The following is a 144,179-nucleotide window of genomic DNA, read 5'->3' as shown; positions in this document are numbered from 1 at the left end:
GTGTAGTGGTCCGAGTGTAGCTATTTCTGATTAAATGTGTGATCTAACTGCCCCACAATCCAAAGTAATAAGGTTGATATAGTAGTATATCAAAGTAATTAGAACAGTTATTTTACTTGACTATATGTAACTGCTTTGCTTTAAATAGTCAAATAAAACTTTTAAAACTTTTTACACTACCACAAAACTCATTTTAAAGACCAAAAGCAAGCCCCACTACGTTACTTCATGTAAAGTTACCATCTAAGTTAGTTATTATACAACATTTGAATGACCTTGTCATGAGATATCAAATGGACTTTTGACTGATCTCAAAGTGCTAGACTCATATCAATCTGTCAAATGTGTCAAAGTGCTAGTCAAGTAAAGTGTCTCTGAATAGTCTTTCTTACTTTTGCTTTTGTTTTCGCCATGGATTGTACAGCCCTCATTGCATAGTACTCGTACTCCACATGCAGTTCTGGGGCCTGTTCTATCCGCCACTGCTTGATCTCGGTGGCCTGGTTACTCACAGGCAATCATATGAGCAGAGAGTAGAAATGCTGGCTAAACCACAGAACTCAGCCCCACCACTCCACTCCAGTAGCCCCCCTTTCCTGCAGGCAAGGCCTTGTGGTTGCCAGTGAGACTGTGAGACTGTGAGGGGGGCTGAGGAGGGAAATCCTGACAGAGATTCAGATGGGAAGTGTCCCAGATAATTGCATCCTGATTCCTGACTATTGTCCCTGCCCTATCTCCAGGGTCCTTAGTGACATCCCCTGACCACAGACGACCTGTGTGGGAGAATCAATCATGTCGAGCCACTTTAAATCTACATCTAGATACCCACTAATGTCAGCTTATCTGAATCACAGAGAACAATTAAGCCAAAATAGTCATCTTCTCCTAAATACAGCTTGGAATGCACCCAATTAGCAACTAACTCTTATTAACTATTAGCAATATGAGTATGACAGATAGAGGGAAAGGTGCCAGGTGTAAAAGTATATGTAAAACCCACAGAACTGTATACTTTAAAGCAACATCCTCATTGGGGAATCACACAGACCGTGACATGCCTACCCAGCGAGAGGACCCACACCTACTGTTGAGCTCATCTAAAACACATATATAGTCAATATGGGGTCAACACCAAACCCTACTACCCACACTAGAGACCTTTTAATCTGTACCGCAGTTACAGAAAGACTTCGTAATTTACAGTTTATTAGGTACACCAACCTGTTCACGGAAATGGCATCTCAGAACGCACAACTCATTGATCCTTGTCATGGATGGGCTATTGCAGCAGACCACCACACTGGGTTTCACTACTATCAGCTAAAAACAAGAAGAAGTGGCTCCATTGGGCACACGATCACCAACACTGGACAATTGAGGAGTGGAAAGACATTGCCTGGTCCGATGAATCCCAGTTTCTGTTGCATCATGCTGTTGGCAGAGTCAGGATTTGGCATAAGCAGCATGAGTCCAAGGCCCCATCCTGCATGGTGTCAACATGTACCCAATAAACTGACCACTGAGTGTATATCGTTACATCATTCCACACACTGACACCTTTCTGTAGTCTTCGACAGCCACTGACAAACATCTGTTAAGTCAGAGTGGCTCAATACTAGCCAGTAAATGTAAACTTTTTCAAATCAAAGAAAAGGAAAACCCAGTGTTAAAGACTATTGGATCTGAGAATCTATTGAATTCAATAGCTAGATATTTGGGGAACTATACTGATTTGATCACAAGCCTAGGGAATCTGTCGGAAATAATGAGTGAGAGAGAAAGGCCTGTAAAATCCCCCAAATACCTCTGTTTTAATGATCAGAGTGTATCCAGACCAAGCTGTTGCTTTGTCTCTTGGTATAGCCCAGCATTAATGGCAGACCACCATTGAGTCAGAAAACTTGGCCCCTTATTTCATCACATTTTGTTATGAAAAGCATGTGATTCAGAGAGAAAACGCAGCCGACTCAAGGCCACCTTCGTGCCTGGGTGTGGAAATGCATTTGAAATGTCGCTCTCAATATAGCGATAGCGCCGATGCACCAGCCAGCAGCTATGAAATAGTAGCTTGGGGGCCGTTTATAATGCACATCTATTGAGTCCCAAATGGCACCCTATTCTCTATATTATGCACTACTTTTGATCAGACCCCTATGGGCCCTGGTCAAAAATACTGCACTATATACGGAATAGGATGCCATTTGGGACACAGCCATAGTGGGTGAACTCTAGCTTGGACTGAAGGTTAGTGAGCCACGGCAACAAATACATTTCATTTGGTTGACCCCAATCCTGCCTTGTACTACAGTGCCAGTGAAAATTCCATATTAATTTTGTGTTCTGTTGAAAATAGGGAATTGCTGATGTGTCATGTGTAAATCTTGTGTACTTGTTTGTGGTTTGCCGTAATGGTAGAAACACAAATAGAGCAGACTAGAGGGAAATGTGTGGCCTTATCAGCCAGAACCAAAATACCTTTCTCAGTATTTCACTGGGCCTTAGTTAATTCTCCATTGACCTGGGCATCCACTGGCTCTCTTCTAGTACACCCAGGCTCCTTGGCTTCTATGCCAGGTTAGTATGATTTCATTTAGCCCACGTTATGATTTTATTACAGTCATAAGGCTCTCATTGAGATTGTATCTGTTGCCCTCGACTACCGGCTCTGCTCGCTTGCGAAAGGTCATTTCAGTTTCAGAGGCCTCATGCTATGTTTACACAAGACTCGAAGACATGTGTTTGACATGACTCACATAACCACGTAGGCAGGAGTTCTTTGTGAAGACAGGGGTTTATTGTTTTGATAGAAAAGGGCAAAAGACAGTACTAGGGGTATCAAAAACAGATTGTCTGTACCTTTCCATTGGCTAAAGTTAAGCAATAGCCTGCAGCAGGAGAATTAAAAGGTTCAAGCAGTTGTTCAAAGTTCATAGACTTTTCTTCTTTCTTTTGATGGTACCAAAAAAAAGTTACATGAGAAAAAAGAAAGTCTAATAATATATCAAAGAAATGTGTATTTGTCACACGCTTCGTAAACAACATGTGTAGACTAACAGTGAAATGCTTACAGTACTTACGGACCCTTCCCAACAATGCAGTGACAAAAAAAGAGAAATAATAAAAACATGAATAATAATAAATACACAATGAGTAACGACAACTTGGCTATATACACGTGGTACCAGTACCGAGTCGATGTGCTGGGCTACAAGGTAATTGAGTTAGATATGCACATGTAGGTAGGGATAAAGTGACTAGGCAACAGGATAGATAATGAACAGTAACAGCAGCGTATGTGATGCGTCAAAAGAGTTAGTGCAAAAAGGTTCAATGTAGATACTCCGGGTAGCTATTGGCTAACTATTTAGCAGCCTTATGGCTTGGGGGTAGAAGCTGTTCAGGGTCCTGTTGGTTCCAAACTTTGGTCCAGTTTGCCATGCAGTACCAGAAAGAACAGTCTTGGGTGGCTGGAGACCATTTTTAGGGCCTTCCTCTGACACCGCCTGGTATAGAGGTCCTTGATGTCAGGGAGCTCGGCCCCAGTGATATATTGGGCCGTACACACTACCCGGTCAGATGCCAAGCAGTTGCCATACCAAGCGGTGATGCAGCCAGTCAAGATGCTCTTAATGGTGCAGCTGTAAAACCTTTTGAGGATCTGAGGCCCCATGTCGAATCTTTTCAGCCTCCAGTGGGGGAAGAGGCATTGTTTTGCCCTCTTGCAACTGTGATGGTGTGTGTGAACCATGATAATTCATATGTGATGTGAAAAACAAGGAGCTCTCGACCTTCTCCAGAACAGCCCCGTCGATTTGGATGGTGGCGTGCTCGGCCCTCCATTTCCTGTAGTCCACGATCAGCTCCTTTGTCTTGCTGACGTTGAGGGAGAGGTTGTTGTCCTGGCACCCCACTGCCATGTCCCAGTCCTCCTCCCTGAAGGCGGTCTCATCGTCATCAGTGATCAGGCCATCACAGTCATGTCGTAGGCAAACTTTAAGGGGAATTTCACCCTTGGGGAATCTGGGCATGTTATCGTCATGTCTGAGGCATCAACACAAATTTGACAATGGAGCATCTATTAGCTACATGGAGACATTCAACCATACATGTTTCAACCGGAATATAGCAAATAGGATTCAAAACAAAGAGTTGGAGTTCACTAACGTTAGAAGCTCAGCTAAAGTCGATGCCAGCAACAAGAGGGCAGATTACAAATACGGTGCCTAGTTAAGTAAGTTATTTTTCCTGCAAGCCACCTGGCTAACTAACTTAATTTAATCTACTGAAACCCATATTTTGTATTTCTGGCTAACATAGTACTGTGTTACAGTGGGGGGTAATCAAATAATTTTTCTGTTTGCAAACTTAGCTAGCTATGTAGCTAGCTATGTAGCTAGCTAACCAGCTAAGTAAGCTAGCTAAACAACTACCGGTAGCCATATCTATGACTAAAAATAGAAGAGGTTTACAATCTGAGATCTTTTGTATCTTGATTGTAAAACCTCTTCTCTTTTTAGTTGTAGATATGGCTAGCTATTAAACAAAAAGCTACAATTTTACAACCAGCCACCTAATGCTAGGTTTGCCAGCAAACGTTAGCACATGACTGGAGTTGACTAGCTAGTTAGCCTGATGCCTGTTAACGTCAGCAACTGTAAATAATGTTACTAGCTAGCTATGTAACATCATTGACAAGGGTTGACATTGGTTATGATGACAATCTTGGATTAAGGTTACCAGACTTCTGAAATGAAAACCGGGGCCATTTCCAGTTCAGCGGTCAGTATATCATTAAAATATCCAATGTTATTATCTATGAAATAAAAAAGTGGGACAATTCCGGTTTCATGTATTTAGTCTAACAGGCACACTGTGATAGAGAAAACAACTATATTACAGAAACATTACAGACAAGACAGAACTGTCCAATCTGAACAGCCATTCAGTGGTCCTGCTAGTCTGGGTAGAACTGATCTGAACAGGCATTCAGTGGTCCTGGTAGTCTGGGTAGAATAAGAGCAGAAGAGAACATGAGCAAAATTGAAAAAACAGACGCAAGAGTAAATGTGAAATACTTAACATAATAAAGAAATAAGATGATGATGAAATTGGTAACTACATAATATACATATACCAACCTAATCTGTATATTTCTCAGAAGAATGTATTTTCTTCAGGATTCCACTGTCTTTGGCCAGCTTCTCCATGAACTTCTGGCAGGGGAGGTTGAAGTTTGTCTTCACAATAAGCATGACCTTGATGGTAGGAACAGTGAAGCGATTTCTTGCTGCTGTCCAAATATCATTGGGGTGGCAGGTAGCCTAGTGGTTAGAGCGATGGCCTTGTAACCTGGCCTTGCAAGATCAAATCCCCGAGCTAACAAGGTAAAAATCTGTCTTTCTGCCCCTGAACAAGGCAGTTAACCCACTGTTCCTAGGCCATCATTGAAAATAAGAATTTGTTCTCAATTGACTAACCACCTAGTTAAATAATTAATTTGGGAGAACACTCTCTTGACATTACTTCCAGGTAAGCACATGACAACAGATGCTAATCTAGCCAGATTAGTGTGTGGGATGTCTTTCTCTTTGAAGTGGGTAACCTTCTTAGATTTTTTATTTTAAAGTAAAGGCCTCGGTGTAACGCTCATTCCTTCGACGATATTTATTTATTTTATTTTATTTAACCTTTATTTAACTAAGCAAGTCAGTTAAGAACAAATTCTTATTTACAATGACGGCCCTTTTTTTTCACCTTTATTTAACCAGGTAGGCTAGTTGAGAACAAGTTCTCGTTTACAATTGTGACCTGGGCAAGATAAAGCAAAGCAGTGCGACAGAAACAACAACACAGAGTTACACATAGAATAAATAAGAATACAGTCAATAACACAATAGAAAAAAAGAAAGTCTATATACAGTGTGTGCAAATGGCGTGAGGAGGTAAGGCAATAAATAGGCCATAGTAGCAAAGTAATTACAATTTAGCAGATTAACACTGGAGTGATAAATGAGCAGATGATGATGAGCAGATGATGGTGTGTAAGTAGTGATACTGGTGTGTAAAAGAGCAGCAAAGTAAATAAAAACAATATGGGGATGAGGTAGGTAGATTGGGCTATTTACAGCTACAGCGATCGGTTAGCTGCTCAGATAAGTCTCTAACTTCAGCAAGTTTTGCTATTCGTTCCAGTCACTGGCAACAGAGAACTGGAAGGAAAGGCGGCCCTGCCTTGTTCAGGGGCAGAACAACTTTACCTTGTCAGCTCAGGGATTCGATCTAGCACCCTTTCAGTTACTGGCCCAACGCTCTAACCACTAGGCTACTTGCCGCCCCAAATATATTCCATTCTTCAAGCGATCCCACCTTTAGGAACTCTTGCAGGCCAGTAACCTCATCAAACAATGCATCCTCATTGATGGTTGGGGCATTTTTCCTGCAGTGTGGCTGCTGGATCTCTTCACGCTGACGTTTCCTTTTTAAAAGGAGACAATGTAAATATTTTAGATTATCGGTGTGCTTTCCCCATGCTTGCAAGTAGTTCATAGCCATAGTGAAGAATGATTGGGGATGTTTTGAGAAAGCTCTCTTTAGACATGGCTCCATTTCCCTCTAGCTCTCTCAGAAGTCCTCTGACCAAAACTGGAAATGGAACGAAGTTGTCATCACGTCTTGCAGTCAATTTCGCCTCAACTTTTCTCAGAATTGCATCTGACTTCAAAGCACAGCGGTCCTGGCCTTCAAGCATCTTGATCATGTCACTGAATACGGTCAGGTTGCCATGGACGAAGGTTAGCCAAAGTTTAGTTAGTGGATCTTCAAACATTGTTCACAGGACAACAGGGCATTTGACTTCAGAAAGAAAAAAAGATTTCAATGGCACATACATTTTCAGCACTCTTTCTAGAGCAGGGAGCATGGACAGCCAGCGAACATTGTTGTGTAATAAAATGTTATGGTACTCCTGGCCAACAAACTCACAAAAGCTCTTCAGTCTTTCTACTCTGATGGTGAAAATATAAAAAAATCCAAATATCTTTGTGAGCAGGTACTCAACATCAAGGGGAATCATATCCAAAGCTGTTCTGGCTGTGTTATGAATGATGTGGGCAGGACAACCTATGCTAATCATCTCCCGCTGCAGAGCATTTTTAACTTTGGTATGGACATTGACCTTCCCCTGCCTATTCAGTCCTCCAAACTTGGTATTTGTGTTGTCGGCAAAGAATGCCACGACTTTGTTATCCAGGTAAAATTTTGGGATGACCCCCAGGACCTCAGCTACAATTTCCTCTGGTGTTTCCCCTTTCAATTAAAAAAATCAAGCAGTTTTGTTTCCACACATGTGCACATGTGCACATTTTTTGTGAAGAATCAACAACAAGTTGGACACAATCATGAAGTGGAACGACATTTATTGGAACGACATTTATTGGATATTTCAAACTTTTTTAACAAATCAAAAACTGAACAATTGGGCGTGCAAAATTATTCAGCCCCCTTAAGTTAATACTTTGTAGTGCCACCTTTTGCTGCGATTACAGCTGTAAGTCGCTTGGGGTATGTCTCTATCAGTTTTGCACATCGAGAGACTGAATTTTTTTCCCATTCCTCCTTGCAAAACAGCTCGAGCTCAGTGAGGTTGGATGGAGAGCATTTGTGAACAGCAGTTTTCAGTTCTTTCCACAGATTCTCGATTGGATTCAGGTCTGGACTTTGACTTGGCCATTCTAACACCTGGATATGTTTATTTTTGAACCATTCCATTGTAGATTTTGCTTTATGTTTTGGATCATTGTCTTGTTGGAAGACAAATCTCCGTCCCAGTCTCAGGTCTTTTGCAGACTCCATCAGGTTTTCTTCCAGAATGGTCCTGTATTTGGCTCCATCCATCTTCCCATCAATTTTAACCATCTTCCCTGTCCCTGCTGAAGAAAAGCAGGCCCAAACCATGATGCTGCCACCACCATGTTTGACAGTGGGGATGGTGTGTTCACCTGTGTTGCTTTTACGCCAAACATAACGTTTTGCATTGTTGCCAAAATGTTCAATTTTGGTTTCATCTGACCAGAGCACCTTCTTCCACATGTTTGGTGTGTCTCCCAGGTGGCTTGTGGCAAACTTTAAACGACACTTTTTATGGATATCTTTAAGAAATGCCTTTCTTCTTGCCACTCTTCCATAAAGGCCAGACTTGTGCAATATACGACTGATTGTTGTCCTATGGACAGAGTCTCCCACCTCAGCTGTAGATCTCTGCAGTTCATCCAGAGTGATCATGGGCCTCTTGGCTGCATCTCTGATCAGTCTTCTCCTTGTATGAGCTGAAAGGTTCAAATCAAATCAAATCAAATCAAATCTGTCACATACACATGGTTAGCAGATGTTAATGCGAGTGTAGCGAAATGCTTGTGCTTCTAGTTCCGACAATGCAGTAATAACAAGTAATCTAACTAACAATTCCAAAACTACTGTCTTGTACACAGTGTAAGGGGATAAAGAATATGTACATAAGGATATATGAATGAGTGATGGTACAGAGCAGCATAGGCAAGATACAGTAGATGGTATCGGGTACAGTATGTACAAATGAGATGAGTATGTAAACAAAGTGGCATAGTATAGTATAAAGTGGCTAGTGATACATGTATTACATAAGGATACCGTCGATGATATAGAGTACAGTATATACGTATGCATATGAGATGAATAATGTAGGGTAAGTAACATTTATATAAGGTAGCATTGTTTAAAGTGGCTAGTGATATATTTACATCATTTCCCATCAATTCCCATTATTAAAGTGGCTGGAGTTGAGTCAGTGTCAGTGTGTTGGCAGCAGCCACCCAGTGTTAGTGGTGGCTGTTTAACAGTCTGATGGCCTTGAGATAGAAGCTGTTTTTCAGTCTCTCGGTCCCAGCTTTGATGCACCTGTACTGACCTCGCCTTCTGGATGATAGCGGGGTGAACAGGCAGTGGCTCGGGTGGTTGATGTCCTTGATGATCTTTATGGCCTTCCTGTGACATCGGGTGGTGTAGGTGTCCTGGAGGGCAGGTAGTTTGCCCCCGGTGATGCGTTGTGCAGACCTCACTACCCTCTGGAGAGCCTTACGGTTGAGGGCGGTGCAGGTTAGAGGGACGGCCAGGTCTTGGTAGATTTGCAGTGGTCTGATACTCCTTCCATTTCAATATTATGCTTGCACAGTGCTCCTTGGGATGTTTAAAGCTTGGGAAATCTTTTTGTATCCAAATCCGGCTTTAAACTTCTTCACAACAGTATCTCGGACCTGCCTGGTGTGTTCCTTGTTCTTCATGATGCTCTCTGAGCTTTTAACGGACCTCTGAGACTATCACAGTGCAGGTGCATTTATACAGAGACTTGATTACACACAGGTGGATTGTATTTATCATCATTAGTCATTTAGGTCAACATTGGATCATTCAGAGATCCTCACTGAACTTCTGGAGAGAGTTTGCTGCACTGAAAGTAAAGGGGCTGAATAATTTTGCACGCCCAATTTTTCAGTTTTTGATTTGTTAAAAAAGTTTGAAATATCCAATAAATGTCGTTCCACTTCATGATTGTGTCCCACTTGTTGTTGATTCTTCACAAAAAAATACAGTTTTATATCTTTATGTTTGAAGCCTGAAATGTGGCAAAAGGTCGCAAAGTTCAAGGGGGCCGAATACTTTCGCAAGGCACTGTATATCTCACAATATCTGACTACTCTTGTCAGCAGCTTTACATGTCCATGATTGGATGCATCAATGGACAGGAACACAAATTCAACCTGGTCTAGGTCCTGTGTTACCAATGTAGTTGCCCATGGTGCTAACACGTTACTCTGGCGTCACATTTTGTCCTAGCACATATAAACTTTGTCTCATAAAGCTTCTGTGTCAGTTGTGCTGTGCTCAGCAAAAAAAGAAAGGTCCTCTCACTGTCAACTGCATTTATTTTCAGCAAACTTAACACGTGTAAATATTTGTATGAACATATAAAGATTCAACAATTGAGACATAAACTGAACAAGTTCCACAGATATGTGACTAACAGAAATGAAATAATGTGTGGCCACTAGCTGCATTAAGTACGGTAGTGAATGCACAGAATGAGCGGTATGGCTGGTCGCATTGTCATACTGGAGGGTCATGTCAGGATGAGCCTGCAGGAAGGGTACCACATGAGGGAGGAGGATGTCTTCCCTGTAACGCACAGCGTTGAGACTGCCGGCAATGACAACAAGCTCAGTCCAATGATGCTGTGACACACCGCCCCAGACCATGATGGACCCTCCACCTCCAAATCGATCCTGCTCCAGAGTAAAGGCCTCAATGTAATGCTCATTCCTTCGACGATAAACGCGAATCCGACAATCACCCCTGGTGAGACAAAACCGCAACTCGTCAGTGAAGATAACTTTTTGCCAGTCCTGTCTGGTCCAGCGAAGGTCGGTTTGTGCCCATAGGCAACGTTGTTGCCGATGATGTCTGGTGAGGACCTGCCTTACAACAGGCCTACAAGCCCTCAGTCCAGCCTCTCCCAGCCTATTGCGGACAGTCTGAGCACTGATGTAGAGATTGTGCGTTCCTGGTGTAACTCAGGCAGTTGTTGATGACATCCTGTACCTGTCCCGCAGGTGTGATGTTCGGATGTACCAATCCTGTGCAGGTGTTGTCACACGTGGTCTGCCACTGCAAGGATGATCAGCTGTCCGTCCTGTATCCCTGTAGCACTGTCTTAGGCATCTCACAGTACAGACATTGCCATTTATTGCCCTGGCCACATTGCCATTTATTGCCCTGGCCTCAAATCAAATGTATTTATATAGCCCTTCTTACATCAGCTGAAATATCAAAGTTCTGTACAGAAACCCAGCCTAAAACCCCAAACAGCAAGCAATGCAGGTGTAGAAGCAAAGAAAAACTCCCTAGAAAGCCCAAAACCTAGAAAGAAACCTAGAGAGGAACCAGGCTATGAGGGGTGGCCAGACCTCTTCTAGCTGTGCCTGGTGGAGATTATAACAGAACATGACCAGCATGGTCAAATAATAATAATCAGAGGGTGCAACAAGTCAGCACCTCAGGAGTAAATGTCAGTTGGCTTTCCATAGCCAATCATTTAGAGTATCTCTACCACTCCTGCTGTCTCTAGAGAGTTGAAAACAGCAGGTCCGGGACAGGTAGCACATCCGGTGAACAGGTCAGGGTTCCATAGCCACAGGCAGAAAAGTTGAAACTGGAGCAGCAGCAAGGCCAGGTGGACTGGGGACAGCAAGGAGTCATCATGCCAGGTAGTCCTGAGACATGGTCCTAGGGCTCAGGTCCTCCAAGAGAGAGAAAGAAAGAAAGAGAGAATTAGAGAGAGCATACTTAAATTCACAGAAGACAGGAGAAATGCACCAGATATAACACACACTCCAAGATCGCATAGCAGTTCAGACGTCTTTTGTCCTCGTCTTGTCGTGTCCTGTATATATATATATATTTACAACTTTTTTCACATACATTTTATTTTTATTTTCCATCAACTCATCTTCAAAACACTCTCCTGCAACCAGCCTCACCAATTTATATTTATAAAAAAGTATTATTTACCTCAGATCTGTAATCCTCCAAGAAGCTAGCCAGAAACTCCAAGAAGCTTGCCAGAAACTAGCCAGAAGCTAGCCAGGAGCTAGCCCAGAAGCTAATCCAGAAGCTAATCAGAAGCTAGTTAGCTTCTTTACTGGCAAATCGTTAGTATTCAGCTAACCACGGTTTGTGGTCATCAGCTATCCTTTAGCTCGAAAATCTATCGAAAATCTATCGCCAGTTTTGTACGGGGCAGCGCGGCTCGGAACGGAACATACCGGACCAATTTTTCTCTCCATGTCCCTGGATTTCAACTGCTCTCTGGACATTCATACCCGGATCTCACAGCTAGCTAGCTGCTATCCGTGTGACAGTCGGCTTTCGTCGATTCCGGAGCAAACATCGATTGTTCCGGTGCTAGCCAGCTCCGTCAATCACTCCTGAGTTCCATCATTCACTCCTGGGCTGCAGTCACCTATCCGGACCCGTTTTACTGCCTACGCGGAGCCCCACCGGGCCTTCACAACTGGACTGCCGACGTTATCTACCTGAAGGAGATCCGGCTGGCTCCTCCGTCGCGACGTTACCTGAACGCCCATCTGCGGCCCGCTAACCGTTAGCTGTCTTACCGGCTGCTATCTGAATAGACAAATCGGACAATTTATTTATTTTTATTATTATTATGTTTTCTTCTCGGGCCTCTATAACTTTATCTATTGTTCTTATCTTTGTTGTTTTTGTGTGATTTGGATTAATCCCCTCTACCACACGGAACCCCACTAATCTACTGACCGAACGCAAGAGGTGGCTAACAACATACCTCCATCCTATGCTAGCTTGCTACCGATGGCCTGGCTAGCTGTCTAAATCGCTGTGACCCTCAACCAACCTCTCCACTCACTGGACCCTTTTGATCACTCGACTAAGCATGCCTCTCCTTAATGTCAACATGTCTTGTCCATTGCTGTTCTGGTTAGTGTTTATTGGCTTATTTCACTGTAGAGCCTCTAGTCCTGCTCACTATACCTTATCCAACCTATTAGTTCCACCACCCACACATGCAATGATATCTCCTGGTTTCAATGATGTTTCTAGAGACAATATCTCTCTCTTCATCACTCAATACCTAGGTTTACCTCCACTGTATTCACATCCTACCTTACCTTTGTCTGTACATTATACCTTGATGCTATTTTATCGCCCCCAGAAACCTACTTTTACTCTCTGTTCCAGACGTTCTAGACGACCAATTCTTATTGCTTTTAGCCACACCCTTATTCTACTCCTCCTATGTTCCTCTGGCGATGTAGAGGTGAATCCAGGCCCTGCAGTGCCTAGCTCCACTCCTATTCCCCAGGCGCTCTCTTTTGACGACTTCTGTAACCGTAATAGCCTTGGTTTCATGCATGTTAACATCAGAAGCCTCCTCCCTAAGTTTGTTCTATTCACTGCTCTAGCACACTCTGCCAACCCGGATGTTCTAGCTGTGTCTGAATCCTGGCTTAGGAAGACCACCAAAAATTCAGACATTTTAATTCCAAACTACAACATTTTCAGACAAGATAGAACTGCCAAAGGGGGCGGTGTTGCAATCTACTGCAAAGATAGCCTGCAGAGTTCTGTCCTACTATCCAGGTCTGTACCCAAACAATTTGAACTTCTACTTTTAAAAATCCACCTCTCTAAAAACAAGTCTCTCACCGTTGCCGCCTGCTATAGACCACCCTCTGCCCCCAGCTGTGCTCTGGACACCATATGTGAACTGATTGCCCCCCATCTATCTTCAGAGCTCGTGCTGCTAGGCGACCTAAACTGGAACATGCTTAACACCCCAGCCATCCTACAATCTAAACTTGATGCCCTCAATCTCACACAAATTATCAATGAACCTACCAGGTACCTCCCCAAAGCCTTAAACACGGGCACCCTCATAGATATCATCCTAACCAACTTCCCCTCTAAATACACCTCTGCTGTCTTCAACCAAGATCTCAGCGATCACTGCCTCATTGCCTGCATCCGTAATGGGTCAGCGGTCAAACGACCTCCTCTCATCACTGTAAAACGCTCCCTGAAACACTTCAGCGAGCAGGCCTTTCTAATCGACCTGGCCGGGGTATCCTGGAAGGATATTGACCTCATCCCGTCAGTAGAGGATGCCTGGATATTTTTTTTAAATGCCTTCCTAACCATCTTAAATAAACATGCCCCATTCAAGAAATTTAGAACCAGGAACAGATATAGCCCTTGGTTCTCCCCAGACCTGACTGCCCTTAACCAACACAAAAACATCCTATGGCGTTCTGCATTAGCATCGAACAGCCCCCGTGATATGCAGCTGTTCAGGGAAGCTAGAAACCATTATACACAGGCAGTTAGAAAAGCCAAGGCTAGCTTTTTCAAGCAGAAATTTGCTTCTTGCAACACTAACTCAAAAAAGTTCTGGGACACTGTAAAGTCCATGGAGAATAAGAACACCTCCTCCCAGCTGCCCAATGCACTGAAGATAGGAAACACTGTCACCACTGATAAATCCACCATAATTGAACATTTCAATAAGCATTTTTCTACTGCTGGCCATGCTTTCCACCTGGCTACTCCTACCCCTGTCAACAGCACTGCACCCCCAACAGCAACTCGCCCAAGCCTTCCCCATTTCTCCTTCTCCCAAATCCATTCAGCTGATGTTCTGAAAGAGCTGCAAAATCTGGACCCCTACAAATCAGCCGGGCTAGACAATCTGGACCCTTTCTTTCTAAAATTATCTGCCGAAATTGTTGCCACCCCTGAGATTCCCAAAGATTGGAAAGCAGCTGCGGTCATCCCCCTCTTCAAAGGGGGGGACACTCTTGACCCAAACTGCTACAGACCTATATCTGTCCTACCATGCCTTTCTAAGGTCTTCAAAAGCCTAGTCAACAAACAGATTACCGACCATTTCGAATCTCACCATACCTTCTCTGCTATGCAATCTGGTTTCAGAGCTGGTCATGGGTGCACCTCAGCCACGCTCAAGGTCCTAAACGATATCTTAACCGCCATCGATAAGAAACATTACTGTGCAGCCGTATTCATTGATCTGGCCAAGGCTTTCGACTCTGTCAATCACCACATCCTCATCGGCAGACTCAACAGCCTTGGTTTCTCAAATGATTGCCTCGCCTGGTTCACCAACTACTTCTCTGATAGAGTTCAGTGTGTCAAATCGGAGGGTCTGTTGTCCGGACCTCTGGCAGTCTCTATGGGGGTGCCACAGGGTTCAATTCTTGGACCGACTCTCTTCTCTGTATACATCAATGAGGTCGCTCTTGCTGCTGGTGAGTCTCTGATCCACCTCTACGCAGACGACACCATTCTGTATACTTCCGGCCCTTCTTTGGACACTGTGTTAACAACCCTCCAGGCAAGCTTCAATGCCATACAACTCTCCTTCCGTGGCCTCCAATTGCTCTTAAATACAAGTAAAACTAAATGCATGCTCTTCAACCGATCGCTACCTGCACCTACCCGCCTGTCCAACATCACTACTCTGGACGGCTCTGACTTAGAATACGTGGACAACTACAAATACTTAGGTGTCTGGTTAGACTGTAAACTCTCCTTCCAGACCCATATCAAACATCTCCAATCCAAAGTTAAATCTAGAATTGGCTTCCTATTTCGCAACAAAGCATCCTTCACTCATGCTGCCAAACATACCCTTGTAAAACTGACCATCCTACCAATCCTCGACTTTGGCGATGTCATTTACAAAATAGCCTCCAATACCCTACTCAACAAATTGGATGCAGTCTATCACAGTGCAATACGTTTTGTCACCAAAGCCCCATATACTACCCACCATTGCGACCTGTACGCTCTCGTTGGCTGGCCCTCGCTTCATACTCGTCGCCAAACCCACTGGCTCCATGTCATCTACAAGGTAAGGTAAAGTTAGGTAAAGTCTAGGTAAAGTCCCCCCTTATCTCAGCTCGCTGGTCACCATAGCATCTCCCACCTGTAGCACACGCTCTAGCAGGTATATCTCTCTAGTCACCCCCAAAACCAATTCTTTCTTTGGCCTCTTTCCAGTTCTCTGCTGCCAATGACTGGAACGAGCTACAAAAATCTCTGAAACTGGAAACACTTATCTCCCTCACTAGCTTTAAGCACCAACTGTCAGAGCAGCTCACAGATTACTGCACCTGTACATAGCCCACCTATAATTTAGCCCAAACAACTACCTCTTTCCCAACTGTATTTAATTTATTTATTTATTTTGCTCCTTTGCACCCCATTATTTTTATTTCTACTTTGCACATTCTTCCATTGCAAAACTACCATTCCAGTGTTTTACTTGCTATATTGTATTTACCTTGCCACCATGGCCTTTTTTGCCTTTACCTCCCTCCTCATTTGCTCACATTGTATATAGACTTGTTTATACTGTATTATTGACTGTATGTTTGTTTTACTCCATGTGTAACTCTGTGTCGTTGTATCTGTCGAACTGCTTTGCTTTATCTTGGCCAGGTCGCAATTGTAAATGAGAACTTGTTCTCAACTTGCCTACCTGGTTAAATAAAGGTAAAATAAATAAATAAAAAAGATAACAGACTGACCCTAGCCCCCCGACACATAAACTACTGCAGCATAAATACTGGAGGGGTCAGGAGACACTGTGGCACCATCCGATGATACCCCCGGACAGGGCCAAACAGGCAGGATATAACCCCACCCACTTGGTCAAAGCACAGCCCCCACACCACTAGAGAGATATCTTCAACCACCAACTTACTATCCTGAGACAAGGCCGAGTATAGCCCACAAAGATCTCCGCCACGTAACAACCCAAGGGGGGGTGCCAACCCAGACAGGAAGACCACGTCAGCGACTCAACCCACTAAAGTGACGCACCCCTCCTAGGGATGGCATGGAAGAGTACCAGTAAGCCAGTGACTCAGCCCCTGTAATAGGGTTAGAAGCAGAGAATCCCAGTGGAGAGAGGGGAACCGGCCAGGCAGAGACAGCAAGGGCGGTTCGTTGCTCCAGAGCCTTTCCGTTCACCTTCACACTCCTGGGCCAGACTACACTCGATCATATGACCTACTGAAGAGATGAGTCTTCAGTAAAGACTTAAAGGTTGAGACCGAGTCTGCGTCTCTCAAATGGGTAGGCAGACCATTCCATAAAAATGGAGCTCTATAGGAGAAAGCCCTGCTTCCAGCTGTTTGCTTAGAAATTCTAGGGACAATTAGGAGGCCTGCGTCTTGTGACCGTACGTGTAGGTATGTACGGCAGGACCAAATCGGAAAGATAGGTAGGAGCAAGCCCATGTAATACTTTGTATGTTAGCAGTAAAACCTTGAAATCAGCCCTTGCCTTAACAGGAAGCCAGTTTAGGGAGGCAAGCACTGGAGTAATATGACACATTTTTGGGGTTCTAGTCAGGATTCTAGCAGCCGTATTTAGCACTAACTGACGTTTATTTAGTGCTTTATCGGCGTAGCCGCAAAGTAGAGCAGTTCAGTAGACTAACCTAGAAGTAACAAAAGCATGGATTAATTTTTCTGCGTCAATTTTGGACAGAAAGTTTCTGATTTTTGCAATGTTACGTAGATGGAAAACAGCTGTCCTTGATATGTTCATCAAAAGAGAGATCAGGTTCCAGAGTAACGCCGAGGTCCTTTGCAGTTTTATTTGAGACAACTGTACAACCATCAAGATTAATTGTCAGATTCAACAGAAGATCTCTTTGTTTCTTGGGACCTAGAACAAGCATCTCTGTTTTGTCCGAGTTTAAAAGTAGAAAGTTTGCAGCCATCCACTTCCTTATGTCTGAAACACAGGCTTCTAGCGAGGACAATTTTGGGGCTTCACCATGTTTCATTGAAATGTACAGCTGTGTGTCATCCGCATAGCAGTGAAAGTTTCGAATGACATCCCCAAGAGGTAAAAATATATAGTATACACAATAGTGGTCTTAAAACGGAACCTTGAGGAACACCGAAATTTACAGTTGATTTGTCAGAGGACAAACCATTCACAGAGACAAATTGATATCTTTCCGACAGATAAGATCTAAACCAGGCAATAACTTGTCTGTGTAGAACAATTTGAGTTTCAAATCTCTCCAAAAGAATGTGGTAATCGATGGTATCAAAAGCAGCACTAAGGTCTAGGAGCACGAGGACAGATGCAGAGCCTCGGTCTGACGCCATTAAAAGGTAATTTACCACCTTCACAAGTGCAGTCTCAGTGCTATGATGGGGTCTAAAACCAGACTGAAGCATTTCGTATACATTGTTTGTATTCAGGAAGGCAGTGAGTTGCTGTGCAACAGCTTTTTCAAACATTTTAGAGAGGAATGGTAGATTCGACATAGGCCGATAGTTTTTATATTTTCTGGGTCAAGGTTTGGCTTTTTCAAGAGAGGCTTTATTACTGCCACTTTTAGTGAGTTTGGTTCACATCCGGTGGATAGAGAGCCGTTTATTATGTTCAACATAGGAGGGCCAAGCACAGGGAGCAGCTCTTTCAGTAGTTTAGTTGGAATATGGTCCAGTATGCAGCTTGAAGGTTTAGAGGCCATGATTATTTTGATCATTGTGTCAAGAGATATAGTACTAAAACACTTAAGTGTCTCCCTTGATCCTAGGTCCTGGCAGAGTTGTGCAGACTCAGGACAACTGAGCTTTGGAGGAATACGCCGATTTAAAGAGGAGTCTGTAATTTGCTTTCTAATGATCATGATCTTTTCCTCAAAGAAGTTCATGAATGTTTTACTACTGAAGTGAAAGCCATCCTCTCTTGGGGAATGCTGCTTTTTAGTTAGCTTTGCTATTTATCAAAAATACAGTGCCTTGCAAAAGTATTCGGCCCCCTTGAACTTTGCGACCTTTTGCCACATTTCAGGCTTCAAGCATAAAGATATAAAACTGTATTTTTTTGTGAAGAATCAACAACAAGTGGGACACAATCATGAAGTGGAACTTTTTTAACAAATCAAAAACTGAAAAATTGGGCGTGCAAAATTATTCAGCCCCTTTACTTTCAGTGCAGCAAACTCTCTACAGAAGTTCAGTGAGGATCTCTGAATGATCCAATGTTGACCTAAATGACTAATGATGATAAATACAATCCACCTGTGTGTAATCAAGTCTCCGTATAAATGCACCTGCACTGTGATAGTCTCAGAGGTGCGTCAAAAGCGCAGAGAGCATCATGAAGAACAAGGAACACACCAGGCAGGTCCGAGATACTGTTGTGAAGAAGTTTAAAGCCGGATTTGGATACAAAAAGATTTCCCAAGCTTTAAACATCCCAAGGAGCACTGTGCAAGCGATAATATTGAAATGGAAGGAGTATCAGACCACTGCAAATCTACCAAGACCTGGCCGTCCCTCTAAACTTTCAGCTCATACAAGGAGAAGACTGATCAGAGATGCAGCCAAGAGGCCCATGACCACTCTGGATGAACTGCAGAGATCTATAGCTGAGGTGGGAGACTCTGTCCATAGGACAACAATCAGTCGTATATTGCACAAATCTGGCCTTTATGGAAGAGTGGCAAGAAGAAAGCCATTTCTTAAAGATATCCATAAAAAGTGTTGTTTACAGTTTGCCACAAGCCACCTGGGAGACACACCAAACATGTGGAAGAAGGTGCTCTGGGCAGATTAAACCAAAATTGAACATTTTGGCAACAATGCAAAACGTTATGTTTGGCGTAAAAGCAACACAGCTGAACACACCATCCCCACTGTCAAACATGGTGGTGGCAGCATCATGGTTTGGGCCTGCTTTTCTTCAGCAGGGACAGGGAAGATTGTTAAAATTGATGGGAAGATGGATGGAGCCAAATACAGGACCATTCTGGAAGAAAACCTGATGGAGTCTGCAAAAGACCTGAGACTGGGACGGAGATTTGTCTTCCAACAAGACAATGATCCAAAACATAAAGCAAAATCTACAATGGAATGGTTCAAAAATAAACATATCCAGGTGTTAGAATGGCCAATTCAAAGTCCAGACCTGAATCCAATCGAGAATCTGTGGAAAGAACTGAAAACTGCTGTTCACAAATGCTCTCCATCCAACCTCACTGAGCTCGAGCTGTTTTGCAAGGAGGAATGGGAAAAAATGTCAGTCTCTCGATGTGCAAAACTGATAGAGACATACCCCAAGCGACTTACAGCTGTAATCGCAGCAAAAGGCGGCGCTACAAAGTATTAACTTAAGGGGGCTGAATAATTTTGCACGCCCAATTTTTCAGTTTTTGATTTGTTAAAAAAGTTTGAAATATCCAATAAATGTCGTTCCACTTCATGATTGTGTCCCACTTGTTGTTGATTCTTCACAAAAAAATACAGTTTTATATCTTTATGTTTGAAGCCTGAAATGTGGCAAAAGTTCGCAAAGTTCAAGGGGGCCGAATACTTTCGCAAGGCACTGTACATTTCGGATTGTTCTTATTTTCCTCAATTAAGTTGGAAAAATAGGATGATCGAGCAGCAGTGAGGGCTCTTCGATACTTTCCTTCCAAGCTAGTCGGAAGACTTCCAGTTTGATGTGGTGTCATTTCCGTTCCAATTTTCTGGAAGCTTGCTTCAGAGCTTGGGTATTTTCTGTATACCAGGGAGCTAGTTTCTTATCACAAATGTTTTTAGTTTTTGGCCAAAACAAGCACAACGCGATTGAGACGTCAACTGTTAGGCTCTGCAGCCCGGTCTTTCTTGCCACGTAAAATATTATTTCAATTTGCGGTCTGTTTTTAACGCACAGTTAAAAAAGGGGACATTTCCCGGGGGACAGTTCCAGCCGGAGGCAGGCCACCAAAAACGGGGACTGTCCCCGGAAAATGGGGATGTCTGGTCATCCTAACTTGGATGTATTTCAATCTCACAAAATTATAGGCAAGACGCAAGATAGGATTCCAAACAGATGTAAATAACAAGTATTGCATATCCAGCAAGCTAGCTAGCTAAGTTTACTACCAAACAGTGAGGAGAAACAATAATACAACAATTTACTGTTGTAAATCTCTAAAACTGAACCTGGTTTTACTATAAAACATATTTGCCTAAGCATGCCTGATAGACATGACTGTAGGTAGATACTGTCTACCTAACTACCTAGTCTCTGTGCAAAGGTTGGGAATTATGACATATTTCTTTCTTTTAGGCCAGATATTGTTGTAAATGTAATCTCTGTTCCTGTGCACATGTATGCATGTTCAACTAGTCAACCCTAATCTTTATGTTATTCTGGCACGGTTCAACAGTTGTTCAAACTGTACAACAGTGTATAATTATTTTTGTTTTTTGTCTTACTGTGTAGTGCCTGGGCTTCTTTCTAGAGTGGATACAGAAACAGAATTCCTTTGACCTGCGTGTGCCATTGTAGCAGAGCTGTATCCCATGAATTATATCCCTCTCGAGGGATTAGACATTATGCAAGATTTCAAGCAGATGACTCATGAGGAGCTGAATGGCAGTTTGATCATGACAACACTCCTCCCACAGCTTTACAAGAATTCCCTGAACTTACTGTATGTTTCTTTGGAATGGTAATTTCATCATGAACACCTCTAGTATCATCTGCTGATCACCAATTCTCTTAGCTACAGATTGTTATACCAAATAATGTGATTTAACCAAAGATTTTTGGTATCCATTACTGGGAGTTACAGGATAGGTACTGTTTAGTGTAGCACAGAAAATTTTCAACCAACCTTAGCAATGCCGTCTTCGTCTGGGAAACAGGAGTCTCATTAAATGTCTGTGTCCAGTTGCACGGGATCAGTTTGAATTTAGAAAATGCTCCGTTATTAAAATACATATATTTTTTGGGTCTATAAAGCAATCCAACAATATGTGCGCCGCCATAATGTCTATTTCAAGTCTTCTCATTAATTGATCGAGACAGGTCTCTGTCATCATGACATGCAGCAATGAGAGAGGAATTGAAATAGACAAAAGTCTTTGGGTAAATCACATTATCTGGTGTAACAATCTAGTTTTCTGCACTTGTGTGTCTCTACACCTGAAACATACTCAGACACTGTTTGATGCTACAGAGCTCTGTACAGCTTATATAAATATCTCCTGTGAATTTGGACATTTCAAACCTGTTCCTGGAGTGGGAGATTGAGGAGAAATGGCATCTCAATCACTCTCATACACAACAATACATTTACTGTCTAAGCACAACCCTGCACAACCAACAAAAAAAATCCCATCTCAAAGTACTGTCCATAAACCTCCCCAGCCCACTGACTTAGAGAAATCATTATTGTCAATACTAGCCCTTTGCAGTGGAATTGTAGATGTCTTTGTATTGTGTTTTGAGAATCTGCAGAGAGAATAATGAGGTGGTTGTGTCATTACTGTTGTAGTCTTGATTTTATATATTTCAGTGTCCCTTGATGGTTTCTGTTCCACAATCTTGTTGTGCTCCATAAGCACAAGGTGTGTCCACTCCCTCATGCTTGTGTGCCCAAAATCACCCAACTTTGGGATATCAACAGGGCACTGTGGAATGACTCATAATAACCAGAGCCAGGATGAAATTCCCCGTTAATGATGGTGTTGGAGCCGTGTGCGGCCAAACAGACATGGGTGAACAGGGAATACAGGAGGGGACTAAGCACCCAACCCTGAGGGGCCCCCCATGTTGAGGGTCAGCATAGCGGATGTGTTGTTGCCTACCCTCACCACCTGGGGGGTGGCCCGTCAGGATGTCCAGGATCCAGTTGCAGAGGGAGGGATTTAATCCCAGGGTCTTTAGTTTAGTGAAGAGCTTGGAGGGCACTATGGTTTTGAACGCTGAGTTGTAGTCAATGAACAACATTCTTACTTAGGTGTTCCTTTTGTCCAGGTGGCTAAGGGCAGTGTGAAGTGCAAATGAGATTGCGTCATCTGTGGGTCTGTTGGGGCGGTATGCGAATTGGAGTGGGTCCAGGGTGTCTGGGATGTGAGCCATGACCAGCCTTTCAAAGCATTTCATGGCTACAGATGTGAGTGCTACAGGGCGATAGTCATTTAGACAGGTTACCTTGGTGTTCTTGGGCACAGGGACTATGGTGGTCTGCTTGAAACATGTAGGTATTACATACTGGGTCAGGGAGAGGTTGAAAATAGTAAAAACCCTTGCCAGAGCATGCTTTGAGTATGCACTCTGCTAATCCGTCTGGCTTTGCGGCCTTGTGAATGTTAACCTGTCTTTCTCACATTGGCTATGGCGTGCGTGATCCCACAGTCATCTGGAACAGCTGGTGCTCTCATGCATGGTTGAGTGTTGCTAGCCTCGACATGAGCATAGTAGGTATTTAGCTTGTCTGGTAGGCTTGCGTCTCTGGACAGCTTGGGGCTGGGTTTCCCTTTGTTATCCGTGATAGTTTGCGCATGCCCTGCCACATCCAACGAGCGTCAGAGCCAGTGTAGTAGAATTCGATCTTGGTCCTGTGTTGACGCTTTGCCTGTTGGATGGTTCGTTGGAGGCCGTAGTGGGATTTCTAAGTGTCCGGATTAGTGTTCCGCTCATTAAAAGTGGCAGTCCAAGCTTTTAGCGCAGAGCGGATGTTGTCGCTTCATCAGACCACTTTGGTATTGAGCATGTCACTGGTACTTACCGTTTGAGATTTGTAAGCAGGAATCAGGATGATAGAGTTATGGTCAGATTTGCCAAATGGAGGGCGAGGCAGTGCTTTTTATGCATCCCGGTGTGTGAAGTAAAGATGATCTAGAGTTTTTTTCACCTCTAGTTGCACAGGTGACATGCTGATACAAATTTGATTAAATGGATTTCAGTTTTCCTGCATTAAAGTCACCGGCCACCAGGAGTGTCGCCTCTGTATTTTCTTGTTTACTTATGGCCCTATATAGCTCGTTGACTGCAATCTTAGCACCAGCCTCAGTTTGTGGTGGTAAAATAGACAGCTACGAAAAATATAGATGAAAAGTCTCTTGATAAATAGAACGGTCTACAGCTTATCATGAGGTATTCTAACTCAAGCGAGCAGAACCTCGAGACTTCCTCAATATTAGAGATCAGACACCAACTGTGATTAACAAAGAGACACACACACACCCTCCCCTGAGCTTCCCGACACTGCTGCTATGTCCTGCCGATGGATAGAAAAACAGCTAGATTTATATTTACCAGGTCCTTGTTCAGCCACGACTCTGAGAAACATAGGACATTACAGTTCTTCAGAACACATTGATAGGATAGTCTTGAATGGAGCTTATCCCGGAGCTCATCCAGTTTATTCTCCAGTGATTGCACGTACGCCAATAGAATGGAGGGTAGAGGTGGATTATCCACTCTCTGACGTAGTCTCGTATGTGACGGCACGCCGGCATCTATAGGGCCGTCTCCTCTTTCTTTGAGTGTTGGGATTTGGGCCTGGTCCGAGATAATCAATATGTCATTCAATTCCAACTCATTGAAGTTGAAGTCCTCGTCCAAATCGAGGTTAGTGATAGCTGTTCTGATGTCCAGAAGCTCTTTTCGGTCACAGATGGAAGAAATATTATGTACAAAGAAAGTTCAGCGCAAAATAAAAAAAACACAAAATACCACAATTGGTCTGAAGCCAGTAAAACAGGCGTTATTCCCTCCAGTGCCATTCTCAGCAAGTTAGTCATTATTAACCAAGAAATACCCAGCTAAAATACCAGGCTAAAATACCCAGCTAAGCCAAGAAACTTGCCAATAGCCTGGAGAGACTGAAGCAAAGCTTTCTGACTTTCAGTTTCCTTCATGGTCATCACTTCAGAATATTTATTGCATTGTTAGGGATGTGACTTCTTATTGAGAAATCTTTCACAAGAACCACTCAACTCAGCATTTTCCACTTTGTTTGTGAGTTAAGTAATCCCTCACATTTCTTCTGAAATAAACAAATAAGGGGAAGGAATAGGGAAGTCCCTGTAATAGGTAATTGGGTGTCATGCTATGCTACCAATGTGAGTGATTGAGTTGAACTCGCTTGGGTTTTTCTTCAATATTTAATTATGTAGTACACACTCTATGGAGTGCTTTCGCAATCCTTTAAGTTAAGCTATGCTACACCACCTGTAGCTAAAATCGTTAAAACTGTGAAAACTTCTCCCCTTGACCATCTTCTGTTTCCCCCATATTGACATTCACAGGCTACACAGAGGCAGAATGTTGAGTGTTGAGGCAGGCTTCTAGGATTTGCAGTAAATTCCAGAAGACACTGGAGGGAGAGAGAATCTAAGCAACTGGGCCAGTAGGCACTGGGAAGCCATGGTCGATAAAGGGGTCAAATTCCCTTCACTCACTCACTCACGCACGCACGCACGCACGCACGCACGCACGCACGCACGCACGCACACACACACACACACACACACACACACACACACACACACACACACACACACACACACACACACACACACACACACACAGCATCCGACTACGCCACATGTCAGACCGCCAACCAACCTGATCCTTTCAGAGGATTGCTCCACAGAGTAGAGTGCACACCAACTGTGCAACGGTCTTAGAAGTCTGGGACGCTTCCGGGGCCACAGATGAGACAGGATCCTGTGTAATATGGTAACCTCTGAGTGGCCTTGAGATTGGGTTTACTATTGTATTGGTTGTGTGCACTAGCATTGCATAGATGTTAACCTATTCAAAAAGAACTGGTCAAGAGAAGCATGACCATTCCTAGTGAAACACAGTCCATACAATGGATGGCTGTTAGCGGAGGCTCTGGTTGCTAGCACTGACTGGTGTTTGACATTGATGTGACTGACCTAGTAGCTCTACAGGCAGCAGCACACTACAATATATAATGGATTGTGGATTAGCCAGAGGTGGCAGTGCCCTTAAGCCTTCCTCCTTCCTTCAAGTGTTAGCAGACACTAAGCTCCCACCAGACAGAAGCATTCAATTCTGTCAATACCCAGAACAGCTGTTAGCCAAAACTACATGAGGGCGTAGGTTTAAAACGATCAAATGTCTCTGACGATTTGTTTAGGGGACAATATATAAAGATGGGTTGTGTAAGGTTCATGAAATCTATTTAAAACGGTATAGGCTCTGACTTGAGACTGTGTTTACACGACAGCATTTAAGAATGTGTCACTCTTTAGAAATGGTTTGAACTGCCATTAAATGTAATGTGCAGGTAATACAGTAGGCACAAAGGACTGAAATCACAACTCTCTCGTCACTGAGCTAGAATAAAGAAATCAATAGGGACCGGTGATGAGGGAAGGCCTTGGGGATCTACAGCTTCCTCAAAGGGCAGGGCCCCTCCTTCCTGATTAGACATTAATGACACATTAGAAACAAACTGAAATATACAAACTGTGCCTCCCTACACAATATACAAACACCCACGGCCCTGCTATGTTTTGTGGAGCTGCTCCACTGTACCACAGTCAGCAGTAAGAAGTCTTAAAGGACAGTCATAATGTAACCCGACACCTACGACTTCTGAGATTAGATCTCAAAGCCAATCAAATTTTATTGGTCACATACACATGGTTAGCAGATGTTAACGCGAGTGTAGCGAAATGCTTGTGCTTATAGTTCCAACAGTGCAGTAATATCTAATAGGTCATCTAACAATTCCCAACAACTACCTAATACACACAAATCTAAACGGGTGAATGAAAATATGTACATTTAAATATATGGATGGCCGATCAGCAAGGTGCAATAGATGGTATAAAATACCACATATATGATATGAGTAATGTAAGATGTGTAAACATTATTAAAGTGGCATTATTTTAGCAGATGTTATTGTGGGTGTAGCGAAATGCTTGTGGTGGCGTCTTGGAGCAGCCTCTGTGATAAGTTCAATTGCGAACAAAGGATCCAATTCGGGAAAGTCGTATTCCTGTTCATAATGCTGGTGAGTTCCACCACATTAACAGAACCCAGCTAATTGAATCTCCTCTTCATTGAAAGGCTAGAGGAAGGTGACAGGTACTTTGTTGCTCCTACTTCAAGGGACAAATCTTTAACGTGATTAATAAAAGAGCAAAGCAGATGGCATCTTCAGGTTAAGTGAATAAGTGAATCAAAGTATGAAGCTATTTGAACTGTTCTGTTCATTTAAATTAGGCTTTTCTTTTTTCTTTGGCTCTTTCAGTTTTTTGTATCTGTCTGTCCATCTGTTTAATTGTCTTTAAGATAAATGGGCTATAACTAAAGTAGAAGCTTTGTCAACTGTCCTTGGGTAGCCTGAAAACAGGAGCACAGTCAGAGCAGCAGGTACTGCCTGCCTAAGAAGAACACCACTGTCTAACTTGTTTATGCAAAAAGGACCTGTCGCTACAATGGAATTTCTACTTTCGTAATCTCCTGCAATGCGCTGGCCATGCCAGAGCGAGGCCAGGCCAACTATGGTTGGCTCTGCTGTTATTTATTTTCCTGGCCGCAGTTAAGAAGTCCTGCCAATGTTTTCCCTAACAGAGAACCATCCACCTCAAAAGCTGTGTGATGATGAAATACCCCAAACTCGCCCTTTTCTTTCCACTGACTGAATCACGATTACAGTAGTGGGAACAGACCTGATTTCTGGAAGCGTCTGTCTGTTGTGAATGCCAGGAACTTCACTGTACTGCTCTCTGTGGTCTGATAGTTGAAGGGCCAAACTCCAAAGGAGCCACTGAAACCCCTAGAAGCACTGCTAATCCAATTACCCACAGACATATAAGCTATAGCCTCTTTGTAAACTAGGCTAATTCCTAGCTAGCCCCCTCACCTATGCGACTGACATGGATGGACAGCAAGTGACCTCCAAACCCAGTAGTGGTGGCCCCCTATCAGTTATGATAGCAATCTCTTGAAAAGACATGGCTGGAGCGAATACCCACTTGACAAGCGGCCCCATTGCCTCCAGTCGTCATGACATTTTGTATCATAGGTTACCAAGACAGCCATGTCTACATGACTCCAACATCAGGCCACGCCACTGCACTATTTATTGGACTAAGACAGTTGTTGGTTTATCATTGCACTATTCACAGACTGCTATGTTCCCAACACAAATGATGGTGTTTCATAATCCTTCCATGTCAGTGTTGATACAGAGGGTGATTCATTCAACATCAAACTGTGACTCTCAGAGGGCAGAGTTAGTGTAGGGAGATTGAGGCAGCAGGCAGGCAGGGGGAGAAATGCTCCCAGAGAATATTTAGGGATATTTAGTGCTGTCAAGTTACATTGCGAAGACTGACAATTTCACAGCTGTAGCCTCAGGCAATGTCTCTAGCAGCAATGCAGCACTGTGTGTGCGGCTGAAATGTTTCCATTTTAAGGCAAAAATTATCTCCGACTCCCACTCATAGGGCTGTCTAGAAATCACCATGGCACAGGCACAGGAAGCTGCCCTCACCCACATGCTTACACACACTTACACACATACGCACACACAAACACACACACCATCTGACTCCACACCAATACTGAAGCAGTACATCCTCTCTTTGGTCACACAAAGACATGACTTTGAAGGGAACATTTATCAATTATTTTTCACATGTGCAACTCAAGCACAAGCTCAGGCCATTAAAAGCTGTCTGTGCAGAACTAATGAACATTGACATGAATAATGTGAAATGCTCCTCTGTGTGTGTATGTAAGTGATGCATACCGGGGGAAGTTATATCAATAGCTGAACAAAAGGCCTTGCCCACTTAATTTCCATCCTTTTGGAGCTTTGTCATCAATGTTAGGCAATCTTTTCCTGATACTTGAAATGTGTAGCTAACGATAATGCTCTTCTAATTTTCAAATCCTTTTCTCTCCTTTTCCATGGTTGCAACATCAAACAGAAATGTTATAACCCATATAATAACCCATTCCATGTGCATGCCATCCAGAGAGCATGCATTGTGAGAAATGGTGCAATACCATTACTGCTATTGAGTCATAGGAGGGGTGTGGCAAACCCTGTCCAACATATAGTTGGGTTTATAGTGACATGTTTTCTGTTATTAAATAACATTCCCAATGTCCTTTTGGACAAATTAAATGACATGTACCAACTCTGGCATGTGGACACGATTGTTTAGAAAACGTGTGGTCAGAGCAAATTTGGATTTTGTCAAAGAATTACTATATAGCCAATGACATGCAATACACCTTGTTGTACGATTATTTTGTTCCATATGTAAACTGCCCGAGTGACGATTGCGAGGTTCACCCGCCGATGTCGTCAAACCAGGGGGTGGAGCTACGATGTTGCAATCATGCTCAGTTGCGCATTATCAACTTCACTGGCGTAACAGAAAGGATATTTGAAGCCACTGCGCTCTCTGGTCTATTCTCAATCAGACGGGCAGTCGGTGGGGGCACGTCTGATTAGAAATCTACTTTTTAGGGACTCAATTGACACATTAAAGGATTACTACGCAAGTGACCAAATAAGGGAACGTGTAGCCTACTCTACACTTTGACCAATAATTATTTATTATACGAGGTTCCATACTTTGGATGAGTATGCTCTTTTTTTTCCATTATTGTGCAAGAGCCTTTAAACAACTTTAAAGGTTTGTGTTTTCTCTGTTTATAAAACGTTTCTAAGGTTTTCTAATAACCTCCGTTTTAGAAAACCTGTCATCGCAAGGAAAAACGTTCGATACACAAGTCGCTGCCACACAGCGGGAATAAGGACAAAAGCATCTGTACCAACAACACAGGCGGTGTTGCCGCCACACTTCAAAGCGAAATAACCTGTTAAATGTGTCAATGACTTTCATACATATTCTGCTTTGGCTAAGTGAACAGACATCCTGAGCAAGAACCAACGAAAACTAATTTGAACTATTATGCATACATAGCTAATTTGTAACTGTTTAAATTAAAGACTCCCTTGAACCACTACGCTATTTATTTTAGAAAGGAAGAATAACTTTTGTCTGAAGCTCTCCAACCTCTGGTTTCCTCTACACCGCATGTGTTTTTGCTGAGTTTACTGCACATATCGTGTTTCTTGACAAGCAAAGCACTACACACGAAGCTGGAGTTACCATACCATTGTTCTGTTTTGAAGAGCGGACCCCTTTGTCTTCCACGGCCAAGGTAACAGTTGTTCATATTTTTCGCCCAACCTCAAAGTATCCATGTTTTTATCATTAGGCTACAATTGAAGGGGTTGCTTGTAGTCCCGACTCGCATTGATAATTCATTGATTTTTAACGTGTAGGCAGGCTTATGTTGTGAAACAACAAGGTTAAACTTTAGAAAGTGATGGTGCAACTCTTCCTACAAGTCACGACCTACCACTCCTCGCAGCCGGAGTATGTCTATCGCAACATTGTATCCCCCTCGCGCACACTGTTTCTCGGAATTGCGCACTGCCTGATCCTTTTCACCCGGTTCAACAAATATTTATTTTGACTAATAACATGACCCCCCATGTGACCTCGTGTTTTTAATGCCAATTTATCATCATCCTTTACCTGAACCTCTGGCGTTATTTGGTGCTTTCAAAACTACTGAACTCGGGAAAAACTAGGTCAACTCAAGACCTCTGATCTTCAGAAAGTCGGTGCTCTATAAAGATGCCCCAGATTCCGACTTGGAATTCCGAGTTGGGTGAATATTCAAAAGATTTTCCCTGTCGCGAGGTCGTTTCGAGTTTTCGAGTTCCCAGTTGTCTTGAACGCTCGTAAGTCGGATATTTCCACATTCCCAGTTGTTTTGAACGCGGCATTAGAGCAATCTAATGGAAACCTGACGTCACTTTCATGACGTTCGCCCATGATCTTATTTGGGTGGCTGTGAATGACTCACTGAGTCACAGCCACATTTCGAAAGAGACAGACAGTAATTTGAGTAATGCATAACCTATTACAGGCAACACTGCTCATCAGTCGAGACTCCATGGCATCATCCAAGCTCTTTTTAACCTATTATTTGGCACTGTTTAATGGTAGATATGATTCACATGTCTGCTATTCAAGTTCCCCTTGTCACAGATGCATTGTGTGTGTGTGTGTGTGCACTAAAAAGGGGATTTGCAGACACCAAGTTCTTCTAGCTAGTTCTGTCACTATGCATTTGAAATGTTGTCTTTATGTAACATGCATTTTCAGTGTATCCAATCTGTGGTTTAGTCACATCCTAGGCATAGCTCAATGAAACATACTAAAACAACTTATGTGACTTTCAGATGAGTGTGAACATCTCCTCTCCCGCCCCGGCGCCTACTCGTCCCCTGCGGCTGAAGCGGCTGGAGCTGGACGACCCTCAGGATGACACGGAAGCCCTGAAATGCAAGCGTCCTCGGCTGAGCCTTCCACCCTCGTCCCCTGGCCTGGCCCCCTGCCTAAGGCCCCTGAGCCACAGCCCAGACTCCGACCAGCACTGTGTGTCCTGCATTGGGCCCTACGTCCTGCTAGAACCCACCGAGGGGACAGAGACCTACAGGGCCTTCCACAGGGTTACGGAGCAGGAGTACATCTGCAAGGTATGTATTATAGCCTGCTCCATCACAGTATGGCTCCCGAGTGGTGCAACAGTCTAAGGCACTGCATCTCAGTGCCATAGGTGTCACTATAGTCCCTGGTTTGAATCCAGGCTGTATCACATCCGGCCATGATTGGGAGTCCCATAGGGCAGCGCATAATTGGCCCAGCATCGTCCGTGTTTGGCTGTGGTAGGCCGTCATTGTAAATAAGAATTTGTTAACTGACTTGCCTAGTTAAAGGTTAAATATAACAAAAATGGAGTGCAGTGGTGTACTGCAGTTTCACGGGGCCCCTGCAAGGTCTGTGCTAGGGCCCCCAACACCCAATATACACTGAGTGTAAAAAACATGAGGAACTCTTTCCATGACAGCCTGACCAGGTAAAATATATGATATCTTACTAATGTCACCTGTTAAATCCACTTCAATCAGTGTAGTTGAAGGGGAGGAGACAGGTTAAAGAAAGATTTTTAAACCTTGAGACAAAAGAGATATGGAATGTGTATGTGTGCCATTCAGAGGGTGCCTTTGAACGGGGTATGGTAGTAGGTGCCAGAGACAAAGGTTTGAGTGTGGCAAGAACGGCAATGCTGCTGGGTTTTTCACGCTCAACAGTTTCCCATGTGTATAAAGAATGGCTCACCACCCAAATGACATCCAGCCAATTGACACAACTGTAGGCCAGCATCCCTGTGGAATGCTTTTGATCCCTTGTAGAGTCCATGCCCCAACAAATTGATGCTGTTTTGAGGGCAAAGGTGGTGCAACTATATATTAGGAAGGTGTTCCTAATGTTTTGTAGTGTGTGTGTGTGTGTGCTCTTAACAAAAAAGTTAAACACAATATATAAAGTGTTTCATAAGCTGAATTACAGATCCCAGGAATGTTCCATATGCACAAAAAGCTTCTTTCTCTAAAATGTTGTGCACAAATTTGTTTACATCTGTTAGTGAGCATTTCTCCTTTGCCAAGATAATCCATCCACCTGACAGGTGTGGTATATCAAGAAGCTGGTTAAACAGCATTATCATTACAGGTTTACCTTGTACTGGGGACTATAAAAGGCCACTTTAAAATGTGCAGTTTTGTCACACAACACAATTCCATAGATGTCTCAAGTTTTGAGGTATGCTGACTGCAGGAATGTCCACCAGAGCTGTTGGCAGAGAATTTAATGTTAATTTCTCTACCATAAGCCGCCACCCATGTCTTTTGGGAGAATTTGGCAGTAGGTTCAACCGGCCTCACAACCGCAGACCGTGTGTAACCACGCCAGCCCAGGACCTCCACATCCGGCTTCTTCACCTGCGGGATCGTCTGAGACCAGCCACCCGGACAGCTGATGAAACCGAGGAGTATTTCTGTCTGTAATAGAGCCTTTTTGTGGGGAAAAACTCATTCTGATTGGCTGGGCCTGGCTCCCTAGTTGGTGGGCCTGGCTCCCAAGTGGGTTAGCCTATGCCCTCCCAGGCCCACCCATGGTTGCGCCCCTGCCCAGTCATGTGAAAACCATAGATTAGGACCTAATTAATTTATTTCCTTACATGAACTGTAACTCAGTAAAATAATTGAAATTGTTGCATTTATATATTTTTGTTCAGTGTATACACTGTCGACATGCCTTCAAATTAAAGGATTCGGCTATTTCAGCCACACCCGTTGCTGACAAGTGTATAAAATCAATCACACAGCCATGTGATCGCCATAGACAAACATTGGCAGTAGAATGGCCCCTACTGAAGAGCTCAGTGACTTTCAACGTGGTACCGTCATAGCATGCCACCTTTCCAACAAGTCAGTTCGTCAAATTTCTACTCTGCTAGAGCTGCCCGGTCAACTGTAAGTGCTGTTATTGTGAAGTGGACATGTCTAGGAGCAACAACATCTCAGCCGCAAAGTGGAAGACCACACAAGCTCACAGAACGGGAGTGCTGAAGCATGTCAAATATATTTTTTAAATAAATAATGTCTGTCATTGGTTGTATCACTCGATACCGATTTTCCAAACTGCCTCTGGAAGCTACATCAACACAAGAACTGTTTGTCAGGAGCGTCATAAAATAGGTTCCCATGGCCAAGCAGCGGCACACAGGCCTAAGATCACCATGTGCAATGCCAAGCGTCGGCTGGAGTGGTGTAAAGGTCACCGCTATTGGACTCTGGAGTAGTGGAAATGCATTCTCTGGAGTGATGAATCATGCTTCACCATCTGGCAGTCCGACGGAGAAATCTGGGTTTGGTGGATACCAGGAGAACACTACCTGCCTGTAAAGTTTGGAGGAGGCGGAATAATGGTCTGGGGCTGTTTTTCATAGTTTGCGCTAGGCCCCTTAGCTTCAGTGAAGGGAAATCTTAACAGTACAGCATACAATGACCTTCTAAATTCTGTGCTTCCAACTTTGTGGCAACAGTTTGGGGAAGGCCCTTTCCTGTTTCAGCACCCAAGTGCACAAAGCAAGGTCCATACAGAAATGGTTTGTGGAAGAACTTAACCGGCCTGCACTGAGCCCTGACCTCAACCCTATTGAATCCCTGTGATGAATTGGAATGCTGACTGCGAGCCAGGCCTAATCACCCAGCATCACTGCCCAACCTCATTAATGCTCTTGTGGCTGAATGGAAGCAAGTCCATGCAGCAATGTTCCAACATCTAGTGGAAAGAATGGATGCTGTTATAGCAGCAAAAGGGGGACCAACTCCACATTAATGGCCATGATTTTGGAATGGGAGATGGGAGAACCTTCCAGAAGGACAACCATCACTGCAGCACTACACCAATCAGGCCTTTTATGGTAGCCACTCCTCAGTAAAAGGCACATGACAGACCTCTTGGAGTTTGCCAAGAGGCACGATTCTCTGGCCTGATAAAACCAAGATTGAACTCTGGCCTGAATGCCAAGTGTCACATCTGGAGGAAACCTGGCAACATCCCTACAGTGAAACATGGTGGTGGCAGCATCATGCTGTGGGGATGTTTTTCAGCGGCAGGGACTGGGAGACTAGTCAGGATCGAGGCAAAGATGAACATCGCAAAGTACAGAGAGATCCTTGATGAAAACCTGCTCCAGGACCTCAGGCTGGGACGAGGGTTCATCTTCAAACAGTACAATGACCCTAAGCAAACAGCCAAGACAAGGCAGGAGTGGCTTCGGGACAAGACTGAATGTCCTTGAGTGGGCCAGCCAGAGCCTGAACTTGAACCCTATCAGAGATCTCCGGAGAGACTTGAAAATAACTGTGCAGAAACTCTCCCCATCCAACCTGACAGCTTGAGAGGATCTGCAGAGAAGAATGGGAGAAACTCCCCAAATACAGGTGTGCCAAGCTTATAGCGCCATACCCAAGAAGACTCGAGGCTGCAATCACTGCCAAAGGTGCTTCAACAAAGTACCCAGTAAAGTGTCTGAATGCTGTTCATCGACTACAGCTCAGCATTTAACACCATAGTACCCTCCAAACTCGTCATCAAGCTCGAGACCCTGGGTCTCGACCCCGCCCTGTGCAACTGGGTACTGGACTTCCTGACGGGCCGTCCCCAGGTGGTGAGGGTAGGTAACAACATCTCCACCCCGCTGATCATCAACACTGGGGCCCCACAAGGGTGCGTTCTGAGCCCTCTCCTGTACTCCCTGTTCACCCACGACTGCGTGGCCATGCACGCCTCCAACTCAATCATCAAGTTTGCGGACGACACTACAGTGGAAGGCTTGATTACCAACAACGACGAGACGGCCTACAGGGAGGAGGTGAGGGCCCTCGGAGTGTGGTGTCAGGAAAATAACCTCACACTCAACGTCAACAAAACAAAGGAGATGATTGTGGACTTCAGGAAACAGCAGAGGGAGCCCCCCCTATCCACATCGACGGGACAGTAGTGGAGAGGGTAGTAAGTTTTAAGTTCCTCGGTGTACACATCACGGACAAACTGAATTGGTCCACCCACACAGACAGGGTCGTGAAGAAGGCGCAGCAGCTCCTCTTCAACCTCAGAAGGCTGAAGAAATTTGGCTTGTCACCAAAAGCACTCACAAACTTCTACAGATGCACAATCGAGAGCATCCTGTCGGGCTGAATTACCGCCTGGTACGGCAACTGCTCCGCCCACAACCGTAAGGCTCTCCAGAGGGTAGTGAGGTCTACACAACGCATCACCGGGGGCAAACTACCTGCCCTCCAGGACACCTACACCACCCGATGTCACAGGAAGGCCATAAAGATCATCAAGGACAACAACCACCCGAGCCACTGCCTGTTCATCCCGCTATCATCCAGAAGGCGAGGTCAGTACAGGTGCATCAAAGCAGGGACCGAGAGACTGAAAAACAGCTTCTATCTCAAGGCCATCAGACTGTTAAACAGCCACCACTAAGACTGAGTGGCTGCTGCCAACACACTGACTCAACTCCAGCCACTTTAATCATGGAAATTGATGTAAAAATACATCACTAGCCACTTTAAACAATGCTACTTAATATAATTTTTACATACCCTACATTACTCATCTCATATGTATATGTATATACTGTACTCTATATCATCTACTGCATCTTTATGTAATACATGTATCACTAGCCGCTTTAAACTATGCCACTTTGTTTACATAACCTACATTACTCATCTCATATGTATATACTGTACTCGATACCATCTACTGCATTTTGCCTATGCCGTTCTGTACCATCACTCATTCATATATCTTTATGTACATATTCTTTATCCCTTTACACTTGTGTGTATAAGGTAGTAGTTTTGGAATTGTTAGGTTAGATTACTCGTTGGTTATTACTGCATTGTCGGAACTAGAAGCACAAGCATTTCGCTACACTCGCATTAACATCTGCTAACCATGTGTATGTGAGGGGGGGGGGGGGTTGGCGGACCTTCCTTGTGGGGTGTGTGGTTCCAGTAATGGCGTGGCGTGCACAATGAGCATGCTGTGTTGGCTTAGTCAAGTCATTTAATTGTCACTACTGGCTTATAGCAGGGTTTCCCAAACTTGGTCCTGGGGTCTCCCTGGGTGCACATTTTTGGCTTATGCCGAAAACCAAAACGTGCACCCAGGTGGGGCCCCAGGACAAAGTTTGGGAAACCTTGGCTCACAGTGAGGTTGACCTATGCACATATATTTTTGGTGTGACTTTGTTTGACAACGAGTTCACTCGTTGGGTACATTACCCTCAGGAGAAGACATTCATATAGTTTGTAATTTGACCATGACCTTATGAACTATGACCTCTAACCTAACTCTAACCCGTCTCCACTACCAGGTGTTCTCTATGAGGCGGTACCAGGAGTTCACCGCCCCCTACGTCCGCCTGCTGCCCCACGACAACATTTGCCGCATCGCCGAGGTGATAACAGGCGAGCAAAGCGTCTTTGTCTTCTTTCAGCGCAACTACGGCGACATGCACTCGTACGTGCGCACATGCAAGCGGCTCCAGGAGGAAGAGGCGGTGCTTCTCTTCCGCCAGATGGCGGTGGCGGTGACACACTGTCACAAGCATGGGGTGGTCCTGCGCGACCTCAAGCTGCGCAAGTTTGTCTTCGTAGACCAGCAGAGGTTAGTAGTTTATGCGCTTCATTTAAAGTGGCAATCAGCAGTTGAAACGATAACAAAACTCCTCAGTAAAAAGCTGAGGGATTAATAAATGTAACGACTGACCATATATTATATAAATATTCTAGTTTTAACCATATTTTGAGGAAATACAGTGTTTGTTTATATTGACTTTGTTTACTATCATTGGAGTAAAACAGGCTATTATTTTGTGTTCTGATGAGATGTTATGTTCTTCAGGAACCAATGAATCTGGTTGCCCCTTAACTTAATTAACTTAACCTAATTTTAGCTGAGCAACATGGTCATTGGATGTTCTGTTTGCAGGTTGGATTGACTTACAGTAGTGACTGAGACGTGGCCCAAATTCGTCATCTAAATGTTTACTTGAGACACATCAGCCAGGCATATGTCGACTAAGTTCAGTTGCATTATGTCACTGCTAAAGAAGGCCATTAAAGTTCCTCATGATGCCTTTATCACACCATCATAACAGCTATGTCATATGACTAGGGCTATATTTCTCCCACCCCGTAAACACAGGTGTCATTCCAGACAGAGTTATGTAAGGTGTATTATGCATATGACCCAGTGCACCATCAATGAATAACACAAAGCAGAAAACATGTCGCACCATGGGGGTATGATGATGACTCTATATCTCTCTCTGGTTTTCCTTCCTTTCAGGACCAAACTTGTTCTTCAGAACCTGGAAGACTCCTGTCTGCTCCACGGGGACGACGACTCTCTTACGGACAAGCACGGCTGCCCGGCCTACGTGGGCCCAGAGATCCTCAACTCGCACCACTCGTACTCAGGGAAGGCTGCTGATGTCTGGAGCCTGGGCGTGGTGCTCTACACCATGCTGGTGGGTCGCTACCCGTTCCAGGATGTGGAACCTGCCGCTCTCTTTAGTAAGATCCGCCGGGGGACCTTCACAGTGCCAGAGTCGCTCTCGGTGCGGGCTAAGTCGCTGGTGTGCTGCATGCTGCGTAAAGCACCCTTGGAGAGACTGGAGGCCTCAGAATTGCTGCTCCACCCGTGGCTGAACTGTTCCAATAACACAACACCTCCCAACATGCACCTCAACCCCAGGAACTGCACTGACCAAGTGGTCCCCAACTACACAGAAGATACTAAGGACACAGGCTGTTTCTAGAATAAAAATAAAAATGTCCTCTGTCCCAGTGATGCAAGTAGAGCAGTATCATCTCCATAGAGGGACTACTGGTAATGCAGGGTTTTTTCCTACCTACCTGACACTTAAGAAACATAACATAGTCACATGGCATTACATATTTCCAAAGTAAACCTCTTATGCTAATGTCTAACTGCAGTTTGGTATCAAAGCAGTCAAGCTTTGTTAATCTGTTGTTAGACATTAGCATGTATAGATGTTGAAGTTGTGCTTTTGAAGAAGTTGTGAACGTGTTATGCAGGGCCCTTAATCCAAATTGTTACCAAATGTATTATATAGTTCGGTGTCATGAAGCATGTATTTGTTTAGGTAGTGACATTGCGGTTACGCAAAGCAGTAACTACTAACTACTGGATCTCCTGGCAACGTGTAACAGACGCCTCCTTCGAGTTAGATGTATATCTGCTTGTCAAGGGTCCAATGCAGTTATTTCCACACTGCAGTGTAACCTCAAGAAAAGCGCTTTTCAAAAGCTACCCAACTATTGTGCTTTAACCAATGGACATTGTTTTGTTGACTCAATGGGAATAACAGGTGAAAACAGTCCTCGGGATCCCTTGCCCCATATAGAAGCAGACTGTCTAGCAGTATTCCCTTTTTGCTGGAAGCAGTAATTTGACCCATTTTTGATTGTGAGCAACTCTGTTGGGACACTAAATTGAAGCTGTATACTGAACAAAAATGTAAACACAACAATTTCAAAGATTTTACTGAGTTACAGTTCATAGAAGGAAATCAGTCAACTGAAATAATTTAATTTGTCCCTAATCTATGGATTTCACATGACTGGGCAGGGGCGCAGGAGGAGCCCACTGCAGAGCCAGGCCTAGCCAATCAGAATGAGGTTTTCTCCACAAAAGAGCTTAATTACAGACAGAAATAGTTCTCAGCACCCCCTCCCCCCTCAGACGATTCCGCAGGTGAAGAAGCCGGATGTGGCGGTCGTGGGCTGGCGTGGTTACATGAGGTCTGCGGTTCTGAGGCCGGTTAGACGTACTGCCAAATGTTCTAAAATTACTTTGGAGGCGGCTTATGATAGAGAAATTAACATTTTATCTCTGGCAACAGCTCTGTTGGACATTTCTTCAGTCAGCATGCAAATTGTACATCTGTGGCGTTGTGTGACAAAACTACATTGTATTGTCCTCAGCAGCAGGTGCACCTGTGTTATCATCATGCTGTTTAATCAGCTTCTTGATATGAAACACAGGAGAAATGCTCACCAACAGGAATGTAAACAAATTTGTGCACAAGATTTGAGAAAAGCATTTTGTCTTATGGAAAATGTCTGGGATCTTTTATTTCAGCTCATGAACTGTAACCTTTATTTAACTAGGCAAGTCAATTAAGAACAAATTGTTATTTACAATGACAGCTGACCCCGGCCAAACCAGGACGATGCTGGGCCAATTGTGCACATGAAACATGTGATCTTCTTTACATGTTGCGTTTTTATTTTTGTTCAGTATATATCTGACAGGATTGATACCTGATGCCTCTGAACTTGACAAAATCCTAGAATACTTGAAGCACGTTTTGTGCCTTTGTTTGTGTGTACTGTTGTTTACATATTTGAGTGACAAATCTGGATCGTTTCAACCATTAAAGTGCCTTGTTTTCATAACCACAGTTTGTTGTAGACCCCCTCCCCTCTCTTATATCCCTATCAGAAGTTCACCAAGCTTTTCTTTACCAAAGAATTAAGCTACCCTCATTTATTACGTATCGTGTGATGATCCAGGTTTAGTGAGCTGTGATTCAGTGATAGTTCAGCGTGGTGTCCTAGATCCCAAGACAAGTGTAGTCGTCATGACCTCAAGGTTAGATCCTGAAGGATACAGTGCTGTAGTGTACTTTAAACACCCATATAATGGTGAGACTGTTTAGTATCTGTTGAACTGAACAAGGGCATCACATACATTACACAGTAATGTGTGGTGTTAGTCGTGATGCCTGCATGCAGTTCGCTAACCCTAAATAGATCTCAGATCCTACTTCACTATGCCATAGATCTTATGAGACTTTAAATACTTTTTTATATATATTTATATATGATGCAAAAGAAAGTACACTACATTTGTTTTTCTTAGGTTGGAGGGTTGGTGGATGTACTTGTGTAAAAGTATTGTCATTTTCCAGTAAATAAATCTACCAATGGTAAATTAAATAAATCCTTCAAACGGTTTGCCAATAAATATGTTTTTTGTAATAAGACCAAACTTTGTCGTTGGAGATTGTAACTCACTTGTTCATTACCCATCTCTATTTCTGTTTTCAGGGTCAGATAAATATCAGTCAGATTAATACTAGGATGTACAGGCGACCTGAATATTATCAAGAGTAGCGTACAAGGACAGAGGTTATGACCAATTCATATTAAAGATATGATTATTGCTACTATTCACAATTTATAGTACTGATCTACTAGCTAGTCCCAAACCCTGTACTGGTTGGATTACACCAATTTTGAAAGGAAAACAAATCTCACCCAAGTTTGTCAAAAGAATTACACATCTACATGATTTAATCTGTGTAATAAAAACAGGGAAGTGAGGCAGTTTTAGTCAAGACCTTTATTATACATGGTGACAAATCAAATGGATACAAGTTTAGTGAAATAAAACCACAAGTATGAGGTCGTGTAAGCTGCCAGTCATTAGCACAAGACTAAAATAAATGTGCCAATGATGCAAGAGTTCCGCAACAATATTATCTTGCTTCTTAGTATTTAATTGGCCCATATCATCCGGAAGTGGGAGGCAATAAGCTTGCATGTCCTTGCCATGACAACCACCTTATTTTCACACATGGGCCACATTGAACACAAATCAGTGTTGAAAGTCTAAAACAGCTGCTCTGTCGACAAAGATAATCAACAAGAAAATGTGTACTGTAGACATGTCTACCTGCACAAAGTGTTTGTCAAAAGTCAATATGCTGATAACTTAGGATGTTGCTGACATTTGAAATCAAATTCAGGAATAGGTTTGTGGTTTCAACGTCACTAGAGGCAGATAGATATACATCACATAGAAGGGACTAAATGAAACTTTACAATACCTACTGTATCATTCTACCATTTTGTACCTAATGTACGAAGGATATGAGTCTTTCACATTTTACTTATACAAAAAAGGTGCAAGAGCAAGATGTATGCCACATACAGTAACACTGTCCAGCTGGTAGTCAATAGGACAACCAAAATACTGATACAGGAGCTGTGACCATTGAAAGACGACTAACCAACCACTCACTACTGAGCCTAAATAGGTATCCTTGCTCTTCAGTCCACCCATTAGTCACAAATGCATTATTGTATATTCAGTACATGCTTCATTTGATCAGGAAAGTTGGACCATAGGCATCACTGATCTCTACAGGGAGTTTTTGCAGTGGAAATTATAAATCAGACTTTAGATTTGTCTTGAGACTGTCTAAAATTACATTTAAAAATGCCACACACCAGGGGCACTGCTCTAACTAAACACACACAAAAAATGCTTCAACTAAAGCAATACCTAAAAAAGGCTTTAAGTTATTAAAATACAAGATATGTAAATTCAAACAGTATACTCTACAAGCAGAGTTTGTACTACATATGAGAAGTCACATAAGTCCTTAAAACACACGATGGAATTCAGAATCTAGTCTTGATTCTCGAGTGCTTTTGGAACAGATACAGTAGAATCGTATTTGCTGGCTTGACCCATAAAACTATAGACTGCACTTGTCGCTAAATAAAAACAAATAAACAATTGTAGGCTTGAGTAGCATTGGTATGGAAGGTAGAACATCACCAAGAGGCAGACTGATTCAAGCTGTGATATGACTTTTCCATCAGCTGAGATTGAAGTGACAGTATTGGTTGGCCAACTGCAAACAGCAGTTTTATGGATGTAGCTACAGTGGAGGAAACCTAAATTGAGTCTGCCCCCTGGTGTTCAAACATGCGCTCAAGCATGCAGTCAGAGAATGGTCCTATACCTAAACCTTGAGTGCCAATTTGGTATGAGAACAGCTCACACTTTGGAATGGTAAAGCTTGAAAAACATAATACAAATCTAAAACTTTGCTTAATTAATGTATTATCAAAACCAGCAAAGAGAATGTAAAATAAGTTGCAAATGAATGAGTGCCAGGACATGCTCGAATACCAGGTCAAACACACCAAACAAAGCTTTTGCTTCTGATAATCAAGGTAAGGAGAACGTAGCGATGGAAAATTAAAATGCTAAACACAAATACATGGGAATAATCCTCATCTGAACATGAGTAACAGATCTCCAAGCTCAGTCTGATTTCCGCAGTAAGAGGTTCACCACACAAAGTCAGAAAAAAAACAGAAGTATAATCCCAACACGAAATATGATGAGTTTAAGATGAGTTGTATAAGAAATGGTGATGTGGGTACAGACAGACATCCAGTATACTGTCTGGTCCTGTATGAGACTGGGACTTCACTGGGCACACAGGGCACCATACCTGCTGATCGAAAAAATACATGGTTTAGATTAAAGGATTAGACAGACCCAAATGATGCATCCATGAACAGTACTAATTCAACATACAAAATAACTTTGACACTTAAAAGAAAGTAAAACAGTTTCATGCTTTATCATATTTTAGGGTTTTCTATGAAGAATCCAGGCTGTGTGTCCTCCTCACCTCTCTTCATCCATGTTCTCATAATCTTCATCCAGCTCCAGGTCCAGTTCGTTGCCAATGCCAGAGTCCCGTGGGGCCATGAATAAACTAACACACGAGGACAAAAGCAAACGTTGCTCACTATAGACCACTTCAATGTACAAGCAATTACAGTGCCTTGCGAAAGTATTCGGCCCCCTTGAACTTTGCGACCTTTTGCCACATTTCAGGCTTCAAACATAAAGATATAAAACTGTATTTTTTTGTGAAGAATCAACAACAAGTGGGACACAATCATGAAGTGGAACGACATTTATTGGATATTTCAAACTTTTTTAACAAATCAAAAACTGAAAAATTTATTTTGAATGACTGCCTAGGACACTTATACATGTATCCATTTAGCTTTGAGCAAAGTATTTATTGCTCCCGAGTGAAGCGGTGGTCTAAGGCACTGCATCTCAGTGCTAAAGGCATCACTACTGACCCTGGTTTGATTCCAGGCTGTATCACAACCAGCCGTGAATGGGAGTCTCAGAGCGGAGCACAATTGGCCCAGCATCATTCGGGTTAGAGTTTGGCCGGGGTAGGCCATCATTGTAAATAGGAATTTGTTCTTAACTGACATGCCTAGTTAAATAAAGGTACAATTAAATGTAAACATATTTTGTCAGTATGCAGTTAGATTGTCTATGACCAACCATGTACAGATTATAAACAGATGATTTCCACTCAGATAAAAGAATACCATACCCAGATAACCGACACGTCCAATGGACATTAGAAGTTAAAAAGGTATAGTTCACTCAAAAACATAGTGGTTTATTTTGTTCCTATGTTAACTGTTAATACAATCCCAAATCATTGTGTAGTCAGCAGTCAACTTTTCAAGGTGGAGCACTTTCAGTACAGAGGAAAAAACGGTGGTGATGTGTTTTTCAGTCTTCAGTCTTACCTGACCGAGCGGCACGTGAAGAAGACGATCCTCTTCAGCCTTGTGTTGTAGAAGAAGTAGTTGAAGGACCACATGTTGCCCTCCTCTCCGTACGGGTCAGAGTCCAGGTCTGGGTTGTAGCTGCAACGTCCAAAACAATACGGCCTGTACATTCAGGTTTACAAATGGCATTCATGCCTCCCCTCAAGGGAAAACAAAATAACACAGAAAATTGATTATTGCTTGTCATATATCTGAAAGGATTGGATGGGTGTAAGCAATATGGTAGTGGCTCCACCTAGCACGCTGATGCTTGTGCCAGAGTTTCTAGTAATAGTTCTGCCAACTCCGGACCAAAAATACCCTCTCTATGGTTAATAAAAAGTGGCGTTGCTCACCTGTAGATGTCACACTCGGACAGGCAGATCTCAGCGTCGATGGCCTCCCACAGCTGGGGCTGAAGCAGACTATAATCCTCCCCGGCCGCCGCCGACAGACTACTGTTCACCGCGTTGAACACCTGAGGTCACACACTATGTTAATAATGGCATACAAAATGCATAACTTCCGTGTATATCCAGCCAGGTAAGAATTCAGCCAAGACTGTCCATGACTAGACATATAGTTTCAAGCACTGTGTGCTATACTTTACATTTTTGAGTTAATATGTTAGTCCCCTTCTGTAGCCTTTTGTCCTCCAGGTAATGGATTACAGACTCATTCCATATAAGACCAGACATGCTTTGGGTTGTGTACAAGCTGCCTCGGCACATCAAGCCCAATCAACTCATGCTGCTGTGTACCAGTCTGCTGTTCCCACATGCTTCAAGAGGGCCACCATTGTTCCTGTTCCCAAGAAAGCTAAGGTAACTGAGCTAAACGACTACCTTTGAGAGACTAGTCAAGGACCATATCACCTCCACCCTACCTGACACCCTAGACCCACTCCAATTTGCTTACCGCCCATATAGGTCCACAGACGATGCAATCTCAACCACACTGCACACTGCCCTAACCCATCTGGACAAGAGGAATACCTATGTGAGAATGCTGTTCATCGACTACAGCTCAGCATTTAACACCATCAAGCTGGGTACTGGACTTCCTGAAGGGCCGCCGCCAGGTGGTGAGGGTAGGCAACAACATCTCCACCCCGCTGATCCTCAACACTGGGGCCCCACAAGGGTGCGTTCTGAGCCCTCTCCTGTACTCCCTGTTCACCCACGACTGCGTGGCCACGCACGCCTCCAACTCAATCATCAAGTTTGCGGACGACACAACAGTGGTAGGCTTGATTACCAACAACGACGAGACGGCCTACAGGGAGGAGGTGAGGGCCCTCGGAGTGTGGTGTCAGGAAAATAACCTCACACTCAACGTCAACAAAACTAAGGAGATGATTGTGGACTTCAGGAAACAGCAGAGGGAACACCCCCCTATCCACATCGATGGAACAGTAGTGGAGAGGGTAGCAAGTTTTAAGTTCCTCGGCATACACATCACAGACAAACTGAATTGGTCCACTCACACAGACAGTATCGTGAAGAAGGCGCAGCAGCGCCTCTTCAACCTCAGGAGGCTGAAGAAATTCGGTTTGTCACCAAAAGCACTCACAAACTTCTACAGATGCACAATCGAGAGCATCCTGGCGGGCTGTATCACCGCCTGGTACGGCAACTGCTCCGCCCACAACCGTAAGGCTCTCCAGAGGGTAGTGAGGTCTGCACAACGCATCACCGGGGGCAAACTACCTGCCCTCCAGGACACCTACACCACCCGATGTTACAGGAAGGCCATAAAGATCATCAAGGACATCAACCACCCGAGCCACTGCCTGTTCACCCCGCTATCATCCAGAAGGTGAGGTCAGTACAGGTGCATCAAAGCTGGGACCGAGAGACTGAAAAACAGCTTCTATCTCAAGGCCATCAGACTGTTAAACAGCCACCACTAACATTGAGTGGCTGCTGCCAACACACTGACACTGACTCAACTCCAGCCACTTTAATAATGGGAATTGATGGGAAATTATGTAAATATATCACTAGCCACTTTAAACAATGCTACCTTATATAATGTTACTTACCCTACATTATTCATCTCATGTGCATACGTATATACTGTACTCTATATCATCGACTGCATCCTTATGTAATACATGTATCACTAGCCACTAACTATGCCACTGTTTACATACTCACCTCATGTATATACTGTACTCGATACCATCTACTGTATCCTGCCTATGCTGCTCTGTACCATCACTCATTCATATATCCTTATGTACATATTCTTTATCCCCTTACACTGTGTATAAGACAGTAGTTTTGGAATTGTTAGTTAGATTACTTGTTGGTTATTACTGCATTGTCGGAACTAGAAGCACAAGCATTTCGCTACACTCGCATTAACATCTGCTAACCATGTGTATGTGACAAATAAAATTTGATTTTGAATTTGATTTGATTTGATTTAGTGAAAGCCACGATGCAAAACCAGCAGAATATGCTGGTTCAGGTGTAAGCAATTCATAACAGCAATGCGAGACATGTACAGGTACAGGCACTGTTGTGTAGGTATGAGATGTTAATTAGATCCTCACCCAGTTAACGCTGGGCTCTCTGCTAAAGTCGTGGCTCTTGGTGCGGCTGAAGTCATAGTCGGGGCGGAAGGATTCGTTGAGGGTGGCGATCAGGTAAAAGAGGGTCTTCCTGCTGCACTTGTCAGAGAGAGGCCCTTCCCCCTCGTCTCCACTCTGACTCAACCTGCAACCACAGCACAAAACCAGACACACACTTGTTAGTGTTATGAACATGCTCAGTCCAAACTCGTTCATACTTGTAGTGCATTCTTGTCATTTGAACTGTGCTTGACAGGAACTTCAGGATTCTTCATGTGACCAGTCCATGGGCATTACATAATACAGATAGAAGTCTAATGACTAGAACATATTCAATTCACTATCACTATGTTATGCATCTACTTTAGTGTGTTCTCTACATGCATTAGCTACATTTATCTACAAAACACTGACCATTTTTCCCCATTACTGAATAGACCTCTGAGTTCCTATGGTGGTGGTGTAGTGTGGACTGAAGTCTTACTTGTTGGGGCTTATTCCTAAGGACTGTGGAGGGGACAGGGCTTCCAGGACATGAGGCAGTCCCTCCTGACAGAACTGCTTGAACATCTGCTTGTCCTCGCCTGCCATCTTGCAAGAGTAGCTCTCGATCCTGAGAAAAGACATGGTTCATCACATCATGCATACACTTAAACTATGTGGTTGCTGAAAATCTATTTCCTGTGTAGCAGTTCAGTTATGTTAGATCTTCATAGCGAGGCATTGAAGTGTTGGCCAATTCTGTGCAAATATTGTTCATTTGGAGGTCTACATAGCAAATTGGCTATTGGCACCATCTACCTGTTGATAACTTACCTTCCTATTATCTGACAGTCCCCCGTTTCAATGGTGAGTCTGGTGTTTATGGCTTCAAAACTAGAATTCTCCAGGAGTTTCATCTTGACAGTTTATTTATTTTTATCATGCAAAATATTAAGTGTTTAAAATGCATATACTCATTCCCTATCTAGCCCCTAGGCTTAGAGACGACCGTAAAAGGCTACAATCTGCCACCACCAGGAGGTCATGTAGCCAATTCTGATAAACAAAATGACACTTGTCTTTTTCGCAATCCTCTGTCTTACACGTTAGTTAGATATGCAACAATGGTCGAACGAATTTAACTAACCTAACAATTAACTATGCACTGGCCCACATCAAATAAACTCGGTCAAATGTGTCGTTCAAAAACAGCGAACACACAAACTTTTCAGGCCTTACTGTATCCAACTGGAAACATTTCGTGCAATAACAATGATTGCCTTGAATTTAAATACCTCCGACCACAGAGCTAACTGGTCGTGGAGATCCTCATCTCCCGCGCACAAAACAGTCTGTTGTATCTAGCGCTCACTCAATGCAATACCAAAGTAATCAATTTCAATTTCACAAACTTTAAATTAATTTACGGATGATGTAAAGATCTTTGTCGAGGGCTTATGGCACTTATATGTCTGATAAAAATGTCTTCCTTTTTACTGTGAAATTTCCAATATCTGCCATTAAATAAACTGAAATTAGATAGACAGTTCTTCATCCCAGCTTTTGTATCAGAATTTGAAGAGAAATCCCAGGCTTCTCGAAGCCTTTCGCCTTCGCTATGCACCTGAATTTGTCTGTAAAAACGGCAACCCAGTTTTGATGTTTTGATCCTTCCTCAATGTAACTGCACTTCCTTCTTCTCTCCAAGGCCAGTTCCTCTTTTACCGGATTTTTCCTCGAGAGGGCGCCATGGGGGCCAGATAAACATGCAATGACGTAGCTAGTAATTATAACACCCCCTTGCTCATCTTCCAGCTACATTCTCACTTGCGTTAGTTAGTTAAAACACATACACAAATATATTTAAATTATTAAAATACGTATTGGTCGATATTGATGTCATTAAACGGCAGTATGTCATCACTATATATGTACAGTACTGATCTGTCATAAATTGGAATGTGCAAATGGCTCCTTTAAAACGTATTTCCTGAATATAGTTACGTTTCGTTTCGCTTTTCATTTAGACTTCTGATCAGTGGCGTGTATTCATTGATGCAAAGGGAAGGCTTCCCCCCCCAAAAAATGGACCAATACTAAAATAAAATAATGTATATTTCGTCTGTCTGTGTTTCATAATTTGCCTTCATTTCGCAAGAGGCTGAATGTGTCTCACACGAGAAAGCATTCTGCGAGCAAAACAGCGCCCCTCTGTCTCTCTACGTGTAAGCCATCTATCTGATGCTGTCTGGTCCAAACGAGTATGGCATTGCTGCCGCCCTAAGCATCGAAGCCCACGGAAGCCAGGAAGCATCCGGTCTCCCTTGACAAAAAAAAAATATACAAAAATGAGCCAATCAGCGTTGAGATAAACTGAGCGAGCACAAATGTGAATGGTCCTGGCGTTGCAAAAAAAAGATGTCAAAGGAAGCCAGCTTGGATTTGGCCTCACTCCTATCATACCTCATTTATTGAAAAAATTGAATTGTTGCATCTCGTTGTGTTGTTGTCCTCCAGTGGCTGGCTAGCCATCTAGCTACAATTGGCCCTTTCCTAAATTAACTATGGATGGAGATAGTGATTTGGACTTCTGGTTTTACGTAATTCCCCATACTGGCCAATGACTATAATGCGATTCTGATCCAACCATTAATTCATACATTGTTGTGCCCCTGGCCTGAGAGGATGGAAGTGCAATATGTAGCTAGATGTAGAAGGCTAATGTTAACTAGCTAAAGTTGCCCATTCATGGAGGTTAGGTTAGAGAGCAAGCATTTTAGCCAGGTAGCCTAGGACAACAAAACATATAAGTATTTTACAGTATGACAGAGTGATAGACCGTTTCATCAACATCAAAGAGAGGAGGATGGCATTGGCCTTTCTCTACAAGTAGGGTGAGTCAACATGTTTTCTACTTGCACAAATGCGCACACGCACACAGAAATCAGAATCATGGACAGCCACATCATATGTAGCTTATGTTGATTGGACTAAAATGGGTGTATCTTTTAATTGTCACTGTATTTGTTAAGAGAATTATGTTTTCAATGTTCATAAACTGAACTTCAATTAAACTACTCGGTCTGTTACCAAGAATTTGTAAGGTTCTTGTTGAAATGAAACAGACAGAGGCCAGTCTACAATAGTCAGCAACGTTTTTTTTACGAGAACTCTGGCCATCGTTACATGTACATTGGTTTATATACCTCTCATTTCATCATAAATGTCCCTCCTCCTCTCAGACAATGACAATATAGTTTACAAGTCTTCATACATTGCTTATCACATCCTACAACATGTTACACAATCTACTGCAAGTCCAATGTTTCTCCCCTCCCTAGGTGGGGAGACTTCCTTCCCTGTTATCAGTTTCACAGTGGTCACAAGTTGTCTGTCACAAGTTAACTTGCTTGACCATGATGTAGGTCATGTAACTGTTTGTTACTGTACAGTACATGCAATATGCTTTGTGGACTTCACTGGACAGAGGTTGGCTTCACCAGTGATTTTACCCACTCACCGCTACTGCTTCTGATCTTGATAATAGCTACACACGTAAAGAGAAGGTTCAAGTTCTATAATTACATTCAAATGTTGAGGCAAAGGAAAGGTTTTCTATTGTCAACAGTTGTGGAAACTGTACGAAGAAGTCTGATAGCCATATTACGTAACTGAAAGCTGATCAGCTGAGAATCCCCTTTGCACCCCTTTGCACTTTTATAGCTAAAGTATACTTATGGCTAAAATATCACGTTATTTAGTTTACAATACAATATAAATATTGTCCTTAGTGTGCTGTCAAAGTGAAAGGGTGCTGTCAAAGTGAACGTTTCCATTTTGCATAATGTTGTTTTTCACTTTGTTATTCTTCTGTATCATGATTTTCTTTTGCTTGTAATTTCATAAAATAGGTCAAACTATGTCTTCTCATGAGGTGACGTTCACAAGCAATTTAAGATTAAAAGGAGGGTAAGAATAAAGGTTATTCATAATAAAGTTAGGCATAGCCTATGTTTGTGTGGTTCTCATTTCTGATTTCCTGATAATGTCTAAATAGGCAGGTCAATAAAGGGCCAAAGAGCAATGATAGTGACACATAATATGACATACTGTAATATGTGAAAATCAGCACATGCAATATCTGGTCTCTGACCAAGTTTAAATTAGCATTGTTCTATGCATTGATGAAAAGGTAATTTTTCTACTGCAGTGGAGGAGCTAGCCCAGTTGTTGAGTGAGGCCATCAGCTGTGGTGACAAAGAGGAAGCCAAGAGGTGTTTGGAGTAGCTGGCAGAGTTGTGTGTACCAATGTCTGTCAGGATCTCCCACAAGGCTTACTCCCAGGACTCTATTCGGTATGTGGAATCATTTAGTAGTGTTCTGTTGGTCAAACTTAACATTACATAGGATTGTCCTATACTGTATATGAGAGCAAACACAAGTGGAATAATCGACATGACAATAATCGACCACGAGGTACAAGGGATTGTGGATGACTTACTTTACACTTTAGCTCCCACCTTTCTCTTGAAAAACTGAATGAATAGTAAAACCTTTGTAAATGTGTTTAAGTGCAGAGTAATTCAGACCCAGTTACCTTTTCTGGTTGCTTTGCTGCAGTTTGAAGTTGGGAGTCGGGGATGCACATTCAGATAACCATGTTCCTGTTGCCTTGTTGGTAACACTCGACATGACCATTTCAGATCTGAAAGAGAAGGTAAAACAAATGATTGATGCAACTCTATTTTCACCAACAGCAATTAAACAATATCATATTTATTTTTTAAATATGTCATATATTTTTTCTCTATTTATTCAGTGTCTTTAATACACATATTTGTATGAAAACAAGTAGAGACAAAGCTCCCATGTATTCTTGAATCTCTCCACAGATCAATACCAACCATGAATTTAATCCATCTCTGCAGAGCTGGGTGATCAGGAAGCGTCTGGCCGAGGACTAACACTCAGCCATTGGTTGAGGAATAATGAAGACCAGGCCTACTTGTACATCAAGTCTGCCCATGCTGTCAACCTCAGCTGGGATCAACTGAACCAGGAGGAGCACCATCGGCTAGACCGTAAGGACACTCCACCCTACAGCACCATTTGGTCTTCCAAAAATAACCTATTATACTGAGCAAGGCCCACAGGTTGTCAGTATATCAGCTTGTGACACACACATGCACACTTAAAGGATAGGTAGCCTAAATGTAACCACATGTATTATATGGATTTGCATTAGTATATGCATCAAAAGTCCCAATGAAAGGTTACACCTTCCTTTAACATCTTTTGAGTTCTTAAATAAAACTGATCAAAATTCCGAAGAATGCCGAAGTCAGATTTTTTTTTTTGCAGGATGTGACATAATATGGAAGACCCGGCAAGCCAGCATATTCTCTCTGTGTAAACTCCAACAGAAATACCTTCAACTGTATAACTTCAAATAAAACAAAAACAAATAGTTTCCACCAAGGTTATTGTAGTTTTATTATAGTTTTTATATTTATATTTGAAATTCAGTTTAGTTTCAGTTAGATTTCAGAATTGGTTGACTAGTTTTTATTGATTTTGAGTTCATATAATTATTTATATTTTGTGATTATATTATCAAGTTTCAGTTTTAGTGTGCTGTAGGCCTATAGTTATGTCACGCCTACTCCCGCTCTCTCACACCAGGTCTACTAACCACCGGTCCAGGCAACCCACATTATGCACAGCTAGCAGCCATTATTGCGCACACCTTCTACCCTTTGTTACGCACACCTGGACTTCATTATCACCCTGATTACGCCCCCTTTATTTAGCCTTCAGTAGCCTCAATCTTCAGGCAGTATTGGTTTTGTTTATGTTCTGTACATTACTCCTGTTTTGATTATCTTCATGTTTCTTAGTATTAAACTCACCTTCTGCACCTGCTTCCTGACTCCCTGCGTATATGTTACAAGTTTTTTTCAGTCACCCCCAAAGCCAATTCGTTCCAGTCATTGGCAGCAGAGAACTGGAAGGAAAGGGGGCCAAAGGAGGAATTGGGCGTGACCAGTGAAATATACCTGCTGGAGCGCGTGCTATGGGTGGGTGCTGCTTTGGTGACCAGTGAGCTGCGATAAGGTGGGGCTTTACCTAGCAAGGACTTATAGATGACCCGGAGCCAGTGGGTTTGGCGACAAATATGAAGCGAGGGCCAGCCAACGAGAGCATACAGGTCACAGTGGTGGGTAGTATATGGGGCTTTGGTGGCAAAACAGATGGCACTATATTAGACTGCATCCAATTTTCTGAGTAGAGTGTTGGAGGCTATTTTGTAAATGACATTGCCGAAGTCGAGGATCGGTAGGATAGTCAGCTTTACGAGGGTGTGTTTGGCAGCATGAGTGAAGGATGCTTTGTTGCACAATTCTAGATTTAATTTCGGATTGGAGATGCTTAATATGAGTCTGGAATGGGAGTTTACAGTCTAACCAGACACCTGGGTATTTGTAGTTGTCCACATATTCTAAGTCAGAACCGTCCAGAGTAGTGATGCTAGGCGGGCGGGAAGGTGCGGGCAGCGATCAGTTGAAGAGCATGCATTTAGTTTTACTTGCATTTAAGAGCAGTTGGAGGCCACGGAAGGAGAGTTGTATGGCATTGAAGCTCATCTGGAGGTTAGTTAACACAGTGTCCAAAGAAGGGCCAGAAGTATACAGAATGATGTCATCTGCGAAGAGGTGGATCAGAGAATCACCAGCCGCAAGAGCGACATCTTTGATGTATACAGAGAAAAGAGTCGGCCCAAGAATTGAACCCTGTGGAACCCCCATAGAGACTGCCAGAGGTCCGGACAACAGGCCCTCCGATTTGACACACTGAACTCTGTCTGAGAAGTAGTTGGTGAACCAGGCGAGGCAGACATTTGAGAAACCAAGGCAGTTGAGTCTGCTGATAAGAATGCTGTGATTGACAGACTCGAAAGCCTTGGCCAGGTCAATCATTGCGGCTGCACAGTATTGTCTTTTGTCGGTGCCGATTATGATATTGTTTAGGATCTTGAGCGTGGCTGAGGTGCACCCATGACCAGCTCGGAAACCAGATTGCATAGAGGAGTATAGGTACGGTGGGATTCGAAATGGTCGGTGATCTGTTATGCCTTGCCTATGCTGTGCCTTGTTGGAGGAGGGGTGATAGAAGCAGACTGATACGCACATAAAAGACGCAGTCAGTCCTTTCTTGCTCCATCCGTAAACACACAGGGTTGTTTTTCATGCCTCTTTCGGAATCTCCTTAACTTTAAGGGTTGCTGTATCCATTTGCAAAGCAATCAAACCGTGCCAGGACTTTTACATTTGGGATCAAGTGTTTGGTTGAATTTTCTGAATGCTGTCTCACCGCACAGTCTTGCCAGACTGGATGAATAAACTAACTATTGCTTTTATTTTGTAAACTCATTTGAATGAGGTTGCCATGTTTCTGCTCTTTTCATGCAAACTGTTCAAGTTGGTTGTCCTGATGTGCAGCTACGAATAGCTGTTGGCTGTCTCACCTTGTCTTTATTCTGAAACTGTTTGTATGATTCTTTGTGGGCGCTGTATAGATGAACTTTGAGGTAGGTTGGGTTTTCCTTTTATCTCTGTTCCACACACGCTACCATCTTCTGACACTACAATACATTTTATTTTGTCCTTTCCAGCAATGTACTCAAAACAATCCCATACAGGGCTTTACCTTTTGCTGCCGCTATTGTTCACGCCTATGGTTCACTCTCTGCGCATGCCCACAGATTTCTTCCCTTAGCTACTGATAGCGGGTGAACAAGTTTTTATGACTCCAATCTAAGTGTATGTAAACTTCCGACTTGTATATTGCAAAGTTTGGTAACAGAATGACGGCACAAACAGCCCAAACCGTCATTCTGTCATGCTGTTATCAAGCTTTATATCTGCACTGTTCTTAAATATGTTAATGTAAAATTTTCGGTGGAAATTGTTATAAGTAGTCCTTGTGCATAGAGTTGTATGGTTTGTTTAACTTTGCAATCATTAGTTTTTGTTTGGCATACATTTTAAAGTGAAAAATGGATGTGGAGGTCCTAGGCTGGTGTGGTTACATGAGGTCTGCGGTTGTGAGGCCGGTTGAATGTACTGCTAAATTCTCTAAAATTACGTTGGAGGCAGCTTATGGTAGAGAAATTAACAATAAATTATCTGGCAACAGTTCTGGTGGACATTCCTGCAGTCAGCATGCCAATTGCACGCTCCCTCAAATCTTCAGACATCTGTGGCTTTGTGTTGTGTGACAAAACTGCACATTTTAAAGTGGCCTTTTATTGTCCCCCAGCACAAGGTGCACCTACGTAATGATCATGCTGTTTAATCAGCTTCTTGATATGCCATACCTGTCAGGTGGATGGATTATCTTGGCAAAGAAGAAAGGCTCATTAACAGGGATATAAACACATTTGCTGCTGTGGAAAACGTACCCATACTTGAGTAAAAGTAAAGATACCTTAATAGAAAATGACTCAAGTAAAAGTGAGTCACCCAGTAAAATACTATTTGAGTAAAAGTCTAAAAGTATTTGGTTTACAATGTACTTAAGTCTCAAAAGTAAATGTAATCGCTAAAATATACTTAAGTAAGTGAGATGATAAAGGCTTTGGAGGAAGAGCGGGAGAAGAATGTCTTGAGTGGTGGAAACGGACGCCCACAGCCTCGTCTCCAACACGGAGGAGCTGGACTGTCCTATCTGCTACTGCTCCCTTCCGCCAGTGGAGGGAGCCACACTGCGGTAGTGCCTGCATGTTTTCTGCAGGTATGACTCATCTTGACTAGGTTCCATTGTCTCATGCACAAATAAATAAAGCTACAACTATTGAGACAAAGCCCTGGCTGGTATTCTCTTGAGTAGATCACTGTCGCTCCACTGCTATTAATAATATAGACATGAAATACTAATTTATGTTTAATCTGAAATAAATGGAAATCTAATAGGATTGTTGTCTTACTCACCTTGTATCAATATTAAATATGTTTCTGTGAATGTTTCATCTGTAATAAATAAAAAACTAACACAACTGCCATCTAAATAATAAAGTAATTAGAGATGGGTTCAGGTTAAATGCCTTCTTATTTGGGTGTGTTTTCTAAGCTGGTAGTGTCTTAAAGGAACCATAGTGAACAACATGTATGCAGAGGTGACCTGCCCTTATGAGGACGAAAACTACAGCTGTGATAGCAAGCTGCATGACCGGGAGATCAAATCTGTGAGTCCTGCTGGTGCTCTCACTCTTAGCCTGGCAGCCAGTCTGTTTATGCTTTGTTGGCTAAGGAAAAAAACAACCTGTACCCAGGCTATCTCACGATGGTTATCTGTATTAAGTGATGACATTACCTTGTATAATTTATGAAGGGTGCTTTAAAAGACCCAAAGATGCTTTTGTGAAAGATACACATCACCATAACACATATTTAGTCAATGATGTTGTACTTTACACAGTGACCTGTTCTTTGTCTCTTTAGCTTCTCTCTCGGGAGGAGAACCAGAAGTTTCTAGAGCTGAGGCTCAGTATCACTGAGACATGGAGTGAGAACAGCTACCAGTGCAAAACTCCTGACTACGCTGGCTGGGGCATCTTTGAGGATGAAGTCAACGAGTTTATGTGTAAGCTCTGCAGAGAACAACTGTCTCCTCTGCAAGGTATGTCAACTTTCTCTCTCACTCCTCCTCCCTGGTCCCCCCTTGAATGCTAAAATAAATTATGAAGATAAAGATGTGTGCCTGGACAACAACCTTTTTGTCTACCTCCTTTTAAGGCCATCCACAAAGACAGGAACTGCAAGGAGTTTCAAGACGATTTCTGGATCAGAGCTGAGAAAGACTGTAAAACAGACCACACAGATGCTGGAGGTAATGTGGAAATATACAGATAGTTATTTCCCTCTAAGTGGTAGAGCCCTGTTTCTGCTCACCATTTCAATCAATCAGCTGATGTCACAAAGTGCTGTATAGAAACCCAGCCTAAAACCCCAAACAGCAAGCAATGCAGGTGTAGAAGCATGTGGCTAGGAAAAACTCCCTAGAAAGGCCGGAACCTAGGAAGAAACCTAGAGAGGAACCAGGCTATGAGGGGTGGCCAGTCCTCTTCTGGCTGTGCCGGGTGGAGATTATAACAGAACATGGCCAAGATGTTCAAATGTTCATAGATGACCAGCAGAGTCAAATAATAATAATCACAGTGGTTGTAGAGGGTGCAACAGGTCAGCACCTCAGGAGTAAATGTCAGTTGGCTTTACATAGCCGATCATTCAAAGTATTTTTTAATCTCTACCACTCCTGCTGTCTCTAGAGAGTTGAAAACAGCAGGTCTGGGACAAGGTAGCACGTCCGGTGAACAGGTCAGGGTTCCATAGCCGCAGACAGAACAGTTGAAACTGGAGCAGCAGCACGACCAGGTGGACTGGGGACAGCAAGGAGTCATCAGGCCAGGAGTCCTGAGGCATGGTCCTAGGGATCAGGTAGAGGTAGAGGTAGAGAGAGAGGTAGAGGTAGAGGTAGAGGGAGAGGTAGAGGTAGAGGTAGAGGTAGAGGGAGAGGGAGAGGTAGAGAGAATACTTAAATTCACACAGGACACCGGATAAGACAGGAGAAATACTCTAGATATAACAGACTGATCCTAGCCCCCCGACACATAAACTATTGCAGCATAAATACTGGAGGCTGAGACAGGAGTGGTCGGGAGACAGTGTGGCCCCATCCGACGATACCCCCGGACAGGGCCAAACAGGCAGGATATGACCCCACCCACTTTGCCAAAGCACCACTAGAGGGATATCTTCAACCACCAACTTACTATCCTGAGACAAGGCCGAGTATAGCCCACGAAGATGTCGCCCACGGCACAAACCCAAAGGGGAGCGCTAACCCGGACAGGAAGATCACGTCAGTGATAAAAGAGCACCAGTAAGCCAGTGACTCAGCCCCTGTAATAAGGTTTGAGGCAGAGAATCCCAGTGGATTTCCACTAAACCTGTTTTTGATTGAACATGAGATACTATCGGCCTATTACACTACTGAACTGCAATATGAAGCCTATAGCGAGTTTTGATGAAACATACTATCCGCCTATCACACTACTGAACTGTGATATGGAGTATATGGGTTTTGATTACACATACTATCAGCCTATTACACTACTGAACTATTATGAGAAGTCTAAAGGTGAACCTGACCTTGATTAAACCTACAATTGGCACAGCCAGTATTTCTGATCAATTTTATGTTATTTTAATGGACAAAAAATGTGCTTTTCTTTCAAAAACAGGGACCTTTCTATGTGACCCCAAACTTTTGAACGGTAGTGTAGCTTCAGCCGGCTGGTGTGTGACCGTGGCAAAGTTGGTTTGATAGCCTATCTCTGGTGCTAGTTAGGGACCGTCAATAAATTACACAATATAAATGGAACTATATTTTCATGTTGCACATCTTTTAGTTGTCTCATTAAATGCTTTAAATATTTTATATGAATTTATACAATTTACAGTGACTTGAGAAAGTATTCATAACCCTTGACTTATTTCACATTTGTTGTGTTACAGCTTGAATTCAAAATGGATTAAATATTTAAAAAATTCTCACCCATCTACAGACAATACCCCATAATGACAGTGAAAACATATATTTTTTTTAAATGTTTGCAAATGTATTGAAAATGAAATACAGAAATATCTCATTTACATAAGTATTCACCCCTGAGTCAATAAATGTTAGAATCACATTTGGCAGCAATTACAGCTTTGAGTTTTTCTGGGTAAGTCTCTAAGAGTTTTGCATAGCTGAATTGTACAATAATTGCACATTATTATTAAAACAATTATTCAGGTCAAATTGGTTGTTGATCATTGCTAGACAGCCATTTTTAAGTCTTGCCATAGATTTTCAAGACGATTTAAGTCAAAACTCTAACTAGGCCATTCATGTCGTCTTGGTAAGCAACTCCAGTGTATGCCTTATGCCAGCCTTGTGTTTTAGGTTATTGTCCTGCTGAAAGGTGAATTTGTCTCCCAGTGTTTGTTGGAATACCAGGTTTTCCTAAAGGATTTTGCCTTTGCTTAGCTCTATTAGTTTATTTTTATCCTAAAAAAACAAGCATACCCATAACATAATGCAGCCACCACCATGCTCGAAAATATGAAATGTGGTCCTCAGTGATGTGTTGTGTGATGTGATGTGTTGTGGGATTTGCCCCAAATATAACGCTTTGTATTCAGGACAAAAAGTAAATTTCTTTGCCACGTTTTGCAGTTTTACTTTGGTGCTTTATTGCAAACAGGCATGTTTTGGAATATTTGTATTCTGTACAGAGGTTGACACGGGAGTGAGAATTCATTCCTGTCCGTCTTATCCTGTCAATTTTGTCCCGTACTGTACTGATCCCGCAACAATTATATAATGCGTAACAGTTCTATTACTTTCTTGTCTTGTCCGGATACAAATCACTCCTGTCCCTTGCTCATTTTAATTGCATGCTCAGTGCTCACGAGATGAGAGAACTTTTAGCTAGCTACTGTTTTATGCCTGCCTGCTGATAAAGGTAGTGATTGAAGACTGAAGAACGCATGTTACTGTTGGGAGGGACAGGGGCCCAAAAATTCTAAACAATATGGCCTTCTAAAACGGCTTATAACAAAAAAAAAATTGATTCCTGTACTTCATGTGGACTGTTGATCCTGTCCCGACCTGTCCGGAACTTAACTCGGGAGTTTCACTCTCGTTCCTACAGGAATCCTGTGGGAGTGCTGTTCCCGTGTCAACCCAGGGCATGTGCCCTGCATGCCCATTTGGCCCTGTTCAGTAAGGGTTCAATCCTAACCTGGATTTTGAAAAACTCATGCACTGATGTCAAGGGATGATTTGTGTAAAATTGTGCACATAACTTGTTAGGATTCTGTTCAGTTCTTTGTGAAGACACTGGCTGGTCTTACTTCCAAAGGAACTTTATATTCATTTTATGTTGGAACTTTGAACACCATTGAGTGTCTGATGATTCCCGATATGAGAATAACATAACGGAATAACATTATCCTGGTGTTTAATTGAGAGTTCAAAGGACATTGCTATATCACTAATTGTATTACCTATTTGGGAGATTGATATTATTTTGCACTGTACATGCAAAATAATTTGTAAATTGACATATCACCACCTTTATCTGTCAGGGGACACTCCATTTGAACAAAACAGGGTTGTGATATAAATTCAAGAAGCTTGTTTTCTTTATGTTTCTGTTGAATGGCAAGTCTCCGACCCTGGAAGAATATAGTCTTTGATGTAGAAAATAAATGTCATGTTGACTAATTGTTTAACTTAAGTAGTAAACTGAGACGGGTCTCCATAAAGTGCTAGTCATGACCTTAATTCATCAATACTAGACAATGTAAAAGATACATATAACGGGGATAACTATACACAGCAACAAGTCAAGCAGATTAATTTGACTTTTGAGGGAGCATGTACAACTCTAATGGAGTATTTAACATTCATTTGTTCTGTTAGATTTTATAAGTTGTTATCAAATGGTGGTAATGAACAATCACATTTCTTCTGTAGTATGGTTTGACCATTCCTCCAGCCTGATCTTGGAAGTGTTTGTTTGAACACTCCAAGCAGAAGCCATACATTTCTGTCATTGATGACTACAGCCAATCTGTTCAGCGTAGACAATTTCTTATTTTTAACCCTGCAAGTCGTGTGTTGAGGTACTTTTTTTAAAAGGATATCATTGCAGAGCACAATGTCTACAATAAAATGTTTGACGAATGTAAAGCATTATTTACTTTGGGAATTAAAAACTTGACTCTTGATGAATGATCCAAAAAATAGATTTTCTACTTTTACTGCTTGGAAGATTCATTTTTAGCCCGTAAGTGTAAACAGAGACTGTATAAACCATAAATAGACTGCATTGACCCTAAAGAAATACTGTATAAGCAAATAGGGAACTAAACAGATACAATTGTCCACTCAACCTAGGTAGTTTATTTGCTTTGATCTTGTAAATGTTTTAATTGTTCTCATGACAAATATAACAGAAATCAACATAAAAGGCAGAAAAAAACATTTAGTGCAATGATACAGAATGAGGCAATTTCTGTGCAACAAAATCCACCTATTGCAAATAAGACTGATGGAGCTGTATTGTTTGATATCCAAAATAGGCACTGCTGAGTATCTGTGTCGCAATCAAGTCGACTACGCATGATTATACACATGTATTTCTGTTGAACAAATGAGCAGGTCCAATGAATCACTTTTTTTTTTAAACTCTGTCAACAAGCTCAAGTGACATTGCTAAAAATGAAATGTGCAAAAACCTTGTCCTTTCTTCAACCAAGCCATTTGGTGAGTATAATGAGTTCTGCTGAAATGTGAAGACATGTGGAACTAACTAAATAGGATTTAATTATTGTGCAATAAAAGCATGGGATCCAGTCAGGGCTTATGGGATATCTGGCAGTGCCATCGGTGCTTTGTCCGAGATCAAAGCTAACCTATTACTCATTTATTTTAGGCATAACTTATGCAAATTGTCATCCATGATAAATATGGGTGGTGTGTTTATGCAAAAATTATAGTTCCTATAACTTAATGCTTTAGAAAATGATACAATTAAGTGCTAAACATACAAAGATGGGAGTTGTGTATTTGGTCTTGGTACAGTAATGAAAAGGACGTGTTTTTAGGGCAGGCAATTTGACTTGATCTGCCGGGGGTGGGGGGGGGGGGAGACCAGGCCAGGGGGGGCGTGCGAGAACTGTCTGTCCTTGTGCCAACATGGCCCATGTGAGGCTCAGAGGGTCATTTAACTCACCCTTGAACCGAATAGCATGAACACACAGCATCTGAAATGGCACCCTATACAGTACACTACATAGGGACAAGTGTGCCATCTCGGACACAATCACATACACTCTTCATTGGCAGCAGTTTCGACCCCAGTGACTGCTCTTCAACTAGTAACCCAAAGCCTTAAAAGTTGCCGCTTGCCATCACATAAATAGCTTAATCCCTCTGTGCACGACATTTATCAGTATCCAGTTATTTTATTTACAAATATAAATTAAAGACAAAGTTAACAGTCAAGTCTCTGTTCCATTCTCGTCCTTCATAATAGGGAACAGAACTCCATATTCTCTTTCCCTCTCGTGTACGTCTTCTGCTGTAATAGCCGCCCTGTTTAAGTCTGTACGTCAGCCCCCATTTGTTCCCTCCAAGTCTCCCCCTCGCTCAGGGGAAGAGATGCAAGTCCAGTTTGGGCACCCACTCCAGGGCTGTGTTGACCAGGGTGAGGGCAGCTGCCCCCAGGGCCACAGTGAGCCCCATGACGGCCAGTCGTACGAAGCGTCGGGCCACAGTGGGTTGTGCCATCACCACCATGGCCCCTGCAGCTGCTCCTTCCAGCGCCTGCTTCTCCCTCAGCCGCCTTCGCAGGACTGAGTCAGGCCGCTGCTGCTCTGAGACCAGGTCAAAGTCTTTAAAGGTGGAAGCTGCTGTCCTGAGAGACCAAGGAAAACATTAACGCCAGCCAGCTATTGTTGGGACAACGCAGGGGAATTCACAGCTGTTTGGGGCGAACCTTGTTACTTCTACAACAAACTAGTTCTATAGTTCACCTATACTACTAGTGGTATAGGAGAGCAAACCTCAGAAGGACAGACATGTATTTTCCTAAATATACAGTACCTTAGCTTGGGGTATGTATAAGTTAAAATTCATGTGTTATTGTTTAAATATGCTGGGAATAAGTACATGATAGTAACAGTCATACAGGCTAATGAGAAGGAACAGAATTCTCTTAGTATCAGGTTATTAAAGCGACAGTTCACACCATCTCACCCGAGCGTGTTGAGGTAGCAGAGGGAGGGTGCGAAAGAGAGCAAAAGACAGACAGGAGATAGGAGGTAGAGGATCTGTAGGGGGGGATCCATGGGAGACTGTGGCAAAAAGAGACAAGCGAGAAAGTAGGTAGACAATCTTACTGTTGACTGTACTGTTGGGCAGCCTCCCTGGCCAGCTCGGAGGGGGGGAACTGGACAAAGAGATCTCCTGCACGGCTGATGAGTGTCTCGTAGGGCAGGTCCTGGGGGATCTGGGACAGGAGGTGGTGCACCGACGCCATGTCACACTCACAGTCCAACACCTCGTCCTCTCGATACAGCACAATCTGGAATAGACACCGACCAAACAGTGCACGCACAATACAAAAACTCGTTAACAGCATGCGGTCTATGGCCTATGCCAAGGTTTCCCAAACTCTGTATTGGGGCCCCCTCGGTGTACGTTTTGGTTTTTATCCTACCACTACACAGCGGATTCAAATAACCAACTCATCAAGGTTTGATTATTTGAATCAGATGTTTAGTGCTAGGGCAAAACATTTGGGAAACCCTGGTCTATGAATCTATTGAATTCAATGCAGTTTTATCAAACTCCTCAGGGGCAATTTAGAAGCTATTGTCCAAAGGGAAGAGCACAGCATAAGTGGTCAGCTAAGCTCTGCTGCAAAAATAAAAATATGTTTTTCATAAGCAAACACTTGATTTGAGGCACATTTGAACTCTAAGAATGATCTAGCCCCTGACCAAAGGAAAAAAGGAGAGAGTTATGTTGGGCTCCACTTTAGAGGACACTCACCACAGCAGCAAAGTAGATTGGCATCAGAGGATGGCAGGCCAGGAAGAAGTCATACAACCGCACAACGTGGCGGAAATCTGATAGGACGTGGCCAAACCAGGTGATGAGCCAGCTAAGGGCAAAGATGGTGCCCACCTCTGCCCTGGAGACACATTCAGTGGAACATTAGTAAAATTATTGGTATTGTATCTTCATTAGTTGTGCTCATTAATTATTTGACTAATTACTGATTGTACTAACAGAACAAGAGAAGAGATGCTTACTGCTGCATGAAGTCATGCACCTCTGGGTTGATCCTCTCGATGATTGGCATCAGATAGTTAAGGATGTGTTTAGTGTTGTCCATGGTGGGGTCCATAAAGTCCCTGCAGTAAAGGAACAGCAGAGGACCACAACGTGACAAATTGAACCAGGATTAGGCTGGCTACGTTCTCTTTTCAAAATGGATTCCCCTTCTACTTAACCCCCATTTTAAAGCCAAGCTCCTGTGTGAACACCAAAACAGACAAAGACCCACCTGAGGTGGTGCGTAGAGAGTTTCTCTACCAGAGCAGTGGCCAGACGTTCGTCCAGCACAAGTAGGAAGGTGACCACGATGTCGTGGTAGCCCTGGTAGTAGTGTAGCTGGGTGTTCCTTCCCAGCACCCGCAGGATGATGTCAATCAGCTCCTCCTGGAGGCCCTCACGCTGCTTGTCTGGCATGCCTACACAGGGAGAAGGGTCAAAGACACTTCTCTCTATATATCAACGATGTCGCTCTTTCTGCGGGTGATTCTTTGATCCACCTCTACACAGACAACACCATTCTGTAAACACATGGTCCTTCTTTGGACACTGTTAACAAACCTCCAGACGAGCTTCAACGCGATACAACACTCCTTCTGTGGCCTCCAACTGCTCTTAAAAATGATAGTAAAACGAAATGCATGCTCTTCAACCGATCGCTGCCCGCACCCGCCCGCCCAGCATCACTACTCTGGACGGTTCTGACTTAGAATATGTGGACAACTATAAATACCTAGGTGTCTGGCTAGATTGTAAACTCTCCTTCCAAACTCATTAAGCATCTCCAATCCAAAATTAAATCTAGAATCGGCTTCCTATTTTGCAACAAAGCCTCCTTCACTCATGCTGCCAAACATACCCTCGTAAAACTGACTATCCTACCGATCCTCGACGATGTCATTTACAAAATAGCCTCCAACACTCTACTCAGCAATTTGGATGCAGTCGATCACAGTGCCATCCGTTCTGTCACCAAAGCCCCATATACTACCCACCACTGCGACCTGTATGCTCTCGTTGGCTGGTCCTCGCTACATATTTGTCGCCAAACCCACAGGCTCCAGGTCATCTACAAGTCTTTGCTAGGTAAAGCTCCGTTCACTGGTCACCATAGCAACACCCACCCGTAGCACGCACTCCAGCAGGTATATTTCACTGGTCATTCCCAAAGACAACACCTTCTATGGCCGCCTTTCCTGAAGTTGGAGACTTCTCCCTCACTAACTTTAACTTCTTGTCGCTACCCATCCCGTTAGCGGGATCATTTTCGTCAGCAACCGTTAAATAGCATAACGCCACAGTCAAATAATATTACTAAAAAATATTCATATTCATGAAATCACAAGTGCAATATTGCAAAACACAACTTAGCCTTTTGTTAATCCACCTGTCGTCTCAGGTTTTGAAATTATGCTTTACAGCGAAAGCAATCCAAGCATTTGTGTAAGTTTATCGATAGCATAACATAACATTATGTACACTAAGCATTAAGTAGCTAGGTCCCGAAAATCAGAAAAGCAATCAAATTAATCGTTTACCTTTGATGATCTTCGGATGTTTTCACTCACGAGACAAATGTTATTTTTGTTCCATAAAGATTATTTTTATACCCAAAATACCTCCGTTTGTTTGTCGCGTTATGTTCAGAAATCCACAGGAAAGAGCGGTCACGACAACGCAGATGTATATTCCAAATAATATCCATAATGTCCACAGAAACATGTCAAATGTTTTTTTATAATCAATCCTCAGGTTGTTTTTAAAATATATATTTGATAATATATCAACCGGGTGTGTAGGTTTTTCAATAACACCGGGAGAAACAATAGCCGCTTTACTCTGTAGCGCAAAACTCACTCCGAGAGCACTCACCTATCCACTTACGCAATGTGATCTTTCACGCTCATTTTTCAAAATAAAAGCCTGAAACTATGTCTAAAGACTGTTGACACCTTAGGGAAGCCAGAGAAAAAGGAATCTGGTTGATATCCCTTTAAATGGAGGATAGGCATGCATAGGAACAGAGAGGTTTCAAAATAAGAGGCACTTCCTGATTGGATTTTCCTCAGGTTTTCACCTGAAATGTCAGTTCTGTTATACTCAGACAATATTTTTACAGTTTTGGAAACTTTAGAGTGTTTTCTATCCTAATCTGACAATTATATATATGCATATTCTAGTTTCTGGGGCTGAGAAATAGGCAGTTTCAAATGGGTATGTTTTTTTTGTTGCCAAAAACAAAATACTGCCCCCTACATGCAAAAGGGCAGCTTACCGATCGCTGCAGCTGTGTACAGACACAGCTGTAAATAGCCCATCCAACCAACTCCCTACCTTACTGTTTTCTGCTCTTTGCACACCAGTATTTCTACTTGCACATCCTCATCTGCACATCTATCAATCCAGTGTAAACTGCTAAATTGTAATTACTTTGCCACCATTGGCCAATTTATTGCCTTACCTCCTTACTTCATTTGCACACACTATACAGCTTTTTCTATTGTGTTATATTTTATCTCCCCAATTCCGTGGTATCCAATTGGTAGTAGTTACAGTCTTGTCTCGTCACTGAAACTCCCGTAAGGACTCTGGAGAGGCGAAGGTCGAAAGCCATGCGTCCTCCGAAACACAACCCAATCTAGCCGCACTGCTTGACACAATGCACAGAAGCCAGCTGCAACAATGTGTCGGAGGAAACACCGTACACCTGGAAACCTGGTCAGCGTGCACTGCGCCCGGCCCACCACAGGAGTCGCTAGTGCGCGATGAGACAAGGATATCCCTGCCGGCCAAACCCCCCCCCTAACCCGGACGACGCTGGGCCTCCCGGTCGTGGCCAGCTGTGACAGAGCCTGGGCTTGAACCCAGAATCTCTGGTGGCACAGCTAGCACTGCGATGCTGTGCCACCCAGGAGGCCCTCTATTGTGTTATTGAGTGTACGTTTGTTTATCTCATGTGTAACTCTGTGTTGTTTGTGTCGCACTGCTTTGCTTTATCTTGGCCAGGTCGCAGTTGTAAATGAGAACTTGTTCTCAACTGGCCCACCTGGTTTAATAAAGGTGAAATAAATCAAATAGGTCACAAGTCAAAAGGCCCAGCTGATTTCCTCAACTAGAGAAATAAATGTATAACTTGGCCTCTATGCACTGATGTCAACAGGAACTCAGTTATACACCTTTTGCAATATACTGTATTACCTGGAGTGAGGGGGGTATGAATGTGTGTGTGAATGTGTCCATAGACAAAACAGAAGGCCTTATAATGTCCAAAAAGCTTATTGGCCAAATGTCAATAGTCCCACACAAAATCAACAGTTCAAACAATAAAACAAACTCACGCAACCTCCCTTTAACTAAAAAGTCAAAAGGTTAATTATTAGTTCACCAAAGGTACTGAAAATAAAAGGGAACGCAGCACAAAGAGAAATTATTTCAGTGTAAAGAACTGAAGGAAATAGAAAGAGATGAGTTTAGCTGTTGCATCCAGGCTTGAACGTGCATTCGTCCATCTGACACAATCGTTGGTTGTTTGACAAAAGCTTGCAACAATGTTGCTAGTAATCCATGTGATCAGAGGCTTGAACGGTTCTAACGCATCAGGGGTAGCGCGATAAAGACGATCAAACTTTAAAATATATAAACTAAGTACGCGGAAACTACAATACTTCTGCAGAGTTGCACACACCGTCAAACTGCCACGCTAACCGATAGCCCCTACACAGAGCCGGAAGAGTCATCTTTATTTCCTCCTTCCTGACTGCTGCTGCGCTCTTAAAGTGGCAGCGCACGGTGAAGACTCCGTGCAGGATTTCACCATAAAAACATCATGCCTTTAATTTACAAAAATGGCAAAACTTTCCTGTGCCATGCCCGAGAAACAAGCATGGCAGAATTTCAAATCGCTCAGTAAATCAGATCAGACTTTCTTAATAATAATAATAATAATTAGTATTATTATTAGGTGGGTGCATATTTGTCCATGTGCTTTTTGCATATCCCAACTCCCGAGACACCCTCTGAGAGGTGTCTCGGGCAAGTTCCGCCATTAGCAACAGCAACATTGCAGCAATTAGGGTTAAGTGCTATATTCAAGGGCACACCGGCAGATTTGCACCTTGTCGGCTAGGGGATTCAAACTACCAACCTTTAGGTTACTGGGCCAATGCTCCAACCGCTAGGATTGCTGCTGCTTTAATAAAGAAAGTAGTGACACATAGAACACAAATACAAAATGACAGGGTTGCGTACCTGTACATCTGCATCACACAAGTCAAATTCAAGAGGGACAGCCAAAACAGACAATGACAAAACACAACCTGACATGATTTAGTGCTATTCTAAGAACATGGTCTGAGGTGTGCATGCATACCCCACAAGACATGCCACAGGAGGTCTCTTCACAATCCCCATGTCCAGAACAGACTATGGGAGGCGACAGTACTACATAGAGCCATGACTACATGGAACTCTATTCCACATCAGGTAACTGATGCAAGCAGTAGAATCTGATAACAAAAACAAGATAAAAATACACCTTAAGGAACAGCAGGGAACTGATAAAACACAGGTACAGACACACGCATACAGGCGCTAGCAAATGCACTCTACACACACATGCACATTGTAATATTGTTGTATGGTGGTATCATACATTTTGTGTTGTAGATATGTAGTGGTGTAACAATGTTATATGATGTAGTGTTTTATATTTTGTTTTATGTGTAATGTGGGGAGGCAGGTAAGCCTAGTGGTTAGAGCGTTGGGCCAGTAACCCGAAAATTTGCTGGATTGAATCCCAGAGCTGACAAGGTAAAAAAATAATAATAATAATAATAATAATTCTGCCCCTGAACAAGACAGTTAACCCACTGTTCCCCGGTAGGCCGTTATTGTAAATAAGAATTTGTTCTTAACCGACTTGCCTAGTTATATAAAGGTTAAATTAAAAACACAAATGTGAGTGCCTTAATATGTTTGAACCCCAGGAAGAGTATCTGCTGCCTTGGCTAATGGGGATCCCTAATAAATAGAAATGTGTGTCACTCACCAGGAGGGAATCTTTTAAGGGAACGCTGGACATCCAACAGCACCTGGTTATAGTCCTTATTATTCTCCCTCTCTATTTCCTCTGGAGAAAAGACAATGAGAAAAGGGTGAATATGTGCCCCTGCACTTAATTGTGGTCTAGTACCCTTTGTAGCCTCAGTGGCATCTATGGTCTGTCAGTAGCAGTGCCCACTGCCCAGGCAGCTTACCTGGTTTCTCAGGCAGGGTGTCGGTAGGCACGTTCAGCAGCCGGGGCCACACTTTACAGCGGATCTCGTCTGTGAGCAGCCCCCCCTCACTGATGGCCATCCTCCTTAGTGCCGCCACATCCACTGGCGTCACATTCAGGGCCTGAGAGATCTCTGCCACCTTCCTCTTCCTCCGGGAGTCGCCATCTGTCCACATGACAATGGTTCAGCTGAGGTCCCTCAACCCACAGCAGCTACAGTAACACAGTGGCCATTAGCCAGAACATCCTCCTGAGATAGCTATACTCAGAAGTGGAGAGGCCAAACGGCCAACAGACAACCAAGTGCATCACTCACAAAACTGAACTGCAGACTCCCAGCTCGCTAAAGTGAGGGAGCACTCCAGTAAAATAACCACATTCTCAGAGTTGCCAGCCATCATGTAATAGTGAGCCCACTTCATGACCTTATGCCTGCACTTTGCTTGATAGTGATGCCACTATGCCACACAATGGGAATAATTGTGTGTTTACAGTATGAAGAAATGTTATTTAGGTACCTAAAATGTCTTTCAAGGAAGCCAGTAAGTACTAGTAGTATTTATTATTGTCCTTATGTTTGATGAAAGACTTAGGAGACCACGTCTCCAAATCAACGGGTAACCTTACCAGTCAATTCTATGTTTTTAGCTAACGTTAGCGAACGTTAATGCAATTAGCTAGTTAGCTAGCTACATTTTCCAGCTCGTGACATTCGCTAGCTAGTTAATCTAAAACGAATTACGTGCAAACATGACAAATAGCTAACTAGTTAGACAGAGACACCTTCGACTAATTCAGGTAACTAGTTAGCTAGCTAGCTAACGTTAACTAAAAACATATATATATTTTTTTTGGTTTGTTTTTTTGTTTAACGAATGTCCATTACGCCATCTAGCAATACATACCTTGTTTTCCTATCCCATTCAAAGGTGAAGACGCACCAACACTTCTAGATCTTTTCATGGTTTCCACGATAGTCCTATTGTCATCGTAGATTACTCGATCGATATAATTGATTATACACCAAATTGATTATACATTACAAATGGTTACTCCTACAAGCTAGAGAGATAGCCAGTTGCAAAACTGGTCCAGTAAAATAGGCCATATCATTATTGCCTGCACAGGGTAGCTAGCTAGCTGCTGCTGCTGCTTCCTTCTTCTTTGGGATTGGGTTGTCGGATCGCAGCCAACATTTAAGGTGTTTACACCACCACCTACTGTACTGGAGTGTGTGGAAGGTCACGGCCTTCATACAGTACATTAAATTATCTTCATGTGTCCTGTTTCTCTAAGAAAGTGAACTAGAGCCCTAGTCTCCACTTTTTTTCCCACACTACACCACCTCAACCCTGTCCAGCCTCTCCAACCTTTTCACACAATCTCTCCTTATCTAAATCATACACTTCACAAAATATTAGGACCATGAGGAATGCCTCTGAGCGGTTGGGTAGGCTGTTTGGAGTGTTTATCATAATACATTTATCATAATAATAATTCCCCCCCCACTTCTAAAAACATATGCACATTTTCATGGACCAGTTTCATTTCAATAATGAAGTTTTCATTTCTAAAAAAGGGTGTAGTGTATACACCCTTGTGTTATAGTTGGGCTGACAGTGAGGACTTTTGAAGAGCAGAATCAACAGCCTCTGCATAATCAAAACAGTTGCTTTGTAAGAAGGTGTTAGCCATTGTTATGTAAATGAAATCTGAAAAGTGCCAGTGGCCTGGCTTTGGTCCCAAGTGAGAGCAGGTCCGCAAGAGCCATGGCCCAGTGAGACATGGGTGGCGGACCACGTAGATGGAAACAGAAAAGTCTGAGCCTTTTGGTTAAAACACTGGGGTAAATCGCATATGGAAATGCGCTAGAAGAGTAGAAGTGCTGATCTAGGGTTAGGTCCCACAAGTTAATATAATTTGATTCATTATGATCTAAAAGTACAAACTGATCCTAGATCAGCACTCCTACTCTAAGAAGCTTTGTGAATATGGGTCCAGATAAAACAAGTTGACCCTAGCCCCCCGGCACATAAGCTATTGCATAATAATTACTGGGGACTGAGACAGGGGGATGGGAGACACGGTCACCAATGTCACCCCTGGACAGGGCCAGCCAGGAAGGAGCTTACCCACTCTGAGGCAGTGATTGTGTGGCTACCAGAGGTGTGCTTAGCAGATCTGAAAGAAAAGCCCAACATTATTTTTATGAGATTCAGTCCACTTGACAATTCAACAGAATTCAGAATTCTTCATGCTGATGATTTGTACAACTTGAGACAGATAGCATTACAGTACAAATATATTAAAACATCAAATGGAATGTAACACAGATACAGATGATGTGCATGTGGTGGTTTCAAATAATAATGTTACTACAGATAACAGCTATGCTTTTCCTGAAAATGTTTATCTGATATTATAGCTAGCTAGTTGATGTTGTTTTTTAATTTTTAATTTCACCTTTATTTAACCAGGTAGGCTAGTTGAGAACAAGTTCTCATTTGCAACTGCGACCTGGCCAAGATAAAGCAAAGCAGTGCGACACATACAACAACACAGAGTTACACATGGAATAAACAAAACATACAATCAATAATGCAGTAGAAACATCTATATACAGCATGTGCAAATGATGTAGGATAAGAGAGGTAAGGCAATAAATAGGCCATGGTGGCAAAGTAATTACAATATAGCAATTAAATACTGGAATGGTAGAATGTGCAGAAGATGAATGTGCAAGTAGAGATACTGGGGTGAAAAGGAGCAAGATAAATTAATGAATTAATACAGTATGGGGATGAGGTAGATTGGATGGGCTATTTACAGATGAGCTATGTACAGGTGCAGTGATCTGTGAGCTGCTCTGACAGCTGGTGCTTAAAGCTAGTGAGGGAGGTAAGAGTCTCCAGCTTTAGTGATTTTTGCAGTTCGTTCCAGTCATTGGCAGCAGAGAACTGGAAGGAGAGGCGGCTGAAGGAAGAGGAGGACCATTCTCCTGTTTCTGCCTGCTATAGCCGCCCCTGATCCAGATACTGTAGGCCTTGGCTTACTACAGTACAAGATCATGTCCTTGACTTAGACATGCCTTCCATAACTGACTAGGTATCCCCCTTTCCCTTTCCCATAGTGTTTCCATTCTGGTGCCCATCTGCCTGTGGTGCTCCATATTTTACCCCCCATCAGGACAACCCCATGTCTCATTGAAGCCTCTCCACTGTACATACAGTGCCTTGCGAAAGTATTCGGCCCCCTTGAACTTTGCGACCTTTTGCCACATTTCAGGCTTCAAACATAAAGATATAAAACTGTATTTTTTTGTGAAGAATCAACAACAAGTGGGACACAATCATGAAGTGGAACGACATTTATTGGATATTTCAAACTTTTTTAACAAATCAAAAACTGAAAAATTGGGCGTGCAAAATTATTCAGCCCCCTTAAGTTAATACTTTGTAGCGCCACCTTTTGCTGCGATTACAGCTGTAAGTCGCTTGGGGTATGTCCATCAGTTTTGCACATCGAGAGACTGACATTTTTTCCCATTCCTCCTTGCAAAACAGCTCGAGCTCAGTGAGGTTGGATGGAGAGCATTTGTGAACAGCAGTTTTCAGTTCTTTCCACAGATTCTCGATTGGATTCAGGTCTGGACTTTGACTTGGCCATTCTAACACCTGGATATGTTTATTTTTGAACCATTCCATTGTAGATTTTGCTTTATGTTTTGGATCATTGTCTTATTGGAAGACAAATCTCCGTCCCAGTCTCAGGTCTTTTGCAGACTCCATCAGGTTTTCTTCCAGAATGGTCCTGTATTTGGCTCCATCCATCTTCCCATCAATTTTAACCATCTTCCCTGTCCCTGCTGAAGAAAAGCAGGCCCAAACCATGATGCTGCCACCACCATGTTTGACAGTGGGGATGGTGTGTTCAGCTGTGTTGCTTTTACGCCAAACATAACGTTTTGCATTGTTGCCAAAAAGTTCAATTTTGGTTTCATCTGACCAGAGCACCTTCTTCCACATGTTTGGTGTGTCTCCCAGGTGGCTTGTGGCAAACTTTAAACTACACTTTTTATGGATATCTTTAAGAAATGGCTTTCTTCTTGCCACTCTTCCATAAAGGCCAGATTTGTGCAATATACGACTGATTGTTGTCCTATGGACAGAGTCTCCCACCTCAGCTGTAGATCTCTGCAGTTCATCCAGAGTGATCATGGGCCTCTTGGCTGCATCTCTGATCAGTCTTCTCCTTGTATGAGCTGAAAGTTTAGAGGGACGGCCAGGTCTTGGTAGATTTGCAGTGGTCTGATACTCCTTCCATTTCAATATTATCGCTTGCACAGTGCTCCTTGGGATGTTTAAAGCTTGGCAAATCTTTTTGTATCCAAATCCGGCTTTAAACTTCTTCACAACAGTATCTCGGACCTGCCTGGTGTGTTCCTTGTTCTTCATGATGCTCTCTGCGCTTTTAACGGACCTCTGAGACTATCACAGTGCAAGTGCATTTATACGGAGACTTGATTACACACAGGTGGATTGTATTTATCATCATTAGTCATTTAGGTCAACATTGGATCATTCAGAGATCCTCACTGAACTTCTGGAGAGAGTTTGCTGCACTGAAAGTAAAGGGGCTGAATAATTTTGCACGCCCAATTTTTCAGTTTTTGATTTGTTAAAAAAGTTTGAAATATCCAATAAATGTCGTTCCACTTCATGATTGTGTCCCACTTGTTGTTGATTCTTCACAAAAAAATACAGTTTTATATCTTTATGTTTGAAGCCTGAAATGTGGCAAAAGGTCGCAAAGTTCAAGGGGGCCGAATACTTTCGCAAGGCACTGTACATTGTGTGCAAAAGGCATGAGGAGGAAGGCGAATAATTACAATTTTAGCAGATTAACACTGGAGTGATACATGATCAGATGGTCATGTGCAGGTAGAGATACTGGTGTGCAAAAGAGCAGAAAAGTAAATAAATAAAAACAGTATGGGGATGAGGTAGGTAAACTGGGTGGGCTATTTACCGATGGACTATGTACAGCTGCAGTGATCGGTTAGCTGCTCAGATAGCAGATGTTTGAAGTTGGTGAGGGAGATAAAAGTCTCCAACTTCAGCGATTTTTGCAATTCGTTCCAGTCACAGGCAGCAGAGAACTGGAAGGAAAGGCAGCCAAATGAGGTGTTGGCTTTAGGGATGATCAGTGAGATACACCTGCTGGAGTGTGTGCTACGGGTGGGTGTTGCCATCGGGACCAGTGAACTGAGATAAGGCGGAGCTGAATCTAGCATGGACTTGTAGATGACCTGGAGCCAGTGGGTCTGGCGAGAATATGGAGCGAGGGCCAGCCGACTAGAGCATACAGTTTGTCTCTGTGAATGGTTTGTCCTCTGACAAATCAACTGTAAATTTCGGTGTTCCTCAAGGTTCCGTTTTAGGACCACTATTGTTTTCACTATATATTTTACCTCTTGGGGATGTCATTTGAAAACATAATGATAACTTTCACTGCTATGCGGATGACACACAGCTGAACATATCAATGAAACATGGTGAAGCCCCAAAATTGCCCTCGCTAGAAGCCTGTGTTTCAGACATAAGGAAGTGGATGGCTGCAAACTTTCCACTTTTAAACTCGGACAAAACAGAGATGCTTGTTCTAGGTCCCAAGAAACAAAGAGATCTTCTGTTGAATCTAACAATTAATCTTAAAGGTTGTACAGTCGTCTCAAATACAACTGTGAAGGACCTCGGCGTTACTCTGGACCCTGATCTCTCTTTTGACGAACATATCAAGACTGTTTCAAGGACAGCTTTTTTCCATCTACGTAACATTGCAAAAATCAGAAACTTTCTGTCCAAAAATGATGCAGAAAAATGAATCAATGCTTGTGTTACTTCTAGGTTAGACTACTGCAATGCTCTACTTTCCGGCTACCCGGATAAAGCACTAAATAAACTTCAGTTAGTGCTAAATACGGCTGCTAGAATCCTGACTAGAACCAACAAATTTGATCATATTACTCCAGTGCTAGCCTCCCTACACTGGTTTCCTGTTAAGGCAAGGGTTGATTTCAAGGTTTTACTGCTAACCTACAAAGCATTGCATGGGCTTGCTCCTACCTATCTCTCTGATTTGGTCCTGCCGTACATACCTACACGTACGCTACGGTCACAAGACGCAGGCCTCCTAATTGTCCCTAGAATTTCTAAGCAAACAGCTGGAGGCAGGGCTTTCTCCTATAGAGCTCCATTTTTATGGAATGGTCTGCCTACCCATGTGAGAGACGCAAACTCGGTCTCAACCTTTAAGTCTTTACTGAAGACTCATCTCTTCAGTGGGTCATATGATTGAGTGTAGTCTGGCCCAGGAGTGTGAAGGTGAACGGAAAGGCTCTGGAGCAACGAACCGCCCTTGCTGTCTCTGCCTGGCAGGTTCCCCTCTTTCCACTGGGATTCTCTGCCTCTAACCCTATTACAGGGGCTGATTCACTGGCTTACTGGTGCTCTTTCATGCTGTTCCTAGGAGGGGTGTGTCACTTGAGTGGGTTGAGTCACTGATGTGATCTTCCTGTCTGGGTTGGCGCCCCCCCCTTGGGTTGTGCCGTGGCGGAGATCTTTGTGGGCTATACTCGGCCTTGTCTCAGGATGGTAAGTTGGTGGTTGAAGATATCCGTCTAGTGGTGTGGGGGCTGTGCTTTGGCAAAGTGGGTGGGGTTATATCCTTCCTGTTTGGCCCTGTCCGGGGGTGTCCTCGGATGGGGCCACAGTGTCTCCTGACCCCTCCTGTCTCAGCCTCCAGTATTTATGCTGCAGTAGTTTATGTGTCGGGGGGCTAGGGTCAGTTTGTTATATCTGGAGTACTTCTCCGGTCTTATCCAGTGTCCTGTGTGAATTTAAGTATGCTCTCTCTAATTCTTGCTTTCTCTCTCTCAGAGGACCTGAGCCCTAGGACCATGCCTCAGGACTACCTGGCATGATGACTCCTTGCTGTCCCCAGTCCACCAGGCCGTGCTGCTGCTCCAGTTTCAACTGTTCTGCCTGTGATTATTATTATTTGACCATGCTGGTCACTTATGAACATTTGAACATCTTGGCCATGTTCTGTTATAATCTCCGCCCGGCCCAGCCAGAAGAGGATTGGCCACCCCTCATAGCCTGGTTCCTCTCTAGGTTTCTTCCTAGGTTTTGGCCTTTCTAGGGAGTTTTTCCTTGCCACCGCACAAAGGCGCAGGTAGCGGTCCTGCTGCTGGGTTGTTGCGCTCCTACGGCCTCCTCCACGTCTCCTGATGTACTGGCCTGTCTCCTGGTAGCGCCTCCATGCTCTGGACACTACGCTGACAGACACAGCAAACCATCTTGCCACAGCATTGATGTGCCATCCTGGGTGAGCTGCACTACCTGAGCCACTTGTGTGGGTTGTAGACTCCGTCTCATGCTACCACTAGAGTGAAAGCACCGCCAGCATTCAAAAGTGACCAAAACATCAGCCAGGAAGCATAGGAACTGAGAAGTGGTCTGTAGATACCACCTGCAGAACCACTCCTTTATTGGGGGTGTCTTGCTAATTGCCTATAATTTCCACCTGTTTATTCCATTTGCACAACAGCATGTGAAATTTGTCAGTCAGTGTTGCTTCCAAAGTGGACAGTTTGATTTCACAGAAGTGTGATTGACTTGGAGTTACATTGTGTTGTTTAGGTGTTCCCTTTATTGTTTTGAGCAGTGTATTTCACCTCAAGCCATGCCAGATATCCCTACGGTTGTGTAATGACTATGGTGGACAAGACCTGTAACCTGGTGGATGGCAACCTGAGAAATATCTTTACAAGCGAGAAAATCTAACGAAAGGTGAGTCAGATCATTTAACACAGTTGAAGTTCCTTTAAAAGTACCATCATGTGCCAGTTATGCCAGCATTTATTGGCCAACAAATATAATCTGTAGATGTCAAATTTCAAACTGGGGAATGAGGTTACGAAGCTAAATCCGTTACATAGAGAAGCAACACATTTCTACTTGATTTCATCATCTTTCTCTGGATGGAAGAATGCAGTAATCAGCTGGGCATCCCAATGAACTGCATCCTTCCCCTAAAGGACTACGATAAGGAGGGAGATGTAAATGAGGATGTAGATGTGCTGCTGCTGAAACCTATCATCCAAATCACACATTTAGCAAAGGACTACATATGGGACCTTCAACACCAGGAGAGTTGCACTCTAAATGGAGCTTGATGTGGTGTACTGTTAATAACACCAAGTTGTGTCAAACTGCTTTTGAAAACATTGTGGGCATTTCCAGTTTGCCTTGGATGTATTGAATCTTTTTTATGTACTAAAACTTGTATTTTGATAAGAGAACCAGTTAAATTAGTTAGAAATGTATTGGTGAATTTTGAATTCTTCAAAGATAATTGATACATTTTGAATTCTTTATAAAGATAACTGATGAAATTAGGTATTATACTGTACAACATTGACTACAGTTTTGTTGAGTCGATCCTGTAGTAGATGACTGACTCTCCAATACAATGTAGAGGAGTCAAACTTGGATACATGCAGATATACAGTGGTAAACAGGTGTGAAAAGGTAAAGACAATTTAAAAACCCTCTTTTCCAGGACAAAATACCATACCAGTTTAGCTTTGTATTTATTCACACAAAACATTTTTTTTTAATAAGGCAACACAATATATACAGACAATGATTTATATATGAATACCATATTTCAATTTAAAGTTATTTCGTGACAAACATGTCATTCAGTACCAGCACTAGCCTGAACACAGTCATGGTTCAGCAAGTCATGTAAAAGAGTACCAGATGCTAAAGCCTCTTCAAAAGTCTCCTTAATGTTGGTGTCCATTAGAAACCCCACTTGGTTCAATGTGGAATTTTGTAGAATTCTCTAAGCAGCTACAAGCTTTTGAAAGTGATGTCTCGTACATAACATCCCTTTCCAATTGTGTACTATGAACAATGGGACATCAAATATCAAGACCCAGAGCCCTTTTCCAAAGGAAAGACTCAGAACAGAAACACTTTTGTTGAAATAACTTCCAATACAAGACCACTAAATCCTATTAATTTACGTACAGCGCAACCAAACTCCAATAGCATATACTGAGCACATTTCTTGTTACTTTCATTAGCTGTGTAAGATACAACAAAAACATATCCGATATTGAACATCTTGATCATTGAGGATTTATGTTAGAGACATTTTGGCAATCTCCTGACCTACTAATGCCAAAGAATATGACGGATGACTTCAGAGTGCTTGCATAGTGAAAGCTCCATTTGTTTAGTGTAAAACATCTCCACATACAGATTGCTATTTGGCAACTGGGACTATACAAAGTAGAATAATTATAGAAGAAAAACATGTGACAAGCCTACAAATGGCTTACTGCTAGATCTGAAAACTCTGTTGCAGAGAACAGACAGTTTGATACCTAGCTTATTAGTCTTTCTCAATAACCACGTCTCTGAAGTCAAATTAGTAGGTTGCTAGAAAGTTAGTGTTCCTTCTCTCCACTGCTGAGACTGAATTCACAATGATTTACAAAAATATAATTATATTCTGCATAACAAACATCAATAATATAGATTAGTACTGAATTAGAAGATGAAAGGACATGGAGTGACTTGAAAACAACACCGTGGCCCATGAAGTATCAGTTCAAAACACACCTGGGTTCAAATGCATGTGTATTTGATTATTTGCTATTTATATACTTGTGTTTGAGTATTTTCAAATAATGTGGCCTGAATCAACTACTTCTATTGAAAGTCGACTATTTGAGAGTATTTTCAAGTACTTATTTCAAATACTATTTTCAAATACCCGGGTTAAATGCATGGGAGTGTATTTAAGTCAGTGCATTTGAGATTCGTCAAATACATGCCAATTCGTTCCAAGTGTATTTCCAAATAGATTCCAATATTCAATTACTTGTCTTATCAAATAAAAAATATGACTATTTACTTCGAAATGTATGTGAAAGTAATTGAGATATTTGGAATAGTATTTGAACCCAGGTCTCGTTCAAACAGATCTGGTTCTGTTGTTATGCATGAAGCAATAGTAGGGCTCAGCTGTAACTGTTCAAAACACAGAGCTTCTTTTCACACATACAGTTGATAAGGCCATGAAATGATATGTTACAAAACAAAATGTTAAGGTTTGTATCAAGCTCATATCATAATCTCGATTTAAATACGATGGTAGACTTATTGGTAGTACCCTGCCTGGATTATTTGTGGGAGGTTGGATTTCAGATCATTAGACAAGCGACGTTGAGCTCAAGATGTAGTGGTTAGGGGATGTGTGTGGTTTCCTTGTCTTACTATACATAAAGACGCACACTCGCAATTATGCCCACACACACTATAGTCTTTCTCTCACTCATACATATGTAAACACAAACAGGCCTTCCACACATACTTCTCAGCCATAGTTGTAGGTGAAGTTGTAAGTGCTGGGCTCCTTTGGCACAGGGGGAGGGGCTTCAGGTATGGTGATGTTCTCCAGGTCCAGGAGGCGGAGCTTCATCTCCATGGAGATGAGCGTGTCCAGGTCGCTGCGTGTGAGGTCACTGCCCATCTCTCGCCCCAACAACGCACACAGCCCATCAGTCCAGATACAGTACTGCTCCATGCACAAGCAGGCAGGCAGGAACACAGACAAAGCAGACAGCGAGCACAGGTCAGATAACATACAGTACATTTGCAACACGCTCACATACAGTTGAAGTCGTAAATTAACTTCATATGGCTGCAGGGGCAGTATTGAGTAGCTTGGATGAAAAGGTGCCCATTGTAAACGGCCAGCTCCTCAGTCTCAGTTGCTAATATATGCATATTGTTATTAGTATTGGATAGAAAACCCTATAAAGTTTTGAAAACTGTCAAAATATTGTCTGTGAGTATAACATAACTGATATTGCAGGCGAAACCCTGAGGAAAATCAAAACAGGAAGTGGCTTCTATTTTGAAAACTCCATGTTCCATAGCCTTCCTTTGCTGGATTTAAACGGATATGAACCAGATTCCTTTTCCTATCGCTTCCTCAAGGTGTCAGTCTTCAGACATAGTTTCAGGCTTTTATTTTGAAAAATGAGCCAGAACGATAACATCGCGTCAAGTGGTCACATGAGTTATGCTTGCGCAACAGAATTTGGACAGCCATTGTTTTACCCTCTCCTACTGTAAAAGACATTTGCGGTTGATATATTATCGATTATATATTTTAAAAACAACCTGAGGATTGATTATAAAAAACGGGCTTCCCTAAGGTGTCAGTCTTTAGTCATAGTTTCAGGCTTTTATTTTGAAAAATTAGCGTGAAAGATCACATTGCGTAAGTAGATAGGTGAGGGCTCTCAGAGTGAGTTTTGCGCTACAGAGTAAAGCGGCCATTGTTTCTCCCGGTGTTATTGAAAAACCTACACACCCGGTTGATATATTATCAAATATATATTTGAAAAACAACCTGAGGATTGATTATAAAAAACGTTTGACATGTTTCTGTGGACATTATGGCAACTATTTGGAATTTTCGTCTGCGTTGTCGTGACCGCTCTTTCCTGTGGATTTCTGAACATAACGCAACAAACAAACGGAGGTATTTTGGATATAAAAATCATCTTTATGGAACAAACGGAACATTTGTTGTGTAACTGGGAGTCTCGTGAGTGAAAACATCTGAAGATCAAAGGTAAACAATTAATTTGATTGCTTTTCTGATTTGTGACCGAGCTACCTGATGCTAAGTGTACTTAATGTTTTATCGTGCGATCAATAAACTTACAAACGCTTGGATTGCTTTCTCTGTAAAGCATAATTTCAAAATCTGACACGACAGGCGGATTAACAAAAGGCTAAGCTGTGTTTTCCTATATTGCACTTGTGATTTCATGAATATAAATATTTATTGTAATATTTATTGTATGTAGCGCTATGCTATTCAGCGGTTGTTGATGACACTTATCCCCCGATAGGGGGATTGCAGCCATAACAAGTTAACATACACTTACTTAGGTTGGAGTCATTAAAACTTGTTTTTCAACCACTCCACAAATTTCTTGTAAACAAACTATAGTTTTGGCAAGTCAGTTAGGACATCGACTTTGTGCATGACACAAGCAATATTTACAACAATTGTTTACAGACAAATTATTGAACTTATAATTCACTGTATCACAATTCCAGTGGGTCAGAAGTTTACACTAACAGGCTGACTACACTGCTCTCGCTGCAAAATAAATGTAGAAATCTGTTATAGAGGTCGACTGATTATGATTTTTCAACGCCAATACCGATTATTGGAAGACCAAAAAAAGCAGATACCGATTAAATCGGCCGATTTTTAGAATGTATTTGTAATAATGACAATTACAACAATACTGAATGAACACTTATTTTAACTTCTTCGGGATAGGGGGCAGGATTTTCACTCTTGGATAAATAGCGTGCCCAATTTCAACTTCCTGCTACTCATCCCCAGAATATAAGATATGCATTTTATTAGTAGATTTGGATAGAAAACACTGACATTTCTAAAGCTGTTTGACTCATGTCTATGAGTATAACAAAACCCCGAGGACAAACGATTCAGATTTTTGTTTTTTGAGGTCACGCTCTATTCAATGAGTTGGGCAGCTGTTTCATTGGGAAACTAGATTTCTAAGGGACTTCCTTGCAGTTCCTACCACTTCCACTGGATGTCACCAGTCTTTAGAAATTGGTTGAGGTTATTCTTTTGTGTAATGAAGAAGTACGGTCATCTTGAATGAGTGTCATTTGAAGTGTACTTTTTGAGAGAGACGCATGACTTGAAAAGTAGCGTTAGTTTGTTGTCTTCCTGTATTGAACACAGAAAGTCCAGTCTTCAATTTGATCGATTATTAACGTTTAAAAATACCCAAAGTTCTTTTACAAAAGTAGTTTGAAATGTTTTGGTAGTGACTTTGCGCAAATTGGAAGCTGTGTTTTTCTGGATCAAACGTGCCAAATAAATGGACATTTTGGATATATATCGACGGAATTATCTAACAAAAGGACCATTTGTGATATTTATGGGACATATTGGAGTGCCAACAAAAGAAGCCCGTCAAAGGTAAGGCATGATTTATATTTTATTTCTGCTTTTTGTGTTGCGCCTGCAGGGTTGAAATATGCTACTCTTTGCTTACTGTTGTGCTATCATCAGATAATAGCATCTTATGCTTTTGCCGAAAAGCCTTTTTGAAATCTAACATGTTGGCTGAATTCACAACGAGTGTACCTTTAATTTGGTATCTTACATGTGTGATTTAATGAAAGTTAGATTTTTATGGTATTATTTTTATTGGCCAAGTGGGACGCGACTGTCCCGCCTATCCCAGAGAGGTTTTAACTTCAATTAAGCCTCAAATAAATAATGAAACATGTTCAATTTGGTTTAAATAATGCAAAAACAAAGTGTTGGAGAAGAAAGTAAAAAGTGTGCCATGTAAGAAAGCTAACGTTTAAGTTCCTTGCTCAGAACATGAGAACATATGAAAGCTGGTGGTTCCTTTTAACATGAGTCTTCAATATTCCCAGGTAAGACGTTTTAGGTTGTAGTTATTATAGGAATTATAGGACTATTTCTCTCTATACCATTTGTATTTCATTAACCTTTTATAGGCACTTTAGTATTGCCAGTGTAACAGTATAGCTTCCGTCCCTCTCCTCGCTCCTCCCTGGGCTCGAACCAGGAACACATGACAACAGCCACCCTCGAAGCAGTTACCCATGCAGAGCAAGGGGAACAACCACTCCAAGTCTCAGAGTGAGTGACGTTTGAAACGCTATTAGCGCGTACCCCGCTAACTACCTAGCCATTTCACATGGGTTACACAAGCCTAATCACGGGAGTTGGTAGGCTTGAAGTTATAAACAGTGCAATGCTTGACATACAACGAAGAGCTGCTGGCAAAACACACAAAAGTGCCGTTTGAATGAATGCTTACAAGCCTGCTGTTGCCTACCACCGCTCAGTCAGACTGCTCTATCAAATCATAGACTTAATTATAACATAATAAACACACAGAAATACAAGTCGTAGGTCAATAATATGGTCGAATCCGGAAACTATCTTCTCGAAAACAAAACGTTTATTCTTTCAGTGAAATATGGAACAGTTCCGTATTTGATCTAAGGGGTGGCATCCATTAGTCTAAATATTCCTGTTACATTGCACAACCTTCAATGTTATGTCATAATTACGTAAAAATCTGGCAAATTAGGCAACCCAAACAGGTTTAAAAATATATACTTCTGTGTATTGATTTTAAGAAAGGCATTGATGTTTATGCTTAGGTACACATTGGAGCAACGATACGTACAGCATCGATTATATGCAACGCAGGACACACTAGATAAACTAGTAATATCATCAACCATGTGTAGTTAACTAGTGATTATGATTGATTGATTGTTTTTTTGAAGATAAGTTTCATGCTAGCTAGCAACTTACCTTGGCTTACTGCATTCGCGTAACAGGCAGTCTCCTCGTGGAGTGCAATGAGAGGCAGGTGGTTAGAGCGTTGGACTAGTTAACTGTAAGGTTGCAAGACTGAATCCCCCGAGCTGACAAGGTGAAAATCTGTCGTTCTGCCCCTGAACGAGGCAGTTAAACCACCGTTCCTAGGCCGTCATTGAAAATAAGAATGTGTTAACTGACTTGCCTAGTTACATAAAGATTAAATAAAGGTGTATAAAAAAAAAACGGTGTCCAAAAATACAGATTTCCGATTGTTATGAAAACCTGAAATCGGCCCTAATTAATCTGCCATTCCGATTAATCTGTCGACCTCTACTATGTTATTCAATTATTGTACCCACACTGCTCGAAAGCGCCATTGCGCGTCTGCGTTGCCAAGGGCTAAAATAGTTATATTTCTGACGCAGATCGCGCTGCAAGTTCTGCCTCCCCATCTGCTCATTGGTTTATAGAAGCAGGTACCCACGTGCCATCTCCTCATTGGTTATACCCACGTGGGTGACTGAAAGACGAATGAGGTCAGTTGCGGTAATGCACCTAATTTATGAAAGTTGCCAATCGTAATATAAAGTCAAGAGAAGAAAAAGCCTAGAAGGAGGAGAGATGACTAGATACGATTTGGTTGGCCGTTTTATGTGTGGATTAATTGGCGGAGTAGAGGACCTTGTGCATTTCAGGTAAAATAACAACTCAATGTTTATATCCCAGGACAAATTAGCTAGCAACAGCAAGCTAGCTAAATAGGAGAAATTAGCTAGCAAGTACAAGGTAACTAGCTAAATTGCCATAAATGTTTAATGCTTTTCGACCAGTCCCCAAATTAATATAATTGGTTCAGAGTTTGTTTTGATACTTTAACCTGCGTGTCCTGATCGCGTTTGGTGTGGGGGGACAAAATACATTTATGCACGATGGCGCACGCGGTTTGGGTTCTGTGTAAGTTGACTGTGCTTTTCAACAGCTTGGCTTCAGAAGCTTCTGATAGGCTAATTGACATCATTTGAGTCAATTGGAGGTGTACCTGTGGATGTATTTCAAGGCCTACCTTCAAACACAGTGCCTCTTTGCTTGACATCATGGGAAAATCTAAATAAATCAGCCAAGACCTCAGAAAAAAATTGTAGACCTCCACAAGTCTGGTTCATCCTTGGGATCAATTCCCAAACACCTGAACGTACTTTGGTGCGAAAAGTGCAAATCAATCCCACAACAGCAGCAAAGGATGTGAAGATGCTGAAGGAAACAGGTACAAAATGATCTATATCCACAGTACAACGAGTCCTATATCGACATAACCTGAAAGGCCGCTCAGCAAGGAAGAAGAGCCACTGCTCCAAAACCGACATTAAAAAAGCCAGACAACGCACATGGGGACAAAGACTTTTTGGAAAAATGTCCTCTGGTCTGATGAAACAAAAATAGAACTGTTTGACCATAATGACCATCGTTATGTTTGGAGGAAAAAGGGGGAGGCTTGCAAGCCGAAGAACACCATCCCAGCCGTGAAGCACAGGGGTGGCAGCATCATGTTGTGGTGGTGATTTGCTGCAAGAGAGACTGGTGCACTTCACTAAATAGATGACATCATGAGGCAGGAAAATTAATGTGGATATATTGAAGAAACATCTTAAGACATCAGTTAAAGCTTGGTCACAAATGGGTCTTCCAAATGGACAATGACCCCAAGCATACTTCCAAAGTTGTGGCAAAATGGCTTAAGGACAACAAAGTCAAGGTATTGGAGTGGCCATCACAAAGCCCTGATCTCAATCTTACAGCACATTTGTGGGCAGAACTTTAAAAGCTTGTGCGAGCAAGGAGGCCTACAAACTTGACTCAGTTACACCAGCTCTGTCAGGAGGAATGGGCCAAAATTCACCCAACTTATTGTGGGAAGCATGTGGAAGGCTACCCGAAACATTTGACCCAAGTTAAACAATTTAACATCTTATGGCTGGGGGAGCTATTTTCACATTCGGATGAAAAGCTTGCCCAGAGTAAACTGCCTGCTACTCAGGCCCAGAAGCTACGATATGCATATTATTAGTAGATTTGGATAGAAAACACTGACGTTTCTAAACCTGTTTGAATGATGTCTGAGTATAACAGAACTCATATGGCAGGCGAAAACCTGAGAAAAATCTAACCAGGAAGTGGGAAATCTGAGGTTTGTAGTTTCAAGTGATTGCCTATCCAATATACAGTGTAAAATTTGGTCCAATTGCACTTCCTAAGGCTTCCACTAGATGTCAACAGTCTTTAGAACCTTGTTTCAGGCTTCTACTGTGGAGGGGGACCGAATAAGAGCGGTTTAAACCTGGGGTCTGGCTGAAAGCCATTAGTTTAATCACGCGCGGGGCCGTGAGCACGAGCTCTGTTCCTTTTCATTTCTAAAGACAAAGGAATTGTCCGGTTGAAACATTACTGAAGATTTATGATAAAAACATCCTAAAGATTGATTCTATACATCGTTTGACATGTTTCTACGAACTGTAATATAACTTTTTTGACTTTGTCTGGACTTAGTGCCCGCGCATTGTGCATTTGGATTACTGGACTAAACGCGAACATAACGGAGGTATTTGGACATAAATGGACTTTATCGAACAAAACACACATTTATTGTGGAACTGGGATTCCTGGGAGTGCATTCCGATGAAGAGCAAAGGCAAGTGAATATTTATAATGCTATTTCTGACTTTTGTTGACTCCACAACATAGCGGGTATCTGTTTGGTAGCTGAGTGCTGTACTCAGATTATCGCATGGTGTGCTTTTGTCACAAAGCTTTTTTGAAATCTGACACAGCGGTTGCATTAAGGAGAAGTATATCTTTAATTCTATGCATAACACTTGTATCTTTCATCAACGTTTATGATAAGTATTTCTGTAAATTGATGTGGCTCTCTGCAAAATCACTGGATGTTTTGGAGGCAAAACATTACTGAACATAACGTGCCAATGTAAACTGAGATTTTTGGATATAAATATGAACTTTATCGAACAAAACATACATGTATTGTGTAACATGAAGTCCTAAGAGTGCCATCTGATGAAGATCGTCAAAGGTTAGTGATTCATTTTCTCTCTATTTCTGCTTTTTGTGACTCCTCTCTTCGGCTGGAAAATGGCTGTTTTTGTGACTAGGCGCTGACCTAACATAATTGCATGGTATGCTTTCGTCCTAAAGCCTTTTTGAAATCGGACACTGTGGTGGGATTAACAACAAGTTCTTTATCTTTAAAATGGTGTATAATACTTGTATGTTTGAGGAATTTTAATTATGAGATTTCTGTTTGAATTTGGCGCCCTGCACTTTCACTGGCTGTTGTCAAATCGATCTCGTTAACGGGATTTCAGCCATAAGAAGTTTAAAGGCAATGCTACCAAATACCAATTGAGTGTATCTAAACTTCTGACCCACTGGGAATGTGGTGAAAGAAATAAAAGCTGAAATAAACCACTACTATTATTCTGACATTTTCACATTCTGAAAATAAAGTGGTGATCCTAACTGACCTAAGACAGGGAATTTTTACTAGGATTAAATGTCAGGAATTGTGAAAAACTGAGTTTAAATGCATTTGGCTAAGGTGTATGTAAACTTCCGACTTCAACTGTACATGTCTTCAGAGTTGTATTTATTCTGGGGATAAAACGGGTTGCTTACCTCGTATTTGTTGGGAGCCACAAAGTTGAGATTTTCATCAGGATCGTACAGGATGGAGAAAGCCTGCTCCAACACCTCCTACACACAGAACAGAGAGCACATTTCATGTCCACAACTCTAATATGAACCGCATGCACTAGAATGACTAGATATTCCATGGATGGACCCTGATCAAAAATAGTGCACTATAAAGGGAACAGGTTGCCATTTGGGATGCAATCCATAACCATTGAGATGAATAAGAGAAAGGGCTAGTAGTTAAATACAGTGGGGCAAAAAAGTATTTAGTTAGCCACCAATTGTGCAAGTTATCCCACTTAAAAAGATGAGGCCTGTAATTTTCATCTTAGGTACACTTCAACTATGACAGACAAAATGAGGGGGAAAAAAATCCAGAAAATCACATTGTAGGATTTTTTATGAATTTATTTGCAAATTATGGTGGAAAATAAGTATTTGGTCACCTACAAACAAGCAAGATTTCTGGCTCTCACAGACCTGTAACTTCTTCTTTAAGAGGCTCCTCTGTCCTCCACTCGTTACCTGTATTAATGGCACCTGTTTGAACTTGTTATCAGTATAAAAGACACCTGTCCACAACCTCAAACAGTCACACTCCAAACTCCACTATGGCCAAGACCAAAGAGCTGTCAAAGGACACCAGAAACAAAATTGTAGACCTGCACCAGGCTGGGAAGACTGAATCTGCAATAGGTAAGCAGCTTGGTTTGAAGAAATCAACTGTGGGAGCAATTATTAGGAAATGGAAGACATACAAGACCACTGATAATCTCCCTCGATCTGGGGCTCCACGCAAGATCTCACCCCGTGGGGTCAAAATGATCACAAGAACGGTGAGCAAAAATCCCAGAACCACACGGGGGGGACCTAGTGAATGACCTGCAGAGAGCTGGGACCAAAGTAACAAAGCCTACCATCAGTAACACACTACGCCACCAGGGACTCAAATCCTGCAGTGCCAGACGTGTCCCCCTGCTTAAACCAGTACATGTCCAGGCCCGTCTGAAGTTTGCTAGAGAGCATTTGGATGATCCAGAAGAAGATTGGGAGAATGTCATATGGTCAGATGAAACCAAAATATAACTTTTTGGTAAAAACTCAACTCGTCGTGTTTGGAGGACAAAGAATGCTGAGTTGCATCCAAAGATCCACCATACCTACTGTGAAGCATGGGGGTGGAAACATCATGCTTTGGGGCTGTTTTTCTGCAAAGGGACCAGGACGACTGATCCGTGTAAAGGAAAGAATGAATGGGGCCATGTATCGTGAGATTTTGAGTGAAAACCTCCTTCCATCAGCAAGGGCATTGAAGATGAAACGTGGCTGGGTCTTTCAGCATGACAATGATCCCAAACACTCCGCCCGGGCAACAAAGGAGTGGCTTTGTAAGAAGCATTTCAAGGTCCTGGAGTGGCCTAGCCAGTCTCCAGATCTCAACCCCATAGAAAATCTTTGGAGGGAGTTGAAAGTCCGTGTTGCCCAGCAACAGCCCCAAAACATCACTGCTCTAGAGGAGATCTGCATGGAGGAATGGGCCAAAATACCAACAACAGTGTGTGAAAACCTTGTGAAGACTTACAGAAAACGTTTGACCTCTGTCATTGCCGACAAAGGGTATATAACAAAGTATTGAGATAAACTTTTGTTATTGACCAAATACTTCTTTTCCACCATAATTTGCAAATAAATTCATTAAAAATCCTACAATGTGAATTTCTGGATTTTTTTTTCTCTCATTTTGTCTGTCATAGTTGAAGTGTACCTATGATAAATTACAGGCCTCTCATCTTTTTAAGTGGGATAACTTGCACAATTGGTGGCTGACTAAATACTTTTTTGCCCCACTGTATCAGTCATACTAACAGGCATGCCCTCTGCTGGTAGGCTACAGTACCTTATTTTGTTTCAGTGCACTCTTTTCTTTCATGTGGGGACAGTCCTTCCCCGTCACCACTGACTTGATATCAGACACGGGGACTGCAGGGGAAGATTAGAAAGAGCAGGAAATTAAAAAGAGATGAAACAGGCATGTATCTAGGTCAGTTCCACGGATCTAGGCGTGATGTGGATCAGTCCGTTTTAAGACTTGGTTATTTGCCATCCATATCTGTGCAACATCAGCTCAGAGAGACTGAGAACATCATGAGGTGTGGCTTTTGCCTAAAAAAAACTAAAACTGAAGCCTACAACAGACCTCAGAGCTGATGCCTTTCCATGTCATTTTGAGACTTCACCTGATGAGCTTTAAGATAGACAACCTCACTCAAATCTCACTGTAGAGAGTCAGTGGGAGACAGAGGGTTGTAGCCAGAAGACTCACTCTTGTCGGTGAGCAGCTCAAAAGGCACTTCCCCCTGGGGAGACTCGTCCAGATCTCCATAGTGCAGCACCTTGTGGTTCAGAGACAGGCGGCAGAACCAGAACTTCTCTGAGGACAAAACAAACGACAACATTAGGAATAAAGACAAAGGTAGTGATCAGTCCTATGAAGTAAATCAACAGTAAGAAAATATTTGTATTAAAACTCCAGGCAAATGCTGACATATTTGTTATTGTGCATGTGTGTAAGGTTCTCACCTTGTCTGCGGCGGTTGCCAAGCTTGCGGAAGCAGCTTCCCTCACACAGGCGGTTCAGTCGCTGTTGCTTAATCAGCTCCAGTATCTCTGGCTGGATCCTCTCACGCAGTTCACTGCAACACACACACACACACACACAGTAGGTCTCATAGTATTGAACAGAAACCAAGACAAGACTGAGGCAAGGCTAAAAAAATAACATGAGGGGTTAAGAAGCCAAACACAGAGGCAGACTAATCTGATTGCCAAAGTCAAAGAGTTAACGTGGATGTGGGACTGACATGATGGGTGGTGACTGAAAATCATCCTGGCTCATCCTCTCTGACTGGCGCAGACGCAGGATCTCAGAGTAGCTGAGGCCTCGTAGTTTCCCTTTTAGCTGGTCCAGGGACGAGGGCTTCATAGCCAGAGTCCGGGTGATCTGCTCCCGAACCACCTGCATCACCTGGCCAACCAAGGGTTAGCAACACAATGGATTACCAACCACAGTCAACCACACATCAGAGCAAATGGCTACATCCACATTTCCAGAAATTTCCAGTAGTGTGCACTTTAAAAGCATAGGATTGGTGTAAGCATTGGCTGGAGGGAGTTTCCACATTGTAAAATCCATATGAGAAAGTGTGCAAGTGCACACTTCCGGACAAGGGTGGAGAATTGTGACTCAGCCTATGAGGTTCAGAGATTCTGCGATGGTCAAAGGCCTCTAGGTGGTTGAACTCTGACCTTGTTGAAGTCCTCAGCCGTGGCCCTCATCTCCTTCCAGGTCTTGTTGAGCAGTTGGATGCAGACGCAGAAGAACTCCTCCCACGCCCGGTCGTGAGTAAAGAACATGGGGTGGTAGTCGTTGCAGCCCTCATTGGCTGGAGAGAGGGAACACACACAATGGACGCCTATTATAACACGTGGTTGTCATGAACAGAATGAATCAGTTATCCCTCTGACGATACATGTACAATAGAACTCATGAGGTTGGCCATTCTGATTAGCTTGGAAAGCTCCAAACAGATTGAGGCTTGCTTGAATGCCATGTCAGCCGTAAAGCCATCTGTGATGTGATGTGTTGAGTCCATGTATGAGAAGTGGGAGCATTGTACTCACGCAATTCTCCCACTTGAAGTATCTCACACAGCATTCGGGTGAGCTCGATGGCACAGCGTCCGAAGGGACACTCGTGTTTGTCCTCACGGCTGCTGTTCTCTAGAACAATCTGATGTGAGAAACACACACTATGGTCATACTTGGAAAAACTGAATTTCAACCATTTGAAATCTTTAATTACTTTTTCAGTTTTTTTTCTCCAGAAAACCTTGTGGTACAGGCTGCGTCTCAAATGGCAAGCTATTTCCTACATAGTGCACTACTTTTGACCAGGACCATGGTCAAAAGTATTGCACTATAGGTAAAAAGTAGTGCCCTATATTGGGAATAGGGTGCCAATTGTGAAGCACACAGACTCACCCTGATGTAGGTGTCCTGGTGCAGCTTGGCCAGGTAGAGCATGTTGTCCAGGGCCAGCATGCCTGGAGGGGTCTGAGTGAAGTCCATGGCAGGGTTCACATGGTTCTGGAGCGACAACCGCCATGAGAGTCAATGAAAGACAGACCGTAACTCCTAACAACTCCTCTAGAGATCAGCAGCTGTACCAACCCAAACACCTCTACAGAAGCAAACAATCCCATTATAACCCCAAAACAACCACTTTAATACATCCACACACACTCCAACTCAACACCTCTAAAGAGCTATACAGAAGAAAACAGCCCACTAGCTGGACTCACAGTGAAGCCCAGCATCTTGTAGTCCTTGGTGTACATGGCCTTTCTCTTCTCCGTGCCACTAGAGTCATTTTCCCCATCAAACGCAATCCTGCGCAGCTCAAAAATGATGTCCCTCTGGGCCTGGAAATGGATGAGGGCAGAACATAAAAACATCAAATCGGTATGAATAAGGCTAAAAGGGTTCAGCTTAAAGATTCAGGGAATCCAAAGAAAGAAAATACTGCTTTGTTAGTTTCTGGTCATTTTACCTGGTCACTGGGATCCATCTTGGTCATCATCCGTTCTTCCAAAAGGTTAAAGGTAAGCACCTGCAGCACGTACAGCTGGTGTGCCATCTCAGCTTTGATAGGTCGGTTGCCTCGGATAACATGCTGTGAAAGATGACATATATTAGGAGTTCTGGATCTGTACTGTTTAGAAAGCATCACGTTACTATGAAGGGCTGTTTAGAAAGCATCACGTTACTATGAAGGGCTGTTTAGAAAGCATCACGTTACTATGAAGGGCTGTTTAGAAAGCATCACGTTACTATGAAGGGCTGTTTAGAAAGCATCACGTTATTATGAAGGGCTGTTTAGAAAGCATCACGTTACTATGAAGGGCTGTTTAGAAAGCATCACGTTATTATGAAGGGCTGTTTAGAAAGCATCACGTTATTATGAAGGGCTGTTTAGAAAGCATCACGTTATTATGAAGGGCTGTTTAGAAAGCATCACGTTATTATGAAGGGCTGTTTAGAAAGCATCACGTTACTATGAAGGGCTGTTTAGAAAGCATCACGTTACTATGAAGGGCTGTTTAGAAAGCATCACGTTACTATGAAGGGCTGTTTAGAAAGCATCACGTTATTATGAAGGGCTGTTTAGAAAGCATCACATTATGAAGGGCTGTTTAGAAAGCATCACGTTACTATGAAGGGCTGTTTAGAAAGCATCACGTTATTATGAAGGGCTGTTTAGAAAGCATCACGTTACTATGAAGGGCTGTTTAGAAAGCATCACGTTATTATGAAGGGCTGTTTAGAAAGCATCACGTTATTATGAAGGGCTGTTTAGAAAGCATCACGTTACTATGAAGGGCTGTTTAGAAAGCATCACGTTACTATGAAGGGCTGTTTAGAAAGCATCATGTTACTATGAAGGGCTGTTTAGAAAGCATCACGTTACTATGAAGGGCTGTTTAGAAAACATCACGTTACTATGAAGGGCTGTTTAGAAAGCATCATGTTATTATGAAGGGCTGTTTAGAAAGCATCATGTTACTATGAAGGGCTGTTTAGAAAGCATCATGTTACTATGAAGGGCTGTTTAGAAAGCATCATGTTACTATGAAGGGCTGTTTAGAAAGCATCATGTTACTATGAAGGGCTGTTTGGTTGTGGCTCTGGTTTGTGCCATCCAAGACAAGTACACTCAGGCTTTCCCTGAAACTCACATTGAGGATGATGGATCGTAGGTGTTTCTGTGCCAGGGTGCTCGCCATCTCCTGAGAGGAAGATAGATGGAGAAATACAGTGAGACTCAAAAGTGAGGCCTGGTATGGAAATAGTTGGCCAATAAGCTTACTACCAGACAGCAATATCAAAAAGATAATTTGAGAAAAGGCTTACAGCCATTTCACACAACCCTGAAAGGGGTCCATAACTGTTACAATTCTGTTTTTTGGGTGGGGTCACATCATCAGAAACCCTTACAGCAGTGAGACATGTCTAAGTGCAGAATGCAGCTGCTACAACTAGGGGGACCCTTTGGATAAGAAAGAGGGGGGGGGGTTGAGGGGATGGAGTGAAGGATTGTGGAATGATGTGTACTCACTGTGAGCCGCTGGTCCAGGGGGTTAGTATGCTCCTCCTTAGGGGGGTGGGTTGGGAGGAGGGGTGCAGGTGTGACAGCAATGGAAACAAAGAGTGCACACTTATAGGCACACATCACAAGACACAGCATGGTACAGTACACCTTGGTAGTGAGGAACAGCACATCACAGCACAATATGGCATGGCAATGCACAACAGTATGTGACAACTAGAGGTCGACCAATTAAATCGGAATGGCCAATTAATTAGGGCCGATTTCAAGTTTTCATAACAATCAGTAATCTGCATTTTTGGTCACCGATCATGGCAGATTACATTGCACTCCACGAGGAGACTGCGTGGCAGGCTGACTACCTGTTATGTGAGTGCAGCAAGGAGCCAAAGTAAGGTGCTAGCTAGCATTAAACGTATCTTATAAAAAACAATCTTAACATAAATCACTAGTTAATTACACATGGTTGATGATATTACTAGTTTATCTAGCTTGTCCTGCGTTGTATATAATCGATGCAGTGCCTGTTAATTTATCATTGAATCATAGCCTACTTTGCCAAACGGGTGATTTAACAAGCACATTCGCGAAAAAAGCACTGTCGTTGCACCAATGTGTACCTAATCATAAACATCAACGCCTTTCTTAAAATCAATACACAAGTATATATTTTTAAACCTGCATATTTAGTTAATATTGCCTGCAAACATTAATTTATTTTAACAAGGGAAATTGTGTCACTTCTCTTGAATTCTGTGCAACAGAGTCAGGCTATATGCAGCAGTTTGGGCCCCTGGCTCGTTGAACTGTATGAAGACTATTTGTTCCTAATAAAGACAGCCAACTTCGCCAAACGGGGGATGATTTAACAAAAGCGCATTTGCGAAAAAAGCACAATCGTTGCACAGATGTACCTAACCATAAACATCAATGCCTTTCTTAAAATCAATACACAGAAGTATATATATTTTTAAACCTGCATATTTAGTTAACTTCTTTGGGGTACCCCCCCTTCTTCTCAATTTCCGCCCAAAAACATACCCTAATCTAACTGCCGGTAGCTCAGGCCCAGAGGCAAGGATATGCATATTCTTGACATCATTTGAAAGGAAACACTCCGAATTGTGTGGAAATGTGAATTGAATGTAGGAGAATATAACACAATAGAGCTGGTAGAATAAACTACAAGGAAATAAATATAAGTTTTCTGTTTTCTATTGTTGCTGCATCATGTACCCAAGTGGCCGAATTGGTACAGTGATACATTTTGAAGGAAAGAACTATATACAAAATACATAAATGCTATTCTAAGACACCCCCCCAAAAAATAAATATATATATATATGAAAAAAAAGAAAAAGAAACAAACAAATAACAAGGGTAACTATTTACACATTTTCTATTTACAATATTGTGAAGACCCTCAGTCCTCTACACAATATTGTGCTGCTTTGTTTGAGCTTTTCCTGATTTAGTCGCCATAATTTAAATATATAAACTTGTTGAAAATGCTATTGAATATGTACTGCTATGCGTAACACTCGTGGCTCCGTCAAGTAGAATTTGCAATGGCGAATGAACCTCTTTTACGCCAGAGTTTACAACAAAGGCTGGTCTTCGAACATATAACCATTACATATTGCTGTTTACCTCAGCTCATTGGCTATCTTCCAAGCTAAATTTCAAGAGGATCAGTCGTCATTGGGCTAAAATACAGTCAATCAACGATAGCCCGGTCCTACCATTGGTGCGCAATGAGGTCATTGATTGGTGTCTTCAAATCGGTTTGTTTCGGTCAATACGTCCCGGGAAAAGAACCATCATGTATGGTTGTGTTAGTAACAACCAGAGGATTGCAATGAAACCAACCATGACTGGATAAAAATATGTTTATTGTGTGTAATTACCACAAACGCTTCGTCCAAAGTTGAATGAGACGGAAATCACGACGCAACCGGTTTACAAATGTTTTGTGTTAGGCTATAAAAATAGATTTTATCAAACAAAACAAACATTCACAGTGTAGTTAGGACACTTGGCATTTCCACCAGAGGAAGATCTTCAATGGTAAGACATTTATTTTCTTGTTATTTCTGACTTTCGTGACGCTAATGCTTGGTTGGAAAATGCTAGTAATACTTGTGTGTGTGGGGCGCCGTCCTCAGAAAATCGCATGTTTGCTTTTGCAGTAAACCTTTTTGAAATCTGACACAGCAGCTGGATTAATAAGACGTTCATCTTTTAAATGATGTAAGATACATGTAATTACAATAATGTTTAATACAACAAAAGGTGTATTTAAAATATTAGCTCTCTGCAGTTTCACCGGATGTTGGCCTGTTGGGACGTTCATTCAAACAGCACTTTCGTGCGTTTGCCAGCAGCTCTTCCCTGTGATTCAAACATTGAGCTGTTTATGACTTCAAGCCTATCAACTCCCGAGATTAGACTGGTGTAACCGATGTGAAATGGCTGGCTAGTTAGAGGGGTGCGCGCTAATAGCGTTTCAATCGGTGACGTAACTCGCTCTGAGACATTGAAGAAGTTGTTCCCCTTGCCCTGCAAGGGCCGCAGCTTTTGTGGAGCGATGGGTAATGATGCTTCGAGGGTGGCTGTTGTCGATGTGTTCTGGTTCGAGCCCAGGTATGGGGGGGGGGGGGGGGGGGGGGGGGAGCTATACTGTTACACTGGCAATACTAAAGTGCCTATAAGAACATCCAATAGTCAAAGGTATATGAAATACAAATGGTATAGAGAGAAATAGTCCTATAATTTCTATAAAATAACTACAACCTAAAACCTCTTGCCAGGGAATATTGAAGACTCATGTTGACCATGTTAACCAAGCTGGAACCACCAGCTTTCATATGTTCTCATGTTCTGAGCAAGGAACTTAAACGTTAGCTTTTTTACATAGCACATATTCCACTTTTACTTCGTTTTTGCATTATTTAAACCAAATTGAACATGTTTAATTATTTATTTGAAGCTAAATTGATTTTATTGATGTATTATATTAAGTTAAAATAAGTGTTCATTCAGTATTGTTATAATTGTCATTACAAATAGATAAAAAAAATATAAAAAATAAAAAATGTATATTTATAATATTTCTTTTTACAAAAACTGCCTTTTTTGGTCCTCCAATAATCGGTATCGGCGTTGGAAAATCATAGTCAGTCGACCTCTAGACACAACAGCGTAGTATGGCACAGCACTGAATGAGATGTACAACAATGCAGTGTTGTGTGGCAATGCATGCACAGCAGAGCACAGTACAGCATAGCATGGAGTCTAGAGCCGAAAGACAGCTCAGACTGACCTGCTCCTCTGGTTGTATGAATAGTATGCATGTAGATTGGATGTCAAATTTAATCTTTGCACTTCAAAATATGGTATCTGCACTTCATTACTTTTGTAAAATAAATATATTACACTGAACAAAAATAAAAACGCAACAATTTCAAAGATTGTACTGACTTACAGTTCATGTAAGGAAATCAGTCAGTTGAAATAAATGTATTAGGCCCTAATCTATGGATTTCATGACTGGGAATACAGATATGCATCTGTTGGTCACAGATACACTACATGGCCAAAAGTATGTGGACACCTGATCGTCAAACATCTCTTCCCAAAATAATGGCTATTAATATGGAGTGAGTTCCTTCCTTGCTGTTATAACAGCCTACACTCTTCTGGGAAGGCTTTCAACTAGATGTTGGAACATTGCTGTGGGGACTTGAGGTCGGGCTGTGATGTTGGGCGATTAGTTCTGGCTCGCAGTCGGTGTTCCAATTCATCCCAAAGGTCTTTGATAGGGTTGAGCTCAGGGTTCTGTGCAGGCCAGTCAAATTATTCCACACAGATCGACAAACCATTTCTGTATGGCCCTCGCTTTGTGCATGAGGGCATAGTCATGCTGAAACAGGAAAGTGCTTTCCCCAATCTGTTGCCACAAAGTTGGAAGAACAGAATCGTGTGGAATGTCATTGAACGCTGTAGCGTTAAGATTCTCCTTGACTGGAACTATGGGGCCTAGCCCGAATCATGAAAAACAGCCCGGACCATTAATCCTCCTCGACCAAACTTTACAGTTGGCACTATGCATTGGGGCAGGTAGCGTTTTCCTGGCATCCGCCAAACCCAGATGCGTCAGATGGTGAAGCCCGATTCAATACTCCAGAAAATGCACCTCCACTGCTCCAGAGTCCAATAGCGGTGAGATTTACACCACTCCAGACGAAGCTTGGCTTTACGCATGGTGATCTTAGGTTTGTGTGTGGCTGCTCGGCCATGAAAACCCATTTTGTGAAGCTCCCGACGAACAGTTCTTGTGCTGACGTTGCTTCCAGAGGCAGTTTGGAACTCCCGCTTCAGCACTCATTGATCCCGTTCTGCGAGCTTGTCTGGCCTACCACTTCGTGGCTGAGCCGTTCTTGCTCCTAGATGTTCAGCATCATCATGCTGAAACATGAGGTGATGGCGGTGGATGAATGGCATGAGAATGGGTCTCAGGATCTCATCACGGTATCTCTGTGCATTCAAATTGCCATTAATAAAAAGTAATTGTGTTCGTTGTCCATAGTTTATGCCTGCCTATGCCATAACCCAAACGCCACCATGGGGCACTGACGTTGACATCAGCAAACCACTCGCCCACACCATATATGTTGTCTGCCATCTGCCCGGTACAGTTGAAACCAGGATTCACCTGTGAAGGGCACACTTCTCTAGGCCATCGAAGGTTAGCATTTGCCCACCTAAGTCAGTGACGACGCCGAACTGCAGTCAGGTCAAGACCCTGGTGAGGACAACGAGTAAGCAGATGAGCTTCCCTGAGACGGTTTCTGACTGTTTATGCAGAAATTCTTTGGTCGTGCAAACCCACAGTTTCATCAGCTGTCCAAGTGGCTAGTCTCAGACCATTCTGCAGGTGAGGAAGCCAGATGTGGAGGTCCTGGGCTGGCGTAGTTACACATGGTCTACGGTTGTGAGGCTGGATGGACATTCTGCCAAATTCTCCAAAAAGATGTTGGAAGCAGCTTATGATAGAGAAATTAAAATTACATTCTCTGGCAACTGCTCTGGTGAACATTCCTGCAGTCAGCATGCCAATTGTACGCTCCTCAAAACTTGAGACATCTGTGACATTGTGTTGTGTGACTAAACTGCACATTTTAGAGTAGCCTTTTATTGCCCCAGCACAAGGTGCATTTGTGTAATGATTAGCCTTTTATTGTCCCCAGCACAAGGTGCATCTGTGTAATGATTATGCTGTTTAATCTTCTTGATATGCCACAACTGTCAGGTGGATCGATTATTTTGGCAAAGGAGAAATGCTCACTAACAGGGACCAACATTTTACATATTGTATGTATATTTCTGTTCAGTGTATTTCGATACAGTTCTGAGTCCGAAAATAATTATTTTTTTTACACTGATTTCCAAATTTGACATCAAATTTAAAATAGCTTGCCTCTTAAATTGCATGATGTCAAATTTGGAAATCAAAATGTTTTATCTTTTTCCCATGCATCTACCAGACAGGATGTAGGAGAAGAAAGTATTGCGTGGGTGACTTCCTACATGATGTCATAGTACAAACTCTAGTATCCACATCTGTCTCACACATACTGCCTGTCCGTCTGCCAAGGCAGTTTTACTCTGTTTCTCAGTGTAGAGTGGTTGCTTGACAGTTTACTTTATGATGTATAACATTTTACATTTTAGTGATTTAGCAGACGCTCTTATCTAGAGCGACTTACAGTTAAGATCTTAAAATAGCTAGGTGGGGGGTGCTGTAGGATTATTTAAGATACTCTTCAAAGAGGTAGGGGTTTCAGATGTTTTTGGAAGATGACAGGGACTTGGTTGTCCTAGCTTCAGGGGGAAGCTGGTTCCACCATTGGGGTGCCAGGACAGAGAAGAGCTTGGACTGGGCTGAGTGGGAGCTGCCAAGAGACCAGAGGTGGCAGAACACCACATTTCATATTGTGTGTGCACATTTCAAGGTAAAGACTTTCTTCAATAAGGAAAATAGATGGACTAACTAAGCATAGAGAGCAGAGCACAGAATGACCAGAGGTCATTAAACTCGGTGACAGTGGGGTTGGCCTATATGACATGGGTTATTTATTACTGACCATGATATGTGTGAGTGACCATGAAGTGTGATGTAACAGTGAGATATGTATTACATTACCCTGATGTGTGTGCTAATGGCTGTACCATATATGAGACCTATGTTAAGACTTTCTAACCCTTATAGGTGCTAGTACGAGTGACGATGGTTGAGTGTAAATATGTTGCAGAGGACCAGTTCAGTGGGGGTTATGTACTAGTGACTAAAATATGAAAACTAGGTTAAGACATTGTCTAACCTTTATAGGTGGTATTCATGTATGAGTGATCATAGTTAAGTATAAATATTTTGCAAGAGGACCCTTCCGGTGTACTGGTGAGCAGGTACTGTACTGACCTGCCGCCTGTCCTCCGGTGCCTTGAGGAAGAGGGCGTTGATGAGTGCAATGGCGTATGTCTGGATCTCCTGATTGGACCTAAAAGTCACATCAGACACAGCAACACCAGTTAGAAGCATCTGGTTCTAGGAATTCTCACATGGGCATAAAAACATTAAGTTGCCACTGGTTAAGTGTATAAGTACAGTACTCAGATAGTATTAGTCTGGGGTTCTACACTTCTAAGCTTAGTCATAATTATAAGGAGGCAGAGCAAGGCAAGGCTTGTCATCTACGCTCTATTGCACTGACGTTAGTTACGCCACTACATTTCTACACACTAACTCAGGCTACATCCCCCACACAGCTGTATGTGGGAGGCCCCAGTGCGTGTGTGTGTGCTCACACTTGCAGGTGCCCGATGAGCTGTCCAACGGTGATCTCCTGCGCCACCCGGTGGTAGAGGCTGTGGCTGTTGAGGACCATGCTTTCCAGGATGGCCAGTGAGCGCTGCAGGATGGATACGTCTACCATCGGCTGGTTCACGTAGCTCGCAATCTGACCAGACAGGAGGGGGAAATACTCCATTAAAATGGACACCTAAATCTAGAGGCTTGTTGATTACAGCTAGGTTTATGAGGTAGTTTTGAAAGCTGATTTACTAAGGTTTGAGATTAAGACTACATACCCCAACCAGAAACCATGGATTACAGACAGCATCCGCACTGAGCTAAAGGCTAGAGCTGCCGGAAGCTTATAAGAACCCGGAAGCTTATAAGAAATTATATGCCCTCCGACAAACCATCAAACAGGCAAAGCGTCAATACAGGACTAAGATCGAGTCGTACTACACCGGCTCTGATGCTCGTCGGATGTGGCAGGGCCTGCAAACCATTACAGACTACAAAGGGAAGCACAGCCGAGAGCTGCCCAGTGACACGAGCCTACCGGACAAACTCAACTACTTCTATGCTCGCTTCGAAGCAAACAACACTGAAACATGCATGAGAGCACCAGATGTACCGAAAGACTGTGTGATCACGCTCTCCGCAGCTCTCCGCAGCCGATGTGAGTAAGACCTCCCTGAACTTCCGGTGCCGACAGAGATGGCCGCCTCGCTTCGCGTTCCTAGGAAACTATGCAGTTTTTTGTTTTTTTACGTGTTATTTCTTACATTAGCACCCCAGGTCATCTTAGGTTTCATTACATACAGTCGAGAAGAACTACTGAATATAAGATCAGCGTCAACTCACCATCAGTACGACCAAGAATATGTTTTTCGCGACGCGGACCCTGTGTTCTGCCTTACAAACAGGACAACGGAGTGGATCCTATGCAGCGACCCAAAAAAACGACTCCGAAAGAGAGGGAAACGAGGCGGTCTTCTGGTCAGACTCCGGAGACGGGCACACCGCGCACCACTCCCTAGCATTCTTCTTGCCAATGTCCAGTCTCTTGACAACAAGGTTGATGAAATCCGAGCAAGGGTAGCATTCCAGAGGGACATCAGAGACTAACGTCCTCTGCTTCACTGAAACATGGCTCACTGGAGAGACTCTATCCGAAGCGGTGCAGCCAACGGGTTTCTCCACGCATCGCGCTGACAGAAACAAACATCTTTCTGGTAAGAAGAGGGGCGGGGGCGTATGCCTCATGGCCAACGTGACATGGTGTGATGAAAGAAACATACAGGAACTCAAATCCTTCTGTTCACCTGATTTAGAATTCCTCACAATCAAATGTAGACCGCATTATCTACCAAGAGAATTCTCTTCGATTATAATCACAGCCGTATATATCCCCCCCCCAAGCAGACACATCGATGGCTCTGAACGAACTTTATTTAACTCTCTGCAAACTGGAAACGATTTCTCCGGAGGCTGCATTCATTGTAGCTGGGGATTTTAACAAGGCTAATCTGAAAACAAGACTCCCCAAATTTTATCAGCATATCGATTGCGCAACCAGGGGTGGAAAGACCTTGGATCATTGTTACTCTAATTTCCGCGACGCATATAAGGCCCTGCCCCGCCCCCCTTTCGGAAAAGCTGACCACGACTCCATTTTGTTGATCCCTGCCTACAGACAGAAACTAAAACAAGAGGCTCCCACGCTGAGGTCTGTCCAACACTGGTCCGACCAAGCTGACTCCACACTCCAAGACTGCTTCCATCACGTGGACTGGGAGATGTTTCGTATTGCGTCAGATAACAACATTGACGAATACGCTGATTCGGTGTGCGAGTTCATTAGAACGTGCGTTGAAGATGTCGTTCCCATAGCAACGATTAAAGCATTCCCTAACCAGAAACCGTGGATTGATGGCAGCATTCGTGTGAAACTGAAAGTGCGAACCACTGCTTTTAATCAGGGCAAGGTGTCTGGTAACATGACCGAATACAAACAGTGCAGCTATTCCCTCCGCAAGGCTATCAAACAAGCTAAGCGCCAGTACAGAGACAAAGTAGAATCTCAATTCAACGGCTCAGACACAAGAGGCATGTGGCAGGGTCTACAGTCAATCACGGACTACAGGAAGAAATCCAGCCCAGTCACGGACCAGGATGTCTTGCTCCCAGGCAGACTAAATAACTTTTTTGCCCGCTTTGAGGACAATACAGTGCCACTGACACGGCCTGCAACGAAAACATGCGGTCTCTCCTTCACTGCAGCCGAGGTGAGTAAGACATTTAAACGTGTTAACCCTCGCAAGGCTGCAGGCCCAGACGGCATCCCCAGCCGTGCCCTCAGAGCATGCGCAGACCAGCTGGCCGGTGTGTTTACGGACATATTCAATCAATCCCTATACCAGTCTGCTGTTCCCACATGCTTCAAGAGGGCCACCATTGTTCCTGTTCCCAAGAAAGCTAAGGTAACTGAGCTAAACGACTACCGCCCCGTAGCACTCACATCCGTCATCATGAAGTGCTTTGAGAGACTAGTCAAGGACCATATCACCTCCACCCTACCTGACACCCTAGACCCACTCCAATTTGCTTACCGCCCAAATAGGTCCACAGACGATGCAATCTCAACCACACTGCACACTGCCCTAACCCATCTGGACAAGAGGAATACCTATGTGAGAATGCTGTTCATCGACTACAGCTCGGCATTCAACACCATAGTACCCTCCAAGCTCGTCATCAAGCTCGAGACCCTGGGTCTCGACCCCGCCCTGTGCAACTGGGTACTGGACTTCCTGACGGGCCGCCCCCAGGTGGTGAGGGTAGGCAACAACATCTCCTCCCCGCTGATCCTCAACACTGGGGCCCCACAAGGGTGCGTTCTGAGCCCTCTCCTGTACTCCCTGTTCACCCACGACTGAGTGGCCACGCACGCCTCCAACTCAATCATCAAGTTTGCGGATGACACAAGTGGTAGGCTTGATTACCAACAACGACGAGACGGCCTACAGGGAGGAGGTGAGGGCCCTCGGAGTGTGGTGACAGGAAAATAACCTCACACTCAACGTCAACAAAACTAAGGAGATGATTGTGGACTTCAGGAAACAGCAGAGGGAACACCCCCCTATCCACATCGATGGAACAGTAGTGGAGAGGGTAGCAAGTTTTAAGTTCCTCGGCATACACATCACAGACAAACTGAATTGGTCCACTCACACAGAGAGCATCGTGAAGAAGGCGCAGCAGCGCCTCTTCAACCTCAGGAGGCTGAAGAAATCCGGCTTGTCACCAAAAGCACTCACAAACTTCTACAGATGCACAATTGAGAGCATCCTGGCGGGCTGTATCACCGCCTGGTATGGCAACTGCACCGCCCTCAACCGTAAGGCTCTCCAGAGGGTAGTGAGGTCTGCACAACGCATCACCGGGGGCAAACTACCTGCCCTCCAGGACACCTACACCACCCGATGTCACAGGAAGGCCATAAAGATCATCAAGGACATCAACCACCCGAGCCACTGCCTGTTCACCCCGCTATCATCCAGAAGGCGAGGTCAGTACAGGTGCATCAAAGCTGGGACCGAGAGACTGAAAAACAGCTTCTATCTCAAGGCCATCAGACTGTTAAACAGCCACCACTAACACTGAGTGGCTGCTGCCAACACACTGACACTGACTCAACTCCAGCCACTTTAATAATGGGAATTGATGGGAAATGATGTAAATATATCACTAGCCACTTTAAACAATGCTACCTTATATAATGTTACTTACCCTACATTATTCATCTCATATGCATACGTATATACTGTACTCTATATCATCGACTGTATCCTTATGTAATACATGTATCACTAGCCACTTTAAACTATGCCACTTTGTTTACATACTCATCTCATTTGTACATACTGTACTCGATACCATCTACTGTATCTTGCCTATGCTGCTCTGTACCATCACTCATTCATATATCCTTATGTACATATTCTTTATCCCCTTACACTGTGTACAAGACAGTAGTTTTGGAATTGTTAGTTAGATTACTTGTTATTACTGCATTGTCGGAACTAGAAGCACAAGCATTTCGCTACACTTGCATTAACATCTGCTAACCATGTGTATGTGACAAATAAAATTTGATTTGATTTGATTGATTTGACCTTTAGACAGGTCAACATTCACAGGGCTGCAGGGCCAGACGGATTACCAGGACGCGTACTGCGAGCATGCGCTGACCAACTAGCAAGCGTCTTCACTGACATTTTCAACCTCTCCCTGTCCGAGTCTGTAATACCAACATATTTTAAGATTGTGATCAAGGACAATGTGATTTTCTGGATTTTCCTACCACCATTTTGTCTGTCATAGTTGAAGTGTACCAATGATGAAAATTATAGGCCTCATCTTTTTAAGTGGGAGAACTTGCACAATTGGTGGCTGACTAAATACTTTTTTGCCCCTGTGTGTGTGTGTGTGTGTGTGTGTGTGTATATATATATATATATATATATACACACACACACACACATTTACTGCTCCCCTTTAATTACTTGTTACTTTGATCTCTTATTCTTATCCATATTATATGATATCTATCCTTATTTTTTGAAACTGCACTGTCGGTTAGGGGCTCGTAAGAAAGCATTTCACTGTAAGGTCTACACCTGTTGGATTTCGGCACATGTGACCAATACATTTTGATTTGAAACATGTCTGTCAAATGACATACAGTTGGCAAAAAAAAACTATCCATACATACTAACCCTAACCCTTGTACAGTACTTGTTGTTGTGCAGCACATCATAGGACTTCATCAGGGAGAAAACCATTCACAGAAGATACAGCTGAAAGAGCTCCAAATAACATGGGGGGGTTGCTAGGTAACAGCAACCAACTCAGTGCTGGCAGCCAATGAGGGGTTGAATGTCAAGTAATTAAAGAAGAGAGAAAAAATAAATAAGGGGAGGACTTTGAGATAGGCCTCAAACTACTGAAACTACCAAAACTAATCTACAAAAGAAAGTTCCACATATAAGTTTCATCAAACTAATCAAGAAATACATGACACATTTTTTCCATTGCAGACAGTGTAGGAATCTAACATCTGGGCTTCCTCATATGCCAAGTTTTACGAAGAGTGTTGTGTTTTGTGGAAGTAAGGAGGCGAGTTCTAACCTGTTTGATGAAGGACAGAGAGATAAGGTCCCAGGACACAATGCCATGGTCCATCAGCTCCAAGAAGGCTGTGAGAGTGAAGGCCAGCATCTCCCCAAAGCTGAAGAGAGAGCAGACTAGAGTCAGAGGACAACACTCTATATACACACTGAGTAAAACAATGTATTTTTTATTTTTAAATAGGGCCATATTCACCAACAAAGTCCTACGACAACTCTTCCTATGCGCCACCAACTACAGCCACAAACAGCATGCTATCAGTATTAGTAGTAAAAATGGTCTTGTGGGCTGACTCTGGCCTGAGTGATGCCAGTTTGAGACCCCCACTTTAGACAACAGACCCATGGATTGTCTGTATGAGACTCACTGGGTGCCACTCTCCACCAGGCGTGCCAGGGTTCCAATGCCCTCCATGCTGATGAACTCAGTGGCGAAGGTGGGGTCAGCTGACAGCTTGGCCAGCTCCTTAAGGGCCTCCAGGCGGGCGTCTATGCCGTGGGACTGGATCCTGTCCAGGAGCTGCCGCGCTGCACGGGCCTATTGGGGGGTGGGGGGGGGGTCAGGTATGCCGTTATATTGAATGTTTTTACCAGGTTTACCTCTGACTACATTAGCTTGATATATGCAGGCAGCAACCGTTGCTGAGAAATCTATAACGTAGCAATAGGGTTTATCTAATGCAGCAAACATTATTGTGAACTGTAAAGCCGTCATTATTTAGAATTAATCAAATATAATTTTTGAGGGGAGGGGGATTAAATAACTGCATGTACAAGAAGAGTGTCTCACAGGAGATATGGCTAATCGAAGGATGGTTCCATTCTTGATTTCACTACGGCTCTGGAAAGAAAGAAAATGGTGAACATTGCTACTACCACAGCACTTCTCTAGAGTCATTGGTAATATCACATAGAAATAGTAACATACTAAGGAACCATGTAGTGTATTGTGAAGAATTGTAAACAGCACTTTATTCTGCCATGGCGCTGAGGCTCACCTGCTCAGTAATGTAGAGCTGAGGACCGTCAGCATAACGCAGGGCAAACTGTTCCGAGCCAGACAGAGACCAGCTGTGGACACACACATGCACAAAATCTATTGAAAAGTGACCGAATTCACCAATTTTCCACTTAATACCAGAGCGCACTGACCTCCCTAAACATGAGGCAGACAGAAGCTAAACCCATACATTTCTCAATAAGACCTGTTACTATAATGACGTGCGTTTGTTTTTCCACCCTACAGAAAATACATACCATGTGCATAAGGTTAACAAACGTGATTATCGGAGCCTCCAGCATTTCTATTTGCCAGAAGATCAGATGGGGAACATTGTACAAGGAGATATTCAGTGGGCGTTAAGTGTTAGAAAAAAATCTAATGCATTCAGATGTGAGAGGGAGGAAGCAGAGAAGAGAGAGCGAGAAAGGAGAAGTAGGGAGTTAGCAAAAGTCTCAGTATTCATGATGGACAGACAAGGTAGATTAGGAGACAAAAGGAAATGGAAAGACAATGAGAGGAGCCACTCGGGGAGAACGAGTCAGAAAGAGAAAGCGATAAATGAACATTCAGACAAATAGGGAGAAAGAAGGAAAGAAATCAAAATGTTTATGAAATGGATGAATATAACCCTAACTCCATTAGTCAGATAACAAAGCAAAACAAATGTAACCCCTAAGCACACGGTTCCACTTACTTAGACTGGGTCTGGCCTAGAAGCAGATTAAGGTCACCTTGGATGCATCCCAAATGGCACCCAATTCCATAGATATTTAGGGAATAGGATGCCATTTGGGACATATTCCTTGTGTGGCATACCTTGGACTTAGTGAGTGAAGCCTGAGTATTGGCTAAAGGTTGTGTCTGTTTATTGGCAGTGGTATATGAGTAAGCTCTGAAAGGGTGGAGTACCAGAGCATTTATGTGTATCTAGGGATTACGCTGAACTGTCTGGTATTTTATTGAATAAATATCTGCATCTAATGCAAAATCATTCTGAACTTGTACGATAACATACCATAGTGAATCAGTATAGCATCACTAGAATCAATTGGTATGATGGAGCAAGACTGTAGAAGGCATTCAAAATGGGATTTGTTATTGTGTGCAGAACCTTCAGCAGTATGCCAATAGTAGTTAGTTACTCCAAACTGTTCCATTTCTACACAGGATAATATACAGTACCAGTCAAAGTTGACACACCTACTCATTCAAGGGTTTTACTTTAGACAATTTTCTACTTTGTAGAATAATAGTGAAGACATCTAAACTATGAAATAACACATATGGAATCATGTAGTAACCAAAAAAGTGTTCAACAAATATTCTTCAAAGTAGCCACACGTTGCCTTGATGACAGCTTTTTACACTCTTAGCATTCTCTCAACCAGCTTCATGAGGTAGTCACCTGGAATGCATTTCAATTAACAGATGTGCCTTCTTAAAAGTTCATTTGTGGAATTTATTTCCTTCTTAATGCATTTCATCCAATCAGTTGTGTTGTGACAAGGTAGGGGTGGTTTACAGAAGATAGCCCTATTTGGTAAAAGACCAAGTCCATATTATGGCAAGAACAGCTCAAATAAGCAAAGAGAAATGACAGTCCATCATTACTTTAAGACATGAAGGTCAGTCAATGCGGAAAATGTCAAGAACTTTGAAAGTTTCAAGAGCAGTCGCAAAAATCATCAAGCGCCAACTGGCTCTCATGAGGACCGCCACAGGAAAGGAAGACCCAGAGTTAACTCTGCTGCAGGGGATAAGTTCATTAGAGTTACCAGCTTCATAAATTGCAGCCCAGATAAATGCTTCACAGAGTTCAAGTAACAGACACCTCATTAGTGACAATGTCAGTGATTAATTTAGAATTCAAGGCACACTTAACCAGCAGGGCTACCACAGCATTCTGAAGCGATACGCCATCCCGTCTGGTTTGCGCTTAGTGGGACTATAATTTGGTTTTCAACAGGACAACGACCCAACACACATACAGGCTGTGTAAGGGCTTTTTGACCAAGAAGGAGAGTGATGGAGTGCTGCATCAGATGACCTGGCCCCCACAATCATCCAACCTTAACTTAATTGAGATGGATTGGGATGAGTTGGACCGCAGAGTGAAGGAAAAGCAGCCAACAAGTGCTCAGCATATGTGGGAACTCCTTCAAGACTGCTGGAAAAGCATTCCAGGTGAAGCTGGTTGAGAGAAAGCCAAGAGTGTGCAAAGCTGTTATCAAGACAAAGGGTGGCTACTTTGAAGAATCTAAAACATTAAACAATGGTTTTATTTGTTTAACACTTTGTTACTACATGATTCCATAGGTCATGTCTTCACTATTATTCTACAATGTAGAAATATTACAAATAAAAGGAAAATCCTGGAATGAGTAGGTGTGTCCAAACTTTTGACTAGTACTGTATATCCAGTGCCATGTGAAAGTATTCACACCCGTTGACATTTTGTTGTGTTACAGCCTGAATTTAAAATAGAGATTGTGTGTCACTGGCTTACACACAATACCCCATAAAGCCAAAGTGGAATTATGTTTTTAGACAATTTTACAAATAAATAAAAAATGAAAAGTATTCAACCCCTTTGTTGTGGCAAGCCTAAATAAGTTCAGGAGTATACATTTGTTTAAAAAGTCAATAAGTGGCACGGACTCACTCTGTGTGCAATAAGTGTTTAACATGATTTCTGAATGACTGCCTCATCTCTGTACCCCACACATACAGATAATTGTAAGGTCCCTCAGTTGAGCAGTGAATTTCAAACAGATTCAACCAAAGACCAGGGAGGTTTTCCAATGCCTCGCAAAGGGCACCTATTGGTAGATAGGGTTTTTTAAAAAGCAGACATTGACTATCCCTTTGAGCATGGTGAAGTTATTAATTACACTTTGGATGGTGTATCAATATACATCACTACAAACATCCTTCCTAACTCAGTTGCCAGAGAGGAAGGAACCCGCTCAGGGAATTCACCATGAGGCCAATGGTGACTTTAAAACATTACAGAGTTTAATGGCTGTGATAGGAGAAAACTGAGGATGGATCAACAACATTGTAGTTGCTCCACAATACCAACCTAAATGACAGAGTGAAAAGGAGGAAGCCTGTATAGAATAAAATATTCCAAAATGTGCATCATGTTTGCAATAAGGCACTAAAATAAAACTGCCAAAAAAGAATAATAATAGGCAAAGACATGACTGTCCTGAATTCAATGCATTGTGTTCAGGGCAAATCCAACACAACACTGAGTACCACTCTTCATATTTTCAAGCATGGTGGTGGCTGCATTATGTTATGGGTATGCTTGTCATCGGCATGGACTAGGGAGTTTATATGATACAAAGAAATTCAACAGAGCTAAGCTATGCACAGGCAAAATCCTAGAGGGAAACCTGGTTCAGTCTGCTTTTCAACAGACACTGGGAGACAAATTCACCTTCAAGCAAGACAATAACCTAAAACACATGGACAAATATACACTGGAGTTGTTTACTAAGACAACATTGCATGTTCATGAGTAGCCTAGCTACAGTTTTGACTTAAATTAGCTTTAAATTCTATGGCAAGACTTGAAAATGGCTGTCTAGCGAGGATCAACAACCAACTTCACAGAGCTTGAAGAATTATTTTAAGTGTGCAAATATTGTACAATCCAGGTATGCAAAGCTTATAGAGACGTATCCAGAAAGACTCAAAGCTGTAATCGCTGCCAAAGGTGATTCTAACATGTATTGACTCATGGGTGTGAATACTTAGACATTTCTGTATTTCCTTTTCAATAACTTTGAAAACATTTTCTTTAAACATGTTTTCACTTTGTCATTATAGGGTATTGTGTGTAGATGGATTCAGGCTGTAACAACCACATGTGGAATAAGTCAAGGGGCATGAATACTTTCTGAAGGAATTGTTTTTTGTTGGCTATGGCTAGAAATGCTGCAGATGTCATTTGGTTAGCTAGCAAGAAATGTGAATTGCTTTTCTAGCTAGCTGTGGATAGCATACTGTATCTCTTAGTTGTCGATCAAATGGGCGGACAGGCAAGTTCCCATTCAGTTGTCAAAACATGGGTTGGGACAAGCATGCACCGGCAGGCAAACTGCAGAAAGACGAGCAGGCTGCTATTCCCCATCGTTTATCGGCCAACTAGCTGAAAACATTTGAGAGGGTTTATCTAATGTTCCCTCGTTAGATTTTAGTTTAGCATTAGTTGTTGATCTTGCTGATGTGCATAGGCAACTGAGGGAGAGATAGCCTACCTTTTCATGGTTGTTTGATCAACAGGTTTGTCAAGTTCCCAAATGTAAGAGGACTCCCGTGGTATTTACATATTTGCAGAAATCCATTCAGGTGTATTTTGTGGCTTTCGGCAAATGCTTTCTAATGATCTAAAGTCACGCTGTTGCTACTGCCTGTAAACACACAATCCAGTTCAATGTGAATGAAGGCAGACCATCTGGAAAATGGTTTATTTGCATATAGGCCTACTATAGCTCTGATTGACTATGTCACACCGGTCTGTGTAGACTCTGGTCCTCTGGACAGGACAGATGTTTTTATTAGGTTTTATGACTACAGTGTATTAATTGTCCAAACACCCTGCCACTTTCCCACTCTATGTAGCTATAACATTTTCACAAATGCCTTACTATATGTCATTCCAAAACATTTTATGAATTTATGACATGAAAATGACCATATCTAAGTGCTCGCTATCTAAGTGTGACAAAAATGTGTAATATTCTTCCTGGGGATATGAATGATATGAACATATTTTAAATAAGATGTAATCTTGCTAAAATGCTGTCAATTCCACTTTAATGATATAATAAGACATCTGGCATTGTAATGAAGAACATGTGTGATCCAGTCCATGTGTAATGGCTCATACTAACATTTCTCTGTGTGTTCTTATTATGGACCTGCTATACATGTGGCTCCCGCTGAGTCCATCTAGCTACCACTAGTCTTACGCAAGTGAGCGCAGGGTGTGTGTTCATCACACACACACACACAGTAAACATTGTTACGCCATTAGCTCCAGCGAGAGCAGAAACAGCTGAGTGTGGAGCTGGTGCTTACCCATCACACACCTCCCGTATGATAGACGACAGGGGCTTCTTCTGCAAAACAGACGCCAGACAAAAAGAGAAACTGTCAAACTCTGCACTGCCACTGGAATCGCAGGAAAGTTGCTGATTGGTCAGAAAATACCCTTTTATAAGTTAACAATGGTTCTCACTCCTTGCTTTGCTTGGCTTTCCTCAGAGGAAAATAAACGTTGATGGATTTGTTAGTGGGTAGGCGCTGTTGAAATTGTGTTGGACAAAATCAAATCCACTATTGTGTTGCCAGCAAAATACAGAGAAATAAGATATGTGCTAGAGCTAGACTCACCAACAAAATCTCAGTGATGTAGTTTATGCTTGTCTGAGCAGAAAAAAAACATACTGTAGCTTTCTTTTCCCTTCAATTATTTAATGTGGAGTCTCTTGTGTTTAAAGTATCTGACACAGGGAAAACAGACTTCTATAAAAAGTTTGGTTGAGAAGACAGAGTGGAGGATTGATGCTGTTAAAGACAAAACAGACAAACAGAAACATCAGCACTACACAGTGCCTGGCTGCCCTATGGCCTCTGACCACAGAGGCTGTCATTTTCTGTTAATTTCTCTAGGATTTTACATGGTGAATCGCCAACGTTCGTCGATACCCAGCAGGCGATCTATTGTGCACGGCTGATGTTCATGTTGGTATGTCTTGTCGTTGAGTGGTGTTTTTAGACTGGACACTGACCTGGTCAATCTCCATGAGCTGGGCGTTGGCACCGGGCCACTCGATGGCCACCTTGACGATGTCAGAGGGGGGTGGCATGGCTGCTGTCTTCTCACGCACCACTAGAGGACAGACATCACAGAGAAGAAGAAACAGCTCCTTATTACTGTTACATCATTAGATATGATCCCACTTCCGCCACCATGTTACATTATTAGATATGATCCCACTTCCGCCACCATGTTACATTATTAGATATGATCCCACTTCCGCCACCATGTTACATTATTAGATATGATCCCACTTCCGCCACCATGTTACATTATTAGATATGATCCCACTTCCGCCACCATGTTACATTATTAGATATGATCCCACTTCCGCCACCATGTTACATTATTAGATATGATCCCACTTCCGCCACCATGTTACATTATTAGATATGATCCCACTTCTGCCACCATGTTACATTATTAGATATGATCCCACTTCCGCCACCATGTTACATTATTAGATATGATCCCACTTCCGCTACCATGTTACATTAGATATTTCAACATGACCACATTATGTTGGCATTAACGTTTCACAGCCATTTTTAAACTTCATAGTTAAATCACTCATTCTGTTGGCCCAAATGTGGCTTAAAACACCAGTTCATGGTATCAAAATGGTTCCTTACTAGTGGCACAAGGTCAGACGAATACCCTTCTCTTCATTGCCAAACAGCATCCATTCAATTTGGTCTCATTACAGTCCAGTTTGTCCTTCCCCACATGACAATACAAAACTTTAATGAGAGTGATCTAGGGTAGAAAGATGGGACCAGGACCGCTTTTACGGCTGTAGTGGCTTGTCGTAGCATCTATCAGTGTAATTAAACCCTCAGATGTAATACCTGAAGTAGCTAGTAGCTACACACTTTGTTTGCCTTTAACTAAGAGCCATTTTAACAGCCTGATGTATGGTGGTCTGGGCCATCAACGAGGAGACAGGGCGTTTATGTGGACATCCTCTAAATATCAGTGGCCAGGGTTTTAACATCAAAGCCCTGGACCACCAAGTGGAAAACAGGCTGACATTATGCATATGTAACCTGAACTTAACTTCAGCTGTGTCCCTGACAGAAATAGTCTAGCACTAAAGCCAGATGACCATTTGACAAAGAAAAACAATGTCTTGCTGTTTAAATACACAATGTTTTGCCTGTCTGTGTTTACTCCACTATACGGTCAAATTCTCTGTTGTTGCCGACATAAACATTTCATTCATCAACATTGTATTCAGACGCCTACAGAACCTTTCGAGATTCTTTCTGCACATTTCTGTACAGAAGATTTGCATGCAGGCACACACATACATACATGCACTGTATCTGGGGTAGTTATAAACAGCAGGTTTCACATATCCACATCTCTGGCAGGCTCAGTCCTCCCACTCAGGAGTCCTAGCACCTGTAGGTGGGCTGGGTTGGTTTACCACAGCTCCCCGATCTACTGCAGATGCAACAGCACCACAGCTCCCCGATCTACTGCAGATGCAACAGCACCACAACTCCCCGATCTACTGCAGATGCAACAGCACCACAGCTCCCCGATCTACTGCAGATGCAACAGCACCACAACTCCCCGATCTACTGCAGATGCAACAGCACCACAGCTCTCCGATCTACTGCAGATGCAACAGCACCACAGCTCTCCAATCTACTGCAGGTGCAACAGCACCACAGCTCTCCAATCTACTGCAGATACAACAGGACCCTGATCTACTGCAGATACAACAGCCCCGAAATCTACTGCAGATACAACAGGACCCTGATCTACTGCAGATGCAACAGCACCACAGCTCTCCAATATACTGCAGATGCAACAGGACTCTGATCTACTGCAGATACAACAGCCCCGAAATATACTGCAGATGCAACAGCACCCTGATCTACTGCAGATACAACAGCCCCGAAATATACTGCAGATACAACAGCACCACAGAGCTCAGGTTTATCCCTGCTAGCCTCCCTATTCTAAATCCACAGGGAATCTTTGCTCTGCGCTTGGCTGTCGTCAGGCAGTGCGATGACAGATGAGTGCGCATCAAAGGAGTAGAAATCAGTTCCATTTTACTGGGGAACCACACAACGCATAATCAAGCAGGGCTTTTCACTGCACGGTACAGATGTCGGCACTCTCCGAACCAACACTTTTTGTTGAGTGTTGGGCGGTGGGAGGAGAGAAGGAGGTTCTAAAAACTGTTTTGTTTGGGGAAATGTCTGTACACTGTCTTTTGCCAAATGCACAATGACTGGAAGGCATCCAAAGACATCAGTGAACAATCCTTCTCCCAGAATTCCCTCTGTCTCCGGGGGCCCCACTCTGGCTGGGAAGCCTGTTGGTGGGTTGTCATGGCCGTGGTTAAAAGTGTCCCTGTTTGTTTGGCTTGGTTCTCTTGCTGTTTTCTAGACAGTTTTCAAGAGGGATATTTTCAAAGCAGATACAATCTCAGGGTAATTACAGGTTCTGTGAACTAATAAATTCAAGCACCAGTTTTATTATCGATTGACCCTACTGAAAAAATCCTGAACTGCAAATGCAGTTCAATTCAGAAATCATAATCTGGGATTATTATTCTGCAGTAGTTGCCTAATGATCAACTGAAGTGGTCTGTGCAACACTTGTTAACTTTGAGGAAAATGAAATCCCATTCGTAACACCTCTAATAACAAGCTGGGTCCAATTCTATATTGCCTTTGAATAAAGTATTACTTCTGCTCTCATTTCTGGCAATAATATCCATACATCAGTCTCTCCAAGTTATGCAACTCAAGGGGATAGGAGAATTTTGCAAAATGAGAACAAGTCAAACCACAATCAGGAATGAGACTTGCCTTTGAGTGAATAATGGGGCATTGTGCAACAAAGCCACTCCTAAACAGGCTGTGAAAAATCTGCAGAGAAATACTAAGAATTGAGTCCAAGACTGGCCGGGGCAGGATAGCTCATCAACAGTGTACATTCAGAGACTGACTCTACTACACAAAAAGCATATGCTAGTAGTCTATGCTCCACTGCTGCATAGAATTACACAAACAGTTTTATATGAACACATCAACAGTGTTGGGGATTGTTTGAGGGTTTAATTCCTTAAAAAGTCATTTAATATTTTTTAATTTCAACTAACATCTTTTTCTTTCCATGCTGTCACTGCATTTGAGGCAAACATCAACATGAAAATAGACACATGGCACATGTAATTAGGGCCAGGATGATACCAGTATCACAATACTTTTTTCAATGGCAAAAATGACAACACCATGTAGACCAAACTCTTTGGTCCTTTAAAAATCAGCTGTAGGCCTATGTCAAATATTGTGTGCTATAGCTTGGATAATACATGTGACTCTGGATGACAACATAATGTTAGTTTCCAACACTAGGGTTGTTTTCCTAGAGAAGTTAAATCCGCCTTGTGTTTTGTTTCCTTGACACGATACTAACGAGTATGGTGATACTGGTATCGTCCCGGCTCTACATGTAATGGATCAATTAAAGGTAGGCTCAGCGAAATGACGTTGCCACAAGCAGCAGCACAGATAGAGATGAGCGAGATGCAAGATTTGGCTCTAACAGTCACATACAGTACCTGCATATGTGCATGGGCACCAAAACAGAGGAAAAGTTGAGCCTCGCACTAGAACGGTTTTAGTTTCTGCGGCAATCAACCCACTATGCTATTTACTTTCTGCATCTATGTAATGTCGCTGAGTCTACCTTTAACATTGCTACACAGGAACTCCTGCCATGATATATCAACTGGGCCACAACGCTGCCATTGTCTGGGGGTATAAATGAGAGAAGTTCATTCCCAGTCTGAAATCACACCCTATTCCCTATGTAGTGCACTACTTTTAACCAGGGCCTATAGGGCTCAGGTCAATAGGGGCGGCAGGGTAGCCTAGTGGTTAGAAGGTTGCAAGTTCAAATCCCCGAGCTGACATGGTACAAATCTGTCGTTCTGCGAACTGATTTTTGATACCATGAACTTGCAAGAACGGTGTTCATTTTGTCAGGTCACGGAATAGCTCTACAAAAATCGTTAAATGAGGCTCTTTCAAATTCTTGAATCAAGTGTAGCAAAAGTCAGACCGCTAGATCATAATTGAATTTGAAATGAGGGAAAGAATTAGAAGCCGAGTCAATATTCTACTGGTGAACAATAATGGCATGAAACACAAGTCCAGCATAGTAAGGACACCGACAGAATATCAACTGTGAATTCCATTAGTTGACAGAGGGCCAAGTGCTACCAACCACAATTGTGTGAAAACCCACTAAGCGCCACTAAGAAACCAGAGTCCATGAAGGAAAGGGCTAAGAGGTTGAAAGAGACTGTGTGTGTCTAGGTTGGGGGGGGGGGGGAGGAAGAAATCAGACAGTCAGTACAAGTCAGGACCTATATGCCTGGGCAATTACAGAGAGAATTGAAAACAGATGCCCAGTAAGCCTGAGAGAGAGCCATTCTTAATTTAGCAGGATTTCCCCTCTCCCTATAACAAAGACTATGCAGTCTCAGCAGCCATCTTGTTCAACATGAATTCACAACAACAAAATACTGCTGTTCCTGCCTAGAACAACTTTCCCCCACACATTTGAAGACAGTCTCAGCCCGGCTCTTTTTTAATGCTAAAAGGCAAATCTCAACTCTGTGTTGCTAATCACTTAAAACCATTAAATTGGTACATTGTTTCTGTTCCCTGATCCTGGGTCTTATCTTAACGAGATATGGCGACCGGACCTCACCTGTTGGAGCGTTGAGTAGGCACCTCACTCGCTCTCGCAGTCTCACAGTTCAGAACATGGCATCAGCTCCCCTGCAAAGTCAGACGGACAAATAACCGTCAGAGGAACTGTAGTACAGTCAAATATTCACTCTCTGAGGTTTATGTTGAGCACTCCTGTAAATTTCTTCTTTGAGAAGTTCCCTTCAGTCTTTTCTTGATGTTAATAACAAATCAAATACTGACAACCTGCTTTCAAAGACTTTTAATCTAAAACTGCTTCAGTTACATATCAGATTGTTTTCAATCTCGGAGAACGCTTTCAACTGATGGAGTTTTTTTAATGTATTATTTTATAGCCAGGGAGGGATTGTCTTGCATTTCATATTGATGTGGGAATGGAAAAACTGTAAGCTAAAATAGGAATTTCCAACGGCATGCTGGCTGAAAATAAGGGACAGTACTACTGCTTCGAAGCTCAGCTACTCTAGCAACCACTGACCTACCTAATCTAGGAAAGGTATGTGAGACTCCAAATAACTGATCCTAAAGACCCCATAGCGCACCTACCTACCACTGCAATGCTCGAGTGACAATAGTACAGTAGTCTTTCATCCTTTGTTTTCAGGACGCAATCACATGCATGATCCTGGCACCTTGACATTCTATTAGGTACCTGATCTAATAGGCTACTGTGTCACAAAATGTCTCCAGCTCGCAGGACAGATACTGAACCTTCTGTAGAATGACGGGGACAGAGTCTCCGTCTCTCATAGATGTCACAAGGCAGCTGGATACATTTGTAACAATGTTATTGATTGCTCTCCACCACCACTGTAGCAGCAACACGGTTACTCTAGACAGACTGAGCTGCAGCCAGGATGCATAGTGACTGGCTGTAACTTGATTAATTGGATTGAGCTGGCTTTAAAAAGGCATTCCTGCTGTCAACGCTATATTTTTAGAAACCATGGCAAGCATGGACAATTGTGAAATATATATTAGTACCCATTTTATAAACCATGATATCACATACAGTGACCATTCGTAATTAGCTAGCCACGAAGGCAGTGGGCTGCAAATGAGCCGCATCGCGCAAACCATGTAATTCGTTACTAATTTTGGGGCGAAACACCGAGTCTAAATTAAATTGTTACCAGTAGTCAATTGAAAACGTTGAATTTAAGGACATTCATATTTACAAACTGGAATCCCCAGCAATTGAATTACATGGAACATGTATTACATTTACAGAACGTATTCGTCTCAAGAGGGAATCACTACACTGAAAAAAAGCCTTCACGCGATATTCCTTCAGCGAGAGATTTGTTCCTTCGCAAACATCTTTCAGCAGGCTATTGCCGATGGGCTTATTGGTTTGCAGGCGCGCGAAAGTTACAATTTAACCACCAAATGATAATTTATCCTAATTGTTCATGTACTCATAGTAAATCGTTCGTTGTAACGGTATTTACTTACCCCATGGCTTGGACCTGATCGCCGCCGTTTAATACTTCCACCAATGGAGCATCTGTGGTAAGATGATACATCACCACGCCTCATAGGCGGGACACAAGGTCTGTGTCCACGGCGCTGCACAACTCCCGTCTTTTATACACTTAGATTTTTAAATCAGTGCATGTGCAGCGAAATACATGTAAACATTTAATATAACTCGTAATGTGATTCAAGTGACCTCATGACACCATCTTCTAAAAAGATATCCACCATGAGAAAAAAAGAAGTAAAAAACATACATGTACTACGTTTTTATTTAGCATACAGACAACAGGTGGTGCACAGAAATACACCCAAAACCGGAACTGTTATATATTTATAGAGTATTTATAGAGTACAGTACGATAAGGGTCAAGCCTACCGTAATCTTATGGTTTACATTAGGGTTAAGGGCACTGGAGGAAATTATCTTCAATCAACCACCATTATAGAACGCGTGTATAGACAGATAAATTAGTGGAACTCAAAGAAAACTCGCCAACGCCCAATGCACTTAGAAATACCAATTATGTTTTTAAAAATAATCCTCAACTATTTGTTTCTTCAAACCGTAGTTACATTAGGATGCAATAACGATTTAATTTACAATATCGAAAAATAGCAATTTGACTGAACAATGATATCTACAAAACATTGTGGGTTGCAATCTCCAATGTGACAATCAAAACATGAAGACAAAGAGCACATATTGTACTTGTGATTAGTTATTTTAGGCCTATATTTCACACATACCACATGATATGTGAGATTTTGTAGATCTATAAATAGGATATAACATTAAACATCCTTTAAAGCACTGGAATTCATTGATTAAAAAAAAAAAAACATTTTGGGACTGTATAAAATGCTATTTTCCCTGGTGGAACTAGCATGATCACTTCGTTCACCTTCAGGCTGGTTCCACTAGACTGATTAGTTTTAACTGAAAATGTTAAGTCTTCATAAAACTTACAGTACAATGAAGAAAAAAAAACAAAGCATAAGAAATATGGAGGCAAACTAAACAGCAGCACCTCGTTTTACTTTAATATTTTATCAGACATGCTGTCCAGCTAATAAGGGAGAACACACACTCTTCAAACCAAACTGACAATGGTTTATCAATAGACTGAGGTCAGCTCTTTAAGGCTGGTAACATTAAAATAGAGGGCAGGGGAGATGGAGCACTATTACAGAAGATGCACTACTACACAAACATTGCACAGTTATCCTAGTTTACATCTCCAGTCATTATGATTTTTTTGTTCAGAAAACATGCAACTCTTAACAGATGGTCTTTGTTGCCCTTTTAGCAGAAGCAGTTCTCTTTCACACAAGACAATGCATGTCATGCCGCATCAGCCCATAAACTGTGGTTCCACCAAAAAAAACAGCCAGGGGAAGGAAATGCCAACAATCTGGTGCAACTAAGAAATAGTAGCCTCGTCATCTTTCTCAGGAGTAGAATAATTATCTAAGTAACGCCTCACTCTCCTCACACATACAGGGGTGAAATTGAGGGTTCCAAATTGAGGGAGACTGCAAAACAACTAATTCATCTGTTAAAAGTGACCTTGGTAGTCACTCAAAACATGCATAACTCAAACAAGGCCATGATTAGGCCTAGCCAAGCCTACATGGCTGATTTTGGAGTGAATCTCTGGAACCACCTTATTCTGCACTTCCATGTAAAACATGTGGCTCATTTTACAAGTCCAGCAAATAGCTCGCTTTCAAATCAGCAGTATTCAACATCACTCCTTGAGAAGTGAATGCGTGTCAGAAATTCACTGCACAAATCTGAATTTTATATCAAACTTTCCTTTAAAGATTATTACATGAATGGCCTGAGATGTGTTCTTTGACCGTCGTTTGATTCAACATTTGAGTTCATAAACGTGCATACTTGGAGATCAACAAATTCAGATGCAACACTTACCACTGAGACTGAAAAGCTCAGCACACTAAGAAAGTGTTGACTTTTAGGTGTTAAGAGGACAGACACAACATAGACTAGATCCCACTACAATGAAGTTTAGAGGTCACAGAAGGTTGCTGTGGTGGTCCCACAGGTTTGGCAGTATTACATACATGCAATTAAGCATAAGTCACCCCAAAAACAAATGTGCCCAGTTCAACACACAATCATGTTACAGATTAACATACATACTGTACATTAAATGAACACATGCTCATTCATATTACAGTTAGCAGATGAGATTAATACAATCAACAACCACCGATTGGATGGTGGAATAGTATTTTTATACCATCAACCTCTTTAGACAGGGTTGTATATATTTTTCTTTATTTAACCTTTACTTAACTAGGCAAGTCAGTTAAAAACAATTTTTTATTTACGATGGCCTATATACCAAAATGTACTTCAACACCTGTTCATCATCAAAATAACCAAGTAGTACTGACTCAGTCTTCTCTTAGGGTTTCAATGAAAAGAGGGCTGAGAATGTATAAGATAAAAAAATATTGTTCAAATAATGTACTTGCATCATATGAATCCAGCAACTACATTTACCAGCAACTACATCCTACCAAGGTTAGTTGCTGTCATAAATTGACAAAACAGAACGTTTTGTCTAAGTTTTGGTCAACACCGACAGCACTGTTGGGGTACAATCCAGGGATGCTGGCTTTACATGACAAACACACTAGAGTCAAGTTCCTTGTCAACTTCATTATGCAGCAACAAAGTGGAAATCCCTGTTTCTCATGGGCCAACCAGTGAGCTCCTCTCACTCTAGACACTCTGGTTCAGTAGGTGACTGCTGCCATCTTTAGTTAGAATGACTTGAACGCCTGAATATAGAGCAGGGCTATTCAAACTGGCGGCCCATCGGCCAGATCCGGCCCATTTATTGAATTAGACTGGCCCTTTGATCAATTCTGAATATTTATAAAAGATCTGCAAAAAAATCCCAGCCAAAATGACAAGCAGCATTGTGGTTGTCTAATGTGTAGTTTTGGGCATATTTAGCACCTAGGTGGCATGTTGATCATTTTTTGTTCATATGAATGTCTCTAGTGTTTGAACGGTTTAAGCTCCAAAATATTATGACCCCATTCCTGAAAGCTACAAACACGTACATGACTTCTGTTTCCCTCGCTGACGGCTCACAGGGACTCGTTAGAAAAGATTGCCAAAAACATGCACCTAATGACTGAGGGTAATTAATTCAAAAGAATACTTGGCATTTACTTATTTGAATGGTTTTTATTGTAATGCTTAGTTTGGTGATTTTCTAATGGCCTAATTACTTTTAAGAAGCTTTTAATAGTGGTTTAAATAAATAAACGGTGAGCAAGCATTGCACCTTTTCTTTATCAATTATATAAAGAAAAAGTGGTTGCACCTCGACTCACTTTGGTTGGGCACCTTCCACTTCTTTTCTAATTACTTTTGGCAACATTTAAATTGGACAAAAATGTCTTTATTGGTGTCTCCTTAGAATAATCACATGGGACATATCCAGCCCCCCTGCAATTAACCTTTATTTCTTTACATCTGGCCCTTGTAAGAATATAGTTGAATAGCCCTGCTATAGAGTCATAAAACCAAGATTGCACCTTGCCTTCTAATATGGAAACAACTTTAAATATTACATATGATTATTCCCCTGCTCTCACTTTGATTTTTGAACTCCTGCAATTAAAGGTCACTTTATTTACACACATCCAGCAAAAATAAAACACTAAACCGCTTTAAAGTTTGTGAATATTCAGGTATACTCCATATGCATGGAGCTCAATTTACTTTCAATTGATTCTTATTGAGGAATAACACAAAACTGGCATCGAGCGCAGCCCAGGTTAGAGACAGGACTGTGCAACTGTAAAAGTGCCAGAAAAAGGAAGGAAAGAAGGCGGTGAAGGAAAAAAAGGCAAGGAGGGATAGAGAAAAAGGGAGAAATAGTGCAGGTGAGGGAGTGAGAGGCCTCTACCAGTCTGCATTGTCCCAGGTTTCCTCAGCAGGTTTGTCAGGGGCAGCAGCGGGGCTCTTCTTGCCTTTGGTCTCTCTGCCACTGTTGTCCCAGTTGTTGTCCCAGGCCTCCCAGCTGTCTCCAGTGCTGTGTTTGTTGTTGGTTGCTACCTCCGAGCCCCAGTTGTCCCAGCTGTCAGAGCTCTTCTTCTCTGTGGCAGAGTTGTCGACGTTGGTCCAACTGTCGCTGCTTGGAGACTTCTTGGGCTTGGAGGAGCTGGTGCTCCCAAAGGTCTCCCAGAAGTCCTGCGCAGGGGCCTGGCCTGGTTCTGGGCCTGAGGAGTTGCCCTGGTAACCCTCAGTGGCGTCCATGTTTTGGTAGCTCTCTCCTTCTGACCTGTGGGAGAGGGTTAATCAAATAAAGCCACCCACCTAACTAAGAACATATGGTATGTCACATCTCCAAGCCAAAGTCCATTTTAATATTTGACGTTACCCGTCCTCTGGCTTTCCAGCAAAGAAGTTGCTCATGTCTTTCCAGCCTTTTGCACCAGCGCCCTGGACCTGAGAAGAGGACACACGTCAAACTCCAAAAAACATCACTAGATATGAAATTACTTTAATAAAAAGTTAACTAATGAAATCAAATCATTGACCTCTGTATTCACATTGTCCTTTACTTGAACAACTTAATATAATACGGGTACAGTTCAAATCTACATACTCACCACCAGAATAACAAATGGCAGCAAGAGAAATGGGAGATCAAATTGAATGATCTTCAAAATATACATCAACACACCCAAACCAGTCTCCTTTTCAGGATATGTAATGGGGGTGACAGCACCTGAATATTTAGTCATTCTAAACTTGGGAAAATGTCTAATGAAAGCCTAGCTTCCCATGACCCTTGATCAGGAGACTGGTTGTCGGTTTGCAGTGTGGCAGAGGTCTGCCTTCTCCTACCTTGGATGCCAGCCCAGCAATGCTGACGGACATTTCATCTAGCAACTTGCCATCTTTTACCTGGACAAGCCAAATCACCGTTAATTGAAATGGAGACAACTCACAGCATCAAGAGGTGGGCGTGTAAATAAAGACATCACCCACTAAAGCTAGCTCAGGCAATATTTATTATTGAGAGCAGTACATATTTTACTGTGAGCAGTGGTTAGGCTTCAATATTTTACTGAGAGAACATTAATAAATGTGGTGATTAGCCTACTTATAAGGAGAGAGCAGGTGATTTCAGTCTCAGTCAATACCCACTTTAAGCAGCTATGTGGAATGTTTCTACATCAAGCAATTAGCTATTACACATGCACCCTATCTAGTCAGTCACAACAGCAGACATTCCGAAGGACACAGTGCACATTCAAATTTAAAGCTGGTTCAATTAAGCATATTAGCCTATAGGGACCCACCACCAAATTAACATTAACTTCAAACACAATGTTACCTTTTCGTGGGTAGGTTTGATAACATTCTCATTTAATGTCTGTCCTAACTCTGTGGCCTAGTTGGGAGTGAGGGAGAAAATGTGTGAATCAAACGAACAATCGACATTCACGCCAACACAAGACACTGAGTTTGAGTAGTAGGCAGCTGAGGCAGGCGGGGGAACTGTCATGCCATGACTAGGATGTTAAACGAGCAGTCAGCACAGCGGACGGACAGCTGACCATCAAAGGGTACTGAGCAATGGAACTCATGCATGGATGGATAACCCTATGGTTGGTGAGTACGAAAGTAATGGTCACTTTACCCTGCCTTCATGTACATATCTACAGTGGGGCAAAAAAGTATTTAGTCAGCCACCAATTGTGCAAGTTATCCCACTTAAAAAGATGAGGCCTGTCATTTTCATCATAGGTACACTTCAACTATGACAGACAAAATGAGGGGGAAAAAAAAAAATCCAGAAAATCACATTGTAGGATTTTTAATAAATTTATTTGCAAATTATGGTGGAAAATAAGTATTTGGTCACCTACAAACAAGCAAGATTTCTGGCTCTCACAGACCTGTAACAACTTCTTCAAGAGGCTCCTCTGTCCTCCACTCGTTACCTGTATTAACTGGTTATCAGTATAAAAGACACCTGTCCACAACCTCAAACAGTCACACTCCACTATGGCCAAGACCAAAGAGCTGTCAAAGGACACCAGAAACAAAATTGTAGACCTGCACCAGGCTGGGAAGGCTGAATCTGCAATAGGTAAGCAGCTTGGTTTGAAGAAATCAACTGTGGGAGCAATTATTAGGAAATGGAAGACATACAAGACCACTGATAATCTCCCTTGATCTGGGGCTCCAAGCAAAGACCTCACCCCGTGGGGTCAAAATGATCACAAGAACAGTGAGCAAAAATCCCAGAACCACACGGGGGGGACCTAGTGAATGACCTGCAGAGAGCTGGGACCAAAGTAACAAAGTCCAGGCCCGACTGAAGTTTGCTAGAGAGCATTTGGATGATCCAGAAGAAGATTGGGAGAATGTCATATGGTCAGATGAAACCAAAATATAACTTTTTGGTTAAAAAAAAAAATCAACTCGTCATGTTTGGAGGACAAAGAATGCTGAGTTGCATCCAAATAACACCATACCTACTGTGAAGCATGGGGGTGGAAACATCATGCTTTGGGGCTGTTTTTCTGCAAAGGGACCAGGACGACTGATCCGTGTAAAGGAAAGAATGAATGGGGCCATGTATCGTGAGATTTTGAGTGAAAACCTCCTTCCATCAGCAAGGGCGTTGAAGATGAAACGTGGCTGGGTCTTTCAGCATGACAATGATCCCAAACACACCGCCCGGGCAACGAAGGAGTGGCTTCGTAAGAAGCATTTCAAGGTCCTGGAGTGGCCTAGCCAGTCTCCAGATCTCAACCCCATAGAAAATCTTTGGAGGGAGTTGAAAGTCCGTGTTGCCCAGCAACAGCCTCAAAACATCACTGCTCTAGAGGAGATCTGCATGGAGGAATGGGCCAAAATACCAGCAACAGTGTGTGAAAACCTTGAAGACTTACAGAAAACGTTTGACCTCTGTCATTGCCAACAATGGGTATATAACAAAGTATTGAGATAAACTTTTGTTATTGACCAAATACTTATTTTCCACCATAATTTGCAAATAAAAACAAAATCCTACAATGTGATTTTCTCATTTTGTCTGTCATAGTTGAAGTGTACCTATGATAAATTACAGGCCTCTCATCTTTTTAAGTGGTAGAACTTGCACAATTGGTGGCTGACTAAATACTTTTTTGCCCCACTGTACCTCGTACCCCTGCACATTAATCTGGTACTCCTTGTGTATAGCTTAGTTCTTGTGTACTTCATTCTGCTTATGGAAGCATTTCACGGCAGTCTACACCCCTTGTATTCGGCACGTGACAAATAAAATGCTTTTTGTTTATAACGATGATATCATGTCTTTCTTCGTAAATGACAGGAATGTTGACACTCCTAGAACAGGTTCTAAACCATTTGGTTTTATGAGCCACCAAAGTTAAAGTGACCAAGAACTTCATATAAATACATTTAACACTACAACCTTTGACAGTAAGATTATCCATCATCTTTAAAAATTAAAAGGGGACCGGACAATGTTAGTCTGCAGCCAAGCAAAAGCTTACAGTAACAGTACAGGTTGGGCTACTTGTATGCATCCACCATTTCACAGGAGTGGGTTTAGAAATGTTTACATAGAATATCAGACAGGACACTGATGACCAGCCAACAAGCTCTGGGTGGTTGGGAATGAATGCATTCATAAAAAACAGTAAGTAAATGAGATATGCAGGTATCATACGGACAGAGAGCATGCATTTGTTATTGGTTTTACCGGCTCTGGGGGCGGCTTATAGCCCCTTAACTATGTTCCGAGAAAGCGAGGTTAAAAAAGCATCAAACAGTTCCAACATGGTAAATTCACAGTTATTTCTGTCCAGTTAATTTATGAGCAAAAATACAAGGGAAACGTGTGGGGGGTAAAAAAATCTGTGTTCCATGAGCTCTGAAGGCTAAACATTTACATTGCAGTTTCTGCTGCAGAGGGAATAACATGCATTAAGGGCATCCATAGAAACAATTAAGTTCTAGAATATATTTTTCAGTGGGTACATCACATGGAATTAGGAGACTGAGCCTCAACCAATATATCGCTTTGGTTGAATTATGATCAATGAAAATGTCTTATCACTCTAATTATCATAGCTTGGTATTTCCTTCGGGACGGGGGCTAGAACTCTGTCTCTGTTTAGCAGAGCATCATGTTAGTTATTACTTGAGCCATGAGAGAGAATGAGCATATGAATGGTTTCCTTATTCAACAAAAGGGGATTCATACAATCACGTCTTTATCAACATTGTTAAATGGCATCTTAGACTTGTAAGGTTAAAATAGTTTGTTTGAGCTCCCGAGTGGAGTAGTGGTCTAATGGAATGCATCGCAGTGCCACTAGAGATCCTGGTTTTAGTCCAGGCTCTGTGGCAGCCGACCACGACCGGGAGATCCAAGGGGCGGTGGACAATTGGCCCAGTGACATCCGGGTTAGAGGGTTTGGCTGGCAGCGATCTTCTTGTCCAATCGCACACTAGCGACTCCTGTGGCGGGCCGGGCGCAGTGAACGCGGAGTCGCCAGGTGTACGGTGTTTCCTCCGACACGTTGGTGTGGCTTGCTTCCGGGTTAAGTGGGCATTGTGTCAAGAAGCAGTTCAGCTTGGCTGGGTCGTTTCGGAGGATGCACGGCTCTCGGCTGTTGCCTCCCGAGTCCGTACGGGAATTGCGGCGACAGGACAATTGGATACCAAAAAATTGGGGTGAAAAAAAGTTTGTATCTACACATCCATGTAAATAGTCTCATCTAAATACACACGTTTTTTAAGTTGCAAAATTATGCCAGTAAAAACATTATTCATAACGTTATCTTCCCAGTCAGGGTTTTTTTTCTGGATAAAAATGGCTTAGGTGGTAGGCGTGGCAGGGGCAATGGGCATAGTTGCCAACTGAACACTTTAGGTCCTCGTGGCCAGGGAGAAAGTTTTGCTGGTTTAAAGATCATTTCCTGCAATTTTACAATAAGGCTAAATGAAAATTGAGGAAAAAATAAAATACGGGGCCCAAAAAAAACACTATGCATCAAAAACCCTAGTAGTAACTAAAGACAAAACTCATCAGTTACTAATAACGGTTTAACAAAAGGAATTCATACCTTTAGGGTTGCTGAAGTTGCAAGTTTTGCAGTCTGTTTCAGTGAAAAGATGTGATAACGCAATTAATAAACAATCAAATGAAGTTCTGTGACAGGATAACAACTTTCCTTAAAGATACTTACATTATCCTTGGCAACTGCAGCAATTTTGCTAGCTCCGATGGTGAAATTGCTCCAGCCCTATACAACAAAACATGTCATACGAGTCATCATACCTCCCAAATGGTACAATTACAGCTTCAAAACTGGGAACTCTGAAATCTAAGACTTCAGTGCGTTCAAGACAACTGGGGGGAGCTCCAACTGGAAAAAACCTTTTTGAACACTCATCCAACTCGGAAACTCAGGGCATCTTCCTAGAGCTCTGACTTTGACCTGAAGATCAGAGACAGCATGATTTGACATTTGGGGGGCCAGAGTTCCCAGTTGTCTTAAAAGCGCCACACACACACACACATACAGTTGAAGTTTACATACACCTTAGCCAAATACATTTAAACTCAGTTTCACAATTCCTGACATTTAATCCTAGTAAAAATTCCCTGTCTTAGGTCAGTTATGATCACCACTTTATTTTAAGAATGTGACATGTCGGAATAATAGTAGAGAATTATTTATTTCAGCTTTTATTTCTTTCATCACATTCTCAGTGGGTCAGAAGTTTACATTGGTATTTGGTAGCATTGCCTTTAAATTGTTTAACTTGGGTCAAACGTGTCAGGTAGCCTTCCACAAGCTTCCCACAATAAGTTGGGTGAATTTGGGCCCATGTCTCCTGACAGAGCTGGTGTAACTGAGTCAGGTTTGTAGGCCTCTATGCTCGCACACACTTTTTCAGTTCTGCCCACAAATGTTCTATAGGCTTGAGGTCAGGGCTTTGTGATGGCCACTCCAATACCTTGACTGTCATCCTTAAGCCACTTTGACACAACTTTGGAAGAATGCTTGGGGTCATTGTCCATTTGGAAGACTCATTTGCAACCAAGCTTTAACTTCCTGACAGATGTCTTGAGAAGTTGATTTAATATATCCACATCATTTTCCATCCTCATGATGTCATCTATTTAGTGAAGTGCACCAGTCACTCCTGCAGTAAAACACCCACAACATGATGCGTTACCCCCGTGCTTCATGGTTCGGATGGTGTTCATCATGCAAGCATCCCCCTTTTTCCTCCAAACATAACGATGGTCATTACGGCCAAACAGTTCTGTTTTTGTTTCATCAGACCAGAGGACATTTCTCCAAAAAGTACCATCTTTGACCCCATGTACAGCTGCAAACCGTAGTCTGGCTTTTTTATGGCAATTTTGGAGCAGTGGCTTCTTCCTTGCTGAGCGACCATTCAGGTTATGTCGATATAGGACTCGTTTTACTCGTTTCCTACAGCATCTTCACAAGGTCCTTTGCTGTTGCTCTGGGATTGAGTTGCACTTTTCGCACCAAAGTACGCTCATCTCTAGGAGACAGAAAGCGTCTCCTTCCTGAGCGGTATGACGGCTGCGTGGTCCTGTGGTGTTTATACTTGCATACTATTGTTTGTACAGATGAACGTAGTGCCTTCAGGCGTTTGGAAATTGCTCCCAAGGATGAACCAGACTTGGAGGTCTGCATTATTTCTGAGGTCTTGGCTAATTTCTTTTGATTTTCCCATGATGTCAAGCAAAGAGGCACCAAGTTTGAAGGTAGGCCTTGAAATACATCAACAGGTACACCTCCAATTGACTCAAATTAGGCTCATTTACATATCAGAAGCTTCTGAAGCCATGACATCATTTTCAGGAATTTTCCAAGCTGTTTAAAGGCACAGTCAACTTGGTGTATGTAAACTTCTGACCCACTGGAATTGTGATACAATGAATTATAAGTGAAGTATCTGTCTGTAAACAATTGTTGGAAAAATGACTTGTGTTATGCACAAAGTGGACGTCCTAACCGACTTGCCAAAACTATAGTTAGTCAACAAGAAATTTGGATAAAAAAACAAGTTTTAATGACTCCAACCTAAGTGTATGTAAACTTCGACTTCAACTGTACACACACAGAGACCCGTCTACTGCAGAGCTATGCAGATTCCTAAATGCTGTGCTGTATTACTGCCGTACCGAATAAATGGAAGAGAGCGCGTTGTTCAGGACATCATCCTCCTTCTCTGGAGTCGGCGTATTCCCAAAGCCAACATAGCGGTTTTCCTGATTCCCACTATAACTGCCACCGCTACAGAGGAAATTGTAAATTTGCATGAATGACAAGTCCTCATAGGGTGATCAAAAACATATTCCATTTAGCCAATGGTTTTATGGAAAGCAACTTACAATCATGCATACACATATGGATGGCCCCAGCAGGAAAGAAAACAATATGGATGAAATTGAGCTTTAAGCAAAATGTTAAAAATGTTGTATTCTGTGGCATCTTTTGTTTTAAGACCCTGTGCTACATTTTGGGTGAGCATTCACAGATTAAGTCCTTAAAGTTGTTAAGTTTCATAATTAGGGTTAAGAATACATTACATGAGAAAAGCAGATTAAAGTGTTCTTTAAACAAAACAAAAATGTTCTGTGGCATCTTTTGAATTTTGACCATGTGCTTTATGTGTACTATAAGAGAAAAGCTGTGCAGCTGCCTCAGAGAGGAGTGTCATTGATACAATGGTCTCACCTCTGATAAGAGTTCACATCGTCACTCAACCAGTCCTCAAAGGCCTTGTCTGAAGGTTTGCCCGAGTTCTGACCCAGGCCCCCTGAGCTACATTGGAAAACAGATGACAGAATATTATGAGACTTGATAACATTGGACATCGGTACTTTGGAAATATTCAAGTAGTCGAATACTTTAGCTAAATAACACTATTTTCACCTTTACCCATAGATTTTTAGGTCATATCGCCCAGCCCTAACTTATGGGCAATTCACAATATACATTGATTTTTTAAAAATGTTATCTAAATAAGCTTTGCTGTACAATTAAAAAGGTCAAATACACTGCATTTCAAACAACCAGCAATAATCTCATGAATTCAGGTCACATGAAATAAGGCTAAACAAGCCCCACTAATAATTGTATTATTTTATAAAAAATAGTTTAACCTGCTTTTCTTGCAATAATCACGGATCTGGCTTTCAAGTCTATGAAAATGTCAGAAATAAAATGTACTAATGTAACCAGACCCATACATAATGCACATTCACTAATAATGACCCTTCTTGTAGCACTAACTAGAGAAAATTAACGCAGGTCTCAAACAATCTCTCATGGGCAAACTGGCATGCTCGTGAGTAGCAGCTATTCTTTACGTTTCAAGTGTAGTCAACTTGGATCTATTTGCTTGCTAACAAAGCAGAACAGTTATGAACACACTTCTGTTCACCTCCAAGGGTTTGAACAACATGCTAGCCTGTCCACTTTGTTCAGATGTTGAAATCAAGTGGCCTACTTTAGAGTTTCCGATTCCTTATATAAAACGTATGCTTATTCCACATTTATACCGCGCTTGACAAACTGTGAATGAGTTATGACAACAATGAGTTGTCATAAGGTTGCATCAAATGTACATTATCTTCCAACGACCCTGGGATAATGTAAGTAACTTAATTTATATCCGCTATTGATCCTACAGTTTTTGTATGCAGTAATCATGTGCCTATGAACCAGAGTTACACGGTCAGCACTGAGGCAGCGTGCCCTAGTAGGAAGTCCACTGTGTGCAGCTTACCATCAGCTCCAATATAAATAACATGAGCAAGTCTACTTCTGATAAGCTACTTCCCAGTAAAGCATTAAAAACAATCAAGCAACCCAGGAAAGGCCTAAAAATAGCCCATATACACATACGTTGCTTAAGAAACAAGGTTCATGAAGTCATTTACTTTAACAGATGACATTCATATTCTGACTCTCTTTGAAACTCATGTAAGTCCCTTAATGTGTTTGAACCCCAGGAAGAGTAGCTGCTGCCTTGGGGATGCCCAATAAATACAAATGCATGCTTGTCCCAACCAAGCACCCAAAGCTAACTGGCTAAAGTTGGCTAGTTAGCTACATCCAGACAAATGAGAACACCTCACTCTGACCAGTGGTGAAAAAAGTACCCAACTGTCACACTTGAGTAAAAGTAAAAGATACCTTAATAGAAAATGACTCAAGTAAAATACTTGAGTAAAAGTATTTTGTTTTAAAATATACTTAAGTATCAAAAGTATAAATCATTTCAACCTCCTTATATAAGAAAAAAAACAGATGGCACAATTCTTTTTTTTACGGATCGCCAGGGGCACACTCAGACATTTACAAATGAAGCATGTGTGTTTAGTGAGTCCGCCAGAGCAGAGGCAGTAGGATGACTAGGGATGTTCTCTTGACAAGTGTGAACTGGACCATTTTCTTGTCAAAATGTAATGAGTACTTTTGGGTGTCAGGGAAAATGTAATGAGTACTTTTGGGTGTCAGGGAAAATGTAATGAGTACTTTTGGGTGTCAGGGAAAATGTAATGAGTACTTTTGGGTGTCAGGGAAAATGTAATGAGTACTTTTGGGTGTCAGGGAAAATGTAATGAGTACTTTTGGGTGTCAGGGAAAATGTAATGAGTACTTTTGGGTGTCAGGGAAAATGTAATGAGTACTTTTGGGTGTCAGGGAAAATGTAATGAGTACTTTTGGGTGTCAGGGAAAATGTAATGAGTACTTTTGGGTGTCAGGGAAAATGTAATGAGTACTTTTGGGTGTCAGGGAAAATGTAATGAGTACTTTTGGGTGTCAGGGAAAATGTAATGAGTACTTTTGGGTGTCAGGGAAAATGTAATGAGTACTTTTGGGTGTCAGGGAAAATGTAATGAGTACTTTTGGGTGTCAGGGAAAATGTAATGAGTACTTTTGGGTGTCAGGGAAAATGTAATGAGTACTTTTGGGTGTCAGGGAAAATGTAATGAGTACTTTTGGGTGTCAGGGAAAATGTAATGAGTACTTTTGGGTGTCAGGGAAAATGTAATGAGTACTTATGGGTGTCAGGGAAAATGTAAGCAGTAGAAAGAACATTATTTTCTTTATGAATGTAATGACGTAAGAGTAGCCAAAAATATAAATAGTAAAGACATCCCCAAAAGCTACTTAAGTAGTACTTTAAAGTATTTTTACACCACTGACTGACCATTTTATTCACCTTAGCAGAGCTGGTTAGGCTGTTTACATGTTATTTAGAGCAATGTTTCCAAACCTTGGTCCTCGAGTACCCCCAACAGTTCACATTTTTATTGTAACTCCAGGCAAGCACACTTGATTCAACTTGTCAACTAATCATCAAGCCCTTAATGAGTTGAGCGAGGTGTGTATGTCCAGGGCTACAATGAAAATGTGTACTGTAGGGTGTACTGGAGGACCAGGGTTAGGAAACACTGATCTAGAGCATTCTTGACTAACTAATACTTTTTTGGAATATGTTTACTGACACCGGTCAAATTCAGCAGGTGTTGCTTGTTTGGAAATTCATACGGTCTGCACTCTGGCACAGTCAGAAGAGAGTTTTAAAATCGGAGTAGATCGCCAGAGTGAATTTGCAAACGCAAGCGATATGCTAACTGGATAAGTAGTTCAAGTTCTTGCTAGCTAACCAAATGATACCTGCATCTCTAGCTGTGTATGACCACCGAATAACAATGAGGGGGGGGGGGGGGGGATTCAGTCACTCACCCACTCCAATGGCATGACATCCTCCTAGCAGCTAGCTAACATTAGGCTCTGTGTTTTGAGCTTACTTCATAAATAGATATGCTAGCATATTAGCCACGTTATGTCTGACTTGTGATCATGTCCCATGCTAGTTTGATTGTATTGAAATTCCCAGCCATAGTTTCAATGACTATTCTGGACAAATGTAACAGTGCATCCTGAATAGAGGCAGCAAACAATGTCCCAGTCAAATTTGATGGACTAACTCCACAATAATGCTTACACCACATGACTGTCAGGGCCTGGCTCCCTAATGAGTGGGCCTCCATCTACCCAGACCCATCCATGTCCACGACCCTGATGCAAACAGTGCACATCACAAAACCTACTAAATCAACACTTCGGTCTAAACTTTCAGTACCTGGTTTGCATACCCATTGCCTTAGCATTTACTGGTAGATAAAATTGAAATGTCTTTTCTATCCTACCGACTACCGAAGTCCTTCTTCTGTGAACTGCTCCATGCCAAAACCAGTTGAGAGCTGTGCGCTCTTGCTGCCTGCAGATTATATTCTGCTGCAACTAGGCTGTGTGCGGTGCACATCTGAATATATTTCACGTGCTCAACTTCATAGTTGGCACTATACATTGGGGTAGGTAGCGTTCTCCTCCTTAATAACAGTAGTTAGTCTGTTCATCATATTTTATAGGCCTACCTACTGCTGCACTGGAATGTCTCTCTCCTTGGCCCTTAGCCGAACTCGGCTAGGCGAACTGAATGAGTGCACTCACATATTCCCTTAAAAAGACTACCGTTTGTCCATTTGAGACACCGTAGCCAGTATACACTTCAAAAGTCACAATTAATCCAAGATAACGCAAGAAATGTAATTACATTGATGTTTTTACCAAGGAGATCTTAGCCGCTCAACGTTACAACTAACTAACATGTTTGGTGCAGTATTTCACAATGACATTTTTTCACGAAAACAAGTTCTCAATGAATGGCAAATACTCATTACTATTGACCAATCTATGAAGGGTCGTAGACGTCGGCTACCGACAGACTTGCCTCAAAACATTGTCTGAACAACCGAAAAACCCCTTACCGAAGTCCAAAACGTCATAAAATACTGAGAAAAATATACATGCAACATGTGTTGGTCCCCTGTTTCATGAGCTGAAATAAGATCCTAGAAATATTCCATATGCACAAAGTGTATTTCTCTCAAATTGTGCACAAATTTGTTTACATGCCTGTTCGTGAGCATTTCTCCTTTGCCAAGATAATCAATCCACCTGGCATGTGTGGCATATCAAGAAGCTGATTGAACAGCATGATCATTACACAGGTGACCCTTGCGCTGGGGACAATAGGCAACAGTGCAGTGCAAAGGTGCAGTTGTCACAACACAATGCCACAGATGTCTCAAGTTGAGGAGTACACAATTGGCATGCTGACTGCCGGAAAGTCCACCAGAGCTGTTGCCAGAGAATGTAATGTTAATTTCTTTACCATAAGCCGCCTCTGTCATTTTAGAGAATTTGGCAGTAATTCCAACCAGCCTCACAACTGCAGACCACGTACAAACACGCCACACCATGACCTCCACGTCTGGCTTCATCCCCTGCGGGATGGTCTAAGACGAGCCACCCGGAAACCTGATGAAACTGGGTTTGCACAACCAAAGAATTGTTGCACAAACTGTAAGAAACGGTCTAAGGGAAGCTCATCTATGTGCTCGTCGTCCTCACCTCACTCAACAGAGTGTTTCAGTTCCTGCCAAAATCCAGCAACTTCACACAGCTATTGAACAGGAGTGAGACAACATTCCACGATCAACAGCATGATCAACTATGTGAAGGTATCGTGCTGCACAAGGCAAATGGTGGTCACACTAGATTAGAGGTCAACCGATTAATCCCGAATGGCCGATTAATTAGGGCCGATTTCAAGTTAATAACAATCGGAAATCTGTATTTTTGGACACCGATTTTGAGGAAAAAAAATGTACACCTTTATTTAATCTTAAGTTAACTAGACAAGTCAGTTAAGAACACATCCTTATGTTCAATGACGGCCTAGGAACGGTGGGTTAACTGCCTATTTCAGGGGCAGAACGACAGATTTTCACATTGTCAGCTCTGAGGATCCAATCTTGCAACCTTACAGTTAACTAGTCCAACGCTATAACGACCTGCCTCTCTTGTTGCACTCCACAAGGAGACTGCCTGTTACGCGAATGCAGTAAGCCAAGGTAAGTTGCTAGCTAGCATTAAACTGATCTTATAAAAAACAATCAATCATAATCACTAGTTAACTACACATGGTTGATTATATTACTAGATATTATCTAGCGTGTCCTACGTTGCATATAATCTGACTGAGCATACAAGCATAAAGTATCTAAGTATCTGACTGAGCAGTGGTAGGCAGAAGCAGGCGGGTAAACATTCATTCAAACAGCACTTTCGTGCGTTTTGTCAGCAGCTCTTCGCTGTGCCTCAAGCATTGCGCGGTTTATGACTTCAAGTCTATCAACTCCCGAGATTAGGCTGGTGTAACCGAAGTGAAATGGCTAGCGAGTTTGAAACGCTATTAGCGCGCGCTAACGTCATTCGCTGAGCCCGTGGTTGTTCCCCTTGCTCTGCTGCTTCGAGGGTGGCTGTTGTCGTGTTGCTGGTTTGAGCCCAGGGAGGAGCGAGGAGAGGGACAGAAGCTATACTGTTACACTGGCAATACTAGTGCCTATAAGAACATCCAATAGACAAAGGTTAATGAAATACAAATGGTATAGAGGGAAATAGTCCTAGAATTCCTATAATAACTACAACTTCTTTCCTGAGAATATTGAAGACTCATGTTAAAAGGAACCACCAGCTTTCATATGTTCTCATGTTCTGAGCAAGGAACTTAAACATTCGCTTTCTTACATGGCACATATTGCACTTCTACTTTCTCCAACACTTTGTTTTTGCATTATTTAAACCAAATTGAACATGTTTCATTATTTATTTGAGGCTAAATTGATCTTATTGATATATTATATATATTAAGTTAAAATAAGTGTTCATTCAGTATTGTTGTAATTGTCATTACAAATAAAAAAAACTTTTTTTTTTGTTTTCAATCGGCATTGGCTTTTTTGGTCCTCCAATAATCGGTATCGGCGTTGAAAAATCATAATCGATCGACCTCTACACTAGATACTGACTTCTGATCCATGCCACAATTTTTTTTTTTTTAGGTATCTGTGATTAACAGATGCATATCTGTATTCCCAGTCATGTGAAATTCATAGAATAGGGCCTAATAAATGTATTTCAATGTTCAGTGTATATGCACAAACCCTTCCAAATAGTTTCGGCTGGGAAGCATGCGGACGCCTTAAGCAACAGCCCACTCGTCTTGCACACATGCAGGTTACGCACACAAACATTCTGATCCTGGCTGATGTGTTGATTTTTATTTGATTGATCAAATATTTAAAAACGGTGCTTAAATAAATTACATTAACAAAAATTAAATGAATTTCCAGGACTTCTCCAAAACATTACAGATGTGATAATTTCTGAACTTTTCCAGGCCTGGAAAACAACATTTTAAAATTCTATGACTTTTCTACGATTGTCATGACCATACCCTGGAGGTTTCACTCAAAAAAAATATGTCCAACACATTTCTATGGGCTTATTTTGGACTTAGGCTTGTTGCCTACCTTCCCGCCTTTGGGACAACGACTCCCATTGTTAGGGCGGAGACATGAACAGCGTGTCATTATATTGAGATGTCTGGTGTAAATGAGAAAGTGCACACAGCACAGAAGGAGCGAAGTAGACAAAACCAAAAAGACAACATGAAAACAAGCAGACATAAAAATGAATTACAAAAAACCTTGATTCTTCCAATACAGGCATGTGGAATATCGCACAAAAACATGAATTTGAATAAATACAAAATATCGCCCAGCCTTACTTACCGATGAGACGACGAAAGTCCTGTCTTGGGCTGAGGTGGAGTCCAGTCCTTGGCAGAGGAAGTTTCAATAGACCACTCCTTCCCTTCTGCAATGGTTGCAACCTGTCAATGGAATACAGAGGAATGGAATTCAGTGAGTGAGACCATTCAATATGTCCTGTCTGATATTAGCATTGGAAATTCATAAATGGACATTTGGAGTGTCCCCAGCAACTGTGCTGAGCATGATCATTAAATTATGACTCATGAGAGTGAGACTTCCTCACCTTGTCTCTGAAAAGTGCAGCAGCTCTGCTGTTATATTTGTCCTGCATGGTCCAAGTGGCATCATAATCATCTTGGAGTTCCAGAAACATACGGAACTTTCCGTTCCCTCCCGCCTTCATCTTCTCCAGCTCAATGTCCTTCCACTTGTCCATGGTAACAGAGCGCACAAAGCTACAGTATAGAGATCACATCAGGGGTTCAATACTTCCAAACACACTGACTAACAGTCAGGAAAGAAGAAATGTGGATGGCTTCTGGCTGTGGTGGGTTAACAAAGCACATAACTGCTAATACTTCTTAGAAGAGCACGGCTAAAAGCAATAAACAATTTATCTAGGATAAGAGAGGATTTTGACATTCATGCACATGCCTCTGCTGGCAAGCATAAATCCCAGCACAATCATCACATTTGTCATTTTGGAACTTTAAAGTTACTCACCTAAGGTGCACTCCCAAGCCTCTGTGTTTGCCAGAACACTCCAGACAAATCCAGATCCCATAGGTAACACTAACCCACTGAGGGTTGAAGCCCCCACACTCAAAGCAAAGCTGAGAAAAGGAGGGGAAATGTTGCCTAACCATTTGATGTCATTGTTGACATTGAAAAAGTGAATATGGACACAGGACAGTTATCACATTGAATATATCAGCAGAGATTGTTCAGCCCTCGCTACTGTTTTAACTTGTGTCCATATAAAACCTTAGGTAGTTCACCCTAGGCCCTGAGCAATCAAGTCGTGGCTAAAGTGTGAGTCGTGAAGCATGCTTCCCAGTCAAAACAGTTGACTGGGGGTTCTTAATGTTTAATATACTCACGGTAAATGCAAAATAATTTCAATTCAAATTGCGTCAGTCAATCAGTAATGTCCTACCTTCATCCACAGCGCATCTGCTAAGTATTCAGACCCCTTGACTTTTTCCACATTGTTACGTTATAGCCTTATTCTAAGATGGATTACATTTGTTTTTTTCCCATCAATCTACACACAACACCCCATACTGACAAAGCAAAAACTTTTTTTTATATAAATCTTCGCAATTTTATTTTAAAAAGTATCACATTTACATAATTATTCAGACCCTTTAATCAGTACTTTTTTAAGCACCTTCCAGCGATTACAGCCTCGATTCTTCTTGGGTATGACGCTACAAGCTTGGCACACCTGTATTTGGAGAGTTTCTCCCATTCTTCTCTGCAGATCCTCTCAAGCTGGATGGGGAGTATCGCTGCAGAGTTATTTTCAGCTATAGTATCCCAGTCCCTGCCGCTGAAAAACATCCCCACAGCACGATACTGCCACAAACATGCTTCACCGTAGGGATGGTGCCAGGTTTCCTCCAGATGTGATGCTTGGCATTCAGACCAAATAGTCCAATCTTGGTTTCATCTGACCCGAGAATCTTGTTTCCCATGGTTAGAGTCCTTTAGGCAAATTCCAAGCAGGCTGTCATTTGGCTTTTATTGAGGAGAGGCTTCTGTCTGTCCACTACCATAAAGACCTGATTGGTGGAGTGCTGCAGAGATGGTTGTCCTTCTGGAAGGTTCTCCCATCGCCACAGATGAACTCCGGAACTTATTCAAAGTGACCATTGGGTCTCCCCCAATTGCTCAGTTTGGCCAGGCAGCCAGCTCTAGGAAGACTCTTGGTGATTTCAAACTTCTTCCATTTAGGAATGATGGAGACCACTGTTCTTGGGGACTTTCAATGCTGCTGGTACTATTCCCCAGATCTGCGCCTCGACAACAATCCTGTCTCAACACTCTACGGTCAATTCCTTCGACCACATGTCTTGGTTTTTGCTCTGACAGGCACTGTCAACTGTGAGGCCTTATATAGACAGGCGTGTGCATTTCTAATCAATTGAATTTACCACAGGTGGACTCCAATCAAGTTGTAGTAACATCAAGGATGATCAATGGAAACAGGATGCACCAGTCTCATAGCAAAGGGTCTGGATACTAATGTAATTTTTTAAATTTATTTATTACAAATAAGCAAGACATTCTAAAAACCTCTTTCCGCTTTGTCACCATGTGGTATTGTGTGTAGATAGATGTCTGAGGATTTTTAATTTATTCAATCAATTTTAGAATAAGGCTTTTAACATATCAAAATGTGGAAAAAGTCAAGGGGTCTGAATACTTTCTGAAGGCACTATCTTTGGCTATACTGCTCAAACAGCAAGCGAATGTCGTTAGCTATCCAACAGTAGTTACTCACGTTGTTTTCCTCCTGAGTTCTCACTTCCTTCAAAACTCTTCTAGTCCTTGGGCTTGCCATTTTGACTGACACTGAAAGAGAGTAATCATTAACAATCTTACGAAGAAATCACGTCCCATTTACCTCTTATCAACGAGCCATCAATGCACCACTAGCTAGCGGCTAATTTAGGCAGCCTTGGACAGACATAACGAGCTATCTAGCTAAATAATCAACACTATTCGAAAACAATGAAAATACGAACTGACAGCAACTACCAAGCTGAATGGCATCCAATAGTCTATGTATGATATATTGTGTATCTGGAGCTAGCTAGCCGTCTAGATAACGCCGGTAGCCAACTGCCTGATGTTAGCTAGTGCTAGTCTCTTACCAGGCCGGATAATGTAGAAAGCGTCTGGCTTGCTTAGTTCGATATGACTTTTTGCTAAAGATGTGGAGTTAAAATGTATGGAAAATATGTGTCAGCTCAAATTAAATCCATTGAGAAGAACTACGAATGCTAGCTGATGTCAAACACCGGTGGCCATGTTGAAAACTAGCTAGGCAATGGCAGATATGCCTACGTTGGCATTGCAATGCATTATGGGAAAGCGTAACTCTTCTTCTTCTTCTTCTTCTTCTTCTTCTTCTTCAATCGTATATTGGCGATCGCAGATTTTAATGAGCATCCCGCCACCTAACGTGTGGGATGGAAATAGGATTCCCCAAAATGGAACAAAATACACCAAAAAATAACTACCAAACTATCAAAAAATAAATACAACTTTTCTTTAAAAAAATTAAACAGATCTGATCCCTACACAGGTTCAAGAGGAACCATGGAGGGCGGGTCTTCAGGCGCCAGTACCCCAGATATAAAATCCCCAAACCTTTTCTGTCGCAGCCACAATAATGTGTTTTTTTAGATTTCTTTGAGACTTGTGCTGTACAGTTTATAACTGTGGCAATGAATGCAACAAAATCCACCTTTTTAACACACAGGGTATATTTTGACTGGCAGCAAACATTTACAACAGGTGCGGTGCGTCCACTACCATATCTTCACTAGCATCACTTGTTTCCTCAATTCTTTTTTAATCACCTTCACATAGGATATTCAATTGACCGCTCTGACTTTTGCCACCTCAATCTCCTTCACCCAGGGCACTCCAGGTACTCGGGGTCATGATCCCCACCACAATTGCAACACCGTTATCCTACCTACACACCTTTCTTCATTATACTCTGTCCATCTGCACACACTTGAAACATGATCAAATCCTTTACAATTCTTACACTGCAGTGGTTTGGGGACAAAAGCTCTTACAGTGTATCTTACAGTGTATCTTATAACCAAGCTTCACATGCGTAGGTATTTGCTCTTTATCAAAAAACAACAGGACCGACAGACTTTCTTCTTTTTCTCCATTCACCCAGTGGGTCAGACGCAGGGCACCAACCACACCAGGAATTGTCTTCAGGTATTCAATATGAACATCCATCATCACCCATGAGATGACTCCTTTGACGGGTGCTCTACTCCGAAGTTCAAATCACAAACTTCTGTTGTTCTGATTATTTTGAGGCCCACTGCAATCTCCTGCTGCTCTTCAGAAATACAATTAATCAAAATAAGACCACGCCTGGTCACTCTGACAGGCTCCACTTTTCCCAGCGCATACTTCCCCATTTTCAACACCTCAAACGGGTTTCCAAAATATGCATCCTGACTCAACAAACGCATCCCAACAAGAAGCGATTCATTATCATTCATACATGTATCCAAATTTAGACATTTTGTTCCAGTTTTCACTACTACTGTTGTCCATTCAGAACATTTGTTTTCACCAACTTTGCTCGACGCGCTGCTTGATTCGAATTCAGCATCCACTTCCTCCATCTTTTTCCTGAACCGGAGCCGTGGTCCTCAAACATCACAATTTGTTGATGATCAGTGCTATCAAGCATCCTTTGGAAGTGCCTTCCCTACACCCGTAGCCTAACCTTTAAAAACAAATTTTATTTTATCAGGGAGTCATACTGAGACGAAGGTCTGTTTTACAGATGAGCCCTGAATTACATAAGTTACAGAAAATACACACATCAAAATAAAATACAAAATGCAAGCAGAAAGAAGAAAAAGGTAATAAAAAACAAACACATTCATCAGAAATAAGGTCCTCAATCATCTTTCTGAATTGCCCTAGAGGCACCAAAACACCAGATTAAAGAACATTTTGAAGTTTGTTCCACAAATAAGGTGCAACAAAACTAAAAGCTGATATACATACAGTGAGGGAAAAATGTATTTGATCCCTTGCAGATTTTGTATATTTGCCCACTGACAAAGAAATTATCAGTCTATAATTTTAATGGTAGGTTTATTTGAACAGTGAGAGACAGAATAACAACAAAAAAATCCAGAAAAACGCATGTTAAAAATGTTATGAATTGATTTGCATTTTAATGAGGGAAATAAGTATTTGACCCCTCTGCAAAACATGACTTAGTACTTGGTGGCAAAACCCTTGTTGGCAATCACAGAGGTCAGACATTTCTTGTAGTTGGCCATCATGTTTGCACACATCTCAGGAGGGATTTTGTCCCACTCCTCTTTGCAGATATTGTCCAAGTCATTAAGGTTTCGAGGCTGACGTTTGGCAACTCAAACCTTCAGCTCCCTCCACAGATTTTCTATGGGATTAAGGTCTGGAGACTGGCTAGGCCACTCCAGTATCTATTAATATTCATTTCATTACAGTAGTCTATATTTCATCCCAGATGAAATAGCTAAACATAATAGTTTTTGAAGTCTAGATCAGGGAAAGCCACAGCTTTATCAGAACCATCCCACTGGGCACACACTGGTTGTATCAACGTTGTTCCCACGTCATTTCAATTGAATTACATTGAACCAATGTGGAATAGATGTTGAATTGACATCTGTGCCCACTGGGATAGGCCTACATCACCAGAAGAAGAACACCCATATCTAATAATCTACAGGGGTACGTACGGGTACTATCTTTTATGTTGCTTAAATGATTGGAATGATGCCACAATTCAATGCAAGATTTAAAAGTCGTGGAAAAATCTAGACAAATAAATGAGGCATTGAAGCCATTTGGAGTTGACAAGCAAGATATTTCTACATGACAACCCCTCCCAAGTAGTCAAAGAAGGTGGCTAAACAAAGATAGTTCACTCAGGCCGTTCATCATTGAAAAAAAAGGTCAGTTCCAGTCTACTTAACCAACACTAACCCAACACTGCAACCTAGTCTCAGAGTAGTTTATATTATTGTGTACGTAAATCTGAGAAATATAATTTACTATGATATGTATGGTATGTATTCATTTGTGAATGTCCATCACCCATTCCGTATGATATGTTCTGAATTACAATTTGTATTAAATGTCACGAATTTGCAAAAACGAACAACAGGTCGAGCATTTGCAAAATGTACAATAAGTTACGAATTAGAAAAATTTATGAAATGTTTACGAATTCTAGCTAGGTGACTAAGTAGCTAACATTAGCTACAGTGCCTTGCGAAAGTATTCGGCCCCCTTGAACTTTGCGACCTTTTGCCACATTTCAGGCTTCAAACATAAAGATATAAAACTGTATTTTTTTGTGAAGAATCAACAACAAGTGGGACACAATCATGAAGTGGAATGACATTTATTGGATATTTCAAACTTTTTTAACAAATCAAAAACTGAAAAATTGGGCGTGCAAAATTATTCAGCCCCTTTACTTTGAGTGCAGCAAACTCTAACGGAGATTTGTCTTCCAACAAGCCAATGATCCAAAACATAAAGCAAAATCTACAATGGAATGGTTCAAAAATAAACATATCCAGGTGTTAGAATGGCCAAGTCAAAGTCCAGACCTGAATCCAATCGAGAATCTGTGGAAAGAACTGAAAACTGCTGTTCACAAATGCTCTCCATCCAACCTCACTGAGCTCAAGCTGTTTTGCAAGGAGGAATGGGAAAAAATGTCAGTCTCTCGATGTGCAAAACTGATAGAGACATACCCCAAGCGACTTACAGCTGTAATCGCAGCAAAAGGTGGCGCTACAAATTATTAACTTAAGGGGGCTGAATAATTTTGCACGCCCAATCTTTCAGTTTTTGATAAGTTAAAAAAGTTTTAAATATCCACTTCATGATTGTGTCCCACTTGTTGTTGATTCTTCACAAAAAAATACAGTTTTATATCTTTATGTTTGAAGCCTGAAATGTGGCAAAAGGTCGCAAAGTTCAAGGGTGCCGAATACTTTCGCAAGGCACTGTAGGCTAGGGGTTAGGGCCCAGTGGTGGAAAAAGTACCCAACTGTCATACTTGAGTAAAAGTAAAGATACCTTAATAGAAAATGACTCAAGTAAAAGTTAAAGTCACCCCGTAAAATTCTGCTTGAGTAAAAGTCTAAAAGTATTTGGTTTAAAATATACTTAAGTATCAAAAGTAAAAGTATAAATCACTTCAAATTCCTAACATTAACCAAACCAGATGGCACCATTTTCTTGTTTTATTAATTTACGGAAAGCCAGGGGCACACTCCAACACTCAAACATCATTTACATACAAAGCATGTGTGTATAGTGAGTTTGCCAGATCAGAGGCAGTAGGGATGACCAGGGATATTCGGTTGATAAGTGCGTGAATTTGACTATTTTCCTGTCCTACTAAGCATTCAAAATGTGACATGTACTTTTGGGTGTCAAGGAAAATGTATGGAGTAAAAAGTACAATAATTACTTAAGGAATGTAATGAAGTAAAAGTAGTCAAAAATATAAATAGTAAAGTACAGATACCCCAAAAACTATTAAAGTAGTACTTTAAAATATTTTTACTTAGGTACTTTAAACCACTGGGTTAGGGGTTAGGATTAAGGTTAAGTTTAGGAGTTAGGTTAAATGCTTAAGGTTAGGGTTAGGTTAAGGGGAAGGGTTAGCTACAAGGGTTAAAGATAGGGGAAGGGTTAGCTAAAAGGGTTAAGGTTAGGGGAAGGGTTAGCTAAAATGGTTAAGGTGAAGGTTTAGCTAACATGATAAGTAGTTCCAAAGTAGCTAAAAAGTAAGTAGTTGAAAAGTTGATAATTAGCTAAAATTGTCCATGATGGGATTCAAACTCGCAACCTTTGTGTTGCTAGACGTTCACATTGAACGCTCACCCATCCACACCGACCAAACAACATAATTTGGTTTTTGCTTTATGGATCCATCTGTCTTAAG

The 144,179-nt window shown here is 42.2% G+C and overlaps 5 protein-coding genes and 1 pseudogene across 21 annotated transcripts; 2 read left to right on the top strand and 4 right to left on the bottom strand.

Moving 5' to 3' along the window:
* The first annotated feature begins 28,822 nt into the window (after positions 1-28,822).
* Positions 28,823-39,400, top strand: LOC110528269 (tribbles homolog 2). 2 transcript variants are annotated; one of them, XM_021610197.2, is made up of 4 exons: positions 28,823-29,099; positions 30,725-31,021; positions 36,289-36,581; positions 37,266-39,400. In XM_021610197.2, exons 2-4 carry the CDS (start codon positions 30,725-30,727, stop codon positions 37,735-37,737), a joined length of 1,062 nt encoding a protein of 353 aa, XP_021465872.2. In that variant the 5' UTR covers positions 28,823-29,099; the 3' UTR covers positions 37,738-39,400. The 2 variants fall into 2 exon arrangements, with proteins under 2 accessions (XP_021465872.2, XP_021465871.2); XM_021610196.2 differs by having other exon boundaries at positions 28,823-29,631.
* A 931-nt stretch (positions 39,401-40,331) lies between these two features.
* On the bottom strand, positions 40,332-47,705 carry maf1a (MAF1 homolog, negative regulator of RNA polymerase III a). 2 transcript variants are annotated; one of them, XM_021610198.2, is made up of 7 exons: positions 46,791-47,705; positions 46,459-46,587; positions 45,957-46,119; positions 43,753-43,874; positions 43,376-43,495; positions 42,442-42,528; positions 40,332-42,261 (listed from the first exon to the last, which is right to left on the bottom strand). In XM_021610198.2, the coding sequence occupies exons 1-7, from the start codon at positions 46,871-46,873 to the stop codon at positions 42,234-42,236; spliced, it is 732 nt and encodes a 243-aa protein (XP_021465873.1). In that variant the 5' UTR covers positions 46,874-47,705; the 3' UTR covers positions 40,332-42,233. The 2 variants fall into 2 exon arrangements, with proteins under 2 accessions (XP_021465873.1, XP_021465874.1); XM_021610199.2 differs by having other exon boundaries at positions 40,332-42,258; positions 46,791-47,704.
* A 2,170-nt stretch (positions 47,706-49,875) lies between these two features.
* Positions 49,876-55,963, top strand: LOC118965360 (annotated as a pseudogene).
* A 3,989-nt stretch (positions 55,964-59,952) lies between these two features.
* Positions 59,953-69,371, bottom strand: LOC110528268 (TBC1 domain family member 20). Of its 2 annotated transcripts, none has more exons than XM_021610195.2 (8): positions 69,093-69,371; positions 68,168-68,400; positions 67,960-68,040; positions 63,145-63,331; positions 62,891-62,992; positions 62,628-62,769; positions 61,973-62,157; positions 59,953-61,488 (listed from the first exon to the last, which is right to left on the bottom strand). In XM_021610195.2, exons 2-8 carry the CDS (start codon positions 68,361-68,363, stop codon positions 61,221-61,223), a joined length of 1,161 nt encoding a protein of 386 aa, XP_021465870.2. In that variant the 5' UTR covers positions 68,364-68,400; positions 69,093-69,371; the 3' UTR covers positions 59,953-61,220. The 2 variants fall into 2 exon arrangements, with proteins under 2 accessions (XP_021465870.2, XP_021465869.2); XM_021610194.2 differs by having other exon boundaries at positions 68,168-68,353.
* Positions 69,372-76,826: 7,455 nt separating this feature from the next.
* On the bottom strand, positions 76,827-117,782 carry LOC110528266 (engulfment and cell motility protein 2). Of its 7 annotated transcripts, none has more exons than XM_036983855.1 (23): positions 117,654-117,782; positions 116,192-116,267; positions 111,425-111,525; positions 110,712-110,752; positions 105,616-105,688; positions 105,408-105,458; positions 104,986-105,155; positions 104,619-104,718; positions 99,443-99,594; positions 99,057-99,135; positions 92,585-92,620; positions 92,205-92,255; positions 91,019-91,141; positions 90,771-90,890; positions 90,451-90,555; positions 90,091-90,199; positions 89,716-89,852; positions 89,271-89,434; positions 88,990-89,102; positions 88,733-88,840; positions 88,307-88,389; positions 86,392-86,469; positions 76,827-78,843 (listed from the first exon to the last, which is right to left on the bottom strand). In XM_036983855.1, exons 3-23 carry the CDS (start codon positions 111,500-111,502, stop codon positions 78,643-78,645), a joined length of 2,172 nt encoding a protein of 723 aa, XP_036839750.1. In that variant the 5' UTR covers positions 111,503-111,525; positions 116,192-116,267; positions 117,654-117,782; the 3' UTR covers positions 76,827-78,642. The 7 variants fall into 7 exon arrangements, with proteins under 7 accessions (XP_036839750.1, XP_036839749.1, XP_036839751.1 ...); XM_036983854.1 differs by having other exon boundaries at positions 116,197-116,267; XM_036983856.1 differs by lacking the exon at positions 116,192-116,267 and having other exon boundaries at positions 117,654-117,773.
* Positions 117,783-118,670: 888 nt separating this feature from the next.
* Positions 118,671-139,547, bottom strand: LOC110528267 (ADP-ribosylation factor GTPase-activating protein 1). Of its 8 annotated transcripts, XM_021610183.2 has the most exons (14): positions 139,327-139,547; positions 138,954-139,024; positions 137,171-137,280; positions 136,731-136,902; positions 136,466-136,566; positions 129,483-129,569; positions 128,927-129,038; positions 126,945-127,001; positions 126,822-126,854; positions 125,453-125,482; positions 123,068-123,124; positions 122,575-122,634; positions 122,105-122,172; positions 118,671-122,005 (listed from the first exon to the last, which is right to left on the bottom strand). In XM_021610183.2, exons 2-14 carry the CDS (start codon positions 139,011-139,013, stop codon positions 121,627-121,629), a joined length of 1,326 nt encoding a protein of 441 aa, XP_021465858.2. In that variant the 5' UTR covers positions 139,014-139,024; positions 139,327-139,547; the 3' UTR covers positions 118,671-121,626. The 8 variants fall into 8 exon arrangements, with proteins under 8 accessions (XP_021465858.2, XP_021465860.2, XP_021465859.2 ...); XM_021610185.2 differs by lacking the exon at positions 122,575-122,634 and having other exon boundaries at positions 122,105-122,166; XM_021610184.2 differs by lacking the exon at positions 125,453-125,482 and having other exon boundaries at positions 139,327-139,545.
* Positions 139,548-144,179: the final 4,632 nt, after the last annotated feature.

Source organism: Oncorhynchus mykiss, chromosome 7 (assembly GCF_013265735.2).
Source record: "Oncorhynchus mykiss isolate Arlee chromosome 7, USDA_OmykA_1.1, whole genome shotgun sequence".
NCBI classification, from domain to species: Eukaryota; Metazoa; Chordata; class Actinopteri; order Salmoniformes; family Salmonidae; genus Oncorhynchus; species Oncorhynchus mykiss.
This window is presented reverse-complemented; position numbering and strand designations above follow the sequence as displayed.

What these genes read in the sequence shown, in the direction of transcription:
- LOC110528269 (XM_021610197.2), top strand. Translation starts at nt 30,725, where the DNA reads ATGAGTGTGAACATCTCCTCTCCCGCCCCGGCGCCTACTCGTCCCCTG. An exon ending in AGCAGGAGTACATCTGCAAG is followed by an intron (nt 31,022 to 36,288) that starts GTATGTATTATA and finishes CTCCACTACCAG; the next exon opens with GTGTTCTCTATGAGGCGGTA. An exon ending in GTCTTCGTAGACCAGCAGAG is followed by an intron (nt 36,582 to 37,265) that starts GTTAGTAGTTTA and finishes CCTTCCTTTCAG; the next exon opens with GACCAAACTTGTTCTTCAGA.
- LOC110528268 (XM_021610194.2), bottom strand. Translation starts at nt 69,150, where the DNA reads ATGAAAAGATCTAGAAGTGTTGGTGCGTCTTCACCTTTGAATGGGATA. An exon ending in CCTTAAAAGATTCCCTCCTG is followed by an intron (nt 63,332 to 67,959) that starts GTGAGTGACACA and finishes CTCCCTGTGTAG; the next exon opens with GCATGCCAGACAAGCAGCGT. An exon ending in CTCTCTACGCACCACCTCAG is followed by an intron (nt 62,993 to 63,144) that starts GTGGGTCTTTGT and finishes CCTTTACTGCAG; the next exon opens with GGACTTTATGGACCCCACCA.
- LOC110528267 (XM_021610183.2), bottom strand. Translation starts at nt 139,013, where the DNA reads ATGGCAAGCCCAAGGACTAGAAGAGTTTTGAAGGAAGTGAGAACTCAG. An exon ending in CAACTTCAGCAACCCTAAAG is followed by an intron (nt 125,483 to 126,821) that starts GTATGAATTCCT and finishes CTCGGAACATAG; the next exon opens with TTAAGGGGCTATAAGCCGCC. An exon ending in TTGCTGGGCTGGCATCCAAG is followed by an intron (nt 122,173 to 122,574) that starts GTAGGAGAAGGC and finishes TCCTCTTCTCAG; the next exon opens with GTCCAGGGCGCTGGTGCAAA.
- LOC110528266 (XM_036983855.1), bottom strand. Translation starts at nt 111,502, where the DNA reads ATGCCACCCCCCTCTGACATCGTCAAGGTGGCCATCGAGTGGCCCGGT. An exon ending in CTCATCGGGCACCTGCAAGT is followed by an intron (nt 99,136 to 99,442) that starts GTGAGCACACAC and finishes TGTGACTTTTAG; the next exon opens with GTCCAATCAGGAGATCCAGA. An exon ending in CCCTGGACCAGCGGCTCACA is followed by an intron (nt 92,256 to 92,584) that starts GTGAGTACACAT and finishes TCTTCCTCTCAG; the next exon opens with GAGATGGCGAGCACCCTGGC.
- maf1a (XM_021610198.2), bottom strand. Translation starts at nt 46,873, where the DNA reads ATGAAACTCCTGGAGAATTCTAGTTTTGAAGCCATAAACACCAGACTC. An exon ending in GACTGTCAGATAATAGGAAG is followed by an intron (nt 46,588 to 46,790) that starts GTAAGTTATCAA and finishes GTCTTTTCTCAG; the next exon opens with GATCGAGAGCTACTCTTGCA. An exon ending in GAGAGCCCAGCGTTAACTGG is followed by an intron (nt 43,875 to 45,956) that starts GTGAGGATCTAA and finishes GTGTGACCTCAG; the next exon opens with GTGTTCAACGCGGTGAACAG.